This window comes from Triturus cristatus, chromosome 11 (genome assembly GCF_964204655.1).
Source record: "Triturus cristatus chromosome 11, aTriCri1.1, whole genome shotgun sequence".
NCBI lineage: Eukaryota > Metazoa > Chordata > Amphibia > Caudata > Salamandridae > Triturus > Triturus cristatus.
The window spans coordinates 941,260,103-941,404,281 of record NC_140594.1 but is presented as its reverse complement, the minus strand read 5'-3'; the positions used below and the strand labels follow the sequence as shown (position 1 = coordinate 941,404,281).

Sequence of the window (144,179 nt, the reverse complement as noted above, 5' to 3'; positions counted from 1 at the left end):
CTGATGGTAGAAGTTCTGCTGAGACTTCCAGACACTAGTCTGAACTTTCTTTTTACATTTGCTCTTCCATACCCAACCAGACTGAGTGGTTTAAGGAACTTGATATTGAATAAAACTGAATTTCCTAATTTTAATTTGCAGGAGTTGCCCGAGAGAGTTGCTGAACTGAGAGGAATGTGACTGGAGATGCTCATTGATGAACTTGGTCCTCACATTATCAGAGATGTTGAATGAGCTTTGTATTGTTGGTTAAAGAAGAATACCTAGGTCCGAGTGGAAAAAGATAAAAGTAGGGATTACATTTAGAAGGAAAGGTAGTAGGGTTAGGGAAGCCTCAAGAAGATTGTACATATAGTGAATAAAATTAAAACAAAAGGACTGTTCCACAAACAATAAAGACAGTTTGCTGTTTGCACAGGTGGAGACCAACAGAGGACAATGTGTTGCTGCTATTTCTCTACCCAATTGGTCTGAATCTACATAGTATGGAAATAAATAATAATTGTCGTAGACGTAGGTACATAATAGTTGCATTATTAATCACATTAGTGATCGCCTAACAGCACTAATTGTAGGATTAAGCTTGAGTCCAAATAAGGCTGAAGAAGAAAAGCATACAATTCTACAGAAACCAAAACATAAACAAGGTGGAGAATGATATTCACTAGGAGGGTGTCATTTACATACTGATTCATCAAGAGGAGATTACAAATCCATTGCATACACTAATTTGGTTTATGAATATATACTAACTATGGAAGCAAGAGATTGTTATGTTGCCTTCTTCAGTGGCTGAGGGCATTACCTACCATCACCTACCATTGACACATGGCATCAACTGTAGTCTGCTGTTGAGCATGTTCTATGGGTTGGACATTTCCAGTACTATTATTCAAATGATGAGCTTGTTTCTCAGATGTTCCACTATTTAAACATTTGAACAAGCATTCTTATGCCCAGAATGCAGAAACAATTAGCAAATATTTTGCACCGACTAAAACATTAGATACAGCTTATGCACACAGATATAATTTGCCGTGCGTTTTTACCGGATTAGAAAAAAATAATCTGGAACAAGTAGAAGATTGATATAGAGCAGTAAAGGCAGATGTAGAAATTAAGGGGCTTATTTACAAGCCCTTTACGTTGCCGGTGCGTCACTTTCAACATTGGAAAATGTGATGTACCGATGGCGCAAGGGGCTTGTAAATACGACCCTAAGATTGTTAGTTGGTCACAAGAAGAAGTGGCACGCAAGACAGCAGGAAACATGGACGTTTTGACATTAGATTGGCAACACCAAGGGAAATTGTGCATACATAATGAGAAAAACACACAACATCATTCCTGTAGGGGAATGTGAATGGGATCATACCTTTGAGATTACAGGATCTTGGAAGCTATTTTTGGATGGCACAGACCCTATCTATTTAGTCTGTGGAAAGAATGCCTATTTTAAATTGCCAGGTAAATGGTATGGTGCATGTTATGTATGGGTAATTTTCCCAAAGATCTATCATGTTGAGAATTTTGATCACTCTGTGTGGGAGGAAAGGTCCAGCTCTAAACTAGGTGCTTCTGCTGGAGGGATAGTAGGAGATATCTTTGGAGCTATCATACCTAGTATAGGGGTGATATTAAATGACATTAAGATTCGAAATCTTTCTACTGTAGTTGATAGGTTGTCTGCTAATACTGCTGGGTCTTTGTTGCTTGCAAATACTGGAATGATGCCTATCAGAGCTATGGTTTTACAAAATAGGATTGTATTAGACATATTACTCGTAAAAGAGGGCAGAGTTGCCGGATGTTGAAGCTTCAACAGTGTTGCACTTATGTCCTAGATAAGAGTATGGATTTGCCGAAGTTTATGAGTAATATTACGGATTTGTATAATGTAGTGAGTGGATTAGCAGAAGAGGGTGTTTCGGACAAAGTTGGACATAGATTTAGTTTGTTAGAAAGATGGTTCGCGCATTTGAGAAGTAATATAGTGGGTTCTGTTTTGAGACCCTATTGATTATTGCTCTTTGTGCAGTATTCTTTATTGTGGGAGTGAAGGCGAACCAGAAGTACAGTAAGCAGAAAGAGATTTCAAGAAAGGGTGAGGATTTGAGACTTGAAAGAAAACAGGATGATTATCATAATTAAATGAAACGGTTGGAGGAGTTCAAGAGAACAGCAATTGCCACAACAAGGGTTTGACTTGGTTAATCTGATAAGATCATCAGTTAATGTGAGAAGTTGGCCTGGTATATGCTGTCCACTTATTAAAGTGGGAACCTTGCACCAGTCTAAACAACCCTTATTGATGATTAGGTTAAAGACAACCTTTATAGAAAGCTATCCTAGTGGTAGCTGTGGAGAGCAGCCTTCAGGCTAAGTCTCGAAGGAATGTAAAGCAACTTGTTTTACCAGATCAGAACCTCCTGAATGACCAAATGAAAGGAGAACCACACAAGAGAGATATAAACTATATGTAGTTATTACTAAACACTCTCTACTAACCTCTTTATGAGATTAGAGCACAAAGCACACAATATTAAATCACTAGAACGACAGTAAATAGCACAATACACAGCGGGCTCCAGGGGGAGACTGAACCATATTCTAAGAAAGTGGTATAACAACCACCACTTAACTAGACACAGTGCCTAGAGCACGTAGAATCACTGGGACCCCAAGGAACCACCCAAAGTAGTGACACAGGGGACCCATGGAGGACGGGTGCAGTGTGAGAACACAGGCGCGAGCTCCGTACAACTCTATGGGAAAGTCGCGGTTGGAATTTTAGAGTTTAAGGACACTTTGGAGAGGACATTAAGCAAACCCCTTGGAACATAGAAGGTTCTAAGACCAGCACCCTTGAGAGTACCGAGATACCCGTGTTACCTATCCCAGAGGAGCCGGGTGCATAGGGGTCAAGTGGTGTCGGAAACCTTTGTTGTTTTCAATGGCGTGATGCGAAAATGTGCTGCTGCGGGAAGATGAAAAGTGTCCAGTGGAATCCAAGCCTGGATCTGAGGTGAGAAGAACCTGAAAGCAGAGGGGACAGAGTTGGGGTCACTTCAGGGTGACCAGGGGCACGATAGACGAATGTCCACCGATGTCAGGTGCTTCAGGTGAGAAGATAGGTTGCTTGACTCTGCAGCCACGGGGACCAGGAGACGTCGATGATGACCAAAGTCTGTGGGTGAGCTGTCCCACGAAGGATGTCGAGTGCTGGGGGGGGGTCAGTGTCCGGATTGAACACCAAGAAGCCTTGGCAACTGCAACCCACACGGGGAGAGGAAACAAGATACGGTGAGGACCAGCAAGGTCCTGGGGACTCTCCAAGTGAAGGAATGTCAGCACACATCTGGAGCAACCAGGAAAGCCCAAAGAAAGTCAAAGTTACCTTCACAGGGACACACAGGCCAACAGACCAGGGATCGCGAAGGGACCTCGAGCTGAATCACGAAATACCAGTCCACGGAACACTCGTGGAGTGAAGGCCCTGAAATCTTCAGTGGAAATACTCCTCAGGTCAGGACTACACATAGCCCAAAGCACAGCCTCAGGGATTGCCAAAAAGCATATGCTGCTACAAAAGTACACGGTGCACAGGGCTTCGGGTTGCACAGTCCCCACAAGGGATACTGGTCTCAGACTTGCTGAGAGAACAGATCGACCCCAGAGACCTCGGGAACCCACCTCCTGTGTTGCAGAAATCTTCGGAGTCCTCAGGAGCTAGGGAGATGCAAACCGGTCAGATGCATTGAGGTGCCTGCTGCTGCAGGAGAGTAACTCTTTTACTCCAAGGGAGATTCTTCAGTCTTCCAGCAAAGCGTAGATCGTCAAAGTACTTGGTTTCTGTAGAAGAGTTTAGTCCAGGTAAAATCTAAAGTCCTGTAGACAGGGTTCCTACTTTATACCCAAGGAAGGGGTGGGACAAACTCTGGGGACTTGCATATGGGAGGGTCAGGACAGAGGGGTGGCTACACCCATGTCCTTTGTCCAGTTTCGCACCAGAGCAGGAGCCAATGGCTCCTGCAACTGGTTTGAACTGGACTATGCACAGGGACACCAAATGTGCCCCCATTGCAGACTTTCAAACACTCTCAAACACTCTCGGAGTGCACCCACCCCCAATACGCTAAATCCCGTCTGGGAGGTGGTCACACCTCCCTGTGACAGGAAACCTATTGTCAAGCCTTACCCTGATCGAGCTTGGCTCAGCAGCAGGAGGGCAGACTCGTGTCTGTGGCATGCAGCATCCATTTTGTGATGCCCAGGTCGAGAAAGCTGGTACCGGGTGTACCGGTGTTTCACATAAACCCCTCTAGAAAGGTGCAATCATACCTCCCACACCAGTTACTATGATTCCAAGGTGTTTGACACCAAACACGACATGTTTCTAAGCAGCCGTTTTAAAGTTAGCATGTACCGCGAGGTTATAATGCACTTAAATATATATGGTTAGCTGCATCACAAACAACCCCGAAAAATAGGTTCCAAAGGCTGCAGAGGGGCTCTGCTCATGCAGGGGCACACTCTCACATAAAACCCAGCACCCTGCCTTCAGGATTGATAAGGCCTGCCATAGGGGTGACTGATAGGTTTATATGTGCAGTGATTTAGAATAGATATAGTGAACTATATCTAAGTAAGGGTTGCATGCACCACCTTACACAGGCTGCAGTAGCAGACCTGTGATGTCAGTTTGAATGGTCTCTCAGGGGTGGCATAATACATGCTGCAGCCCCTGGGAGGCCTCTGGGGTTCCTGTGCCCTGGGTACATGGTGTACCATATACTTGGGACTGATAAGGGTACCCCAGTATCCAATCTGGAGTGTACTTAAAGTACATGCACAACCAATTTAGGGAGAAAGCAGATAAACTGGGGTCCTGATTAGCAGGATCCCAGTCAGACTAGTCAAAAACGAGCAAAACACCAGGAAAAAAGTGTGGGTAACCATGCAGTCAGAGTCCACCTTCCTACAGATAAGATATGAGATTTGTGATGGCTTGATTCGCCATCAGAGGGGGGATTAAAGAAGTGCAATCTTGATCCCATCTGGAGATAATGTAGGAGTGCATCATATTTGCGCATAGTCAGCACTCAAATATACTCTGTTGTAATCTCTGCACCAAAAGGTGTGGATTGTTTTTATGACGGATATTTTGTTTGAAATACATGTACTTAGAATGTGGTTAATAAAGTTAAGTGGAAATGTATGTATTTATGAGATTGGAGAAAATAATCTGAAATGCTGTATTGTGAGCTACTTCATTGGGATGTGTACAACTAATGTTTAACATTTATACAAATAATTTGAATTAATCGGGTGCAAATGCATTTACACTGAAACATTTATGATTTTTCTCATTTATTCATGCCTCAAATAGTTGCAATTATTTTATGTGTAGAAAGGTGCACACATTCTGTAACTCTGTGTGCATGTTTAACATTTATAAAAATAATTTGAATTAATCGGGTGCAAATGCATTTACACTGAAACATTTATGATTTTTCTCATTTATTCATGCCTCAAATAGTTGCAATTATTTATGTGTAGAAAGGTGCACATATTCTGTAACTCTGTGCGCATGTTAACTTAGCAAACTAGGCCTCAAGAAGAAATTAGCTCAGTTGCTGCTCACATTGAAATTCCAAATGTAATTCATGTTTAACCTTCCTTATATATTGTATGCTGCTGAGTTGTTTCTATGGCAGAAGTGGATAAGCCTCATTATTTAGAATAACTGAGTTTTGTGTAAATAGATAGCGAAGCATAAGAAGAGGGAGTCAGACAAGGGAGTTGCGGTAACAAGCAAAGAGAGGAGTCCTCATGGGAAAGCAATGGCCAACGATGAGAAGAGATAATGTGCTATATGGCTGGAAAAAAGGTGATGGAAGTGTCCAGTTGTGCCGGAGCTATGAAACTTTTCCAATAAGGCGCAAGATGAGATTGTCACGTTGAAGGCAGATGATATTATTGCTGGGTTTAGTTTTATAGAGAGAGTCCATCTTGGGTTTCCTTAGAGAGCAGACCTATGCTACTGCTTGCATGGCTTTAAGCTACTTGACCCCTCGCCGGAGTATTTCTACTGCAGACTCTGATGGCTGACACCTTTCTTCTTTACTTATTTGATTATGTCCTTACTAAATGCTTCAGTTAAGGTTGCCCTTTTCAAGGTAGTGTAGGGAAAGTTAGGTTACTCAAGAGAATCATCAGATGCAATTTAACCTTCATTTTTTCTTTCTGATTACTTGCATCATAATTTTAGAGTTAGTCATTTGCTTTGTACTATATAGGTTACATCTCTTAAGGCTATTTGGGCTTACTCTGATCTTTTTGTAGTTTGATACGATTTTGCTGAGGTTGATCTACATTGATTTGTTTCTGAAGTTATAATTAAACCTACTAAACTCAGATCAAAGAGTCGAGTGGATTAATGTGTAGCCACGTTGGTTGCACTGTACTGAAATCATAATCTATGATTTGATTCCTTTCACCGCTCACTCTACTAGAAAGACCTATCCCTTCTGGAGAGAATTGTGTAAATGGACCTAGACTCTAACACTGTATTTATAACATTAATTTTGGCGATGAGTGTAGGAATCCTGTGAGACATGGCTGCCCTACTGGTGATGTTTGAAAAAGGCATAGCAGCATCAATGTGTGCACAGTTGAGTGGAATCCTCCTCTGCTGTTGCACTGGCTCCGACTTGCTACTGTGAGTCTCTGCATGCGGGGGCATTTCTGTTGTTGTGGATGGTGGGCAGGTTTGCCACTGGGTGGGACATCCTCAGTCTGGGCATGCCTTGCAGGGCAGAGCCCTGGGAGCCTAAACCTCCACACAGAGATGTGTGAAGCCCCAGCGTTTCAAACCTCGATTTGGTGCACAGCGCCTTTTTGGCCGCTCCAATGGACTTCCATTGATTTATGCGTTCCAAGGTAATACCGAAAATCAGTAGATTTCTGCCTTACCGACTGGTATATAGCAATCCCCAATGTAGGAAAGGAATCGGTAATAAGGAATCGGTAAATACCGATGCCTTATTACCGATTTCTAATTTACCGATTCGGATTTACGGAACACCCAAATATCGAATCGGTAAATAAGAAACGGTAAAAACGATAAAAGAGATGCAGATAAATTCGGTAATACCGAATTTCCTAAAATTCGGTATTTAAGAGTCGGTAATTACCACTGTTGGACTTGGCCCTTTTCCCTGAATTTTTTCGTTTTTTATTTCTCCCAAGATGGCTGCCACAGGCCCCTGTTACTGCAGAGTGGTCTTTCTAGTAGCACCCTAGCTGCCAGGAGCTGGCTGGGACCCCACAACAATGTTGCGACACCAGCCCCCCTTTTTTGTCCCATAGGTAGAATGGGGAAGCTCCTGGAATGTGCTGGAACCTTCTAGAAGGGAGGTGTGGTTTTTACTTTTGCCGCCTTGGATAGAGGTCACCTGACCTAGGGATACTTAACAGAGGGAGGGAACTTTTTCTAGTCAGTTGGCCAGTGGGGTAGAGCAGAGCTGGAAAATCCACGCAGGAGTTTTAGGCGGTAGGGCCTAGCCAGGGACTTATGCCTCTGAGAGTGACAGGATTTAGGTGCTGCCTCTTAAGTGAGTGAGGGATCCTGTAAAGCCCACTGATCTTGCACAGCAGTAGGAGGACCCAGGGACCCTCTGCCCGCCTGACTAGGAAGGACCTAGTCGCCAACTCAATCCCTACCCCCCAGGAACAGAACCCCCCAAGGGCGCCGGAAACATCTGCGCCATCAGGACTTCAGGTCACCCCTGAATGCTGAAACTGAATGCTGAGACCTCATGTCACGACTGCATGCTGAACCTGAATGCTGAAACTGAATGCTGAGACCTCCTGTCACGACTGCATGCTGAACCTGAATGCTGAGACTTCAGGTCGAACCTGAACACTGAAACTTTACACTGAAGCTGATTGCGGAACGGCTGGGGAACAACCAGGTACTAGCGCTGAGACCCCTGCGCTCCCTGACCTGGCCTGGGATCCCCTGCATCAATCCCCGTTGAGCGCGGAGCTCTCCCGCTTAATTTGACCCCCCCCCTTTGTGTGCGGGGGCCAGAGCGCGCTCACCGCCGCGGCCCGGAAGCCTGAAGTGTGCATCATCACCACAGCGTGGCCCGCGGAGAAGCCCGGGCCCCGTCGCTGCCGTGGCAGTTGCATGCGGAGGTGTGTAAGGCCGTGGCCGTCCCCGTCGCGGAAGGATCTACTGCGGAGTCCGGAGCTGGGTCGGACGCCTCCAGATGTCGAGATCAAAGTAAGCCGGGAGGCTTGGGACGGACCCGGTGCGCCCCCTACAGACCGGGAGCAGCACCGCACCCCGACACCCGGATTCCCCCTCCGTGGGAGTTCCCCCCGTTCACCCAAGACTTTGACACCCTGCCGAGGGATTGCCCCTCTCCTCCGAGACTGTCGAGCAGCGTTGTGCCCTACGAACTGCACAGAAGTACATGAAGCTTGCTTAGTACGAGTAGCGCTATGCTCGCAGGCTCTGCTCCGAAGTGTTCAATGCTTAATTATTACAAATAACGCTGTGTTGGTAGGCTTTGCTCTGAAGTGTTCAATGCTCAATTATTACGAGTAACGCTGTGTTGGTAGGCTTTGCTCTGAAGTGTTCAATGCTCAATTATTACGAGTAACGCTGTGTTGGTAGGCTTTGCTCTGAAGTGTTCGATGCTCAATTATTACGAGTAACGCTGTGTTGGTAGGCTTTGCTCTGAAGTGTTCGATGCTCAATTATTACGAGTAACGCTGTGTTGGTAGGCTTTGCTCTGAAGTGTTCGATGCTCAATTATTACGAGTAACGCTATGTTCGCAGGCTCTGCTCACAAGGATTCACGGCGCAATTATCACGAGTAGCGCTGGGTTCTTGAGCGCTGTTCAAGAGTGTACAAGGCCTGACTGGTGCGAGTAGCGCGGTAACCGCCCACTGAGGCGCTAAGGGTACCAGGGGGGCGGGAAGCCCGCGAAGTCGGCCCTGAGCCCCTACTAGTCCCCAGGTATGGCGCTACGATTCCCAGTCCGTACAACGGATGTTAAGGTATACGAGTGTGGCCTAGGGCCTCAGGGGGAATTGCTGGTGAATATAGCGCTGAGGTCACCAGGTACTGCCTACAGCACCGTTATGTATGATTGGTGCAGCAGATGCTAACCTATGTAGAGAAGGCCATTTACCTCTAATGAACTGCATTTACATCTAATGAACTGCATTTACATCTAATGTACTGCATTTACATATAATGAACTGTATTTACGTCTAACTGCTTAGATAAACTTGAGTTGTTTGCATAAACCCTACAGTGTGGCGTCCCTTATTGTGTGCGTTCCCTGCTTCAGAGGATGTGTGTGTTGTATGGTCGCTTTACACATAAGCCTTTGGGTGCCCAGCCGCTCGAGTCACGTTACCCCCTTAGGGCTTGGTGACCCCAGGTCTTACAACCACTGACTGCAAGCAGGTGGTAATCAGCTGCAGTGTATTTAAACAGTTCCAAAATGCAACAGTGTGATCACTATGACGGCCCTCTATGTGATACCAAGGCGGCTACGGCTACAGGCAGCAGGAGTGAGGAACTGGAGACGGGAGGAGCGCGTTTACAGACAGCGCATCACACTCTTTCAACTGACTGAGGCAGAGATCCATGAAAGGTACAGTCTACACCCCCAAACCATCCTGGACCTGATAAGGGACCTGCACCCACTCCTGGAGCATCCAACACCAAGGGCGCACGCTATACCAGCACATGTGCAGGTGCTCTGTAGCCTACACCTACTTGCATCTGGCAGTTACCAGGGGGTGATAGCTGCGGTAGGTGGGTTGTCACAAAGTTGCCTGTCCCGTTTCTTTAACAATTTTCTGGATGCCATGATGCAGAGAATGCATCACAACATAAGCTTCCCAACCACACAGCCGGAACTGCTGAAAACCAAGACAGACTTTTACCAAAAGGCACAGTTCCCGCATGTGATAGGGTGCATTGATGGGACACACATTCCAATCTGCCCACCTGCAGCCACTGAGTACATCTACCGAAACAGAAAATCAACCCACTCCATTAATGTGCAGGTAATCTGCGATGCAGCCAACTTAATCACTGATATTGCTCAAATTTCCTGGGAGCACCCACGACTCATACATTTTCCAGAACAGTGGGATCTACACACGCCTGGCTGCGGGATAATTTGGAGAAGGATACCTGCTAGGTAAATCACGGTGACACACCCTGATGTACACTGCAGATGAATGTGTTGGTGACTGTTATTAATGGCACTGTCTTCTCCACCTAGGTGATAGCGCTTATGCTGTGCGGTCATTCATCCTCACACCTTACCTAAACCCATCGACCCCAAGTGAGAGACGATACAATGTGGCGCACAAATCAACACGCAACGTTGTGGAGCGCACGTTTGGACTATTGAAAAGCAGGTTCCGCTGCCTCCACAAAAGCGGAGGTGCACGTCAGTACACACCCATCATCTGCTGCAAGAACATCGCAACTTGTGCTATGCTGCATAAACTTGCCACTAAGAAAGGTACAGAAGTTGAATTAACTGACTCTGAGGACGATGATGATGATTTTGCACAGCCAGGGCCCAACGCAGCAGGAGTGGCGCCAGCGCCAGATGGGAGACAAAGAAGGGCTGAGATCACACGCAACTATTTCTGAGTAAGTAAGAAGACACAGCCAGTTGTTTAATTTGAATGACGTAGTTAATATATTGACACTACGCAACTACACAAAGTGCTCAACATGGCAGTCCTACTTGTAACCACCCTACGAGGATGTCATGGGTTAAGTCACCCAGTTAAGTAGACAAAGTGTGGCTTGCATTAACGTCTGCGGCCAGGCACAACACTGCTGGATTCCCTTAGCAGACTGTCGTCGCTGTGAATCGATCCAGTGCCAGCCCCATGACGTCTGCTGCTCCTCCTGGTCTCAGTTGCAGGGGGTGTTATACTGCTGCGACTTGTCGTCTCCGCACTGTCCCCCCACGTCACCTGCACCAGTATTGGCAGTATTGGCAGCCTGAGTAGTAAGGAGCACTTCAAGTGCAGTTGTAACTTGAACCAGCCCCCTTGAAACATCACGGCTGCAGTGTGCCAGACCTTCCTGCATGGCCACGGAGCGCCTGCAGAGCAGAGAAGTGGCTGTGGAGAGGCGGTTCACCGCCTTTGTATGATTCTCCATCTTCTGCCTCTCCCTGCGCTGTGCCATCCTGTCCTCATCCAGCTTGCTGCACAGCAGCATCACTGACTGGGACATGTCCCTCATGCCCTCTGCCATTTCCATTATGCCCTCAGCCAGCGTCTAGTTCATTGAGAAGATGCCCTTCTCTTTGTTCTGCATGTTTGCATTCACTTGTCTCATCTGCCACTGTACTGATAGGATTGCTTTCCCTTGCAGGCGCTGAACCTTTAGCATGCTCGCCTCCAGCCCTGCCAACACACCATGCTCCTCACCCTGCAAAGGTGTACTGGGTTCCCTAGCCCTGTGGCGTCTGGCACCTGTGTGTGATCGCTCTGTTGGGGACTGCGATCCTGCATTATTGCCATCCACTGGCACTGTTGACTGTTCGCCACCTCTGCTGTCTTCCAAGGACAACTCCATCTCTTGGAGTCTGACAACTGCATGCCTCCTGGGTCTTGTTACTGCCGGTGGTGATGCTGCTGCTGCTGGCAGTGGTGGTGCTGATGGCAGTGGTGGTGATGCTGGCAGTGGTGGGGATGCTGGCAGTGGTGGGGATGATGGCAGTGGTGGTGATGCCGGTGGTGGTGGTGATGCCGGTGGTGGTGGTGTGGTGTGCCCTGCAGTTGCAACGGGCTCCTCCGATCTCTCCCTCCGGGGTGCCCTTCCTGCCTTGTCATATGCAGACCTGCGCGATGTCTCGCCTGTGGACACAAATAGTACATTAGCTCACTAGTCTGGCAGGACAACGTACCAATAATAAATTTTCATTTCTGCCAATCTATCTTTCTGTCCTCTGCTTGCTTTTTTTTTTTTTTTTTTTTTTTTTTTCTTTTTTTTATTCCTCATATACCAAGGTGGGCATTCTAGATGGAGAAACCCGCCCCCTCTCCTCTTCCCGCGTTATTCCAATCTCGATGTTTAGGGGTCTGAGGAGAGATGGGAAGGAAGTACCCCTCTAGTAGCAACTGTTTTCTTATTCCACTCCATTTCATTCAGGCCATTTGACCCAATGTTTTGAAGGCAAAGAACCAACAGTGCCCAGGTGAAATCATTGGAATATGCTCATCTGTTCCGCCATGCCACAAGGGCCGCCCAGATCTTATCTTGGCTGGTACTATCACAGGCCATATCAAATTCACTTATATATATAAGGTACTTCAGACAGTCTGCAAAGTTTGGGGCATTTTCACTCTTCCAGGCTTTACATATTTCTCGTCGTGCTAGGATGATGACATAAAAGATAAATTTAGAAGCCAGATCATTCTGTTCAGCGTGCGATGTTACTCCAAACATGATCATCCTAGTAGTTACTACTAATTGTCTGCCTAGAACCTCAGCCAGGAAACCTTGTACTTTAAGCCAATAATTTGTTAACATTGGGCACTCTACAAACATGTGCAAATCGTCTGCGGCTAACAGTTTGCATCTCGGGCAATAGTAATCTAAACTAGTTATTTTGACTAATTTTTTAGGTGAGATGTATACTCTATACAATGTAAAAAGGTGATTTCTTTTTAAGGGGGCAGACTTAACCACCGTATAAAGCATTGCAAAAGAGTCCACCCACAGATCTCGCAGATTAACGCCTGTACCCATAACATTGCCCCACAGCTTTTGGAGTTCAGGCTCGGTTACATCCTCCACCTCTATCAAGGCCCAATACCAGTAGGAAAGTTCTTTTGGCCATCTGCCCTTTTTATTGACCAGATCAAACTTTGGGTTTGGGATGTTAATATTCCATGGGACGGTGGCCCACCACCCCGAGAGCTGATAATATTTAAATCTGGTAAGTGTTCCTCCGGTCAAACTCGACAGAGAATTCCAATCCAGGAGCTCCGAATCTCTCTGTAAATCCCTCCAGAGTACTAATCCTGCTGTTTTAAGTGGGGATGAAAGGGTGTCTTTAAGACAGTCCGGCGTCCCTGGTGAATCCCATATCGGGGCATTAGGGGCATAATAGGGGATACTCAATCTTTTCCTAATGAACATCCAGTTTTTTAAAGCCGTGTTTAGAATTTTTAGTCTCACCCTCTTGTAGTATTTTGGATCTCCAAATTTGAACAGAAAATATTCCTGTCCTTGTGGGATACCATGGAGAAGTGCCCGAAACAGAAGACCCAAAGAGGAGGCATCTGTTTCATCAGCCAGGAGTCTGAAGTTTTTAAAATGAAAGGAGTGGCAATATATGAGTAAATCTGGTAAAGCTAACCCACCCATTTTTAGGGTTCTCCTCATTTTCTTCCAAGAAATTCTTGAAGTCTTCGTATTCCAAATGAAGGAGCCTATTTTCCCCTGAAGTTTGGCTAATACTGATGAGTTAAACATTAGTGGGATGGAATTGAATAAGAAAGTGATTTTGGGTAGTATAATCATTTTAATTAAATTTACTCTCCCATATATGTTCAGCTGAAGGCCTGACCACCGTGATAGAAGGTTACACACCTCCTTATGGACTCTACTAAGATTTACTTTCGATATCTCCATAATATCTTGAGCTAAATGAATGCCAAGATATCTCATGCGGAGTTTTACATCAGGAGCTGCCACCTCCTGATTCCATTGCATGATCTCGGTCTTTTCCCTATTGATCTTATATCCCGAGATCTTCCCAAAAGACTCTGCCTGAGCGAATAACCTAGTAATGGCTTCTGCCGGATTAGATGTAAACAATAATAGATCATCAGCATATAAGGCCAATTTTAACGTTAAGTCCGCTATATTGAAGGGTTTAATTGCCTGGTCGCCTCTCAGCTGACAAGCAAAAGGCTCGATATAGAGATTGAACAACAGGGGAGAGAGGGGGCACCCCTGTCTTGTTCCACGAAAAATATAAACCCAATCCGTAAGTGACCCGTTTATCAGAATTTTTGCCCTGGGAGAGAGATACAGTGATCTAACTGCTGTTACATAATTTTTCGGGATTCCAAACCTGGACAGAGCCAACCATAAGTATGACCAATTCACTTGGTCAAAGGCCTTGGCAGCATCGATTGCCACAATAGTCAGGGGAGATTTTTTATCTGTAGCTACATCTATAGCGGCGATGGCCTGGAATGTTAGTTCGTTTAGCTGTCTTCCGGGGATAAAACCTCTCTGGTCTCCATGTACTATAGATTTTATAACTTTAGCCATTCTAGCTGCCAGGACCCCTGCAAAAATCTTATAGTCCACGTTCAATAATGAGATTGGCCTATATGACTCAACCCTTACAGGGTCCTTATCGGGTTTTAAGACCATCGTGACTGTTGCCTCTGACCAGGTTTGTGGGATTGCCTCGCCCGATATCAGTATCTTATTAAACAGTGTAGTAAGAATCGAGGCAACCTTATCCAATCCCAGGTGGTAGATCTCTACAGGGAGTCCATCCGGCCCGCTGCTTTCCCTTTTTTCATTTTTTTAATCTGAGTACAGACTTCGCCCTCTTGTATTTCAGAGCTCAGATATCTTCTGTCAGCCTCTGATAGTTGTGGCAGTTCGAGCTGATTTAACCATTGCTCGGCATCGTGTATTGGGGTGCCACTCTCTTCCGTATATAGGTCCTGCATAAACCGTTTTGCCTCCCCGGAGATTATATCATTGTCATGGGAGATGGCCCCAGTGTCACCTATGGTTAACCCCTTAATTACATTCCTAGCCCGGTCTGATCTAGCCTTCCAGGCGAGTAATCGGCCACATTTCTCCCCATATGAAAAGTTTTGTAAGTTGCTAGCGTCCCATCTGTCTTTGACTATTTTGTCCACCCTTGCCTGATATTCAGCTCTCAGAGCATCAAATTCATTCTGTATAGTGGCTAGATTAGGCTGGAGGTCTAGTGAAGCCTTCTGCAGCTGTTGTTCTTTTAGTTTAATTTTTGTGAGGTGATCTTCTTCCTCTCTTCTTCGTGACTTATTTCTCCTAATCATAAAGGAGGTTAAATACCCTCTCAACCACGCCTTAAAGGTTTCCCAGACCAATTGATCTGTTGCAGTACCACTATTTGCCTTGAAGAACTCAGCGACTTCGGCCACCAACTCCATTCTCATTTCCTCTTTTAAAAGTATTGACCTGTCTAAGGTCCACCTCCTCACTTGGTCTTCTTGCCCAAGCTTAACCTTTAGCTCAACCATGGAATGGTCTGAAAGTATGGCAGGAATATAGGATACGGTGACGACCCCCGATATTAATGTTTGATCTAACAAAAAGAAATCTATTCTAGAGTAATGTCTATACCTATGACTATAGAACGAGTACTCTCTACTGCTGCCATTTCTGACCCTCCAAATATCATGTAAATTCAAATCCTTCATAATATTTTTAAGCTCTGTTTGTGTTTTACGTGGGGGGGTGAATTTAACTCTTGAGGTACGATCCAGATCTTCATTGAGGATCAGGTTAAAATCCCCTCCTAAGATAACAGGTGTTTCGTAATTTAAAAGACTCATTTTTAAGCTAGATAGAGCCCCTGGAGAATCAGAATTGGGACCGTAATATACTGCACAAGTGAATCGTGACCTATCTACCACAAAGGATGCGGTCAGCCATCTACCTGAGCAATCAGTTTCAGACTTCTCCACCCTAATCCCACTATTTACTCGTACTAAAATTGCCACTCCCCTAGTATTTCCGCTCTGGTTGGAACAAAGAAGTTCCTGTATCCATCCTTGTCCCCTAAAAGCTATCCTACATTCCTGTTGCTCCAGGTGGGTTTCTTCTAGAAGGCATATGTCTGCCTTTGATTTATTTAAAAATTCACAGATCCTAAATAGTTTCCTCCTTTCCCTTAATCCATTTACATTCAGATTTACTATTTTTAATATTTTCCTAGCCAGATCCGTCATGTCGGATAAGAGTCTTGGGTAAGAGGGTCATATACGGCCCATAACTTTTTACTACCGAGGAGTTGTTCCATAAGCCGAGGTTATATGAAGAATGTTTTTTATTTCCCCCCCCTTTGCCCTCTCCCCCCACCCTTGAGGAACCCTCCCTTGTAGACCTTGGCGATCATATCGCCGTTTAGGAGCCCAAGTCCCATACGCGTGCTCTACCTCTAATCATTCAAAATGAGAGTGGGAGATAAATAGCTAAACGATAATTAAACTTTCCGTCAGCTTTCTGTAACCCCCATGTGTATATGTGCTCTTTTTTATTTTATTTTTTTTTTATATATTTTTTTTTTTTTCTTTTTTTTTTTTTTTCCCTTTCCCTTTCCCTTCTCCTCCCTCCTACCTTTCTCTTCCCAAATAGTCACACTATTCATCACAACATTCACCCAAAAAGAGGCTATCACTGGGACTTCTTCATACCAGTCAAAAACGTATCTACCTCCTGAGGTGAAGTGAAGTTATACGTTTTATTTCTCCAGACCACCCTCAGTGCCGCTGGAAATTTCATTGCTACCTGCCCTCCTAAACTTCTTATATCGGCCATTCGTGATCCCAGTTCCCACTGTCTCTGTGATGTGACTCTGCCTACATCAGAGCGTATAAGGTACTTGGTGGACTCTATCTGCAAGGATGTATCTGTAAGTGCCCTACTCAATATCAGCTCCTTCACTGCGTAAGTCTGGAAGTTCACCAATATCCTTCTAGGCGCTTTCCTGTCTGGGTGCTGTCTAAACGGGTCTCTATGAGCTCGCTGTATTTCTCTCTCAATATCTAACTCAGGATTATCTTTCAATACTCCCTCTCTCAATAATCTACATATTAGAGACTTTACATCACCGTTTTCCGCCCCCTCAGGAATTTTTAAGAATCTTAAGTTGTTCCGCCTGGCATGAATCTCCAATCTTTCCATATCCATCTGTAGAGACCTGTTCTGCGCTCTCAACTCCGATATGTCCCTTTTTTGATCCTGGGAAGCTTGGGTGAGAACAGCAACTTCCCCCTCCAAGGCCTCAGTACGAGAGCAGATATCATCTAATTTACTCTCCAAGTTAGAACATTTCTCATTGATCTCTCTCTGGTTAGCCTCCGAGATTTCAAATCTGGGCAATAGTTTTGAAAGAAGATCTTCCCGTAAGGACAGAAGGAGCAGCTCGAGCTGGGATTGGGATTGACTGATTCCTTCTTCCGCACCTTGAGTCTCTCGGAGAGATGATGATGGGACATCCGGGGCTAGGCTGGCCCCTAGCATTATACTTGAACCCTCTGCTACTGCGGACGGAGACTCTATTTCTGTTGCACCAAGGTCTGTCTCTGGGTCTGAGAGCAGTGGGGAAAATCTATTTAGCTTGGTGGCCTGAATACCCGGGGGCTGAGTTAGGGGCTGAGTTACGGGAGGGAGAGTCTGGTTGCCTGTCTTGGCGATCTTACTTCTACAAGCAGCAGTGTTGGGATTGGTGTTGGGATTGGTGTTTACAGGGGTCTTCAAAGCCGTCATTTTTTCCATTATTCTGAAATACGATTTAAGCGACGGTGTGGGCTTAACTGTACTCGGACAGACTTTCGATCTCTTTACCTCGCCTGTCTTGCTCTTTTCACTCTTTTGGCTCTTTTTCTGACGAGGAATAATAGGGATAGGGATAGGTCTCCCCGAGTGAGGATTTAACAAGTCCTTCTCAGGTTGAGAACGAAGTGAGTATCTATTTCTTGCTTCTAATGGGGCTACTCGGGGGGGGGGTGGCTGTTTCTGTATATTGCCTGTGCAGCCTCCTTCCCCAAACTCATCCACTGTCTCTCCCAAGCACGGTGTATGCTCCACGAAATGCTCTTTTGGGGAGATCAATTGGGACTGATCTGTCAGCAAGTCCATTCCTCTACCTCCCTGCTTTCTCTCTCTCACCCCTCCAGACCTCCTCCTGGACCTATTCGACACATCAGACACATCAGACGCAAAAATGTTACCTCCTCGGCAGTCCCCTCTCCCCTCTCTGAGGACAGCTATCACCTCCCCCCTCCGCACCGACCTTGATTCTGTTGTCTGTATTCCCGGCTCCAATCCAGCTCCAGGTTCGAGACGGCTTACCGCGCCGCACCGAAATCGGAAATCGAACCTCCTCACAGCTGCGCGAGCTCTACCCCAGAGCCTTGCCCCTCGCCTACTACAGACACCGGCTCCTGGGCTTGCTTCAAACCAGTCCTCTTTCACTGGCAACGGCCGGATCACAACGCCCATCGAAAACTCCTCCTAGACCCTCTGATCTCCGATCTCCGGTCTCCAGGCTCCAGGCTCCAAGCTCAGCGGCGAAACCACCAGGGAAAAAGTTAAAAGCGTCGCGGAGGTTCTCCGGAGGAAGAAAAAAGATACCAAAGTAAGCACATAGTTCTGCTTAAATTTTTAATGTAAAAAGCTCCGTACTCTCACCGCATCGTTACGCTTCACGCGGTCCGGGACAGCGCTCCTGCAGCCGGCGTCAGCCCGCCGCCATGTTCCTCCTCACTCTTGCTTCTGATCTGCAGCCACAAAAACAAGCCGTCCTCTGCTTGCTTATCACTGATGTGTGTCACATGCCTTGTGTTCAGTGGAATGACTGTCATGATAGGTGTTACACTGACTACATCTCCCATCATGCATTGCTGGTGTTTAGTAAAACCTGTACTGGAGTGGGATTCACACTGCCTCATTGGGGAATGGGGTTTGGGAGTGGGGGGTGCAGCTTGGTGTGCATGCTTCTTACCTTGTTTGTTGGCAGCTCTGGCTGAGCTGTCTGCATCCCTGATTCCGCTGACGCTGTCCGGCTCAATGGTGCCCTGTTTCGTCCTCCTCCTGTCAGACTGGCTTGTTTTTTGATCCCAGCCATCTTCTTCTTTGTGATACTCCTGACATCGTACCACCTTTTTTTTAGTTCGTCAATTTCACGGGGGGTCGCTCCTACCGCATTCACCTGTACATGGATTCCAAGCCATATTTTCCGCTTCTCTGATTCTGGCACTTGCAAGGACTGTTTCCCAAACAGCTTTGTGTGATGTTTAACCACCGCCTCAATCAGGATCTGCAGCTCCCTTTCGCTAAATTTTAGCTTTCTTTTCCTTTCTGCTCCTTCATTTTCTGTCTCCTTGTTGGCCATTATGCAGTGTTTTTAAGGGAAAGTTCTTACTGTTGCTCCTGTGTTCTCCTCTGCACTCCCTGCCTCTCCAGAAGGTTCAGATTCAATGCACCTGCATGGGTGTTGGCACTTCATGGTTGGGAGGTGGGGTGGATGCAGAGCATTGGCTGATTCCTCAATTGCTGCTATTTTGAAATACCGAATCAGTAATACAGAATCAGTAATACCGATCGGTATTAAGGATTCGGTATTGTTTTTTTCCGAATTTTACCGATTCGGTAAAAAATACAGATTTTTTACCTACATCGGAAATACCGAATTCTTAATATCGATTCGGTAAATTTCGGTATTGAGAATTCGGTATTTCACTTTTACCTACATATGGCCCCAAATCTCATCTTTCATGCAATATTAGCGTTTATGTGACATAAAATACCTATAGCAAAATTATATCAACCTATAAACTGGACACTAAAGACATTTTAGGAAACATGATAATGCTCTCTCTCTCTCTCTCTCTCTCTCTCTCTCTCTCTCTCTCTCTCTCTCTCTCTCTCTCTCTATATATATATATATGTGATCAAGTCCCCAGGGAGGGACGAAACGCGTAATGGCTGCCGCTCCTGTGGTGTAATCTTTGCAAAATAAACTAAGCGGTATTTCAAAAGGATTCTGTGGTCCGTGCTCTTTGTCTCCAGCATCCAGTATCCAGATGGAAGGAAATATGGTAGAAGAGTATTAAGGTGATATATATATATATATATATATATATATATATATATATATATATATATATGCAGCAAATCAACTCCTCGAACCTCCGCAGCAGTGCGCAAGCAGCAGCGACGGCGAACAGAGGGAAACAGACCCCGATAAAATGTTAATAAATAGGATATAAAATATGTACTATAAGACAAATATTTACAGACTTATAGTACAAATAAGAAATAAATATGACATAAATGTGAATATATATAGTTGTATACAAACACACTGGAATGGATTAAAAGCAACATATTAAATAAAACTGTCAATAAATAGGATATAAAATATCTCTAATAAGTACAGTATAAATACAATGCCACAAAATCCAAACATTAACCAGCAAGAGTCTTTTTGTTTATAAGAATAGCACGGATATCAGCATAAATGCCTCTTAATTGTAATTTTATTTGACTTGGGCCCAGATACACATAAATAAACGGGACCAAAATCATGCTCCTGTAGGCCTTCACAAAATAAGAAAATTAATTTAAATTCCTATATTGTCATTCACGTCTTATACTGTCATCTGAAATAAGTTAGAAAGTGCCCTTTAATTGGTGCTAGTGTTACTAACAATACATTATATTATTGCCACTAAAATATCGTTTCCATTAACAAAGATAATCTAGTGCAAGTAAAACCCCTAAAAAATGATGTAATAAAACCAAATGTGCAAAATTCTGAAAGCAGCTAAGAATTCATAAAGTGTAGAATATCCAGACAAAAAAAAACAGTGTCTTATCTATACTTTAGCTGAAAATAAAGGAGTATATAAACAAATTTGAAGGTAGCTTGGAAAATCACAGATGATGAAAAAAGAGATGTTAAGGTGTTGTAGGGAAATAACTATCACATTTTCCTATAGGAAATTGTGCATATCTTCAGTCGTATTTAACCCGTGTGGTACTTTGCTATCTAGCTCCAGAATGGTACGAGATTCAAGTTGTCTTAGCATCTTTTCTTTATTTCCCCCTCTTCTTAGGGGTGAAATGGCATTGATCACAAAATACGAGAGGCAACTCAAATCATTGTCATGTGTACTTTTAAAGTGTCTAGCCACAGGGTAAGATGAATCATTATTTACTATGGCTCTAATATGCTGCAAAATCCTGACGTGCACCTGTAGCTTAGTACTGCCAACGTAACGCAAACCACAGGTGCACGCCAGGACATATACAGCATACTCTGTGCGGCAGTTGTAATTGCCTTGAATGGCATAATTCATATCCGAAAATGGGGTTGTGTAATGAGTGGTATTAATACCAAACTTACACGCCCGGCATGAGGAACACTTGAAAAAACCCTTTCTTGGTTTTAACCAAGTTCTCGTACTTCCTACCTCTGGGCTATTTTTAACCAGCTGGTTCCTCATTGACTTGGCTTTCCTATAGGTTATAGTCTGAAAATTAGGAAGGCGTGGTCCCAGTACCCCATCTGTTAGTACAATAGGCCAATTTTTTCTTATGATGGATTTGATTTTTTTCTCTTGTCTGCTATATGTTGTGATCAATCTGGGACTAGTTTCAATTTCTAATTCCTTTGTCACCTTATCCTTATTTTGCAATAAAGTATCTCTTGATCTATCTTGTGACTTAAAAAGGGCACGAGTCAAAGTCTTATCACTGTATCCCCTTAACTTAAGTCTCTGCATTGCATTATGTGTGCACTTGTCCAGTTCTTCAGGCGTGCTGCAAATACGCTTAATGCGCAGCATTTCACCGAAAGGAGTACTATCAATCAAGTGCTTTGGATGGCTGCTACTGGCATGCAGAGTACTATTTCCGGCTGTGGGCTTTCTAAACAATGTTGTTTCTAGTTTGTTGTTCGAGACGAGAACTCTTACATCAAGAAATTCTATTGTAGTGGCACTGATTTGGGAGGTAAAATGCAAATTCATAGAGTTTTGATTGAGAGTGGTGATAAAATTAGTTGCACTCTCCTCATCCCCTTTCCAAATCAAAAAAACATTGTCAATATAACGTAACCAATACAATACATGATGATTGTAGATTTCTAGATGTTCCTTCTTTAGGACCTGTTCCTCCCACCAGCCAACATGCAAACAGGCATAGCTGGGGGAGAAACAGGATCCCATAGCCACGCCTCTTAATTGTTTTAGGATGTCATGCCCAAACAGAAAAAAGTTATTATGAAGACACCATGATATCAAATTCGCCAGCATCTTATTGTGTTGATAAAATTCACCACCCCTGTTTTCAAGAAAATGGTTAATTGCATTAAGACCTTTAGTGTGATTGAGGCTCGTATACAGAGATTCGATGTCTAAGGCAATCAATAAAAGGCCTGTTTCCCAAGAAATGTCGTTGATTTTATTTTAAAAATCACCTGTATCTTTGATATAACTAGGAAGATTTTTCACAAAATCTTGTAGGAAAAAATCTACATATTGAGAAACATGTTCGCTAACACTATAAATAATAAATATATCTATATATATATATGTATATATATATATATATATATATATTCCAATACTTCCGACTTCAAAAAATCCAAAGAGGAAGGAACGGCACTCCTTAGAGCTAAATGTTCAAAGAGGTTTTTTATACCTGCATGAAACAAAATCGATAAAAGAGCGTCCATATATAAATGTATTCGCTTAAAAAAAACAAAGGTTACAGGGTCATTATAGCTAGCAATTAGAATCACTATAAAAAAAGTTTACAGAGACGTTATAGTTAGGCTCAGATTTCACTCGTACAAAACCAGTGAAATTCGGGAGTTATAGTTACCTAAGCTAACTATAAGTTACACCCGCAATGCACTGCTTATGATCTCATATATTACGTCACTCATGACATGGTCAGTGACATCACTCATGATATCTCAAATTACATCACTGATGACATCATCCAGTGACTGTAAGTATTTTGTAAGAGCTTGTGATTGTTGAACATATGCTAAGGTACTGCAAAAGATAAAGAGTGATACTACTAGTATATATTATGTGAGTGGCTGTGTGACTGTATGTATCCTTGTGCATATGGGTGTGTGAACAGCTGTATGGGTATATACGTGGGTGTGTGAATAGCTTTGTGGGTGAGTGAGATGCTGTGTGAGTGGCCGTATTGGTGAGTGAGTAGGTGTGTCAGTGGCTGTATGGGTAGGTGAGTGGCAGTGTGAGTGGCTCTATGGGTGGGTAAGTAGGTGTGTAGTGGCTGTGTGGGAGAGTGAGTGGGTGTGTCTCAGTGGCTGTATGAGTGAGTGACTTGAGTGTAAGTGGCTGTATGGGTGAGTGAGTAGCTGTTTGAGTGGGTATTTGGTTAAGTGAGTTGGTGTGTGACTGGCTGTATTGGAGGGTGTTTCTCTGTGTACATGGCTGTATGGATGAGTGAGCAGATGTGGGAGTGCGTCTATGGATGTCTGAATGGGTATGTAAGGGTGAATGAGTGGCTGTGCTGAGAGGCTGTATGGGTGAGTGAGTAGGTTTGTGAGTGGCTGTATAGGTGAATAAGTGGGTGTGTGAGTAGTTATATGGGTGAGAGTGAGGTTGTGTGAGTGGCTGTATAGGTGAGAGATTGGATGTATGAGTAGCTGTATGGGTGAGTGAGTGCTTGTATGAGTGGCTGTTTGAGTGAGAAAGGGGAGTCTGAGTGCCTATATAGGTGAGTGAGTGGGAGTGAGAGTGGCTCTATAGTTGAGTGAGTGGTTGTGTGAGAACTTGTATAGGTCTGTGAATGGGTATGTGAGTGGTTGTGTCCTTCTGTGAATGGGTATAAGAGAGGTTGCATTGGGGTGTGAATGGGTGTATAGTGATGTGAATGGGTGTGTGAGTGGTTGTGTGGATGATGTCATCAGTTATGTCACTGACCATGTCATGAGTGATGTAATGTGTGAGATCATAAGTTGGCATAGCAGTGGCATACGTTATAGTTAGCTCAGGTAACTCTAACTGCTGAATTTTTCTGGTTTAATTCTATTTCCTAACTATAACATCCCTGTTACCTTTGGTCTTTTTCAGTGAATTTTGACTTTTTTTTAAATGTTATTTCCTAATTGTAACCTGTAAACTTTGAGAGTGCGTATGTGAGTGGCTGTAAAGTTGGGTTAGTGGGTCTAAGAATCTCTGAGTGGGTGAGTGAGTGGTTGTGTGAGTCTCTGAGTGGGTCTGTAAGTGTCTGAGTGGGTCTGGGAGTGGGTGCCTGAGTCAGTGAGTGGGTGCATGAGTCTCTGAGTGGGTCTGCGAATGGTAACTATGCCTCAGCATAAAAGTCTGCTCCTCTTGCGTAGTTTGCTGAATTTGGCTACTCTGCATTCCACAGAGAACACAGAGTTACCGATAAACTCCGCACTCTGCAACGGAGCAGAGTTTTTTTGTGCCATAGGTCAGCACGAGTGACCGCGGCTGCAACCTGTAGGGCAACAGGAGGCCCAGGCCCTTTGCAGAGTGGTTGGAAAGGGGGCGGATCCCCCGACAACATCTGGCTGTGGGGGGCTTACTTGTCGCAACAATAGGGTTTCTTAGCCCCCAATGACCCTCAGCAGCCAACAGCACTTCATTCCCAGCCAGTAGTACGCCAGGTGGCCCCTGTGATGAGTGGTTCAGAAAGAGGCCGGGGCTTCCAACAAGGTCTCAGCAATTCTCAGCATGCTCATTTCTGACCTTTAATTTGCCTCTTTCTGCTCGTTTCCAACCTTTATTCTGCTTCTTTCTCCTTGCTTCTCACCTTTATTTTGCCTCTTTCTGCTCGTTTCTCACCTTCATCATGCCTCTTTCTGCTCGTTTCTCACCTTTATTCACCCTATCTCTGCTCATTTCTTATCCTGTTTGCCTCTTTCTTCTTATTGTTCAGGTTTATTGTGCCACTTTCTTCTAGTTTCAAACCTTTATCATCCCTCTTTCTGCTGGTTTCTGACCAGTATTCTGCCTCTTTCTACTCATCTCTCACCCTTATCTTGCCTCTTCCTGCTTTTTTCTGACTTTTATGTTTCCTCTTTGTTTTTGTTTCTCACCTTTACTCTGCCTCTTGCAGCTCATTTCCAACCTCTATTTTGCCTCTATCTGCTCGTTTCTGTCCTTTATTCTTACACTTTCTGCTCATTTCTCACCTTTATCTTGCCTCAAAGAGAAATTATCTTCTTTCAATATTCACTGTCTTTTCCTCACTGGACCTTCACAGTGCTTATCATCAGATAGAGTTGTCAAGTAAGTCAAGACATTTAACAGCTTTTATCACACCATGTGGTGTGTTCCATTTCAAAAGGATGCCTTTCCAACTCATGTTTGCATCTTCTGTTTTTCAAAGAGCCATGTTGCACATGTTCAGGGACATGTCAAGTGAGGTGTTTTTAGGATGATATCCTGATTTCTGCCAAGTCGAAGGAGGAACATCATGAGGCTCGAAAGGAAGTCTGCAAAAGACTATCTGATAATGGTCTTGTATTATGTGCTGAGAAGTGTAAACTATTTGAGTCCCAAGTGGACTACCCGGGACACGCAATATTAGGTAATGGAGTAGTTCCCACGGAAAATCTGGTGGATGCTATAACGAAAGCAAGCTGTACCTAATGACAAAGAAAAATTAATGTCATTCCTTGGTTTATGTGAATACTATGGAAGATTTGTGAAGAATTTAGCTATTGTCATGGAACTTTTAAGAAAATTGTTACGTAAAGGTTGTGATTTTAAGTGGGAAACAGAAGAGCAGGATGCATTTTAATTGGTTAAATCACAAATTGTTAATGCACCTGCACTTCCACCATTTACAAATGTGAAAAAATATTTTTTCTCTGTAGATGCAAGTACCTATGGTTTGGGTGCCGTGCTATCACAAAGGTATGGTGGTTCGGAATGGGTGGTGGCTGATGCTTCAAAAACATTAAATGAATCTGAGTGCAAATATTCTGCAATTGAATAGGAACCTTTAGCATGTGTGTGGGCCACAAACTACTTTAGGCATTTTGTGTGGGGTAATCATTTAAAAAATCAAACTAATCATAAGCCCCTAATACCCAGTTCAGTTCAAATAACTTTATTCGATTCACTAGAATCATAAACGTTTACACAATAAAACATCTAAAAACAATTACAAAATTCACACATATTCCCTTCCATAGACCTTAATAAACCAGCAAAATTAAAAATTAAAATCATCATCAGTTTATACAATTGACTAAAAAGAAAATTCTTAGTAAAATTAATAAAATTAGATTCATTTTCACACTTCATAACATTTGCTGATTATAAATGCAGTTCTAATGAAACTAAGTACTGCACTAGAGATTACAGCCATAGATAGTGCCCTGAAATAGGCATAGCCCTCTTGATAAGAGCAGGGCCTAATAACGTTTACTATAGGTTTAATAAAACGTGCTCTAGGGTATTTATACAAGGAGAAGAACAACATAAAATGCATTGTACTCTGTTTGGCCAGATTATTACAAGGACAAGGGGCTAGTCTCTCACACCAGCTAGCCTGTTTAGGATAGGCCACTAAAAAATGCAGTGTTCCCTATCGAAATCTGGTCAACAGAAAACGCGATTGTACATGCGAAGTAAAAGACAAATAGAAATTGCTGGGGACCTAATGCCCCATCATCTAACGTTCCCCTGCCCTGGTCAGACATCCTTAATTCAGTGCGGTATGCATTTTTTATAATCATTTTCATATTAGACTCAATAGTATCTGGGTTATTATAACATTCCTCTAGGCCAATCTTATAAAAAGTATCCCTAACATAACGTAGCCAAGGGAGTGACATTGCATTATCCAGATTCATACCATCTTTAAGGATACTCCTAGTGAATGTCAAAGTCTCTGAAGACCAGATTTTCACCCATAGGATATGGGGTGCAATGTTTATCCTATCTTTCAAGTATTCCAGGCCCACCTCTGAATGGCAAAATGAGGTTGAAGTACTACTCGGAATCATTAAAAGCCTTTTTTTTAATTTGTTCTCGAAAACCTGAATCTGATAACACTTATGATAACCTCATACTCCGGCCCCAAAAGTAGCTACAGATAAACATTTGGATTTATAATAAAATTATCATATCTGTAACCAGTTTATGTCCCAATTTACAGGCAAAACGAAACAGCCCCTCTGTTATTCTACTGGTCTGTTGGGCCCTTGTCAGAATTAGTTTATCCCAACTCAATTTGTTGTTAAAAACATTACCTAAATAGGTCAAATTGGGCACCTTCTCAATGATTTTTCCATTCACAATGAACTTCCTAGTCTTAGTTTTTTCTGGACCACAAACCATAATAAATGATTTACCAAAATTTACTTTGAGGTCCAGTTCTAAAATAAAATCAGTGAAGGCGGTCAGGGCCTTTTGTAAACTATTGGCCGTCAGGGTCATTAATACCATATCATCGGCACAGGACAACAGAGGGACCGGTCTACCTCCTACTCTTGGAAAATCCAGTTGCTGTTTAGTCAAGAATGACTCTAGACCATTAGTATATAGAAGAAATAGGAAGGGGGCCAGGACACAACCCTGGCGCACCCCTTCCGTGGAGGCAATGAGCCTGGTCTTCTCACCTCCTGGTCCAAAGCGCACAGCCACAGTGGTAGATTCATGTAGCCTGCGTAATAGGGTAATAAGGGGCTCTTCAAAGCCCATTTCCCCCATCATTGTCCATAGCTTTCCCCTATAAACAGAGTCAAATGCGCTGGACAGGTCCATGAAGGCCAGGTGAATCGAGACCCCCTGGCCTTCATGTACTTGCCCATAATCAGGGACAGATTCAGACACTGTTCATTTGTGCCCATCCCCTTTCAAAAACCATATTGGGTATCGGCTATTAATCCGGAAGCATTAGCCCATGACTCCAAACGTGCTAGAATCACCCTCCCCATAACCTTACATGTGGCACCTATTAAGGAAATTGGCCAGAAACATGGGGGGTCATTCCTATTTCCTTTTTTAAAATTAGGTACCACAACTGCTTCCTTCCATGAAGATGGGATTTGACCGAGTATTGCCGCCTTAAAAACATTAGACAGCAAGGGTGCCCACAGGTGAAGATTACATTTGATCAAATCTAAGGGTATTGCATCTTCCACCTCACTCACGGAAATACTTTGGCCTAATTCATGAGCAGTTTTAAAATTAATAACTGTCTCATCCCTTTGCTCTTGTATTGTTATTCCCCGTGGATTAAATATTTGAAAGAAATGGGCTTCCCAAACCTAGCCTGTTATGGTCGAATCAATGGCCCTTGCATCATTAGAGAAAAGCGGATGATTTATAATCTCCCAAAAGGTCTTTGAGTCCTTGAGGGAGCTAGCTTTCTCTAAGTCCTCCCATGCTATACTTCTTAATTCATTTTTCCTACTGTTAGTAGCTTGTTTATAAGACTGTCTCGCTATTTTTATCTCAGCCTTATTTCGGGGGACTACTTGCAGAGCTTTCCTAAGATTTCTTTGCGCCCTGGAACACTCTGCATTAAACCACCTAATTTCGGGGATATCCCTTTTCCTAATTGACCTATTTTGTTTTTTAGCCACATCGGCACAGATAAATTCAAAGGACTGTATTACTGTGTCAGGGGGGGAGTCGACAGTTAGGCAGGTCATAAATTTTCTTTAACAATGGCCTCCTCAAATTGCTTTGGGTCCACTAGATTCCATTTAAGCCGAACTCCTTGATTATGATTATATTTTATCGGACACGCATCCCCCATAGCTTTCTGTGCTGTAACATTCATGGAGATAATCAGAGGACTATGGTCACTTACAGGATTTGGTTCAACTGCGAAATCATCAGCCAACCATGTATATTTACTAGTAATTAGTATAAAATACATTTTGCTCACACTGACTCCCCCCTGATAAATTGGAAACTGTATTGAGGAATTATTATTCACCAGTATAATAGTATTCAGGGCATCACCCTGCGGTGTATGCTTAAAATGAGGGACAGAATGATTTTCTATATCAGCTACCCCACATACTCTTTGTGAGCTATATGGGCAGACGGTACAATTAAAATCTCCCGCCCATATTATACACAGAGGTTGGAATTACGCTGTAACATTATCGATCTCCTCTTTAAGTTTATTAATAACCTCAGTATTATTTGGGTCGAAGATGTTGTAATACCAATTAATTAATAAAATTATGGTATCGGTTAGATTAAAAATTAATATAAGCTGGTAGCAATGGGAATCTATTATACTCTCCGTCTTAATTGAGTCGTACATAAGCGAAATAAACATCACTAGGCCTCCCTTGGCTCACCCTGCAGCTGACGGCTTTGTGTGTGTATTTAATGAGCGGTATCCATCTAAAGTAACGTCAACCCGGCTCCAAGTCTCCTGGAGACAAATAATTTCAAAAGACTTCACATATTGTAGCCAAACCTCATCTGTTAATTTTGCAGAAATACCTGTGATGTTCCAAGATATAAACCTAAAAGCCCGTACATTGGTGTACAGGGTCCTAGGTACTTCGTAGACAACATCATTAACATTCTGTGCCCCGCATGCCTCATCGACACTATCATTAAAAGTTGGATCATCTATCTCAATATTTGATCCCGACCCTACAGCTTCTCTGTGGTCATGATTCGGATGCCCAGGGTAATATAGGCTAATATTATTGCTGTTTAAGGGCAGTGTAGCCATTATACCACCCAATTCCTCAATATCAATCTCCGTGAAGTTAACCGGGACAACAGTATCCCCAATATTATTTTGAGCTGGGGTAAGTCAATCTATGTCTGCAAGATTACTTAGTGCCTCATAGCGGGTAGAATAAAACCAGGATGGGAGAGGGGGAGGCTGTATTTGCCCTATAAATCTGCCCTTGTCTTCGATATATCTACTGGCTCTAGGAGGCTGATAGAAAAACCCCAAGGGCAGAACAGACGTCCCCCTCACACCTTCAAAGCAATTCTCCATTCTATCCAATATGGTCCTTATACCCATTTTATTGCCAAGAGGGGGAAGGAATTCTATGGCACGCATTTCAAGATTATGCTCAAAGCTATAAAAATACAGTATTGATATTTGATTTGTCCATGGCCATAGAAAACAAGCAGCACATTGTTTATCCAGATTGCCTAGTCAAGAGGAAAGGATGTATGTATGCGATGGTGAGGATTATGATGTAGTAGTGAGTTTTAATGATGTGTGTGGTGTGGATGAAGATGTGAATGATGAAACTTTATGGACCACCGAATATGGTAAAGATGAGGAATCGAATCTGTTCAAGAAATATTTACTTGATGGATGGCCCAAATCTAAAGCTCTTGTTGGTTCCCTTCATTCTTTTGCACAAGGGGCAAGTGAATGGTCGACAAATGGGAACATCTTATTCAGTAATGACGTGTGTTTTCCCAATGGGTCTGCGCAACCGCCTTTTGAATTGTGCCACGAGGTGCATATAGGGATGTCTGCATTGAAGAATCAAATATGTAGCTATTACAGGTGGCCTGGAATGGATGCTGAGGACGACCGTATGGTTCAACAGTGTGATGTAGGTATGTCTGCTGACATAAATTGCAAAACCCAGGTATCCCCCATGCAAATGATGCCATGGACCGAGTTTGCTGGGCAAAAGGTGGGTTTAGATATAATTGATCCCTTCAGAGGTTCGCCATTGTACTCAATGATTACCATTCCAAATAGCCTGAGGTAAAGTTTGTTGAGAGTGTAATTACTGGTGTGGTACTTGAGTTTCTCACAGATGTGTTTAGCAGGAAAGGCTTTTCCAAAACATTGGTTACAGACAACAGTGTGCAGTTCACTTCATGTGACATGATGCAAGTCTTGCATGCACATAATATAAAGCATATTAAGATAGCACTATATGATCCACAATGTAAAGGATTGGTGGAATGTTTTAATCGAAATTTGAAGGAAAGTATTCATCAGGCCATGGTTGGAAGTTTCCTTTTGTGCTAGCCGTACGTGAAAGGTTGAGGTTGTATAGAATCACACCGCACTCTGTCACAGAGGTTCCACCTTTTGTATTAAGGTAAATAAAGCAACCTACTTTAATTTGTCCGTGGTGGTTTAGGTCCAGATTTTTTCACAAAACAATGTTATACATGATCAAGATTTCAATGTTTTTAGGATGGAGGTCCATAATAAGCAGTGTAATAAAAAAAAGATTATATATATATATATATATATATATATATATATATATATATATATATATATATTCACAGAAAAAAACATAGGTTTCAGGCACGTTATAGTTAGGCATTAGCATTTAAAAAACCTCAGAAATTCACTGAAAAAACCATAGGTTTCAGGGGTGTTATAGTTAGCTGGACTTTTCACTTGTACAAAACCATTGAAATTCCCCCGTTATAGTTAGTTCAGCTAACTATAACTCGCGCGCCCGCAATGCACTGCTGATGACGTCACATATTAAATCACTCATGACATGGTCAGTGACATCACTCATGACATCATCAGTGAATTTCTGAGGTTTTTTAAATGCTAATTCCTAACTATAACGTGCCTGAAACCTATGGTTTTTTCTGTGAATTTCAAAGGTTTTTTAAATGTTAATTTCTAACTATGCCTACAGAGATAGGACATGTGATGAAAGAAGAAAAAACGCACAGAAAAAAAAGAAGCAACAGAAGTCCTCAAAGACGAAGAAAAGTGCAGGAAGAAGGATAACGTGCAGAAAGAACAAAAAGAAGAGCAGAAAGAATCCTTGTTGCAAAATCATCCTGTACCCTCAACTTTTTCAGACGGATACTGGTGGGAACTGAGTCTGACTAACCAGTCCTAGAGCCAGTGCTATGTTAAAAGACACTTAGAATACAGTGAAAACACCTACATACACTAGGGAACATTATGCGTTGAGGTCCCCCTGTGATTAGCATGACCTCCTCTGTAAGCCCCTAGTATATAATAGGGCAGGGGGATTAAAACTGCCTCTTAAAACAGGCCACAGGGTGTTTTTGCACACGTTAACTCAGGCCCCGTCCCCTCCCTTCACCACTGTGTAAACACGCCCTGTGTCCGTTTTTAGTTGGGAGATTAAGTTCATTTGAATCCTGAGGGTCCCTAGGGTCCAACTAGCCCACTAGGTACCTCCAGTAAGTGCCACAGAGCTGCGTTGCAGAGAGGTGTAAAAAGTGGCACAGCCTGGACCACCTCTCTGCAATGCAGCTCAGTGGCGCTTACTGGAAGCACTTGGTGGGCTAGTTAGCCCCCAGGGGCCCTCAGTATTGAAGGGAAATTATATCCCCAATTTAAAACGTGCCATAGTGCGTGTTTGCACACGTCACCTCAGGCCCCGTCCCCTCCCTTCACCACTTTGTAAACGCGCCCTGTGGCTGTTCTAAGTTGAGAGATTAAGTCCCCTTGAATCCTAAGGGTCCCTAGGGTCAAACTAGACCACTAGGTAACTCCAGTAAGCGCCACAGAGCTGCGTTGCAGAGAGGTGTAAAAAGGGGCTTGGCCTCAGAACACCTGTCTGCAGCGCAGCTCCCTGGCGCATACTGGAGATGCCTGTTGGGCTAGTTGGCCCTCAGGGACCCTCAGTATTGAAGATGAATTAATTCCCCAACTTACAACTCGCCAGGGGGCGCGTTTGCAGAGTGCTGCAAGGAGGGGGCGTGGCCTCCGGCACGATGCCAGTCTTTTATTTATTTTAATTTTTTAAGAAGGGGGGCTGTGTGGTTCCCCTTCTTATTCTAATTTATTGGCCCTGATGACCCCATCCCCCAGGGCCTGTCTCCTAATTATATTTTTTTGACCCCAATCCCCAGGGCCGGCCACTGTTTTTTATTATTTTAAAAATATATATATTTATAGACACACCTAGGACATGCTGGTCAAACCGTACGTACCTATCACCATGACGATTTGAGTGATATTCATTAAAAGGCGACTATGCATACAATGAATCCCCGTGGAATGTATTTACACCACTAGTGAAGCTCTGACACGTCTGATGCCCTACCGTGCCTAATCCCGGTAGACACCCTTGTCGTTTATTTATACAAACATGGGTAGCTATTGACGGGCACATTTAATACACATGCACACCAAGCCATTCAAAGGGGATTCGACAAAAATTCGACCAAAACTATGTAAGAAACCCCCCTCACGGTTAATAAAACACACATCCACTGCCGGATGTGTAATACTTTTTTTTTTACTCTCTGGAAAGGGGACGAACATCACTTGAGAGTCACAGCGTGCTCCTGGCAGAGCCCAATGCTGTGTTACACCCACCATTGCCTGCCGAGTGCCACACACCTCTGTGTTGTATTCCACCAGCTAGTGCATATGCTATGACACTCTCTAGCCCATGTGCACTGTAACACCACCCCGTGAATATGTCATGCCACACTTGTCTTCGCACGGGTTATATTGCCCCATCTAACGTGCCTTCCTCGATGCCTATGTTATAACGCACAGTGCTATGCCATACATATTACAATCTGGGATCCATATCTTTGTCACAGTGCATATGCAACGTTACACTCCCCAGCACATATTTTATATTACAACTTTAGAGACTAGTTAGGTTACACAACACTGCCCTGTGCATATTACACTCCAAGGCGCACATCGCATAGCACGCGCTAGTGCCTGTGCTATCTCGCGCTCTCCAATGAATCTGTCATTGCGCACAATGTATTGCATATTATATTTCACGCCCAGTTCATCTTATATCACACTTTTTGGTGCATAGTTTATACCATACACTATATCTAGTTTTCATTTTCAATCGTGCTCTCAGGACTATGTTCTATATAACACTGTGTTCACCTACCCTTTTCACGGGCATTACATTTTGCGATAGGGGGTGGAGGGTCAGGGGGTGTTTCTGCCAAGTGAGCCCGGAGTCACAGTCACAAACGTCCTCTTCTTCCTGAATAAAAGTGAGATTATATATATTCACTTAAAAAACCATAGGTTTCACACACGTTATAGTTAGGAATTAGCATTTAAAAAACCTTGCAAATTCACTGAAAAAACCATAGGTTTCACACACGTTATAGTTAGCGGGACATTTCACTCGAAAAAAACCAATGAAATTTCCCCGTTATAGTTAGTTCAGCTAACTATAACTCGCGCGCCCGCAATCCACTGCTGATGACGTCACATATTACATCACTCATGACATGGTCAGTGACATCACTGATGACATCACTGATGACATCTCAAATGAGATCACTGATGACATCACTGATGACATCATCCAGTGACTGTGTGTTTCTGTAAAATTTAAATATGTTTTATATATTTATAGTGAAAGGCATGTGGAAGAATGAGTGGCTGTACAAGTGTGTGAATGGATGATTTTCTACGTGCGTAATTGACTGGAAAAGTGAGTCATTAAACGTATCTTACTGCAGACTAGTGACTAAACTGTGTGAATGTCTTCATGTTTCTGTCTGTTGGTGTATAAGTGGCTGCATGGTTTTGTGAATAGCTATATGAGTGTCTATATGGGTTATCGATTGGTTGTCTGAGTATCTGTATGGGTGCCTGAGTGTTTGTGTGGGTAGGCTGTGTGTGACTCTGTGCATAGATGTGTGAGTGGGTGATTCCATGGGTGCATGGTTTTAATAGTGCATCTGTGATGCACTGTATGGTTGAGTGAGTGTATGTATGGGTGTGTTAGGGATTGAATGTATATCTCAGTGGTACATTTGTGACTAACTACATATGTGAAAGGCAGTATATATGCGTGTAAGAGTATATAAGTGGGTATATGTGAGAGTGTGTGATTGTGAGAGTGGCTGTATGGATGAGTGTGTGCTTGTATCAATGATTTTATAAGAGCGTAAGAATGTGGTATTATTTTTATGAGTAAGTGAACTTGTGTGTGTATAACTGCATAGGTGAGTAAATGGGAGTGTGATTAATTATTTGCATGACTGACTAGGTGTGACAGTACCTCTATGGATGATTGGTGGTGTGTGAGTGTCTATGTAGGTGCATAAATGCATATGATAGTCTTGTATGGAGTGACTGTAAGTATGAGTGACTGTACATATGAATGAGTGGAGGTGTATGTAAACCTAAGAGTTAATAAGTGGGTATGTAGTTATTGGTATTGGAGTATCTATGGTTTTGAGAATGGACGTCTGAAATTTTGAGTTCGTGTATCATCGGTTAAATTAGGGTGTGAGAAGATGCAGTAATTTATCACATTGATGATGTCATCAGTGATGTCATCAGTGATGTCATTTGAGATGTCATCGGTGATGTCATCAGTGATGTCACTGACCATGTCATGAGTGATGTAATATGTGACATCATCAGCAGTGGATTGCGGGCGCGTGAGTTATAGTTAGCTGAACTAACTATAACGGGGGAATTTCATTGTTTTTTTTCGAGTGAAATGTCCCGCTAACTATAACGTGTGTGAAACCTATGTTTTTTTCAGTGAATTTGCAAGGTTTTTTAAATGCTAATTCCTAACTTAAACGTGTGTGAAACCTATGGTTTTATAAGTGAATTTGCAAGGTTTTTTAAATGCTAATTTATGAATGTTTTATTATATTTTTTAATTATTTATTTTACAATAAGCTACCTATGTATATAATTATAGATTTACTGTATCCTGCAATATGGAATGGCTCAGCTTTTTTTTTTATTTTGGATATAGTTGAACAGCATAGTTAATATCTTCTATAAACCTCTAAACATATATCTATTTTTTTTAAGGGTTTTTGACCGTGCGCGTACCGTACGCGTATGGTGCGCGCACGGTGCTTGCATGCGTACGTGCTCCGTGTGCGCATGCGTACGTGCTCCACGTGCGCATGCGTACTTCATGCGTGATCCGTACGCGCGTTCTCCGTACGCGCATGCACGCGTGCTCCTTTCGAGCATGCGCCCGTGCTCCGTATGCGTGTGCTTCGTACGCACATGCGCGCGTGCTCTGTACGCGCATGCGTGCTTGTACCGTGCGCGCACCGTACGCGTACGGTGCGCGCACGGCAAGTCATGTGATCAAGAAACAACACTTTTCATTGGTTTATAGTAGTTTCAGGTTATGTGATTAAGAAACAACACTTTTCATTGGTTTATAGTAGTTTCAGTTCCAGAAACTTCCAACACCACACCCACTCCCCTCATTATTACTTCTGATTCCCAGGGAGAAGGAGCTTAGCAGATTTTCTAGTACTTCAGTACTTCAGAATTGCAGAGCAGCAGTCATCTTCTGGGAGTGAGCAGGAGACCCGTGTGAGACAGAGACAGAGACAGAGGAAACAGAAAGACTCTTATATATGGCAATTTTTTACATTTCCACAGGGGCAGAAGAAAGTGAATGCTCCCAAAGTCACCTGCACTCTTTGTGATCATGTCTTATCAAGAGGAGATCCTAAAAAGAAATACTCTTTTAGTATCTTCACTATGATCAGGCATGTTAGAGATGTACATCCTGTGACTTATGCTCGAGCTGCTAGAGAAAACCCTCCAGCAGCTCAGCCGAGCACATCCGCAGCAGCTCAGCCGAGCACATCATCGGCAGCTCAGCCGAGCACTTCATTTGCGGTGGCAGCTTCACCTTCTTCGGTTCCTCTGGATATACACCCTCTGTTTAAGAGGGTGCATATACGGTGCAATGCGTGTAATGCTCTTCTCTCTTATGCGGACACCAGCATTCCGCTAATAGAGAGCAAGATACAGCAGCACACGAGCGGCACCCTATAATTTTTGCCATGTCTTTCCTCTGTCCCTCCATTAACACAACGGCTCTTAGAGCCACCTAACATCTAAACACTTATATTTGTTTTTTAATTCTATTTTTTTAATGTTTTTTTTCCCGCCGTGCGCGCACGGTACGCGCACCCCGCGTTTTTTTCACCCTTCATAGTCCTTCAGGGACCCCCTGACAAAAGCTAGGGGGTCAGGAACTCTGTACCCTGCCCCCTTTTCACGTTCTCCACCTTTCTTTTAAATGGAAACACACATTTCTTTTTTTTGCATATTTCAACCCTTTCCGAATGATTTCTACCCCCAACATGACTTCTGCCTGCTAGCATAGCAACAGATCATGGAACACTGGTGTGAGCAGAGACGTCAGAAGTTCAGCACATAACGTTTCTAATCCAAAGAGCAAGATTGCTTAACTTTTCAAACCTAACAGCAAATCCAAAGTAATGTTCTGTGGGAACACATTTTTCTGGACCAATACAAAACATGCTTTTAAAATTTTAAACATACAGCCTAGATTTTATTGTAAAATGGTCTGAAACAGCCAATGAGTTCTTTTTTTCTTTAAAAAAAAAGTATATAAGCCTCCATTTTCCAACTTCCTTTCTTTTCATTTTGTCATTCTACTGAAAGACACCTTCAGAGTGCATCCAGGTCTCCTCCCCACTCCCTGAAATACACTGCTTTTCTACCATTTTCAATTAAAATTGATTGCTGCTCAGCTCCTTGTCCCAGGTAATAAGAAGAAAACTACTAGGAACCAATGCTTCTGAGTGCATCCAGATGTCCTCCTCACTCCCTGAAGTAGAGTGCTCTTCTGCCATTTACAACTAAAATTGATACCTGTTCTGCTCCTTGTCCCACGAAATAAGAAGAAATAGTGAGGGGATTGGCAAGGCATTTATAGAGTAGACGGTGTACATTTCACAGATGAAGGGAACAGAGTCTTCCTCTTGATCTTTAGACTCTGCATCGATACTTACTTATAGATACCAAAAAACACTCAATTAACACAATGGCTCTTTTTAGAGCCAACCAACATCCAAACACTTAAACTTTATTTTTAATTCTATTTTTTATACGATTTTTTTGTCGCATCTCTATGCTTCCCCTGCGCAGGCGTACAAACTGCAGCCATACACCGGCGCAGGCTCCATTTGAACCATGGTTCAAGGATGCCTGCATGGTGGGGAGATTGTTCTTGTGTAGGAAGGGACACCTTCCTGCACAAAAACAATCACAAGAGGCTTTTTCCTCTTTCAATGCGTGCTGTAGAATGGAGCACGCACTAAAAGAGGAAAAAACGAGGAGAAATAAAAACATTTCTCCTTGTTGTGCCTCGCAACACCACCTCTAGGGTGGCGTAGCATTCACACGCATCTCCAGAGTTACGATTTCTCGTAAACCTGGAGATGTGTCTAGTTCTTTGTGTGTTGCGTGGGAACACCCACAACAACACCCATGGAACGCCCCTTCAACGCACAGTGCTGCGTGTGAAGTGGCTCTATGTATGTGGAGAGGAAAAGTCACGCAGGGTGGCTTTTCCTCTCCTTGTAAATATGGAGGAGCTCCCTGCGCCACCAGTACGTTATGAAAAGTGACGTAGTGGTGGCGCAGGGGCCTTGTTAATCTTCCCCAGAGATGTTAAGCAAATTAAGGGTAAGACAGACAAAGAGAGAGAGACAGAAACAGAGACAGAGAGCAAAGAACTGAGAAGGAGTAAGGCAGTTAGAATGACTGAGACACATGGAGACAGGGAGAGAAACATGGTTGAAAAAATAGTGATGGAGGCAGTAAACCTAGGGGAGTAGTATAGAAGGAGTGAGGGAGTTACGAAAGAGCAGTAAAGGAAGAAGAGAGAGAGAAGGGGAATGAGAAAAGCAGAGTGAGGAGAAGTGAAGAAAAGGGAGCATGAAAGTGAAGGGGTGAGAAATACAGATATTTCAAACTTACCTGACCAACAAAATAACTTAATTATAAATAAATGAGTTTTTTTAATTGCTAGAAAAAAGGATTACATTTACTAAATTTTCTTTCTCGATCTGAAAAAAAAGAAAAAAAGTATTAATATTTAACAATACATTTTAGAATACAGTACACATATTTTCATATTTAACAAAGTAATTTTTTGCCCTTTTTTTGCTGTTTTCAGGATATATTGAATTTCACTGCAAATTGTGAAATCAATTGCATTCATCACTTAACAGCGGGCAAAAAAATTAACAATCTGAAAGATTGTTTAAAAAAAGCCCTGAATCTCTCCTCAGAAAAACATACCTTGATAGAAATGTAACATATATATTAAAAATATCATCTAAGAACAATAACTATTTGCAATAAATAACGTCTGTAAATCTTGTTGCTTAAGCACATACACCAAAATAATATCTGTCAAAGAAGTCCACAATAGAAACAGTTACCTTTCCATGAGGCCAAATGGTAATTTTTAAATTCTTTTTTGGTGAAATATCCAATGGTAATCTTATAAAATCGAAATAATGGTTTCTTCAGATGCTGCAATTTGTATCTAAAATTTTGGTTTTAGAAAAATGAAGTAGGAATTTGGAAATTCTGCAGGCAAACGTTGCTTGAAAATCAATTGTGAATCATTACACAGTGTCCAGCCTTTTTCACATTTTAGATAAACTGTGTAATGACCAGAAGTTATAGAAGGTCCATCATGGAAAATTATTGCAACTGCAACAAAAGTTTTTCCTGATATTGATAATTGATTTCCTGTAAACTTCTTTATTAAAGTGTCCATTTTTGTTCCATCAGCTCTACAACGTTGCATCATTAAAATTACATACTGTCCATATTTCTTTAAAAATAACGTTGAAAACATTTCTGATTTACATTGAGAACATTCCATGTTGTGATTTGCATCTTTAACTAATTTACTAAAAGTCACTGATTTACTCTCTGGTAATGTTAAATATATGAACCTTTCAGAATCAACATTAGTGCTGCATGTGTTCAAACAATTTTCACAAGAATGTTCCCATTTATAAGAAAGACCAAACATATTTTCTATTTCTACCCCTTCATCTTCCAGTACCATAAGCATAAACATTAAGAATTCCTGTGCATCTTGCTGGACATTTTCTGTAAACTGTGTACATCCAGAACATACATCTAAAACATTTCTAACATCAGAAGCACTTTCTATTTTAGTTTTATCATTACTCAGCTTCTCATAAAGGAAACTCAGCAGAGAACAGAATCTTTTTTCATGATTTAGTATTATCTGCTCTTGCAAACTTTCAAGATAAAATACAACATTCAGCACTACATTAGCGTAGCAGTTGACACCAGAGCTATATTCAAAATGACAACCAACAACCTCTTCAACATTGTCCTTTTTCTTTTTGCTTGCAATCACATCAGTCTCTATTTGTTTACTCTTCTGTACATCCTCATTACAGATATTCTCAAATCTCCTTTTCCGACAAACAACACGTTTTTTAAACACAGGATACTGACCTAAATGAGGAGCATATCTTCTTCTTAATCTATTATATTCCTTTACACAGTTTGCATCAGCACTAACTTTTGACTCATCAAAGTCTATCATGAATAAACCAGATATTTTTTTCACGCGTGACAAAGCAACATATGCCATACCTTCTTTAAACACACTAGATCCAATGTTTACAAAAGCACTATCTACAGTTAATCCTTGAGATTTGTGAATAGTTACAGCATATGCTAGAGAAAACGGAAACTGCTTCCTACGTACATATAAGTCTTTCACAAGCAAGAAACGAACTGAACAACGACTAATGTCTTTAACCTCTTCAATCTGATCAAATTTTATTTTTAAAAATTCAATTCCATCTTTTTTCTGGTAATTAACAAAACCCACAACTTTACCCATAGCTCCATTCACTAAACCTTTTTCTACATCCAAATTACGTCTTAAAATTACTCGACAGTTCATACATACATAAAGATTCTTTTCTAAACCAGCTGTTTTTGATATGTTTTTCTCTAGAGAATCCAATTTAGTTGTCAAATTGCTTGTCAATATAATAGTTATTCCTTCATGCTGTATTTTATCCACAGCTTCCAGTTTTATAATCTCTTCATTTTCCAATTTCAAAAGTTCTTGATTGAATATCGAGCATTCATGTAGTGTTGGCATTAAGCAGATTACAGTATTTTTTCCAGCAATTTTCTTGTATATTTTCTCTGGAACTATTTGTTCTGTTTGAAACAAATTACATAGCAATCGACTCTGTAAAGCTTTTCTGCCATGTTCTGTGAGTAGTCCAATTCTGATATCTTTGAGAATACTTGCATAATCCTCATCATTTGCTTGCCGCATATTGGTAATGAGTTCTTTGTACTGAAAGTATGTCCAAATATTCACATTACCTATACTTCCTAACGACTTTTTCGTGTCTTCATGTGTAAGAGTATGAAATACTGGTTGTCCTTTAACTGGAGTGAGCTGCAGTAGATCCCCAAAAACTATAACATGTTTTCCTCCAAATAGCATGTCATAGTTTGTCTTTAGAATTTGCTGCATTCTTAAATGCACAAAGGCAAGCATTAAGTTTGATACCATGCTTACCTCATCAATAATGAGAACTTTCATTTTTTTCAATACTCTTGAAACTTCAAAACATGCTTCTCCTGTTAGCTTGTGGTATTGTATTTTGTTCTCATGCTCTACTGGTAACATTAGCAAACGATGGAGGGTAATTCCTTTTATGTTATATGCTGCTAACCCAGTTGGAGCAGTAACAACACAAGACAAAGTTGAATCAGTTTTTTTCTGTAGGTAGCTTCTAATTACTTTAATTAAGAAACTTTTTCCAGTTCCAGCTTGTCCACTCACATACATTCTGATTGGTTCAAATGATGTGCATGATCACTCTTTATTTTCATGTAGTGATCCATGATCAACTTGTTTTGTGACTTCCTCATAAATTTGTTGTTGTTCATCATTCAGTTGTTGTTCCAAATTTGGTAAGTCTATTAAATCTTCCTGAGCTCGATTCATAGCTGTTTCCACTTCAGTCATGGTTATTGCAGCTTCATTTTCTACGATTGGTTGTCCTAGAGGATCTTGACTGAGCATCCCAGAACTTTGACTGTCTTGAGAACTGTCTCTAGCTACTTCAGCTGCAATTGTTGCTTCTTGTTCAATTTCTTCATTTAACATTTGTACATAAGTTGTGAAAGTACTGCATTCTATGGTATCTTTGCATGCATTAAAGGAATCTTCATAGCTTTGAAAATGTCCAAGTAATTCATCCTCTGAACGCCATGGTTTAAACAACTGTAAAAGTGCTAAGTGGTAAAATTCCTTCTTGTCAGTAGTGTCGCAACTCAGCTTTCTGTGATTAATCAAACTTCCTTTTGTTTGTTTTACCAAACATCCTTCCTCACCAATGACTTTATATTTTCCATTGTTGATGTCTTCTGTGGTATTCCGTTTAAAAATGTAGTTCTGCAGCACTTCATAGAGACACATGTTCTCAAGATGATGACTTCTCTTTGGGTAATATGTGTCCAACATGTTTGTTCTTAAAATGTCTGTACTTTCTGGTTCGTACTCTGCTAAATACTCAATTTCGCAAATAGATTTCAATACCCGATTTCGCATTCCTGCAAGGCCTAAACTTACCCACATTATTCTTCTGGATTTGGAGTACAGACTTGCAGATGATAACCTATCTGAGCATTCGTAAGAGCCAATTTCTCGATGCGATTACCTCCTTCAGCTCAAAGAGCTTTAAAAGGAAGAGTTGTCTATTTGCCATTAGATTTGAAAAAAAATATTGAAACAATTGATGCAGATAGTTTGGAAACTGAACCATTAGTTATTCTGGTTAATGGTGTACCTACAAAGAATAAGAAAATTTGGCAGGAGCTGGTAGATGTACGAAAAGTACAAAGAGCAAATTTATATTTGAAAAGAAATAATAAATGGTATGAATCAATTTATATGGATGAAGATGAAGAAGTTTTACTAGCAGACACAGGAATACCAACTGGGCAAATTGAAAAAGTGGATAAGTCAAAAGAAGACGAAATTTATGAACATTTCAGCATACATCCTCTTCATTCTAAAGAAGTTATGGGAAACACTATTGCATGCAGCAAACTATTACTTTGCAGATAACTCTCTTCATTAAAAAATGGTTCAGTACTTGAACTATGCTTCCATTCTCCTAAGAACACTTTACAAAAGTTTTTTTTTTCACTTCTCTTTTTCTTTTTCTCTTTGACTTCGTTACATTCAGTAATTTATCTAATGTACGGATCCTGTTCAAAATTAAAATGAATAGTTTTCTTTTTAATTCCAAAGCCTTTGCAACAATTGATTCAATATGTTTCTTTTTCTTATAAAATTTGGCTTTCTTCCTATATTTTTTCACATCCTTTAGCAAATTGAACATCACTCTTCTCTGAAACATTTTTCTACGAATGTTTTTAAAATCAATTTTTCTTTTTAAGTCATTCTTTCTTACTTCTGACTTTACATTAGCATTTAGTATATTCTGTCGATTGTCTTGTTGTTTTCTACTTGAAACACTATTTCCAGTGGATATATTTTTTACATTTTTTCTTTGCTTGAGGATATTTTTTACAAAATCCTTAGTCTGCTTACCAGAAGGCTTTTTCTTTTTTCCAACATGAGGTTCTTCAACTAATTTTTGTTGTCCAGTTGTCTTCAAATATAGATGTTGTTGCTGTTCTTTTCTCTTTCTTGATTTTATAGGCATCTTTAAGTTATTTCAGTGTTGTTCAGCAATACCTGAAAGAAACTAAAAAAAAAATACCTTTATGTAATTTAAATATATTACTATATTTTTTCTGAGCTTTTCAAAACCTATCATATGAGCTGTCCCTTTCCTACGACTGCAAGTCTTACAAAATAAAAGCTACACAAATTAAATCTCTGACAACAATTCCTGTGTGCACACAGACTCATGGTGTGATTCTAGGCAGAAAACGATATTTGATTGGCAAGCTCAAAGCACATTTACTACTGCGGTTTTGCAAGTGATAATTCCTGCAACAGCCGCACACATTTTCCTTATAGTTTAGAGAGGCAGAAAAGAGCACATGTCCTAACAGCTACTTGAGAGCATGAGCATGTGGAACCTGGGTGAGTGATTAGACTAGAGCAAAGGAAATGAGCCTTGGTGATGTTGAATGTGGCAGCGTTACACACTACTATCTAAAATACCACACAGTGCTGAATAGTAAGCATGGGAGTGCAGGAGAAGCAGCTGCCTGTGTGCTAAGAGTGTGTTTCTGGAGACTGTGTATTGTGAGGTGCAAGAGAGATCTGCATGGACGCTTGCACAACTGCATGAAGACTGCAGAGATGTATGTAAGAGTACATGTATGGTAAGGGTTAATTGGAGTTTGGAACATGTAGAAACTACCTCACCCATGGCAGGAGTGGAAGGAAAATCTACCCTGTTGTTTTCAAATGTGTTTGCATTTGCCTTTCATCTGTGAGATAGTGATGTGTGCTGTATGCTAACCATCACAGTTCAAGAAAACAAGCTGCCCCTTTCCTACGAGTGCTAGTCTTACAGAAGCACAGCAACACAAATTAAATCTCTGACAACAATTCCTGTGTGCACACAGACTCATGGTGTGATTCTAGGCAGAAAACGATATTTGATTGGCAATTTCAAAGCACATTTACTACTGTGGTAGAGCAAGTGATAATTACTGTAACAGCCTGACACATTTTCCTTATAGTTTAGAGAAGCAGAAAAGAGCACATGTCCTAACAGCTACTTGAGAGCATGAGCATGTGGAACCTGGGTGAGTGATTAGACTACAGCAAAGGAAATGAGCCTTAGTGATATTGATTGTGTTAGCGTTACTCACTGCTATCTGAAATACCACACAGTGCTGAATACTTAGCATGGGAGTGCAGGAGAAGAAGCTGCCTGTGTGCTAAGAGCTTGCTTCTGGAGACTGTGTATTGTCAGGTGCAAGAGAGATCTGCATGGACGCTTGCAAAACTGCATGAGGACTGCCCTGATATATGTAAGAGTACATGTGGGGTAAGGGTTAATTGGATTTTTGAACATGTAGGATCTACCTCACCCATTGCAGGAGTGTAAGGAAAATCTACCCTGTTGTTTTCAAATGTGTTACCATTTGCCTCTCATTTGTGAGATATTGATTTGTGCTGAATGCTAGCCATCACAGTTCAAGAAAACAAGCTGCCCCTTTCCTACGAATGCAAGTCTTACAGAACCAGACCAACATGAATTAAATCTCTAACAACAATTCCTTTGTGCACACAGACTCATGGTGTGATTCTAGGCAGAAAACTATATTTTATTGGCAATTTGAAAGCACACTACTGTGGTTTTGCAAGTGATAATTACTGTAACAGCCTATGAGACCGGCCTCGTGGCGTGGGCCCTCCCGACCAGCAAGTTACACTACAACCACGCCGAACCTCGTGGACACGGCCTTCCGGCTCCCGTGGACCAACATCCCGAGGGCCGACCAGATCCCCAACACGCATGCCTGGCCGAGGGAGAGCGAAACCCCCCAACCCAGACCAGACCGAGAGGCGCCGACCCTGCCACACCTCTGGTCTCTTCCCCGAGGGAGGTTTCGATCGACCACCAGGCCCCCGGTGAGCGGGCGCCTCGCCTGCTGGGCGTCTGGAGTCCCTCCCGGACACACCTGAACAGATCAAGGGGCCGAGCGACAGGAAACCCACACACACCGCCCCCAGGCACCAGACTCCTCTCTGCGAGGACTCCGGACTTCAAAGAGGAGGGGGAGTATAACAAGGGGTGCTGAAGGGACGGGAGGCAGAGAAGACCTGGACTGACGAGAGCCTGCGGACTTGGTCGCGGCTCAATCGCTCCCCGAACAGAAGAACGCTACCCGAACTCTGAACCACCTGAGCCCTGCGGACGCTGTCACGGCTCCCCGAACTCTGAACCATCTGAGCCCTGCTGACGCTGTCGCGGCTCCCCGAACTCTGAACCATCTGAGCCCTGCGGACGCTGTCGCGGCTCCCCGAACTCTGAACCATCTGAGCCCTGCTGACGCCGTCGCGGCTCCCTGAACTAAGAACCTCCGGTGCCTGCTGAGTGACTCGCGGCCCACTCCTCCAAGAGAATCGGCAGAGATCGCCGAGAGAAGCAACATCCCCTCAGCTCGAGGATTGAGAGCTGGGCGCCGGATACCTCGCAGAGACACTGATTGAAAGACTGTCCCGCTACCCCTTTTCCCCCCATCACAAGATCATTGCCGCCTGTGGCCTTAATTCTGCACCTGCCTGCCAGATCATAAAGATCCCTGATAACCACCGATAAAAGCATATTATCTTACAACGAATTACTGTGTGGTGTCCCTCTATCCGAAGAAGAGAGTAAGCGTAGCGTGTGCGATCCTACGTACGAGACCCTTCCAGGAAGGGCCTCCCTGCTCTTGCTCGGCCTAACTCTGGGTAAGGTGGGCTTCCGGGTGGTCAGGAACGCATTCCGCAGCCTCCCCGGGGAACGCCTTCCAACATTTGGTGGCAGGCGACGGGATCCGAGCCAACACCTAGAGATCGTACAGTAGACGGCGTACGCACTACCAAGAAGAATGGAAGGAGAAACTTCCCTAGGAGCCGCAGGCACCAACCCGAGCACGGCATTCCAAAAGGACCAGTTAGAACATTATACGCACCGAGAACTGAAACAATTTTGCAAAGACTTTGGAATCGCTACCACCGGACTAAGCACGAAAGAGGACTTCCAGGGGGCATTAAAAACATGGGTCGAGGCGGAAACTCCCCGGACACAAACAGAAGGAGAGCCTCCCAACGAACCACGAAGCAACCCGGGGAGGAACGGCGCCCCCGAGAGGGGCCTATCCCCAGAGGAACTAGCGGACCGAGAAAGAGATCGCCACCACGAACTAGAACTAGCAAAATTAAAAATCGAAGGAGAGCTAAAACTGGCTGAGAAAAAGCTGGCGGTGGAACAGTTACGCCTACAAGGAGAACTAGAGGAAAAGAAACGACAGAGAGAGCACGACGAAAAAAAACTCCAACTAGAGCACGAACGTAGCCTAAAAGAAATCGAGCTCAAGGCTAGGAAGGAGGAGGCCCGACCCTCGGGAACACAATCCATCTCCTCCACCGTGGAACCAAAGGTCCACATCCCCAAGGATATGGTAAAAGAATACTATAAGAACGACGATATTCAGCAATGGTTCAAGGCCTACGAAGTCGCCATGACCTCCCACCGAGTCCCGCAGAAAGACTGGGGGGCTGGGCTGTGGGGCCGCTTCCTGAGCGAGGGGAGAGATACCCTGCTGGACCTGCCCTCCACCGTGATGAACTCCTATAGTCACATGAAAGAGGCTCTAGTAGCTAGATATGGGCTCACCCCTGAAATGTACCGGCAACGGTTTAGAGACTGCAAAAAGATACCCGGTACCACCTGGGTGGAGTACGTGAACTTCTACAGCCGGGCCTTGGACGGGTGGATCAAGGGCAGCAAGGTCTCCACCTTTGAGGAGCTGTTCGACCTAATCGCATGGGAACACTTGTCCGCTAATTGCTTCGTAGAGCTACGCCAGCACCTCCTGGATAGCAAACTCACTGACCCTCGAAAACTGGCCGTCGAGGCTGACCGATGGGTGAACACCCGGGCCTCCCGGGGCCCCGTGGGAGACTACGGTCGCCACAGTCATGGACCCCCCCGCCAGAGGGGCGGAGGGAATCAAGGCCGGCAACGGGAGCTCCCGGGGGGACCCCCGCTCAGCCCTCCCAGAGGACCATCTCCGCCCTTTCCAGCTCCACCTCCGGCCAGCACCGGGCCACCAGGGAGGCCGGGGCCCCGAGTGAGGATCACCTGTTTTCGCTGCCAACAGACCAGACACTATGCCAGCGACCCTCAGTGTCCCCTGTACCAGCGGTCCACCACAACAACCCCGCCGGCTCGACAGATGGCCTCCGTAGCCCTGGGGGAAGAGATAGAAGACTCCGAGGAATGGGAACCAGCCGCCATGGCCTTGGTCTCCCTAGGGGACCGGGAGATGGTCCCCGGAACGTCCCTGCCTGCCAATACGAAGAAGTACCGACAGCAGGTGACGGTCAACGGTCACCGCATCGAGGGCCTCCGGGACACGGGGGCGAGTGTCACGGCGGTTCATTGTCACCTGATCTCCGAAGATCAGATCCTGCCTGGCGCCTTTTGCCCCGTTACATCCTCAGACAATTCCGAGAGCCTCTGCCGGATGGCCCTAGTCCCCTTCGAATGGGGGGGAGTCACCGGCAAGTTAAAGGTGGCTGTCCGAACCTCCCAGCCCGTGGACTGCCTCCTGGGCAACGACCTTGAGAACTCCCCGTGGGGACAAGTGGAACGGAGAGCCCATCTCGAGATGATGAGCCTATCCGAATGGGTATGCGCCACCACGCGCTCAATGACTCTCAGGGCGCCTCCCTCTGAGGGGGACGAGGCCCTGCCGCTAGACACCGCCACCACCCCCGAGATCCAGAATACACCACCAGAGGCCAACGACCCCCTTCTGGACGAGCCGACCGCTCCCGACGAAGGATCAGTGACTTCCGACCCCGAAACCCTGACCCACCTCGAGGGCTTGCCAGAACTGGCCCAGTGGCCCTGCGAAGGGGGCCCCTCCCGTGAAGAGTTCTGCCAAGAACAATCCACCTGCCCGTCCCTCATCGGACCCCGACAACAGGCCGAGGCCCAAGCAGCCGGCGACCAGACTGGCACCCACTGGATATACTGGGAGGACGGCCTCCTGTACAGCGAACAGAAGTCGGCCGAGTTGGGATCGGCCCGGGTACTGGTGGTACCCCTGCGCTTCCGAAGTCTCCTCCTGGGCCTGGCCCATGATGTACCTCTGGCCGGACACTTAGGCCAAGATAAGACCTATCAACGACTCGTCACCCACTTCTATTGGCCCAAGATGCGAGCAAATGTGGAGGCCCACTGCAAGTCCTGCCCCACGTGCCAGGCCAGCGGAAAGAGTGGGGGCAAGCGCAAGGCTCCGCTACAACCCTTCCCCGTCGTCAGTAACCCTTTTGAGCGGATAGGAATCGACATTGTGGGACCGCTGGACCCCAAGACCGCCCAGGGCCACCGGTTCATCCTCGTCCTAGTGGATCATGCCACCCGTTACCCCGAAGCCATCCCTCTCCGCACCGTGACGGCCCCCGTGGTAGGCCGGGCCTTGATGGGGATCTTCTCCCGCATGGGGTTCCCCCGCGAAGTCGTGAGTGACCGGGGTACGAACTTTATCTCCCGATATATGAAGTCCCTCTGGCAGCAGTGCGGAGTATCGTACAAATTCACCACCCCGTACCACCCCCAAGGGAACGGACTAGTCGAGCGCTTTAACAAAACGCTGAAAGGAATGATCATGGGCCTCGAGGAACCCCTACGCCGGAGGTGGGACGTCCTCCTCCCATGTCTCCTGTTCGCCTACCGGGAGGTTCCCCAAAAATCCCTGGGATTCAGCCCATTCGAACTACTGTATGGGCACCCCGTCCGAGGACCCCTGAGCCTGGTCAAGGAGGGGTGGGAAACAACCCCCTGGGGGACCCCCCCGAATGTGTTCCGATACATCTTGGTGCTCCGCAACCAGACCCGAAAATTCAGAGAACTCGCCGAAGCGAACCTCGAGGCCAGTCAGGAAGAAATGAAGCGCTTGTATGACCAGAATGCCACGCTGGTCGAGTTTCAGCCGGGCCAACAAGTCTGGGTCATGGACACAGTGAGACCCTGCGCTCTCCAAGATAAATGGACTGGGCCCTTCAAGGTGGTCGAGCGGAAGAGCCAAGTCACATATCTCATCGATATGCAGTCCCCGCGGAACCCCCTCCGGGTTCTCCACGTGAACCGCCTCAAACCTCACTTTGTACGGACCGAATTAAGTTTACTCCTGGCCACCGACGATGGGGCCGAAGAAAACACCGAGCCCCTTCCAGACCCCCTGGGGGCGAAAGAAACCGATGGATCCGTGGAGGGAGTGAAACTGTCAACCGCCCTCACAGCCCAACAGACCGACGACTGCCGCCAGCTACTAGGGCGGTTTGCGGATCTCTTCTCCCTGACCCCCGGGGTCACCAACTGGTGTGTCCACGACGTGAACACCGGAGACAGCCCGCCAGTGAGACATCGGGCCTACCGGGTCCCTGATCGGGTCCGAACCTGCATCCAGACCGAGGTGGCAAAGATGTTAGACCTCGGGGTGATCGAACCCTCCGACAGCCCCTGGGCCAGCCCGGTAGTCCTGGTTCCGAAAGCGACTACCCCGGGTGTTGCCCCCGAGCTGAGGTTTTGCGTGGACTACCGAGGCCTCAATGCGGTCACCCGAGCGGACGCTCACCCTATCCCCTGTGCCGACGAACTCATTGACCGCCTTGGGGCCGCTCGCTACCTCAGCACCTTCGACCTGACCAGTGGGTACTGGCAGATTGCCCTCACCGAGGGAGCCAAGGAGCGCTCCGCCTTCTCCACCCCGGATGGGCACTACCGCTTTAGGGTGATGCCGTTCGGAATGAAGAATGCCCCGGCCACCTTCCAGCGGCTGGTGAACAGGGTCCTGTCCGGACTAGAGGGGTTCAGCGCAGCATACCTCGACGACATAGCGGTCTTCAGCTCCCAATGGGCCGAGCACCTCCAGCACCTCCGTCAAGTCCTGCTGGCTCTGCGCCGGGCCGGCCTCACCATCAAAGCTAGCAAATGTCATTTGGGCACGGCTCCGTAACCTATCTGGGGCACCAGGTGGGAAGTGGGCAGGTCACCCCCCTCCAGCCGAAGATCGACGCCATCTTGCCCCTGCAACCCAAACGGAAGTCCGAGCCTTCCTGGGCCTCACCAGCTACTACCGAAGGTTTATTAAGAACAATGGCAGCATCGCAGGCCCTCTCACAGAACTAACCTCCAAAAAACACCCCAAGAAGGTACACTGGACTCCCTCCTGCCAGAAGGCGTTCGACACCCTAAAGGCCGCAATGTGCGCGGCGCCAGTGCTCAAAGCACCCGACTACGCCCGGGAGTTTGTGGTCCAGACGGACGCCTCGGAACACGGCATCGGGGCAGTCCTCTCCCAGTTCGACGACAAAGGCAGAGATCGGCCCATAGCCTTCATCAGCCGAAGGTTACTGCCCCGGGAACAGCGGTGGAGCACAATTGAACGAGAGACGTTCGCAGTAGTCTGGGCCCTCAAAAAGCTACGGCCCTACCTGTTCGGAACACACTTCCGAGTGCAAACAGATCATCGACCCCTGCGGTGGTTGATGCAGATGCGAGGGGAAAACCCCAAGCTGCTACGCTGGTCCATCTCTCTCCAGGGGATGGATTTCACTGTGGAACATCGCCCCGGGACTGACCACGCCAACGCGGACGGCCTGTCCCGATTCTTCCGCTTCAGCGAGGAGAACTCCCAAGTGGATGGGTAGTTCTCCCCGCCTTTCAGCTGGGGGGGCACGTGTGAGACCGGCCTCGTGGCGTGGGCCCTCTCGACCAGCAAGTTACACTACAACCACGCCAAACCTCGTGGACACGGCCTTCCGGCTCCCGTGGACCAACATCCCGAGGGCCGACCAGATCCCCAACACGCATGCCTGGCCGAGGGAGAGCGAAAGCCCCCAACCCAGACCAGACCGAGAGGCGCCGACCCTGCCACACCTCTGGTCTCTTCCCCGAGGGAGGTTTCGATCGACCACCAGGCCCCCGGTGAGCGGGCGCCTCGCCTGCTGGGCGTCTGGAGTCCCTCCCGGACACACTTGAACAGATCAAGGGGCCGAGCGACAGGAAACCCACACACACCGCCCCCAGGCACCAGACCTCTCTCTGCGAGGACTCCGGACTTCAAAGAGGAGGGGGAGTATAACAAGGGGTGCTGAAGGGACGGGAGGCAGAGAAGACCTGGACTGACGAGAGCCTGCGGACTTGGTCGCGGCTCGATCGCTCCCCGAACAGAAGAACGCTACCCGAACTCTGAACCACCTGAGCCCTGCGGACGCTGTCGCGGCTCCCTGAACTCTGAACCATCTGAGCCCTGCTGACGCTGTCGCGGCTCCCCGAACTCTGAACCATCTGAGCCCTGCGGACGCTGTCGCGGCTCCCCGAACTCTGAACCATCTGAGCCCTGCTGACGCCGTCGCGGCTCCCTGAACTAAGAACCTCCGGTGCCTGCTGAGTGACTCGCGGCCGGCTCCTCCAAGAGAGTCGGCAGAGATCGCCGAGAGAAGCAACATCCCCTCAGCTCGAGAATTGAGAGCTGGGCGCCGGATACCTCGGCAGAGACACTGATTGAAAGACTGTCCCGCTACCCCTTTTCCCCCCATCACAAGATCATTGCCGCCTGTGGCCTTAATTCTGCACCTGCCTGCCGGATCATAAAGATCCCTGATAACCACCGATAAAAGCATATTATCTTACAACGAATTACTGTGTGGTGTCCCTCTATCCGAAGAAGAGAGTAAGCGTAGCGTGTGCGATCCTAGGTACGAGACCCTTCCAGGAAGGGCCTCCCTGCTCTTGCTCGGCCTAACTCTGGGTAAGGAGGGCCTCCGGGTGGTCAGGAACGCATTCCGCAGCCTCCCCGGGGAACGCCTTCCAACACAGCCTGACACATTTTCCTTATAGTTTAGAGAGGCAGAAAAGAGCACATGTCCTAACAGCTACTTGAGAGCATGAGCATGTGGAACCTGGGTGAGTGATTAGACTAGAGCAAAGGAAATGAGCCTTGGTGATGTTGAATGTGGTAGCGTTACACACTACTATCTAAAATACCACACAGTGCTGAATACTTAGCATGGGAGTGCAGGAGAAGCAGCTGCCTGTGTGCTAAGAGCGTGCTTCTGGAGACTGTGTATTGTCAGGTGCAAGAGAGATCTGCATGGACGCTTGCAGAATTGCAAGAAGACTGCAGAGATGTTTGTAAGAGTACATGTGGGGTAAGGGTTAATTGGAGTTTTGAACATGTAGGATCTACCTCACCCATTGCAGGAGTGTAAGGAAAATCTACCCTGTTGTTTTCAAATGTGTTAGCATTTACCTCTCATTTGTGAGATATTGATTTGTGCTGAATGCTAGCCATCACAGTTCAAGAAAACAAGCTGCCCCTTTCCTACAAATGCAAGTCTTACAGAATCAGACCAACACGAATTAAATCTCTGACAACAATTCCTTTGTGCACACAGACTCATGGTGTGATTCTAGGCAGAAAACGATATTTGATTGGCAATTTCAAAGCACATTTACTACTGTGGTTTTGCAAGTGATAATTACTGTAACAGCCTGACACATTTTCCTTATAGTTTAGAGAGGCAGAAAAGAGCACATGTCCTAACAGCTACTTGAGACCATGAGCATGTGGAACCTGAGTGAGTGATTAGACTAGAGTAAAGGAAATGAGCCTTGGTGATGTTGAATGTGGTAGCGTTACACACTACTAACTAAAATACCACACAGTGCTGAATACTTAGCATGGGAGTGCAGGAGAAGCAGCTGCCTGTGTGCTAAGAGCGTGCTTCTGGAGACTGTGTATTGTCAGGTGCAAGAGAGATCTGCATGGACACTTGCACAACTGCATGAAGACTGCACAGATGTATGTAAGAGTACATGTGTGGTAAGTTTTAATTGGAGTTTGTAACAGGTAGGAACTACCTAACCCATTGCAGGAGTGGAAGTAAAATCTACCATGTTGATTTCAAATGTGTTAGCATTTGCCTCTCATTTGTGATATATTGATTTGTGCTGAATGCTAGCCATCACACTTCAAGAAAACAATCTGCCCCTTTCCTACGAATGCAAGTCTTACAGAACCAGACCAACATGAATTAAATCTCTGACAACAATTCCTTTGTGCACACAGACTCATGGTGTGATTCTAGGCAGAAAACGATATTTGATTGGCAATTTCGAAGCACATTTACTTCTGTGGTTTTGCAAGTGATAATTACTGTAACAGCCTGACACATTTTCCTTATAGTTTAGAGAGGCAGAAAAGAGCACATGTCCTAACAGCTACTTGAGAGCATGAGCATGTGGAACCTGGGTGAGTGATTAGACTAGAGCAAAGGAAATGAGCCTTAGTGATATTGATTGTGTTAGCATTACTCACTGCTATCTGAAATACCACACAGTGCTGAATAGTAAGCATGGGAGTGCAGGAGAAGCAGCTGCCTGTGTGCTAAGAGTGTGTTTCTGGAGACTGTGTATTGTGAGGTGCAAGAGAGATCTGCATGGACGCTTGCACAACTGCATGAAGACTGCAGAGATGTATGTAAGAGTACATGTATGGTAAGGGTTAATTGGAGTTTGGAACATGTAGGAACTACCTCACCCATGGCAGGAGTGGAAGGAAAATCTACCCTGTTGTTTTCAAATGTGTTTGCATTTGCCTTTCATCTGTGAGATAGTGATGTGTGCTGTATGCTAACCATCACAGTTCAAGAAAACAAGCTGCCCCTTTCCTACGAGTGCTAGTCTTACAGAAGCACAGCAACACAAATTAAATCTCTGACAACAATTCCTGTGTGCACACAGACTCATGGTGTGATTCTAGGCAGAAAACGATATTTGATTGGCAATTTCAAAGCACATTTACTACTGTGGAAGAGCAAGTGATAATTACTGTAACAGCCTGACACATTTTCCTTATAGTTTAGAGAAGCAGAAAAGAGCACATGTCCTAACAGCTACTTGAGAGCATGAGCATGTGGAACCTGGGTGAGTGATTAGACTACAGCAAAGGAAATGAGCCTTAGTGATATTGATTGTGTTAGCGTTACTCACTGCTATCTGAAATACCACACAGTGCTGAATACTTAGCATGGGAGTGCAGGAGAAGCAGCTGCCTGTGTGCTAAGAGCGTGCTTCTGGAGACTGTGTATTGTCAGGTGCAAGAGAGATCTGCATGGACGCTTGCAAAACTGCATGAGGACTGCCCTGATGTATGTAAGAGTACATGTGGGGTAAGGGTTAATTGGATTTTTGAACATGTAGGATCTACCTCACCCATTGCAGGAGTGTAAGGAAAATCTACCCTGTTGTTTTCAAATGTGTTACCATTTGCCTCTCATTTGTGAGATATTGATTTGTGCTGAATGCTAGCCATCACAGTTCAAGAAAACAAGCTGCCCCTTTCCTACGAATGCAAGTCTTACAGAACCAGACCAACAGGAATTAAATCTCTGACAACAATTCCTTTGTGCACACAGACTCATGGTGTGATTCTAGGCAGAAAACTATATTTTATTGGCAATTTGAAAGCACATTTACTACTGTGGTTTTGCAAGTGATAATTACTGTAACAGCCTGACACATTTTCCTTATAGTTTAGAGAGGCAGAAAAGAGCACATGTCCTAACAGCTACTTGAGAGCATGAGCATGTGGAACCTGGGTGAGTGATTAGACTAGAGCAAAGGAAATGAGCCTTGGTGATGTTGAATGTGGTAGCGTTACACACTACTATCTAAAATACCACACAGTGCTGAATACTTAGCATGGGAGTGCAGGAGAAGCAGCTGCCTGTGTGCTAAGAGCGTGCTTCTGGAGACTGTGTATTGTCAGGTGCAAGAGAGATCTGCATGGACGCTTGCAGAACTGCAAGAAGACTGCAGAGATGTTTGTAAGAGTACATGTGGGGTAAGGGTTAATTGGAGTTTTGAACATGTAGGATCTACCTCACCCATTGCAGGAGTGTAAGGAAAATCTACCCTGTTGTTTTCAAATGTGTTAGCATTTACCTCTCATTTGTGAGATATTGATTTGTGCTGAATGCTAGCCATCACAGTTCAGGAAAACAAGCTGCCCCTTTCCTACAAATGCAAGTCTTACAGAACCAGACCAACACGAATTAAATCGCTGACAACAATTCCTTTGTGCACACAGACTCATGGTGTGATTCTAGGCAGAAAACGATATTTGATTGGCAATTTCAAAGCACATTTACTACTGTGGTTTTGTAAGTGATAATTACTGTAACAGCCTGACACATTTTCCTTATAGTTTAGAGAGGCAGAAAAGAGCACATGTCCTAACAGCTACTTGAGAGCATGAGCATGTGGAACCTGGGTGAGTGATTAGACTAGAGCAAAGGAAATGAGCCTTGGTGATGTTGAATGTGGTAGCATTACACACTACTATCTAAAATAACACACAGTGCTGAATACTTAGCATGGGAGTGCAGGAGAAGCAGCTGCCTGTGTGCTAAGAGCGTGCTTCTGGAGACTGTGTATTGTCAGGTGCAAAAGAGATCTGCATTGACACTTGCACAACTGCATGAAGACTGCACAGATGTATGTAAGAGTACATGTGTGGTAAGGGTTAATTGGAGTTTTGAACATGTAGGATCTACCTCACCCATGCAGGAGTGGAAGGAAAATCTATCCTGTTGTTTTCAAATGTGTTAGCATTTGCCTCTCATTTGTGAGATATTGATTTGTGCTGAATGCTAGCCATCACAGTTCAAGAAAACAAGCTGCCCCTTTCCTACAAATGCAAGTCTTACAGAATCAGACCACCACGAATTAAATCTCTGACAACAATTCCTTTCTGCACACAGACTCATGGTGTGATTCTAGGCAGAAAACGATATTTGATTGGCAATTTCAAAGCACATTTACTACTGTGGTTTTGCAAGTGATAATTACTGTAACAGCCTGACACATTTTCCTTATAGTTTAGAGAGGCAGAAAAGAGCACATGTCCTAACAGCTACTTGAGACCATGAGCATGTGGAACCTGAGTGAGTGATTAGACTAGAGCAAAGGAAATGAGCCTTGGTGATGTTGAATGTGGTAGCGTTACACACTACTAACTAAAATACCACACAGTGCTGAATACTTAGCATGGGAGTGCAGGAGAAGCAGCTGCCTGTGTGCTAAGAGCGTGCTTCTGGAGACTGTGTATTGTCAGGTGCAAGAGAGATCTGCATGGACACTTGCACAACTGCATGAAGACTGCACAGATGTATGTAAGAGTACATGTGTGGTAAGTTTTAATTGGAGTTTGTAACATGTAGGAACTACCTCACCCATTGCAGGAGTGGAAGGAAAATCTACCATGTTGATTTCAAATGTGTTAGCATTTGCCTCTCATTTGTGATATATTGATTTGTGCTGAATGCTAGCCATCACACTTCAATAAAACAAGCTGCCCCTTTCCTACGAATGCAAGTCTTACAGAACCAGACCAACACGAATTAAATCTCTGACAACAATTCCTTTGTGCACACAGACTCATGGTGTGATTCTAGGCAGAAAACAGTATTCCTGCGTGATACCAGTACACCTTAACTTATGGTGAAGACATACTCCATAATATCTTACAAGTTCAAGGCAGTTAAATATCTTCCGAAACATAAAATGTAAAACACAACTTTAAAACAAGAATCACATTTATATTTTTTATATCAAAATGCACCACATACATCCCCTCTCACATTCATAACTCACCTTTAAAAGTAGTTAGTTGAGAAAGAAATGTGGCACTCATACAGCAGATTATCAGAGCCAGAATCTCTGAACTGTACACCACTCAGCAGAACCAGTAAATGGCAATCTTTCCCTTTCTTTTTTCACACATATACATGTTAACTTCAAATCACAGTGCTTCCCACATTTTTTCAAATGGAAACACACATTTCTATTGGTTGCAAATTTCAACCCTTTCCAAATGATCCCTACCCCCAACATGACTTCCGCCTGCTACCATAGCAACAGGTCATGGAACACTGGTGTGAGCAGAGAGGTCAGAAGTTCAGCACACAATGTTTCTAATCCAAAGATCAAGAGTGCTTGACTTTTCAAACCTAACAGCAAATCCAAAGTAATGTTCTGTGTGAACACATTTTTCTGAACCAATACAAAACATGCTTTTAAAAATTTAAACATACAGCCTAGTTTTTAGTGTTGAATGGTCTGAAACAGCCAATGAGTTCTTTTTATTTAAAAAAAAGTATGTAAGCCTCCATTTTACAACTATCTTTCTTTTCATATTGCCATTCTACTGAAAGACACCTTCTGAGTGCATCCAGATCTCCTTGAAAGATGTTCACAGTGTGGATTGTAGGTCATAGCTATGTCTTCTGGAGTGAAAAGTACGCAGAAAAAAGAGGTATTGTGAAAGACCTTGCTTTGCCAAATGTAGACATTAAATGGATTGGTCAGAGAGGGTTAAAGTGGCACCAATTAATGCCTTTGGTGAAATCCTTTCTACATCTCCCACAGCCTGACCTTATAATTGTGCACTGTGGTGGAAATGACCTAGGCACTTTAACTGGGGTAGGTCTGGAAATGCTTGTTAAGGACACCTTTGTGCAATTGATGTCACTTTTTTTCCACAAACTACCTTTGTATATTCTAATATATGCCAAAGGCAAAAGTGGAACTGGTCCAACCAATATTGTCCGCAGATTGACAAAGCAAGAAAGCACGTCAATAAGTCTGTTTCTGCTTTCCTCAGAGACAATGGTATGGGTTTTATATACCACAACAACTTGCGTTACAACATGCAAGGCATTTATAGAGGAGACGGTGTTCATTTCACAGATGAAGGCAACAGAGTCTTCCTCTTGAACTTTAGACTCTGCATCGGTACTTACTTGTAGGTACCAAAAAACACTCAATAACCACAACGGCTCTTTTTAGAGCCAACCAACATCTAAACACTTAAACTTGTTTTTTAATTCTATTTTTTTATGGGTTTTTTGCCGCCCCGGAGAAGGCCTAGGGGGTCAGGGACTCTCTACCCTGCCCCCTTTTCACGTTCTCCACTTGTATTTTTAGCTCTCTTCTGCCTCTAAAACTCAAAATGGCGGCTGGAGGGTGCGTGCACCATGTGCGCACCCCGCGATTTAAAAAAAAAAAAATGTTTTTTTCACCCTTCGGGGTCCTGACAAAGGCTAGGGGGTCAGGAACTCTCTACCCTGCCTCCTTTTCACGTTCTCCACCTTTCTTTTTCCCTGTCACACACACAACACACAAAATGGCGGTCGACACTTCCTGATTTCGACCGATTCGAATGTTGACTGTTAAATCCACCAATCAGAATTACGCTTGCGCACGGCACCGTGCGCGTACTGTGCGCGCACGGTGCACGGCTATAGATATGTAAGTGCTTTTAACTGCAGTTTTCTCAGGAACTACTGAACAGATTGACACCATATATGCAAGGCACATCCCTGACCTGAGGACTACCTCTTTGCCAAATTTCAAGTAATTCTGTTCAGCCGTTCGGGCTGTACCTTCGACTAAAGGTCCTATGGGAAAATGCATGGGGAAAATGCGTTTTGGGACCCCCCTCTTTTCTCGGCCCCCGCTTGACGTATCACCCTGAGACTTTCAGGGTAGGAGCTGAGCGGAGCGCCCCCTTAGTTTTGAAAATTTCGCGAGGATTCGTCAACCGGCGCCAAAGTTATTCAAAATAGAATTTTGAGATTTCCTATGGAAACACGGTCCTAACTATAACTATCTACTGGCAACCGCCAGTAGATAATATATATATATATATATATATATATATATATATATATATATATATATATATATATATCCACAGCAATGACTCATATTTTTCGGCATTCGGCGCTCTTGGCGGTGCGAACAGCGTGGAAACGGCAGAGTCGGCCGTTGTAAATATCGATCAAATTCCTTTGCAGGATAAATCCACACGCACTCCCTGGAATAGTGTTATTTCACCCGTGAACAAGGTCTGAGTAGACTGAAACGCGTTGGGTTACTAACCTGCTTGCCATGCTGTGGATTAAACTGATTTGGAAATAACACTTTACTAGGGAGTGCGTGTGGATTTATCCTGCAAAGGAATTTGATCGATATATATATATATATAGAGAGAGAGAGAGAGAGAGAGAGATATGCAGATATATATATAGATATAATGTCACACAAGGTTTCTCCATGTACCATTTCTGTGGATGACTGGGTCAGAATAAGGTGGGCAGGCATAGGGAACAGGGAAAAAGCAAGTTCTCTAAGACTGCCCAAATGCATGAATAAAATTGTGAACAAATGTACTCAACCTTGCAAAAGTGATGTATGTCATACATTGAACAAAGTGAAGATGTTGGTGAGGGGTACAATGATGGTTTTGCAAAAGTAGTTAATAATATTTCTGATGCCAATACTAATGCAAAAAAAATACATGCAAGGGAAAAATGTTTAGGGGACACAAGCTGTGGCAGAGTAAAAGTTACTCCAAGGTCAATTTTGGGGATTTTAGTGGGGGTAGGCACAATGCCCTACACTCCTGGAATCTTCGGGTGTGTGGTAGGGTCCACGGGTGAGAGTCGGCCCTGATTGACCGGGTGGGTGGGCTGGGCCATAAGTTTTTTAGGATTATGTAGATATGCAGTAGGTGCCATTTTACTTTATGGTACACCATGGCAGGTAGGGAAAGTAGTGAGGTTTTTCTTCTCCTTGCTTTAGTTGGTTTTGGTGTAGCTAGGTGTCGTTCCCTTGGGTAAGCATTTTTGGTTTTATGGCAATGAAGTTGAGCGAGGATGTGTGCCAAGCCCTGATGACCTTGCAGGTGGTGGACAGGGCAGATCTGTTGTAGGTTGGGGTCCTGCACCAGGCTGGTGTCCCTCTCGTGGCCCAGCTGAGACAGAGGTCAGCTGGGGGTGTAGTGGCGGCTGTTATGGCCTGTGTGTCCCCATCCTGCAAGCAGAAGCAGAGAGGGGTAAGTACAATGAGGGGCGCAGGGGACAGTGCGGCAGGCTGATTGTCTCGGGCCAAGGTGCAGCTCCGTGCTGCGGGAGGGAAGGAGGAATCTTGAAAGCCGCCCCCCTGCACTTTACGCACACTCGGGCCACTGTTATGGGAAAAAAGGCAGAAGTGGCTTCTGGACGTGGCACGGTTGCCCATGTAGGGGCTGGCCGGGGGCGCAGTCCATTGTGGCAGAGGGCACGCTTTGAAGGGTACTGCGCACACCGAGCCATGCCATGATACCTGTGGTTACGGGGGATGTGGCAGTTGGGCCTGCGGTGGTTGGGCCTGCTTCTGTGCAGGTGCAAAGCCTTGAAAATAATGAGCCAGCCCACGTGTTGCCTGAAAGTGCGGTGGCGCCTCTCGGCGACGCGAGGCGGTGGGCATTGTGATGGGGCTTGCGAGCTGGATTATGGTGAAGGTGAGTTGAAGGAAGGAAAGTTTGTAGAGGAAGAGGTGAAGGAGAGTGCCTGGTGGGCTGCACCTCAGGATGGTCAGGGTGAAATTAACCGAAGGGGGAGTATTGGTGTTTTACAGCAGCCTGTTACAGCTTCAGCGAGGGCAGTGTCTAGCCACACAGAGGCAAGACCGGCCTCAGGACAGACGGCTTTGGTGCAGGCCCCGTCCTTGAAGCCAGGTTATTGTGTGGCAGGCACTGCTGCATAGGGCTCAAAGTGAGGTTGCAGGCTATGGGAACTGACATGCAAGTACAAGGGGAAGCTAGTCTGCGCTTGTTGAAGGGTAAGTATGTGCAGGACAAAGGGACAGGCACAGAGGCAGTGCGGAAGAGTAGGAAGGAGATGAGGGTTGAATGACAAGTCGCAGGGGGCAATGGTAGTCTAGGACTGCTGGTGAGGACAAGTGCATGTGGGAAAAGAAAGAAAGCAAGGATGTGAGGCGTAACAAGCTGCCATATGTAGGGATCAGGAAGCCGTTGGGCGTACACTTAATGTTGGCTACTAAGGAACGTATTTGGAAAGGGGAGTACGTGGACATTTTTAAATGTTTGCATCGAGAGGTGAGGGCGAAGGAGGGCACAAACGAGAAGGATAATGCGCTGTCCCGCAAGTCCAAGGTGCCTGTTAAGATTGAAAACTAGACAGCGGAGTTCCTTATTTATGCGAGCGTGTACCTTGAGAAGTGTCCAGAGAGGTGCATGGCATTGTTCAAGTACCTTGATGTAGCGCAAAAAGCACAGGTTCCATTCAGGTGTTGAGCCAGGGTGCGGTATGATGAGGAATTCCGTGCACGCCTCGTGTATGATGCAGATGGTATCTGGGGGTGGCTGGACAATGAGCTATTACTCCAAATGATGATGCCAGAATGGCCCACCCCATTGATTTATACGGCAAGTGGCTGGTCGGATCTCTGTAAGCCCTTTTGAGTATGTCCCACCCGGGCTGGGTTGGGGGTAGCAGGCAGGGTACAGGAAGGGAGCAGGGGAGCCTGTTGGTCAAAGGACAGGGGACAGTGACTGCGGGAGCACTGCAAGTATAGACATGAATGCTCAAAGTGCAGCCAAAAGCACATGCTCACACAGTGTAGACCTCAGGGGGGTGGGTATGGACAGCAGGGGTGTCAGTGGACAGGTTCCAGCGAGCGCCGTAGAGGCAGAGGGCGACTGAACCCCACTGGCAAGAGTGTGTACACCAGTTAAGGTGGAGCGGTTGCAGCATTGGCTCAGGTTGTTAGGGATAGAAGGGGAACAGGAATTGTTGCTGACTGGTTTTCAGTTTGGTTTTCATTTGTGCTATGAGGGTCCCAGGGTGCCCAATGGGCAGACAATTTACAGTCAGTCAAGGTACAGGAAGAATTGGTATTGAGCAAATTGTTGAAGGAGGTGTGCGTAGGGAGGGTGGAAGGACTGTTCCATGAATGGCCTCTGGAGAACTTGCAGATTTCCTGGATTGGGGGGGTCCCACAAAAGGAGCCAGGAGAACTCAGTTTGATTCATTGTCATTAGCTGGAGGGCTAGTCGGTCAACGATTTAATTGCTATAGCATGTAGCAAGGTGCGCTATACATCCATTGACACTGCTGTTCAGTTGGTGAATGAATGTGGTCGGGCTCTTTGATGGATAAATTTTATGTTAAATCAGCTTTTCTGTTGCTTCCAGTTCACCCTGAGGACTACGAGCTGTTGGGCATTCATTTCAGTGGAAAGTCTTTTGCAGATAAGGCATTGCCTATGGGATGTTTGGTTTTATGTTCATTGTTTGAAGTGTTCAGTTCTTTTTTGCAAAAGATTTTTACGCATGTGGCTGGAAAAGATGTCATGACACACTACCTGGATGATTTTTTCTTGGTGGGTGCACCACAATCACAGCAATGTCAGGAAGGGGTGTTGTGGTTTCAGGATTTGATGCATGATGTGGGTGTCCTGTTGACACTGGAAAAGACAGTGGGGCCGGTGCAGGTGCTTACCTTTTTGGGGATTTAGTTGGATTCACACAGGATGGAGATCAAATAGCCAGAGGAGAAGAAGCAGCGTTGTTTTGGAGCTTTTGGACAGGATGTTGGTCAAGGCCAAGGTGCAGGTAAGGACATAGAGGTTCTGCAAGGTCATTTGAACCTTGCGTGCAGGCAGTAAGGGCAGGCAGGACATTCTTTAGGAGGATCGGTTGGGCTCTGGCAGGGACGTCTCTTCCACACCATTGAGTATGATTCAAGGTGGGAGTGCTGGAGGATTTGCTGTTATGGTGAGTTTTCTTGAGTGAATGCAATGGTATTCCCATGGCAGGAGTGGGGGAGCAGTTGGACTGGTCACTCAAGTTGTTTTCCAATGCTGCAGATGGCCATGGTTTCAGAATCTTTTGGCAGTGTGTGGAGGAGTGGCCGGAGGCATGGAAACGGGAAAGGGACAGAGTATTGCCTTCCTCAAGTTCTTTCCATTGGTGGTGGCAGATTGTGGGGTGCCAGTTTGGCAACAGAATGGTACTGTTTGACATGGATAACATGTCGGTGGTGAGCATTGTCAATCGGTAGTCAACGCGTGACCCAGAAAAGTGGCAATTGGTCGTATTTTTGTGTTAGAATATTTGCACGCAAATGTCACTTACAAAGAACAACATATTGTAATTGTAAAATTGTCATTTCAAAATATTTATCGAGCGCACAATGGCCCATAGGCGTCAAGGTGCTGTGTTGCAGAGCAAAGGTGTGAACTGTTACCATGCCAATAAAAATGTGCCCCTTTAAAAAGTGTACAGACATGTTTTTAAAGCTTTCTTGAAAGGGAGATGCATGTTCAGGGATATAAGATGTTAGGGAAGGATGTCCCAGAGCCTTGCTGCTGCTAATAAGAAGGCTCTACCTCCCCATGTCTTCTTCCGGACTCTGGGAACTGCTGCTTTGTTATGGTATGCTGGGGGCAGTGTTGCCAGATTTTTAGACCCGTCCCAAGCCCAATGCAGCTGAAATACAAGCCCAAAACAAGCCCAATCAGACCAGTTCCAGCCCAAAAACCAGCCCAAATTAGCAAGTGTCCAATTAAGCGCAAATCGACATCAGAACCAATTTTAATGACAAATATACATTCTATTCAATATACAGATGGTGGGAGGGTGTTAGCAGCAAGGCACATACTTTGCATATGCTTCATTTAAATTGTTTTTACCATTAACATGGCCATGGATGCAAGGCAACAATAAAAAATGTCCAGCGAACTGGTGAGTAATGATCCTGCTGGAGAGCAGCCCTTTGCCCATTTGTAGTTTTGAAATGCAGATAGGCTGTATTTTATTTGGATAGCTCAGTGGGTTACTGCCTTTGTCACAGAGATTCTTGTGTTACTTGCAGTTCAGAAATTACAATCCTAACATAGGACAGTGACCTATGAACTGTCATCAAAGAGCTGCATACAAACATGGATGGTACAGTTAGAAATTCCGCAGTCTTTCATTATTTTAATGTTGCTCAAATGAGTTTGGGCCGATATACATTTTTATTAGTAAAGCCAACCCCCAATCACTGGGTCATTGATGAGGCGCAAAAAAATACTTTCGCACTAGCGCGCCGCTAAAACACGACTGTCATGATGTCACTGACATGCATCATGTCACTCAGTCTCACTCTCACTGTCACTTACCTGGTCGCTGGTGACTGGTGAGTCACGCGGTCACCGGTGGTGGGTGGCTGGCAGACTGGACACTAACGCTGCCTGGCAGTGGCTGGGCGTGGCCGCTGGCGGGCCTGGCTGGGGCCGGGGCTGGACTCTGAGTCTTGAGTTAACTTACTGGGCAGCCTGGACTCAGTGACGGGGGGCCGCTGGAGTGACTGGGGCTGGGGGGGGAGGGGCTGGCTTGGGCCTGGACTCTGGACTGGGCTGGAGACTGAGCTGGAGCGAGGTGGGCCTGGGGCCTGCTGATGAGGAGGATGAGGACGAGTGCAGCCAGTGCCACTGGTCAGACTCGGACTCGTGTCGGACAGGACTCGTCGCGTCGACGTCGTCGTTAGTTACTCGTCTAGATTCTCTGGACAGTACTTGGACTCCTCCAGTCCTCCTCACACGTCTTCTGACCTCACACTGCCGGGGCTGGCCTGGGCCTGGCCTGCTGCGGCCCTGCGCCGCGCGGCGCACGCCGCCCGCTAGTACTGCAACTCAAGTCTGCACACAGTCAGTACTTGGATCGGTGGCGGTGGTGTCGGTGACGACGGTGACTGGATCTGGGACGGGTAACGGGTCAGAGAATCTGAGGCAGTCTACTCTCCACGTCGAGGCGAGTAACGAGTTCAGCTCAGCCAGTCAAGTTGGTTCAGGTTAGTATGGTATTAAAACTCAAGCTCCTGCCTGGCCTGCTCCTGCTCAACTCAAGTCAACTACTCAAGTTGTATAATTAGCCGGAATGATTAGCCACCGCCGCCGCCGAAAAGACCTTGCTCTGCTCACGTCACGTCAGCCCCCGCATTATATGGAACCGCGGGGGCTGACCTAAAATTAATTCCCAGGGCCGTCATTGGTAGCGTTTTCGCGCGCTACAACATGACGGCCCTGGAGACCCCCACATTGGCTAATTATTTGCCACAGACACCACGAGGGGTATGGTAAAAGTTAGGTGGTGTGGCAGGGGGGTGGCTCTTCTCCGTGTGTGATGTCACGTCCGCGTAGGGTGTGTGCACTGTGCTGCTATGCAGAACACAACACTCAGCCACTTAAGTTGGTCAGCGCGTCACGTGACATCACACACAGCCTCCTCAGGCTCAGGCCCGGCAACAGGCAGCACCAGCAACAATGTAACAATAGTAGTCATTACTCAACTTCTACTTAGCCAATGGCAATGGCACCTGCAACATTGACCAATGACTGTTGTGTTGCCTGGGCCCTGGCTTGGTTCGTGTGTGTGTAATGTTTCAAGTTCTTCTGAGATGCTATGCTACCTGCTCACGTCTGCCGCCCTCGGCTCGGAGTCGGCCTGGGAGGAGGGGGGGGTCGTCGGTTTCACTGGGCTTGGCTGGCTTAGGCTAATGCTAGTGCTGGCCTGGCTGAGGCTGGGCCGCGGCGCTGGGCGGGGCTAACTTTGATTGACGGGTCCGCGCCGCGCGGCGCGCAGGCAAGCAGGCAAGGGGGGGCACGCAAGGCAGAGGGGCTGAGGCATGCAATGATGAATGTTACTAGTGCTTGTGCGCGACTGCGCGATAGGATCAACTCACACTGCTGCATAGATAGTGGTAATGGTACTGGTAGTGGGCGTGGGGCGTTGGGCGCCCGCCCCAGGCCAATATTTCCCGCACAAGGTCTCAAAACCAGCCCAAAAAGTAGCCCCCCGCCAGGCATGGGTTTTTCCCGCACAACTGGGAAAAAAGTAGCCCAATTGTGCGGGAAATAGCCCAATCTGGCAACCTTGGCTGGGGGGTGGGGGGGGGGGGGGCGAGAGCCAGAGAGAGAGAGATCCCTACTTTATGGACTAATGTTTGGCTGTCATTTTGGATTGGGCATTATATCGGGCACAGAAACTACAAAAAAATTAGTTCAGTATCTTTTTACAATGATCAGTGATCAAGTGTGAGCCGTTTTAAAAATAAATAAAATGCTCGTTTCGTTGTAGTTTTCAGAAAGAAATGGAAGTGGTTTTCGGGCGATGGCTACGTTGGGTGCTCGTAAGAAAAACACAGCCCTTTCGTGGCTACCTAACCCAATATGGCGGAGATCCTGTACCGTACACCGTGAACAAATTAGAGCACTGCGGTGTATATCTTTAAAGACTCCCTTCGGTCCTGTCCTCCAATATGATTGGTGTACGTAATCCCAGTTTAGCACCGCCTTTTAAAGGCGCCGTCATGTTCGTATATAGGCTGGAGTCTCAGTGGAAGGCTTCATTCATCGCAGTCATGTCGCTAGCTCAACAGTATCAATCGCAGTCTTCCTGGCTCCCCACCCATGTACAGGTGACTGTGCTGCAGGCTCGCGGGCTTCGCAGCAAGGGAAAAGCGGGCACCAACGATGCCTACGCCATCATCCAGCTGGGCAAGGAGCGCTACAGCACAACCGTTGCCGAGAAAAGCCATGCGCCCATCTGGAAAGAGGAGGCAACTTTTGAGTTGCCACTGTTGCATCAGGACCACCGAGGCCGTGGTACCCTGAAACTCCTCATCATGCATCGCGCCCTAGTGGGTCTCGACAAGCACCTGGGCGAGGTGGGGCTGGATCTGTACCAGCTGCATCAGGACCGGAATCGCAGGAAGACTCAGTGAGTGCGGGGCAAAATCACATGGTGCGACGGGCGGGCGCGGTTAGGTTTTTAATTTTGAAGGAACATAGGGTACATTATGCAAACTCCCCCCCCCCCCCCCCCCCCCTCTATGAAAATAGTGTTGTTTTCCGAGTGTCCTTCTTCTCTTCCCCCCCCCCCCCCCCCTTTTATTTTTATTTTCTTTAAAGGTTCTCCAGAATAATGAACTTCTTCCTTCTGGTCCAGGTAATACATCTTTCTGCCTTAATTGAGCTCTCCTGGTTCTCTTCAGGTATTCATCGTGCAGGATTTGGCATGACTGAGCTGTGCTTTTAAGTTTCAGCTGGAGCTGCACGTTTCGCCCATTGTTGGAGATAGCAAATCTGCTCTGACATCACAAAGGATATCTTCCGTTTGTCAACAACAGTATACATTCGAGTTTCTGGGGTAACACTCTCCTAAGTTGTCATAAGGGGCAGCGTCAGCGATTCTTTAAACCACTGACCGGTGCCTAAAGGTTGCTGCAGGGATCAGGCGTCCGCACGGATTCACCCTTAGGATGGGGCATGAAGACCAACTACCTGGCGTGAAGGCCAGGTATTTGGCGCAGAACAGGGTAGGAAACCTACGTATCTTTTTAATGCCAGCATAGGCCTATCCGACAGGGGATCTAAACATAGCTGTATTGGAAGGACCTGTGTCAGGCATCTCTCTAGTGAGACAGGAAATCTTGGTTAAATTCACCAGTGTTAAATTATAAGAAGCAGGGCTACATGGGTTGGATTAGCAGATGGGGTGGATTATACTACACAAGTTTTGTGAGTCCCAGTCTTTTTAATAAGTAGACGGTGACAAGGGGCAGGATTACTAACCCTGTGGAACTTTGCCTGTCCAAAATGGCACTTGTGATTTCATTGTATCGCCTTAAGATTTTAACCACTAGATCGTAACAGCATATAGGTTTGTGATATGGGATTAGTAGTCTTTGTCGATTTTTAAGGATATTAAATATGGGCGGATTTTTTTATATTTACATAGTGAATTTGGGAGGAAAAGGTTTCCACGTGACCGTATTACCCATCTCCTTATACAGGTCTCTATGTATCATTTTCTTTAGTGACAGTGCTCAATTACTTACACTGCTCACTGCCTCATTCCACGAGATGTACCATATTTTATTTTTAATTTCCTCTGCTGACAGCTTCTTAAAGTACTTTTTAAAATTCGAATACTGGTTGACACTGACAACCACGCAATTTGTTTTAATTCACGTTGAATAACGTGGATTATAGCCACCTTTTGGTAATTGTGATAACCTTTTTAGAGCGTTACCCTCCATCGGTTCCCTGCAGGCTTTAAGATCGAGATCTCTGATCTCCGAACCATAGAGTGCCATGTGAGGGATCCTATGAGCAAAGGCAGTGAGCTGGTGTAGCAATGAATACCCTCTAAGTATTTTTAGCTTTTAACGGGGCCCCAGCAGAAACTGCTGTCCTAAGACTTAAGGTTTTAAAATGATAATTCCAGCTTAAACTCTTAGAAAAAAGTGGCCCTAGATATCTGTATCTTGGAACGTCCTCCACCTTTCGTTATTTAAAAACTATTTGTACTTCACTTTTTACTTACCAAACACCATTATTTTTCCATGTTTATGTTAAAAAAGCTATTACTACATTGCCCCAAAGCCTCCAATTTCCTTTGCACACCCATTTCTTTGTAATCAAATATGGTCAGGCAGTCTGCATACAAGTGGCACAGTATATGGACAGAACACATTTTAGGGTCAAACTAGTATGTATTTCTCAAAAACACAGATATGTTAGAAATATAAAGACCAAAAAGAGGGTGCATGGACACATCCATACCATAATCCATTTACTATCTATATTCTATTGGACAAAATGCCCAGACAAATCTAATTCTACCTTGCCCAATTTGAGGTGTGTAATTGACTACGAGCCAACTGCGCCAGATGATATTCCCCAATGAGAATTTTTTTTCCCACTAAAGAACCCAGGCCACAGTATCAAATGCTGGGTGAAAGTCCACAAAGCAACATAATTATTTTTGGTTTATTACAATACGCGTTCGACCAATGACCCAAAGAGCAAAACAGTCATTGACAGTAGAATGCCCATCTCAAAATGCTCCCTGTTCTAATGGCACTAAGTTGTTCCCAACAATCCACTCTTGGTAATTTTGCAAATATATTGGAGCCATCTGATAGACATACCAACCTATAATTACTGGGAAAATTCCCCTTTACGTTTTTTGAAGATGCATTAAAGTAAATCATCTCTCCAAGATAGGTGGATTACCCCAGTCTCTATAATTCCTAGAAACAAAGGTGTCAAGAACCCAACTCGCCACTTAAAATTTCTAATTTTAATTGCTGGTAGTTTATCTGGACCAGTCGCTCTACTCAGTTTGAGGAATCTGATAAATTTCCTAACAGAGTTCTGAGAACAGCTTGAGGATTTCAAGGTCAGCTTTATATATAGTTGACAATACAGCAGTTTTCAGAAACCCATAATGGTTTTTAAACTGGTATTTCCAAAGGTCTTCTGTGATTGCGGAAAGTGGAGATGTGGGATTGGTTTAAAAATACCATTTTCTAAAACCCAGAATGAATTTTGATCACATTTGTCTAACGTGGAGTACATTTTTCCCATGGTTTAATGTTCAAAGTAATCTTTTGTGTGTTACGCCTTTATAATTGAGTACCATTCAAGCATATTTCCTGTAGATGTAATGTCACTTGGGAAAAGGCAGCTTGTAAGTCCTGCAGGCAAAGCAAATGCAAAGGGTCCAGCCTAGTACTTAGTCTTTGATGCTAATCCATGTCTCAAAATAGTATTCTATCAGCTTCTATATCGGGGTTTAAATTGAGGCATACCTTTAAATCCCATTGGTTGCAGCCCTTACAGTTAAGTAATCCAAAGTCATAAAAATATATAGAGTGCCGGATGTATGTAAATATTCTATTGGGCCAAGTTGCTTACCATATCTGAAAGTCCGTTTGGGAAGGGGAGTCAGATTTTTTTTAAAAAACACCCATACAAACAGATCAAACTACTATTAGCTAACCAACTGCACATCTCCATTGCTTCTTTAGCACATTTATGACAGGGACGTTTTGCTGATGGTATTGTGTATACCTCAAATCACTCTGAGCTTCATCTCCTCGCCTGGAGGCACGGTCCTGTTGAAACCACCAGCCATAATTAAAATTACCTCCGGATATTTAAATTTGATGTGCTCAATTGTGATATGAATCTTGTTACTTTGTAAACAGTTACAGCCACATCTTTGTGTGTGTATATGTAGATAGACCAATATTAGGACTTTGTTTATGTTTTTACCTTGTCTTGGGAGGACCACACTAATTAGTGCTCACCTACTATTGACATTTACCATAAAAGAATTGTTTGCCAACTTGGTGGATAGAAATAATTAATCTCCCCCACCCCCGAATATCTAGCCTGTCCAATCTGAAAACATCTACATACATGTAGGGTAATGCCATCAGTGTGTGCAGTGGTGTAAGTGCATTAAAAAGAACTGTTCTTGATTTAAACTGGGGTCTGGGTCAGAAACGTAGGCAAAATATACAAAATACATTTCACGTACAGGTAACTGAGTATAAAGCGTAATGCACCTGAAATGGAAAATAAATGCAAATTAAATTAATCTGCAGTAAATGCTATGATTTGGTAGGAAAACTCAGCCCATTAATGAGATCACTTCAGATGTATTTGTAAATAAGTGCAATTGAGATGAATCTTGGTTAGTGCACTGGAGTATAGTGGCATGTGTATTTATAGTGCAATGAAGTCTCAGCTTCTGATAGAAAATAATGTGAATGTTAGTCAGTAGTTTAAAAAAAAAAACAAGCACTGGCAAAGGTAATAGGTCTTGCCTAAGTAAGAGCTTTTGACTTTTCCAATATGTTTTAGCCATGTTGTACACCAGCGTGGCTGCTGTTCAGCATGGCTAAAAGTTAGTGTGGTAAAGGAGAGTAGAATGTCAGAGTGGCATGGAGGGAGTGGAATGTCAGAGTGGATAGGGATAGGGTGGAGTAGAGTGTTGTGGAGTGGCAAAGACTGTCATGGAGTGGTGTAGAGCATAATGGAGTGGCATAGAGGCTATTGCACAGAGTGGCGTAGAGTGTTGTGACATGGAGTAGTGTGTCGTAGAATAGAGTGGACTAAAGTGGCATGGAATGGTGTAGATGGAGTTAGTTTGAGTATTGTGCAGTGGCGTAGAGTGCACTGGCACAGAATAGTGGGGTAGAGTGCAGTGTCGGAGTGCAATAGTGCACGCGGGGTGCATTAATGTAGAGTAAAGTGGCGCAGAGTGCCGTGGCGTGGTGTTGCAGAGTACTGTGCAGTGGTACACAGTAGATTGGTGTAGAGTGTATTAGGTTTGAGTAAAGTGCTATAGAATGGAATGTTGCAGAGTGGAATAGAGTAGATTATTTCGGAGTTGGGTGAAGTGTGGTTGGGTACGGTGGTGTAGAGTTCAGTGGAGAAGAGTGCAGCGGTGCATTGAGTAATGTGGGGTAGAGTGCATTGGTGTAGAATGATGTAGAGTAGAGGCATCGAGTGCAGTGGGGTAAAGTGGAGTTGGTTAGTGTTGTAGCGCACTACCATTACCGCCAACACATCAATTGAAATGACCATTACATTTGCACAGACATACAGTTTTACTGATACCAGTATACAGTGCACAAACGATCATTTGTGGAAAATGTCATCACCTAGTGTATTAATTTGTTTAGATTGTATTAAAATGTTTCCACCACACTCCAGATTTGCTTCATTTGTGCTTTCCATATTCTGAAATATCTGCACAGTTCATTTACAGACATTTAAATTTTGTTTTGCGCTGGAAATAAAATAACATCTTATAGCGCACCATTGGTAACCCGCATGATTGTCACATTAATCCTCTCTTTTTGAAGTCCGAGAAAGAAAAGTAAACACCAAGCTCCATGGAAGAGAGAGCCTGACACTTGACCTCTCTTTGAATGCATGGCAAATGTGACAAGAGAAGAACAAGATATAAAGTCTTGTTTGCTCAAGTTCAGTGCTGGTGAAAGAATATGGTAAATAGGGTTTGGTTAAAGGAAGGGACAAGCTCAAGATGGACCGCCTAAAACCAATAAATCCAGCAAATGGAAAGCAAGCAAATGTGAGTTACAAACCACAAAGCCAATGGTAAGCAATAGGAGGAATGTATTCCCAGGGAAGCTTTCTGAATGTCCCCAAGATGTAATTAGCAAACCTAGGCTTCAACCTAAAAATACACACCGTACAAGATGTGTTGCTTCAAAGTGTGCTAACGGAATTATTAAGTGCCTACGGTGCTTTCAGAAGTTGTATTTTAGTAATATGCAGTCAGATTTACCTAGTGCAAACTTTTTTTTTATAGTTTTCCTTTGAAATGAGGCATTCCAGAACTGTCAACCTCCTTAGAGTACCTCTCAAAAAGAATAACTGTCACCATGAAACTTTAACTGATTAAATCGAATAAAGCCTATTCTATCCTCCAAGCAGTCTTTAGACTTGCTGATTAACCAGTTTCACACATGCATTTCTTTCATGTAGCAGGTACTCTGGAGGAAAAGGCTTGTTTGTTATTCAGCTCTCTGGTCTGTGTCTCTCTTGGCAATAAAGGAGGCCCCCTCTTCCCCTTATTTTTTTTATAATATACGGATTTAAGATGTGTATGCCATTTGGACTGGTAAATAAAAAATGAATTTTTCCTTGCCTGAAAGTGCCTTTTGTAAGGCGGAGTGGCCCAGTAGCAAACCCTCCAAAGATAAATTAAAAAGAAGAAAAAAGTAAAGATCATCAGGTGGTGCGGAAGCAACGGAGGAGCAGATGGTGAGAGTGGGTGGCTGGTATGGAGCAACAAGGAGTGTGTGGGGGGGGGAGAAAACGGAGCAATAGAGGCATTTGAGGCTGGGCCTGGGAGGAGGAACAAACAATATTTTTTTTAAAGGGGGATCGGGGATGAACTGTAGGGGCAGACGGGATGAAGATGCAACACAGAGTGGATGTTTGTGGTGAGGAAGCAGCACACGCAAGGGAGAGAGCTAGAAAACCAGTGCACTCTTATGGAGTGCTGGGGAAAAAAAGAACAATGTAAAAAATAGTTTTCTGAATGTGAGCAGTGTAAGAATAGAACATTCGAAGGGATGGTAGAGTCTTTTCTCTATAGCGGGCCAAACACAAGAACATAACGGCAAGCCATTGCTTAAGAAACAATCAAATGGGAGTGACAAAGCTGACCAATGGTAAGCAATGGATGGGCTCTAAGTTTTTGGTATGGTCTACAAGAAGCATTTTAAAGCTGTGTAGTAGGCAAGCCCTGACTAAAGATGACAATGCTATTTTTCCTTTCGAGTGCCTGTCTGTTGACAAAGATGCATATGTATGCACATGTTTCACATCCAAATCATAGCTTTGTTAATTTACAACATCTATTATTTGCCTAACGATTCTTGCCTTGTCCTATGATAGCTACACTCTGTGGTCTGGCTTGGCAATGTGGAGGGCAGTTACAGCAGTGCAGACTGAGTTATGAACCAGTGACCTGTTTAAAACACTAACCAAGAATAATTGTTACCCTATTAATTTGCCTGTCTCCTCCCATATCAGTGGTCTCTTGTAACAGTAGTGGTCTGTCCAAGTTTTGAAGGGTCTTGGACTTCTTCTACTGACCTATGCATTTGCCAAGTAGGAACACTGGTTCGTTGTCCCCAAGTGGTTTATAATTTATTCTCCTCAGCCAAAGGGGTAATTAAATATGTTCCAGTGGAATGTTTGATGGACACCAGTTTCATTCCTAAATCTGACATATCATGACTGTGAAAGTAAATTTACTTAGAGTGACTGAACTAACAAACACTCATTGCACACATTTATGGCTACAGTGCAAAGTTCAAATTAAAGTTCATTACCACAGCGCTGAAAAATTGACATGAGAAAAACCTTATTCACTGCTTCCCAGATCACGTATTTTACATGGAGTTTTGCACATGAAATTACCTCTCTTCATAGGCACATAGAATCTCCAATGGGATTTTACGTCACTGAACAACTTCAGCCATTTGTAGCACACTTTGTTTGGATCACTGACATCATAGCGAGGATAAAAATATTGCGTGGACAGAATATCCTGTCAAACATATCCAGGATCAAAATTTCGAGAAGGAAACTGCAAATAGGTAAGTATAGATTTACTATTCTTAAATCCACATCTATATACCTTGAAGGAAGATGTGTATATCTCGATCGCCAAGGTACATGTATGTGAAGTTAAGCATAGTAAAACTTTGCATACCCGTTATAATTTTCCTCTATTCTTGACATGATATTTTGTCCACACTATATTTTAGACTCGCTATTTTGTCCAAACACTCTTTTTTAGTTAAATTATTTTTAAACAAATACACATGAAAAACACTGAGCGCCATGTTGCCTCACTTTCACACCTGGTAAGGCACCTTGTGCGGCCAGTCAAATGGTTTATTCGTGTTCATAGCTAGTACGTTTTGTCCCCTGCATTTGGCAGGCTGTTAGTAGAGGGTATGGTCTGTTCGGAGGGTGGGTAATTAAAGGAGACCGCATTAGATTCCAGGGGCTTTACCTGTCATGAGTCCTAGCCCATACATAAAAGGCGTGTTACAGTTTGCACACATGCATATCTGCTGTATGTATATATTTATAGTCTATTGAACATGTCACTTGTAACATGTTGCTAATCCAAAAGAAATTTAATTTTCAGGCATAATTTTGCCTTTAACTCAAAATATATCATTCTTGGTTGATCCCAAGTCTCTGAGTTTTTGCGGATAGGAAAGAAGTATTGTAGTCAAAACTTTGAGATTTTCTGCTTACCTCTTGTTCTCTCCATTTGCTGCTTCTGTTTATCTGTTTCTCTGTTACCCGCCACCGGTCCTTTTTTAAAAAAAATTGTACTTTTACACAAAAAAAATCTATTTTCTGATCCAAGTAGCGTCTGCCATCTTGGATTAGTAAATTTGAAAAAAGGAAAATGGCGCTGGCGTCCTTCTGTAGGCACACGTGCATGGTAATGTATGTGCATTTCAATAGAATGAGGTGCCTGGAAACTGCAGGCAAGTCATGGCGCTTTTTTTTTTTTTTTCTTTCATACTATACAGCTGTGATCAGTACGGCCCAGAGGCTGCATGTGGCATTCCTGACCTTTACATGCGGCCCCCGGTCAACATTAACTTTGGCCTTCTGTTTACTCGACTCAGCACTAAAATTAGAAAATATGCTAAATGAATATTTTATTTAAAGAATGGAGTAACTAGGGTGTCCTGCACCGCTTAACTTTAGGAACACCATTGTTTTTAAAGACCTATTAAAGCAAAAATATAAAAATACGATTGTCTCTTCAACACTCAAAGTGCATTCAATTAGCATGCTGAACAGTTTCACCTTCGTATATCAGATTATAACCGTGCATTGCGAAGTATTTTTGTGAAAGATAGTTATCAAACATTAATTTAGAAACATTAATTCACCCTCCTTCCTTGACGACAATACCAATAGTGAACTAAGAAAGCAAACACAAGGAGATGATGGACGGAGTGCTGAAACTTTTCAGACACTCACCCCCAGTCACAGATCTGCGTTGAATCCATCATCATTCTTTAGCTCACTTTGCCATCCCTGTTCAGACACAGCCATATGCAAATCAGTCTTGACCCTGTGCGTCATGGGAACAGTCAAGCCTGAACTGCCAAGCCATGTCTTCCCTGGACCGGAAACAAGCATCCTGGGACCGGTTTCTGGCTAACAGCCGTCATCAGCCAGGCTAGCTTGAATCTAGTGGCAAAGTGAGCAAGGGACCAACATCTGGACATACCCTGCCAACTGAGGGCGAACAAAGCTAACCCAAGGAGATGATGGATGGAGTGCCGAACCTTTCCAGACACTCTCCCCCAGTCACAGATCTGGCATGGCAGTTTGGGCTGGACTGTTCCCATTTGGGCACAGGGTCAAGACTGATTTGCATATGGCTGGGTTCAAACTGGATTGGCATGGGGAGCAAAAAATGATGGATTTAGGCCCAGCTCTCTGTACTGGGGTGAATGTATGACATTGTTCGGCTTTCTGTTCGTCAACTGTTCTTTTTGCAATAGTGAACTAAGAGGCAAGTCAATTATGTGCACTCTTTGGGTGGCCTGGGTTCTTATTGGACATAAACAGCATTATAGCTTATTAAAACAAACACGGGAGAAGATTTTGCACAGCACACATCCTGAAGTCCTCTATTTTGAGGTCCTCTTATATGTGATATTGAAGAAAAAGGAGGGGAAGTGAAATAAAACAATTGCCTAGGATCACACCATTTGGTTAAGTCGGGATTAATCCCAGGTTTTCTGGTTTCATATCATGCAAGTCAACAACTAGATGTATATGCTTCGCTTCCTCTACACCCACCTTACTGCCAACTGCCCCTCCACCCCCCCAACGCCACCCTACTGGGATCATACAGCATCGGAAAACTGAACTGGCAAAGCCAATAAGTCCAAACTGAGAGGCCTATTGGCTTTGCCAATGCTTGTTTTCTGTTACCTTTTACATACTTTAGATCAAAACGAGTGGTGTGTTTTTGTTTTTTTTTGTTTTGTTTTTTTTATTCACCAACATTATGCTTTTGCTTCCTAAAATTGGTGTAGGGACAGGAGTCTGCTGATGGGTTACTGACAGGACCTTCACTGCCTAATTTTTAAGACCATTTACAGTTTCCTGTTCTCTGCTCGCCTTTTCCACAAGTGGAAAGTTGCAAGAAACCTACTCAACTTCAACACATTTTGATTTTCGCCATGGATTGCCTTCTGTTTGTGTTGTGCTAACTTTACTTGTCCTGCATGCTGGGGCTGGTGGGATTTAAACCATGCACGCAGTGACTCGCCAAATAATAGCACTGACCTTGTTCAAGGGCTTTACACTGAACATTTCTTGGTAAGTTCTTAGAAGTGTGGAACCAGTAAACATGCGCTCACGCGTTTCTCTTCAGGTGGACTTACTTGGCTGTACAAACTAAAGTGATGTAACGACTCTTCAAGGGCAGCAGCGTTCTCCTTTTCCCCTTGAATTTAGGGATTGACAGTTTAAAATAGATTCCAAAAACGATTAGTACATTAATGCCATATTCTGTGCTATGGGCGTGGGTTACTTCTTACTGCTTTCGATATCGGTTTGTTTTTAATAACCGTATTTGCCACACTCTTACCTCACAGCCATTTGTGGCTGGTAACCGTGGGAATAAACACTTCTATAGCAGAACCTCATCGCACCAAGATGGCGAGCTTTTCAGTCCGGCTCAACCAAAAAGAAAATTAATTATGACATGGGACCATCTGATGAATTTTGAAGCACGGTGTTCCAATTCTTTTGCGACAAGCAATTACGTTTATAGTCTGTCCTGGGAGAGAGTTCAATGAATAGTTTAGTAGGCCTGGGCTAAAAATCCGTTCCGCTCGCGGAAATTGCGATAATTTGACATTTCCGCGGAGAGCGCGAAAATGTCAATTTTCGCAATCCGCATTTTACCGGAAATTTTTTGCTTGCTCGCGCTGTAAAATAATACATTCTTGAGTGTGCGCGATCGCCTTACCTGAATCTCTGCGTTTGCCGACAAGTTTTCCCGATCCGGTCGCGTTCTCCACGAGATGTTGGATTGTTGGTAGCCATTTGCGCTGTCTCGCGACAGTTCGCGCCCGCAGTAACATCATTCGTCGCGCGATCACGTCTTTCTTCTCGCGATCATGCACCGCGAGACAAGTGAAAACAAGATGGCTGCGCCCGCGAGCAACCGCATGGGTAAGTTGGCGAGCCGCGACCACGCAGAACATACCGCGAACGGGCGGGAAAAAAACTTCTGCATCTTTGCGATATTTCCGCGTGTTTGCGGAGATTTTTTACATTTTCGCGATAATTTGCGAAAGTAAATTTCACAAATTCCGCCCACCCCTATAGTTTATGGCGTGTCAAAATATACGGAAAACCTTTTTTCCTGTCGCAGCAAGATATTTATAAGCTCATCAGAAAACTAATCATTGGTTGGAGCATAGCAGAAAAATAATCCAGCAACACCCTTGAAGCAGGGCCGGAAAACATGTACTATTACACTGCACGTCTAGACTATTGGTAAAGTTTGCACTGACCGGTGTTCAGTGCTGTAATGTGATACATAATGGCTAACATTGTCCTCTGTCCGTTGGAATTAATAGACTATCGAAATTGTGACAACAAAATAATATGTACTCAAATGTCTGTTTATACTAGGGTTGTGCTTGTCATGAAGTGGCATGGAACTTGCATTATATAATCTAAATGATGAGCAAACATATTCTAGAACGTTCCCAGTAATATGAGGCTGGGGCTCAGATGGTATGTGATCCCCGCTGGCTAGCCTGCCAGGGGCTGTGCTGAAATATTCCAGGGTTCTGTTTTAAAGGACCATCCAGTGAATGTCACTATGCCTGTCCAACCCACAGAGCTCATCAAAAAAACCAACGTCCTGGAACACTCCTTGATGATCGATAGTGAAGAAGGACTAGGCAGAGAGACGTTTTGCCCCCTCTCTGTACATTGGATGGTCCCTTTATGTGCCAGTTTTCCCGTTCTCGTGGCCCCATATTTCGTTGACCAGTTAGACACATTTCAGTCCTAGTATTTCATATGCAGACCAGTACAGACTGTTCCAGTTGGCTGCACACTTCCTAACCAGAGCGTTTGTGAAACGAGTATGCACACATTGTGGTGCTTTACAGAACACTAGTTGGGTGCACTTTGCTTTGTCAGTCTCTTAGTGTCCAGACTGAGAAGACATTGGCACTCTATGTTCTATGCTATGTACAAGTATAACGAGTCCTAATAGGAGCTCTTTCTATCGGAGGTTTTACAGTAACCAGAGATGCTACAGAGTGGCCCAGCCCAGTGGGTACACGTTGCTGTTCACGGATCACCCTTACCCAGCTGTATACACACTGTCCTGCCATGCATTTGAATATTTTGTATGCAGCAGACAATTTCTGTATTGACAAAGTAGTAGACCTACTTCTGCACTTCGAGTGCTGATCCCTGCCGTCATCGTCATTCAGTGGCAGGGATCCAACCTCTAGGGCTCTGTCCCCCACCCTGAAGAGGGCAGCTACTTTCTCCTATATCACTTGTTTTTCTATCTTTCGCCTCCTTCCTCCCTTCACTAGCTTTCTCTCACTTGCCCCGGGTCAGTCTAGTGACTAGAAGTTAGTCTCCTTCCCCACCACTTTTTGGAACTGTCAGCGAAGAAATAAAGCTCTGGTTTCCACAGGCTGAACTGAGGAAGAGGTGGCAGGTCTTCCAGATTGAATCCCAATGCAGGTGGTCCAGCCCCGAGAAGGGTTCGTACTGCGCCTAGTCACTGACCTACAAACCCCCGCTCATCCTTTTACTTTGACGTCAAACAAGCCGCTAATCAAACGTTTTATATAAAACACTTGACCTGCTTACCTAGTTGGGGCATTAGCAGGCGGGTTGTGTTTCCATATATGATGACATAGAGGTAATTAATATCTTCTGGTAGATAGTTTACATGACGACCGCATTCCTTTCTCTAGTGAGGCAAACACCGCTCCAATGTAGGTCACGTTCCTCCCAAGCCTCGTGTGTGCTGCAGACTCGTGCCAATGCGAACATTAAATCATAATGGAAGGTGATTTGATACATGCAGGTCAGCGCTATGCCTCTTTCCCTCAACGACTACAGACTGAGTGCCCTTATTGTGGCCTTGAAAGATCTGATTGGCTGGCACTTTGTTGTTGGTGCTGTCAGTTCCACATTGGGGATGGTGTGCCCAACACAGTAGGAACCGCCGCAGCTGGTCACCCCTCCAAGTTTCCTACGTAGGATTGTGTGGTGAATGACTATACCCACTTAAGATTCACAGATCAGCATATTCGGAGCCAACTCAATTACTTGTTCGTTCTGGCATCTCATTTTTAGGTCTCAGCTAGCGAAGGCTTGCGAGATTTAACGTTTTTCAGTAGTGGGGCTTGAACCCGCCCCTCTTCACCATTGGCTGGCCTCTTAAATGCTGGTCAGCCATCGGAGAAGAGCTTTGTCTGTCAAAACAAGCCCATCTTTTTCGGATTCGGGGGCGTGTTTTTTCGCTTCTTTCTCTTTTTTTAAGCCCGTCCCTTTTACACTGGTGGGCGTTTTTTTTTTTTTTTTTTTTTTTTTTTTTTTACAGGGACCTTCTCGTGTTTATTAGGTGTCTGCTACCGAAGGCTGCGCTTGTTGTTCCTTCGGGTCGAGTTTGCGCTATATAAATATGCAAAAAAAAATGGGTGGCTTTGGAGAACGTTTTTAATTTTGTGCTGCCAGTCCTGTATCTGTTACTCAGCCGGCGGCTTCCTCCGTCCACTGTCCGCAGACCATCCCTTCTATTGTCCACAATTTGCAGTTCCCAGTAACGCACCCTTTTCCGTCCCTCGGCAGACCCCAGACCTTCCCGCCTGCTGTTCTCTGGTAGCCTCTCATAGGTGGCTTTGGAGAACGCTACTCGTGTCCTTTTGTTGGCGGGGAGTGCTTTGGTTCTGTTCTCACGGCGGCTCCCTCGGTCACAGGACTGGCGCACAGTTGGATCAAGCTGAAGCCCACTGTGCCGAAGCCCGGCTTGAGTATGTCGGTCACAGTAACACACGGGTAAGTGAAAGCGGCCCGCCACCACCCACAACAACCTCCTAATTATAGGGGCTTTTGTTTTTAATTTTGTGCTGCCGCTCCAGTCCTGTATCTGTTGCTCAGCCGACGGCTTCCACTGTCCGCAGACCACCCCCTTCTATTGTCCACAATTTGCAGTTCCCAGTCACACACCCTTTTCCGTCCCTCGGCAGACCCCAGACCTTCCCGCCTGCTGTTCTCTGGTAGCCTCTCTTCTCACTAACTCTGTACTCCTCTCCCCTCACTGCCCACAGCAGATCTCCATCCCATCCTCTTCAATGGGATCCTCCTGATCTCCTTTCCAGCCTCTTCTCACCAACTCTGTGCTCAGCCCACAGATCTCTCACCCATCCTCTTCTCAGCCTCTCTCCACAGTCCACAGATCTCCTTCCCTCCCCTGAGCAGCCACTCCGGAGCCCGCAGGTCTCTCTTCTCACTCAGGATCTCTCTCAGCCCATCATCTGCCTCTGCTCACAGACCGCAGATCTCTCCCTTCCATTCTCGCTCCACAGTCGGCAGATCTTCCGCCCCGACTCGCACCTCTGGAGCCTGTCGACCTCTTTCACATCTCACTCGGTGTCTGTCTACTCAGCCCCTCGTCTTCTGCCTCAGTCCAGACCTCAGATCTCTCACCCATCCTCTCTCCGCAGTCCACAGATCTCTCTCCCATCCTCTTCCCAGCCTCTCTCCACCGTCCCCAGTCGCCCCTGCTCTGTTACCCTCCCTCCCTCCCAGCCTGACCGCTTCCCCGTCGTCCACACATTCCCCAGACATCTTCCACTTTTTTGGGTTTTTTTTGCTGTTGTTGCATATTTATATAGCGCGAACTCGACCCGAAGGTATTGGAGCGCTTTACACGAGCACCATATTTACATTACACATTCAGGCACGGGGAGATTAAGTGATTTGCCCAGAATCACAGGATGTGGACGCGACCCCGAGGCTCAAACCCTGGTTCCCAACACCAAAGTGGGCAGTCTAGCCGACGGACCTCATCCCCTCCACTTTCAATCTCTCGGTTCCTGCTGGTCCTCGCCAGGCCCCGCTCGTGGGGGTCAGCCCCACTGACAGGCGTGTCTCGCTCCTCGTGCAATGGCGTCTATCCTCTCCATAGAAGAGCTGGGTTCAGTTTAAGCCACCAAGTTTGGTCACCTAGGGGCTAAAGGCGTGTACAGATCAGAGAGCAACAACTCCCCCCCCTTCCCTCCCCTTCCCTCTCCAGCCACCACAACCATGTGGCGTTTTCCGAAGTGCCAGTACCAGTTAAGGGGGTACTGGTCGAGGAACTCAAAACCATACGCTTTGGGGGAACGTGTAACAGGGCCCCGCATTTGCGTGGAAAAAGGATGTTCGCTAGCTATATTAGTCAGCAATACTTTATTTTTATTTTTAAATCAAAATTCATCTAATACATCTTTCAATAATAATGTTCATTTGTTGACAGTAAAAGGTTCCCAAACAATCCTTAAAACGGTGTCCCTTTGACAAGTGGATCACGTATTCCCACACTGTGCACGCAGTGAATTTCCTCTCACAACAGTCATAGTGCCGGGAAAAAATATGACACTTTATTATCTGTGACACAGCAGCAGCGTGTGTGGGTTGCTCTATGTGAATGGCTCTGTGTGTGTGTGTGGGTGGCTTTGTGTGTGTGGCTCTGTGTGTGGGTGCAAATGCAATAGGTCTCGCATTTGAGAGAGATTAAGCTATTGCCATTGTAAATAACAATGCCATTTCTTTAAATATTTTAGAAACAAAAATAATGTCATGAGCAATGCCAATAGCTCTAACTTTAACAATGCCGAGACCACTGCATTGTAAATGCTTGTTGTTTAGGTATGGTGTTAGCCATGACCTTTTTCGATTTTACTAAAATCTTAGGTTCAACATATTTATAGGGGCCTTGAGCCAGCACGCTACATTCATTGGTCTTTTAAAGGTGCCATTTGCACTTTATTTAAAGCACTTGTGCATGGGACAGTTGATCAGGCTACTTCAGCCATTGGCTAGCTTCACTGTGAGTGACACCGTTCTGCTCTTTCACTATGAAAACAGCCATACAAAAATTAGTTCATTAGTGTCTGGGACTACTATGGCATTTTGTGCTTTCTGCGGTCTAAAAATATGTTTGTGCTTGTATCCAATGATGCATATTGATAGGGGCCAGGTAGCTTCCCAGAATAATATAATTTTGCAAAAAACATGAAAAAACGAGCATTGACAACGCCAAAAAGGCTGGCAGCAAAACCTAGCACTATTAGGTTTGCAAGTGCTTGTTTCGCATAGCACCTTATACTGATATTTTACCCATTTGAAGAAGCTTCCATTTTGTTGCACAGGTACCATAGCTCGGAATTGAAATGAATTCCCTGAAAGAATATGTTGTCTAGTGGTGAAGCCATGAGTGGCACTCTAGTCGTAACCTAACCGGGCGAGCCCTGCTGGGTGCTCTTCTAGTATTTGTGGAAGCTGGGTAGGGACTCCTATATGTACTCATATGGCATAAAGTATGTAGAGAGCCTGCTGTTCTGTGAGACCGGCCTCTTGTTGATTGTGTGGGTATTGGGGAAAGTAAGCAGCTGCTTCATCCGATTTTATCCTCCTATTTGCTAGATTGCTTGGTCATAATCCCTGGCAGGCTTTTCTTCTGTTCCAGCAAAGCTTTATCTTTTTTCCATCCTCCCTTGGAATGTGTGTTTTTGTGAGGATTGCTTTCACTGGCAAATTTAGTTTCCAACCAATGTGACTGTTTTTCCTCATCTCGGAAGCAGAGGCGGTGCCAAGCTGTGCTACATTGCAGGGATATTTCTTTCCTCGATTGACGCTGCATTCCTGTACACTCCCCCGTACCCTTCCAGACTAATAACTTTCGTTGGGCAGTGCCTTCTTACAGTTTTTTTTATCAGTTTAGTACAAATTCTTCCCTAAGGACTGAATAAAAAATGTTGTTAACCCAACTTAGTGGTGCTCATTTTATAGGCCTCTGAAGGGTGAATGAACCCGCTGGGATTCGAACCATGAGTCAAACTGAGATCCCCGGTGTGGATGCATCAGTCCACTGAGCTGTTCGGCCCCAATTTTAATCACTGTACAAGGAATTTTAGGCTCCGACATCAATGAAACTTTTTTTTCCGGCCATTTGTTTTTTAAGTTCAGGTCTATTTTCTCATTGTATGAACTAACTTGGATGTTTCTATAAATGATGGTTCTTCGTCGACTTGCGAACTTAAATGCATGTTCTGTTATTAATCGCCATCACAATTTTAGGACTTTATAGTATATCTTGCCTTGAAATACCACTAATTTCCCTTCAAAACTCTGTAATATAAATTCACTAACAAAATGAAAATCAAGCTATGTTAGGGAGTTTGAGCGAATCATGCGTGAAAGGCCTATTATAACCATTCACTTATGTAAGAGTCTGAAGTTCTTTTTTTCGACACTTACTCGCCCAGCTGTAATTTTGTGGAGCAGGTGCTCGGTCTTTTGGCTGTAAGGGGTCTTTGGGTAGGCACTGGGCATGCAGGAAGGTTGCCTCAGATGCATTTTCATCAATACGGTCTTAAGATAGTAGGCAAATCGTGTGGTAGAAGTAAGTTTGCGAGACTTTTTTTTAAATTATTTAAATACCCTTATGGAAACCCTTTTTTCAATAGTTTGTTTTTCTTCTGAGTACTTTATGGAAGAGCCACCCGTTTATTCAAGCACTACGTCCAGGGTTGTGAAAAACTACCTTTACCCGGGTTAGCCTGTTTAAATCCCCGTTACTGCCTGCGGGCTAGGTAGTTGGTGCCCGTGGCACTGGGAAGCGAAATGAAGTGGCTTGCCCTAGACCCACTGGCCCCTGTCCTGAGATCTCCGTACTGGGCCCGGAGCGTGTGTGGGGGGCATCCTACAGTACTTAACGGGTCCCCCGCCCCCTTTCCGGTGTCATGACGCCACTGCCTAGATCGTGCATGTTGGCGAGTTAGTATACTGGGATCAGAACTTTGCTGTCCAAGCCCAAGACCTGTTGGCTACACATCCATATTCTGAAATACAAATCGTCGAAACGTATTTTCCCCATTGACTAACAATTCCTGATGGGTTAATTCTAGGCGGAGCCAGCTAAATAATGCATTTTAAAGCCTCCACATCGGGAGTCTCCCGCCGGAATCGCGCCTGTTTGCATAGGTGATTGCGATAGTAGGAAGTAGACTGAATTGCGGCAGGGCACGCGTCGCTGGGGGAGGGGTGGTGTTGTGCGCGGGGCAGGTGTTCGTGCTGCGCAGCCCGCGCCGACGTGAGCCGCGGCCTGTACGTGACCGCACTGACTGGCTCGTTTTCTCGGACAATAAAGATAACGTCACCTGTTGCAGCGGCCGCCATTTCCACCGGCCGGACCACATTCTTTCTGAGGCCTGCCTGTTGTTCATTGTCTTGGCGGTAAAGAGACCTGCTCCAGTCCGTGTTGCCTCATTAAACTCGTTTTTCAGGCGATACCTGAGCACCTTCCAAGTTTCTGTTAGGTGGAGAGCGGCTATTTACATTCCTCGGCCTGGCGGTATCTGATTACTCCGTGAGGAAAACCAATACTGGCCGGTGCCCTGGTCCCAATGTTTATTTAATGAGCAGAGACGTGGCGCGCCCTTCACAGGACCCTTTTAAAGGTGTCCTCGGCTGTTAGTACGCTAAATATTTGTGTTTGAATTTCCTTCCTTTCCTTAACAGGTGATATTTTCCTAGGAATTCAGTATGAGGTCGGAAACCGCTAAACTCTGAAGAGCAAATTAACATTAATGCAGCCGTACTGCAGCAATCCTTTAGCCATGCAGGTTTCTGGTTATACTTTTGGTGAGTGACTAACCTTTCATCCTTCCAAGGTCGATAAAGAGTGCAGTTGAGTTGGTGGGAGATAAACACCACCCACTGAGCTGTAATGTACAGGTGCGGTTGGCAGACAAGGGTGGTTCCTTACTGGGGCAGTGTTTCATCTTGCCAGAGTGCCACATTTCGCCCAGACTTTGTTTCGTGACGCACTGGCATATGGTACATAATTTTCAGTTTTCATTTTCTCTCACTTTCAGTAAAGTCAAAGTGTTCAAATGTGTTCTTTGCTAATTGCATAACATTGTCATGGCAGGTGGGTGACACTTTAGCAGCACAGACCTGGGTCTGGCGAGTCTTGCGGCACTTTAGGTACGTTGGCTAGTTTTGTGGTTTGTGTTTTTTTAATTTATTTTTTATTTTTATGACTGTAGTTGGTGGACCAGGTGCAAAGTAGGCTATTAAGCAGTGAGGAGCACGTACGTTTCTACAAGAAATTTTCTCTAACATGGAAACCCACAGCGAAAGAATAGCAGCTTGTTAAGTGATGCTGAATAATGCACGACTGACTCTGTGTGAATACTCCCCCCCGCCCCATCTGTTACCAAATGCTTTGTTTTCAATACAAATAAATGCACAATGCATACTTACTGGGAGTTGTATCATCCATTGCTCTTCCGTAGTCTTTTACATTTTGCTTTGTCTTACCACTGCATGGTATATACAGGGGATTTTAGACTATCTGTTTTCAAACAAAAAATTTAGTTTAAAGGGATACATTCACAAACGAAATTGGCTTTGGCAACATGTCCACAGCCAACGCCAGACCTATTGGCTTTGTCAGTCCTTGTTTGGTTTCTTCTTGTTACTGGGAGTTAGAGTATCATGAATATAATGGTCTATTCGATTCTTCTCCTAAGCGGTTTCTTGGATCTGGCTCAGTGATAGTCATTTGATCAACTTCCGCAGGCCGAGTGGACTTGTTGGGAAGTGTACCTGTACGCGCACGGTTAAACACTGGCTCCTGGGGTAAATCCACTCACCCACCGAGTCGCCACTCAGACTTACGATTATTAAAATTTTTGGTGCTCTCACTAATGCCATATGAGCGATCTCTGGCCATAGGGCATGTGTTTGTGAGGGCCACTCAACTTTGCCCAAAGGGAAAGTCATGATAGAACCGCAGTGCCCATGGCTCCAGTTGTCAAGTTAGCCTCTGGGCCACACCACTGTTCCTGGGTCCATGAGGCGAGGCTTCTGGTGCAGCACCTGGGAGGCGCGTCTGTCATGTGTTTGGAACAATAGTTTGAGCTATTACTTGGCCATTGTTTGTCACTCCCTACGAGTCTGTAGATTTCATGGTTCGTTCCTATTGCAAGTATAATGCAGACAATTGGCTTATTTTATTCAAATGTGTCCGATTCTGGGTTATTCACATAAATAAGCCACTTTAGTGAAGGCAGATTCATTACAGCATTTAAAGTCGTCTTGCTGAGGGTATAAATGGCTCAAGCTCCTATGTGGCTACGGCCCAGTAAAGACGACTTGTGACTAGGCTGCAAATACATATATGCTGGTTAATTGTGTGAGTACCAGGAAACTGCATCACATTCAAGCAACCCTTACATTCGCACATTCCCGACTGGGCACTCTGATTCATTGCAGCTTGCTCTGCTGGGAATTCCAGTCAACGCCTATCTTTGAAAGATAAAGATTGGAGGGCTTTGACCTGCTGGCCTGTGGTGCAATTTAATTATTTTTTGCCTATTGAGAAAACAAAAATCCTGCTCAAGTAAGGGCGGTTCTGTTTCCAGTGGTCCGCTGATGTTCTGTGGGAGTGAACTCCGAGCTGTTGTTGGGAAATTAACATTACTGGAAGTTTTTTGCTCGATGAGGCACCGACTGAACTCTTGTGAGTAAGCGCTGATAAATTTGGTAGGCGCTCATGTCCTCTTAAAGTGGACAGTGCAAGAATTGAGGATTCAGCCAGGCGTTTTTCTTGTTTTGCAATGCTTGTTTACATGTGGTAACTCAATGTGATTTTGTTCATCATATGGATTTCAGAGATGACCGGCCTAAGATAACTTAAGTATTTAACTAGAAAGAGGGCTGCTTCCCCCCCCCCCCCCCCCCCCCCCCCAGTAGCTCTTTGGGCTGAGCACTTACCAAGTTGTTGGTCCATACCCTGGCAGGGCTGGCTCGGTGGGTCATACTTCCCAGGTGGATTTAAGTGCAGGCAGTTGTGTTGGGTACTGACGATTCAAGCTCCTAAAGAAAATTTGATATGGTTGGTGGGATATAAATTTAACCACTCCTATATTTTTGTCTGGAATTGAAAAGGCAGCTTCCAAAACATTGCCGAACCCCAGAGTGCTGAGCATTCCCAAACTTTTTGCCACTAGACTTGGCACAGACCCTGAATTCTTCAAGCCAGGCACAGCACTTTTGAAGAAATGATGGGAAGAGTCCATTAGCATTTTTAGATCTCCACTGGGCCATTCAGCACTACAGATGGCCTTGTCTCACTGAGACGCAAGGAGTCTGACTCCTTATTTCCCATGCTTTACATCTTTTCTTTAGTTGCCTCAATTACTGATGGGGCCCCTTCAATTCGAGTCCACTCCTATGGCAAGTACATATCAGTCACTCTGGCAGTTGTCTTCAGTATCTGCCTCCACCATCTCCTGAAAAAAGTAGGTGCCCATGTGCTGGCCCACCAAGGAACCACCAACTCCAGACTCTAAGCTTATTCGTCTTGCTCAAACTGATCTCCCTCTTTCACAGTGCTGCAGCATGGCTGGTAGTAAAGCAGAAATCAGATTGACAGACTCCACCACGACTACTATTTTCCTCTTCACACTCTGATCACCTTAAGGTATCCTGCCTCGACCAGAAATAAATACGAAGAAAGGTATTAAGTTATCTCCACATCCTGCACTGTTGTATTCTTTACGCACCTCTAACAAAAGCCTTCCAGGACCACAAAAATGCTTCATCTAAATAACAAGCAGCTGCTTTGCAATTTAGTGACCTCTCATATGGTAGCAAACCCTATGAACTTCAAGGGCACCAAACCTTTAGCCGGAAAAGAAAAAGGCCAGCGCTACTTTTTTTTTTTTTTTTATAATTGGTCACACTCGCTACTCATAGAAGCTTCCTGAGGCAGCGCAGTCCATCCAGCAGTGTTGTACGAACCTTCATGTTTTGTGGCAAAAGCCTTTCATTGTGGCACCAGAGTGCGAATCTGTTGCTGGTGGGTGCTGTATCCCTGGCTAGTGTTCTGTGTTATTACAGAGGCGCTTGAGTTCCATCGTGTTTTCCTCCCGAATGCTGCTCTTTTAATTTGCCATCCTCTCCTCCCTCTGGACCTAATCAACTACTGCCTTGACTTGCCTCTTCCATCGGCTTACTGGTCTATTCTGTTTTGTTTTCCTTTCGAAACTGCTCAGTGCAACTAGGAAAAGTATTGTGCCCAAAAGGTTTTAATTTCCATTCCATCGTGAGTGTTGCAGTTGCTTTTTACTTTCCAGAAACAAGGCTTTTCTCGTCTCCCTAAAGCACAGCCAGCCTCCTCCCTCTCTTTGCTCAAATGTATGGATTTAATTTGAGTTTGACAATTTTTTAACCTCACTTGTGTCAGAGTTTTGAAGAAAGTGATGGCCTGCCCATCCAAACACAAATGGGCGTTCTGTAGGGTGGTGGTTAAAAGAAGTCTTCCTCCTTCTCTGAAGCCATTGGCCAACCCCCTCCAACATCGCTAATACATCTGATGCGCCTATTGTAGAGGTGATCCTGGGGCTGCCGGAGTAAAGCGTTCTCGAAGGGTTTTACCCATCCGGTGTCATTGAGGAAATATTATGGTAAACAAGGGCTTATATTCTCCAGGGTAGAAGTCTTCTTTACAGACTGACGTTGTATGTCACTTTTCTTCTTTTAGGTTCAATTAAAAAATATTACTATCTCACATGATGAACTCCCCTTTTATTCAATCGAATGTGGGATTTCACAATTAAATGAGGTCTCTCACTTGTGTTGGTGTCTGCACAAATCAATGTAAGACTCCTGAATGGGACACTGGCTTGTTTTATGCGAATCTTGCACATTCATGCCTCCACCATGCATTCGAGTTTATTATTCGTTGAGTGTTTTTAGGTACTGTTAAAAAAATATATATCTTGTACTTGGTGTGTGTTTTTTCCTGTAGACTGTAAATCTAAAGTGGCTTCAAGGAGCTTCATGAGGCTCAATTTCACACAATTTTTGATTTCCCCCAAAATAGCCAGTCCTCTAAAAATGTTTCCATTCATATCCCACTCATAGGTTTGATAGAACCTGTAACGCATTAATGTGCTCTGCATATTATGAATATTTGTTGCCCGTCTCCCGGTCTATTAACCATGTGCCTTTTTCACCTCCATTTCCATCCTTGCACAGTACATTCCTTATGTTTGCTTCAGTTTTCATTCATCTTATTTAGTTTTCTACACTTGATGTACAATCCTCAAAAAAAGCCGGGCTATTAGCGAGAACTTTGAGGGTGCATTTGAAGTGATACCAAAAGGGTAGACCATGATGGATAACTGTGAGCTGCTCTAGCACTCTACACCCACCACCCACTCTGCCATATTTAAACTCTATTATTACTCTTCTGTCTCTGCTGAAGATCATTTATTTTATCGAGGTGTTGCCTATGGGCATTTTTATCTGCTTGTCAAAAGACCTATTCTGGACAATGACAATACCAATACTTAGTGGGCTTTGAGCCAGTCCTCCGCTTACCATTGGTTGGCTTTCTTGTCAGTCTCATTTGCTTGCTTATTCAATGGATTTCCTTCTTGTTTGTCTCCCTTCATTGCTATACGTTTGACCGGATGACTTCCACAGCTCCCATTTAGGGAACTATTATTATTTGTTTTTTCACCCCCCCCCCTCCTCCTCCTCAAGTGTGCATAAACCATAAGACTGAGCTGCCATAGCATCATGACACATGTTGTAGGCATGTGTGATGCGTACAAGTTATCATGCCCCTCCCACTGAAGGATGATGGGGTACCTGTACCAACCTTCCTTTTGTAGGACAATTCTCTTAAGCTCCCTCACTAGCTTGTCTCGTTACTTTCCCCTTTTACTAGAGCTACAAGCACAGTAGTGTCAAACTAGAAGATGCTAGCCCTTGCGGGTTAAGGGGAAGAGGATGCTGTAATTCGTGAAAACCTTACCCTGTGGCTGGCTGCAGACTCTTTCTGTGGCTTGCTGTGGCTGTACTCTTGTAAAAGTGTGCCTGTTCTATGTATTCTAAAGTCAGAATGAATGTACACTGAGTAAAAATCACACAGCTCCCACTCTCGATTTAACCAGTAGAGATACAATAAGTAGATATTTGAGGAACGAGGGTTTTTTTTGTGGTTTTTTTTTTTTTTATTCTGGGGAAACACTCATTACTCATAAGCTGTAGCTGATGTCACTTCATCTATTTTTGCTTTTAGTATTCTTTCCGGCTTATAACTTTAAGGGGTCTCAGTAGATCGATTCTGTTTCAAATGTTTGGCGTTCCTCTGCTTTCTGTATAAATAAGCTCAAGTGGGGTGTCTGAGGATGTGGCTTTTCTGTGCTGAATTCTTTTTGTGCCTCATACAGGTGCAGGACTTCAGCCATATCTTCACTAGCCTGCAGAAGTGAGCTATGGTGGGGGAAGGTGTTAAGAGTAAAGGATCAGGATTCAAAAGAAAGACTTTGATGACCAACGGCTTAAGGATGACCACCGTCAAGGTTGAATCATGTCTGTCCACTTTATGCTTACTAAAGGATTCCGTGTACCTTGGAAAATTACTTGCATCCTAAAACTGAGGTAGTGTCATTAAGGCTTCTTCAGGGAACTGCACTTCAGTTACTTTTTCTTTTTAGTGTAACGCTTTGCCACAAGATTACTTGCCGACAGGTAGTGGAGTGCACAGGTACATTTATGTGCACTTCGCTCTGATCTGCTGAGCTAAGCTTTAGTAGATGTCCTGGTAGAAAGGTATGTTCTATGGCATATTCGTACGTCATTGGTGACTGTATCCTCCTAACTTACTAGGGAGATCGTTTTTTTTTTTTGTGGTCATTGTATTTCAGCTGTCTTGTACAAGTATTTGCTGATGTCTGTTGTAATTTTCTGCATCATAAATGATCCAAGTAAGGTTTTTGAGGTGAAGTTTACAGAGATAGCCAGAAACTCCTTGCATTCTACTCTGCGTAATTTAACGTCCATTCTCTGCTCTAAGGATAAAAAATAAAAAGGTCAATCGATTGTATTTCTTTAATACTAGGAATTTATCTTGCCTATTGCTATTTATTCATAGCTTGTTAAAGCTCCTTGAAGGGTGTCCGTTCAATTTATAATTCTATGAAATTGAAGCCATATGCGGTCAAATTCAACTTACTTTTCAGTTTGCAAGAATTGTGCTCCTTTTCTACAGAATCCTTGTCTAAACGTCCACAGAATCTTATGTGTTGAAGTTTGCAACTGAAGAGGCCCAGGATTGGAGAAAAGAAATGTGTGCAGTAGCCTGTTTGTCTCAATTTTTCAGTTATCAGTTTTGCCTGGTCGTAATTTGCTGTTGTATTTCTCAGATGCTGTAAACGCGTGAGCCTGGCTGGCTAGGTCGTCTGTTTTGTACCAGTGGCTTTAGGGAGCGCATGTTTGTACATTTGCTGGCACATGCCTCTGGTATTCAGGTTGTGGAAGTGTGGGTTACATGTAGCAGTTTTCCATAATATTTCCAAATTATCCTCCTCTGCCTTCACAGCACGTGGTACTCTTTGGTATTTGGCTATTGAATGACACACCTATGTTTCTGATGTTTTTAATTGATGTGAAACTATGTCCAGTTTTTTTATTTATTTTGGGAAGCTTAATGATGGGAGTTGTTGATGAATCACAAAGGCCCTTTGTAGTGGAAATGTAGCCGTTGCCAGCGAACATGGTTAAGGAATTGGGCAGCAGGCCAAGCCCCAGACGTAATGACCGTACGAAGTCTTCTCTTGCAATACTGTTGGTGACTGGCTCCAAAAAGCACTTAGTTAGACACTGCCAGGAAGAGGCCTGGGAGGGCAACGGTAAAGCTGTTGATCAACTGGTGTGATTTATAACCTGGATATTATGGGTGGATTGCTACTATAATTCTGGTTAAACCCGGCATCTTTTTGCGTGGTTTCCCCAGTCTCTTTGCTTCTTACCGGTTTCTGACTGCGCTAACTTTCGTTTTTGCTGGCTTTGGGACTCTGGGCACTTGACCACTGCTTAGCAGTGTTAGTGCTCCGTGTCTAAATCTTGATGGTAATTGGTTTTTCCATGACTGCCATATTTGAATTACTAGTAAGTCCTTAGTACAGTGTGCCCGGGCCGGTAACTCGAATGCTACTAGTGAGCCTGCAGCACGGTTTGTGCCACCCACATGAGTAGCCTCGCAAACCTGTCTCCGGCATGTCATTGCAGCGCCTGTGTGTGTAGTTTTAATTTGCCTGTGCGATCTGGCAAGTGCATCATCTTGCCAGGCCCAAACTTTGCTTTGAATACATGTATGACACCCGTTGGTAGCCCCCTATGCCAGGTACAGTATATTGAAGAAGTAGGACATGTACTTATGAGTTTTACATGTCCCGGAAGTGACCAACTGTTAAACTCTGTTTTCACTACAGCAAGGTTTGCCTCTAGCCTAGGTTAGCATTGGAGCTGCCTGTTAACATCGTACCAGTGTATCTTCTAATTGGGAATAGATAGAAAATTGGAGTTTGTCTCTGGACTCACAATTGACAAACATATCTTTTAGCAAAGGTATTTTTTGGATTGCAGGTCTGAAAATGACACTTTTAGAAAGTAGGCATTTTCTCACTTAACCCTTTTGTGCCTCTGCCCCTCTGCCTGCTCCTAGAATATACATCTGGGTTGGATGAGTTGGGCTTTGTGAATTCACCTTAGACAGTCCCACACAAAGGGAGCTGGGGTGTGCCCGTATGTCCTGATGGCCCATCACTCAGCTGATGAGCCTTCCTGAGCTAGATTGGTGTGAGGAGCTGACACTTGTACCTGAAAAGGGCTGTGCCTGTCCCAAACAAAGAAGTCTGCATCCCTTGTAGTGTGTTTAGAGCCAGGGCCAGTAAGGGCAGGGTCTTGAGCACTACAACAACCTTTCTTCCTACTTCAAAGGTTAGAATGGGTGTAAATACTTGACCTCTGACACCATGTACTCTGAACATTTCTGGACTGAGGACATTCTGCCAGGAAGAAGCTGTTGTGATGTCAGGAGGGACTGCCACTTTCCTGTTTGCTTTGCCTGCTGCCTACTGCTTCTGTCCTGTGAGTGAGAAGACTGGACTTTGCTCCCTACATCCTGCTCTCTAAAGTTTCTCCAGGGGCTTGAGTTGAGCTTGCCTCCTGTCAGAAGTCTTAGGACCATTGAAGACTTCACCTGTAGTACCTGGGCTCATCTGCTGAGAGCCCTGCTTGCCCAGTGGTGCCAATTCAAGTTCCTGGGCTCTTGGAAGTGAGTTTCCATGCTACAAGAAGAAAACTATGCCAAGCAACTTCAGAACCAGCGCCTCTTTGCAATTCTGACGCCAAGTCGCTGCCTACACCGAAGCTGTGGTCCCGACTCAGCGCAACAACCGTGACTTACAATTACAACACAGGCACCGATGACGCTGCCGCGCCCCAGAAGAATTAGCACAGCAGGAGTCCAGAGCACCATGCTACCGACGTTGGTGATTCACCACTCTAACGCTGCAGCTGTGGACCAGTGGTTCTACCTCAACCCTGCAAAACAGAGGCCTCGTGGCTTGACCCCAAACGTAATCCTCGATACTTTACAGCAGTAAGAAACTGTAGTATCGCACCTGCAACCGACGCATCACCTCCCCTGTACCTCACATTGTTCCTGTGAGTTAGCAACTCAACGACCCTGCACCGCCTCCAGGGACAGACTCCTCACTTACTACAGTGACTTCTCACCTCCTTTGTGCAGCGCACCATCCCAGAGTGCCAACATGCCTACGACCCTGCACAGCAGTAAAGAACTGATGCATCACCTGCTTTCACTGCACTTCACCTCGCATCATAGTTGAGTTCGACATTTCCATGGTACTGTGCTGGGGTCTGCCCAACTCCTGATCCGACCCGCATCCACTCGGAGACTGATTTAACTTGTGGATTTGTCCTGGTCACGCGTGACCTGATAGCTCCACTCAGAGCTATTGTTTCCTAAGAACTAGAACTTTGCTTAATATTAAATGATTTTTGTTGTTTTGGTCTTGTTTACTCTGATAAATGTTGCTATTTTTCTAAACTGAAGTAGAGTACCTTTTGTGGTGTTGTTACTGTGTGCGTGTACAGATACTTTACACTTTGCCTCTGGGGATTAGCCTGGCTGCTCTTGCCAAGTTACGAAAGTGGGTGAGCACAGGTTATTCTTAGTGTGTACCAGACTTACCCTGACTAGAGCTAGGGTCCCTAGTTGAACAGGATAAAAACCATTGCCAACTAGAGACCCCAGTTCTAACAATACTGCAATCCACCAATTATTCTGTAACTTTAATCTCAATCTGAGGGTGGACTAGAGGGAGAGGAGGTTCTTCTAAAAGGTGCCAATTGCTAGCGGAAAAAAAACCTGAAGCGTTGACATAGGAAATGTATCTATGAAAGTAAGGGGTTCATCTAATGAACAGAATATTCGATGGACCACCACTTCCACCCGCTCGGCTGTTGTCCAGTTGAGGTACTCTGCTCATCCAGAACATGCTCTGCGTAGTTGGGCTGCTAATCTGAAGCTTGACCTCAAGTGGTGCTCTCTCACATACCTTGTACGAAGAGGTTGGTTGTCAAAGTTTTTGAATGTATTGTTCGGTTTCTCCAACACTGTGTACCACCTCATGTTTAGGGTGATCACCCTTGTCATATTGTTCATTGCTTGCGTCAATTATATGACCACCTGCTTCTAACCCTAGTCCAGCGCGCACGAGTTAGTTGGTTCTAAGATCTGCTTTTCAATGTGTGTGCGGCTTTGAGACTTATGTAGGGCCTCCCTTGTTAGGGATGGTTGGCTTTAGGATATAGGTCATGGTTATGCATGTTGGGTTTGGGTATTATTATTATTATTATATATTTTTAAGAGCAGACCATTCGGACCTGCGCTGTAGAGACTGGTAATTTCGAGCCTCTAGCAATTCCATGCTGCAGATGGTTGGTCCTAAATTCTGCGGCAATACAGGTAGGCTTGGTGGGGCCTGGTGGGGATAGGTCTGCGTTTTCTCTGTCGACCTCACAAGCCATCATCTTGTGCTTGGTTGGTGTTTAGACGTCTAAAGTAGAATCCCTTCCTCCAGCCTGTATCCTGGAGTAGTCCTTGAGTTAAACAGACTGGGCTAGTCTCTCTAAAGAATGACGTACTTCCTATGTGGGCACAACGCTGACGAATCTTTCCACTCTGTTCTCAGTTTGTTTTTATATTTCTATTTTTTTGACCGTGATGTACAGAAATAGCTTCCCTCCCTCTCATGGCCGCTCCCATGTTGTATAATATGGGGTGTGTTCGCATACACGGCTGGTGTCCTTGCAGTTTCACCTTGGCACTCCCTCGGCCCTCGTTCGCACACATGGTTTTACAGGTGTGCCCCTGGCTCCTAGCAGTCAGCGCCGCATTGTTGGAGAGTACAGGACGTACATTGGCCCTTAGTTTTTAAAACGAGTCAGGCAGAAACTTGTCAATGTTTTTCCGCTTGGCCCCCAGTGAAGGATTTACAACACAAAGGTCTCCTGACCCAGTGCAACAAGTCTGCAAGCCCGAGGGCTACTAATAGGATCGCAACGTGGCGCTGGACCGTACCCATTTATCTTAAACTCAATCAAAATGAGATTAAGTTTTGGTATTTTCTGTGCAGATCATTTAGAAAAAAACATGTAAGCATGGTGCCAAATAAAGAACAGTACGACCGCGCAGTGGCCCTCACCTCGCTCTAATGTACTACCTCACTGCTAGGTTATGATTTGTGCCAGGATTAGTTTGCAACGGGACACCTTTCCTCCCATTGTTTAACAGCTGTCAACTTTCTGGGCGGCAAAGGCCAGCTCAGATTGGACGGACAAACGTTTTATTTGTCTGTCTTTCCAGGGCGCTCAGTATTACTGCCCACCATTTCTCGCTTTAAGACCAATCCTGACTTCTCCTCGCAGCCATACTTTGTGGATGTATGTTAGGCCCTCCAACACACTGCTTGCCTTACGAGGGCATCTATTTAACCTAACGCAATGCCTACCTCTCTCTGCCTTTGCCAATAGCCCCTGCTTGACAATTCGTCTCTGTAATTTCTGCTCTTAGTTTTCGCTGCCTCACAGACGAGGCCTCTGCTCACTGAGTACTGGCGCTGTATAGCTGGCATGTGAAATTAACTTGATGCTGCTACACTTTTATTCTCCCTGAAATCGTGGCTTGCATGCTTAGTTTTGGCTCCTGTAAAGTGGGTGGGGGGTGTATTATATATACACACTTTCTTTTGATCTTACCTACAAGCGGATGTCCCTCCAGCAGGATGGGGAGCTGGTGGAAAATGAGGGCCAAAACTCCCAACACCATGAAGACTCCAGCCATGTTATCAAATAAGGCACTGACCATTGCAGAGCAATGGTTGCTGCATTATTCAGCACATGGAAATTAAAAGTAGAACATTGGAACTTGGTTGAGGGTGACTGGTCTCCAGCTCAAGTCCAGTTTATAAGCTTCAAACAGTGTCAAGCAGATAGTTGAAAGTGAGGGCTCTCGTGCTGTTTAAAAATGGCCAAAGGTACCTTAGGTGTGGCATCTTTTCCAATGTATGTGGATCTCCTCCAGGGTAGACCCGCATTTAAAAAAAAAAAAAAAGTGTATGTATGTATGTGTATATATATCATACTTTACTTTACCTTTTTAATGAGTCCTACTTGCCTCAAGGGAGACCTCTATAACAGGAAAATGGAGGACTGGAACTGTTCCAAGCGCTTGCTTTTAGGTCCCCAGAATATCTCTCCAATTCCCCCCCCCCCCCCCCCCCCACCCACCCCACCCTGTATACCTGTCCCTGTTCTAGCTATCGAATTGAGCAGAGCTCAGCTCCGTAGCAGGTCTGTTATTCAACCTACCCAACAATAAGAGCCTGCGTGCATTGCAGAGAGCTCGGGTTTCTGTTGACAGTGACTGTCGGCAGAAGTCCCTCCGCTGTGACATTCTAAAGTTAATTAGGACATCGCGCACTAAAGGTTGGGTGTGTCTGCCGGTAGAGTGGGGCGTCGCAGGTAGGAGGCATTATTCTTCCGCGCTGCGTCTGACGCACGTGTTGGATGGAGCTCATACGTCAGGTGGAAGCCATGACTGCGCACAGAAATCACGTGTTGCTCCCTGGGGGAGAGTCTTGGCCCTGGGGGAGGATTAGTGGCCTCCAGCCTGTGCACTGCCAAGAGGTGTTTGTTGTCATGAGTACTTGCGGTCTTTCCATTCTGTGCGCGGTTCTTTGATGATGGATCAAGAGAGCTAAAAATACTTTGAATTCATAAAACGTGCTTAAGTGAGGGAGTATGGAGTCACCTAATGTCTGCTGTATTTTGTAGGTAAACCCTGTGTGTTGTGCCTGTGTGGTCTGTGTATGAGATACGTCTGTTAGTCCTTCAGGGGGGTGCCAGAGTTGTGTGCCTGGACGTACAGGGCCTGTGTTCTTAGTTCGGAGTGGGGTGCATGTGCTCGTCTACCGCTAGCCCTAGGGAAGAGGGTGGAACCCATTATTTACAGCGTAGATGGTATTGCCCTAATCCTGTGGTGAATTAGGGGAAGGGACCCCAGTTTCTAGACGTACTGCCTCCATTAAGGCTAGGGTGAATCTGGAGGGAGTGAACAGATTGTTTTCCCGTGCCAGCTGCGGTCACCTGATATTTCATTGTCCTATAAACTGCTGGGTGGAGGTTTCATCTGCGTGCTTGAATGCAGCATCATACCAGTGTGGACGTGCTCGGATTAAATGGCTTTCAAGTGTTTTGTCAGTCAGATATCTGTACATAGGACACAAAGGTTGTGTGTTAAGGCTATAAGGTCTGTTCTGAAAACAACTCTGATGGCAAACATGTGCCACGTTATGTGGTGTTCTCCAGAGGACTCTGGCAGCTTGTGAATACCTCTGAACGTCCTTCCATAGGGACCTGCTCCTTGGCTTTACACCGTAACCACATTCCATTGGGACTTTTTCCTGCATCCATTGTGTCTGTTTTTTGTTTTAAATTTTTTTCCACACAGTTTTCTTTCACTGCATACCTATGTCACCTGGCTCACGTTTTTCCTTCGGACTAAAACCTTAATTTCTTGCCTGGTGCAGCTATGCATTTCCCAACCTAAATTTTGAGGAGTTTTTTCAGATAACGTGAAACTCTGCTTTCTTGACCGCAAGTATAGTGGACCAGGCAGTCTATATATTAGGCATTCACAAGGAAAGTGCCACACACTAGATGTACAATGGAGGGGACTTTGCACCCCAGAAGTGGTTGAGGACTATCCTTCAAGTATTATTGTCCGATGTTCCTCTGCAAAACTATAGCTGACCGTGTCCAGTTGGGTTAAGAATCCATTAGCATTGGATAGCTGTGCACTCCTCTAGGATCACCTCTCCGGTGAGAATGTAAGATTCCAGGATGTTTGTTGCATCGCTTTGGGAATTCCTTTGACCTTCTGTCTCTGATGTATTTGACCCTAAAGCACTGTGCTGCATTGTTTCATACGTGATATACGTATGAACAGTATTGTGTCCCTTACTGAGCTAGCCGTGTGTGTGGTCTTGTTGACTGTGACGCAGTGTGCTGGTGAGCTTGAGAATACTTATGATATGTGTTTGGGTATTTTTATCAAATGAAATATCATTATTCAGAAACAGAGCTGTTGGTTCCACACATTCACTTTTCGTCTCCTCCAAGCTCCCACATATCTAGTTGAAGCAAACGCTCTTTGTTTGCACACCAAAAGAACATCTTGTCCTTTGAGATGGTTTGTATTTACAATGGCACACTCTTTGCTGGAGGGTGTTTATCTTTATTTTTAATTGTGCTCCTCCGTATTGAGGAAATGAGACGGAGACCCACAGTGGCTGGGCTCCTCCATAATCTGGTCTGAGCTGTTGACCGCTAGGTGGGTGCCCATCCATACTCCTAGGGCCGTACCCTACGCAGGCCTGATCGGTAGGTGCTGGTTTAAGGATCTACTGACCTAAAAATTATGTCTGCGAGGTATAAGGCCACTGTCACTGTAATCCACCTAGAAGCGTTGTAGGTTAGAAAGGCCTGGGCTTTTGTTGTAATCAAAAGAAGTTCCGGACTTATAGCGTAGATTAGTTAAGTTCTTTATTTAAGTTGTTACAAGTATAAATCAGGAAAACCCCACCAGGAGCAGCTGTCCTGCTGCTCAGCCCATACCCAACTGACATTCAGACATCCAACATTCCACAACACACTCATTCTGGCTGAGCAGCAGGGAAACCTAAGTTACAACAGCTTTATAGGTCAGTAGATGCGTCCGTACGCCTGTTGGAGAGGTCACTGGCGTCCACCATGCGGAGGAGCAGCCCTGAGAGGCACTAACATTCCTCACTGTAAGTAATGCATAACCAATCGACTACTACAACTAAAAACAAAATGGGCACCGTGTCCTTCGTCCCACCCATTCATGCGGATAATGTTCACCCAGATCCATAGTGGCGTGAACTGCTTTCTCAAGAAGGGTGTAAACTGCGTTACATACCTCACCTCTGACGCCCACATCGCCCTTAATAACTTAAGCAAACTTGTGTAATAAACACGTGACAAATATTTCCCATAAGGAAAAATGTCATCAGTTATTAAAGTTGCTTCTGCATACAGTGTTTATTACAGCCTGTAGCCTCATGTTAAAACTAGTGGTAGAAATACTGCGTAAAGTGCGTGCGGACACAAAAAAGCGCTACGAGAGCACACCGATTAATTGTGGGAATGTGCTGTACAAATCTCCCTATAACACTATTCCTCCGACATACGTTCTCTTGAAATCTTCTTGGAGGGCCTCGTCTGCAGAGCCTGGTTACCACGCACGGCTCCTTCCATTTCACGTGGGTCCTTCTTCCATGTACCTGGCCTCGTGCTGATGTCTTGGAGTTGCCTAACGTGGTTTTTCATCCATCTATGTTGTTGACAGTTACTTAGTACCGTTGCCACAATGGGTTATTGTCAGGTTTGTTCCTTCTTATGGACGATTACAAAGGCGCTGCTGTCACCTCGTGCTTTGTAGTCACGAGGAGACCGGGGGAGGGCTGGGGGCTCACGGTTCCACTTCCTCCTTGGGTTTCGGTGAACGCCCCCTGAATGCTGTGGGCTGGTCACTTGGTTCCTGGAGCAGGGTTGGGCCAGCGTTTGCCTTCACTAATCGTTTGTTGTCGTTCGCGTTCAGATAAAGTCTGACATTCCGTGAGCTCTGGGCACTTGCCGGCCCTAGAATACAGCACCGGGGTCGGGGTTTCACCCCTCCCCTCCTGCCCCGGCCGAAACCACCAGAGCCGTGGGAGAGCACTGCAACCATTCCTCCTTGTGGGGCAGTCCAATATGTAAAATACCAAACCTGCAGAGTTTAATGTTCATTGACAAGGAAGAGAAATAACTCGTTGGGGAGAGGATGTGACTGTACGGGCAGAGCTGCCGATTGTGGAGCTGGGGAACTACGGTAGAGTCTCCGCTTCAGCTCAACAGCATGTGATTCTAGGCAATTCACTCAATCTCCCCGTACCTAAAAAAAAAAAAAAAAAGGAAACCAAATGTGACCCTGTATAATGGGACTGGTGCTCGGGTACAGCGCTCCCAATACCTTCGGCTTGAGCTCGTGTTATACACAACTCCCTAAATACATTTTAAAAAAATGATTAGATTAATGCTTTTATCTTTTAAAACCAAATGCCTCCTAATGTTTGACACGCAATTTGGGTAAATAAATGTTAGCAAGTGAGCAGTTTTCAAGCACACCCTCTGCACTCGAGTTAGGCCATGGCAGCATCCCGTCTTCCACTGAGGATTGCGAGTTCCTCTTCGCTGATAGGTATGCAGTGCACATGTAGCTGCCCTGTGGCTTATTGTTATGAGTGTCTGTGTGACCAATGTGCAGTGTGCGCGCACTGGAGTAACACTGCGAGAAAGTTTTAGTTTTGTGGAAGCCCCGCTCACTTGATAAACTCAAGGGCTGTAGTAGGGTATGGCGGCCATCTTGCTCCTGCTGGGTGGGTGTCCTTTCATGTGCCTGCCAGACCTTCCAATAGCGCTTTCCGCCTCAATATTGCGCTTTTGATAGCGTCGCTGATTACAGATGCTGCGTTTTGTGTATTGAGACCTGCATAAATATCACGATCTTAATCAACTATCCAGTTTAATGGTTCTTTAGTTCATGGACCTTATTTAAAGAAAAATCCGAGTTCCCCTACAGCCACACCTATGTAAAATTCGTGATCTGTAAGCTGTATACATACCTCTACTGCAGCGTCATTACAGTTTCGCTGTAGAAAATGTGACTGTTCTGCATTTGTAGTCCGTAACTCAGTTCTTCGGGTCATAATGGTGATACTCCAGTCATGTAGGCTGAAGTGCTTTCACTACATCCTCTGAGCTGAAGGCAGTGTGGCTACATATCTATGATGCTTTGAAGCGATCACTTGCTCTCTTTCAGATTGTGCCATCAACGTGATTGTCCCAGCCACTGAAGTCATGTTACGTGTAACATTTACAAATCCAGGCCTGTAGTCCATGTAGAAGTCTGCATAGAAAAATGGGACGAGTTTGACCGGTAGCAATAATGCTACTGTGTCACACGTGTAAAAGATCCCAGTGAATACCTGTATTACTGGATCCTGTAATCTACATTACTGGATTACTAGGACTTCTCCAGATTCTTGATAAATTGAATGATCTGTAGAGATTGGTACGATGGCACAAACTTGGATAAATGCAGCAGGTTAGGGACACTGACCTTTTAGTGCATTCTGAAAGGTTTCTGGCTTACACTAGCTTGTTGCACTGCCTGGTTCTTTTCTAGTTTGGTAACTGCGTTGCTACATAGGGCTTGCTGAGTGGTAGATTCAAGCTTTTGCTTTGTTAGCTATTTTCCTTGCCTGCCCCAAAGGCTTTTACATCTTGAGTGAGCACTATTGCAAAATCTCAAACCGCAACATAGTTTGAGGCCTTGTAAGCACACTCCTGTCTACAGCGAACTTATAACTGAGCTGCCCACATCATGAAAAGTGACTAGCTTGGCCCATCCCTTCCAGAAGTCAACTATGCTAATCTCAGTAGCCAAGTGAGGGCACCAGATTCCTCTGATAACGAACCAGTGTCGGTGTACATGTTTTGTGAACCAAAAATGTAACTTTTATACCCTGAGGATTCTTCCATTGCCTCGACTAAAATTTGATGAACTGCCCACATTACTTCCCATAGTATCTGGCGTCTCACAGCCTACAAGCTTGGCTTGATAGTGTTGTAAACCCAACCTTTCCTCTGTATGATTACCAAAGACTTGTTTTAAGGTCCTTTGCTAAATAGTTCTCAGCAAACCATCTCATGAAGGTAGCCATTACTGGTGCAGAGACCCAAATCTTGGTGTTCAGCAACATAGACTGAACTTGTTGTTTTGATCTGCAAAACCCTTATTACATCACAGAAAATGAAGGGGTATTCTAGTTTTCCATAAACAGCTAGAATGAACAATACACGACTGTAATCAACCAATTGGTTAAAGTCCTACTGGTGTTGGTCGTCCAGTAAGTCTGATATAGTCCATTTGCAGATTTTCCTGTGTGACTTTCTTCATAGATACTATATATCAGTGCTGTCTCCAGCCAGACTTTTGGTGGATATAAGGGCCTGGGCTTCAGAGTTCTGTGGAAGGGATGAGGGAGTATTCACAAGGACAGGATCAACAGATTGTAAAGACCTTGAGTAAAATATCTTCTAGTTCCATATATGCATATCCAACTGGGCTAGCTCCAGAGTGGGTGATGGTGACAGTAGTGTAGGTGCCAGAAAAACATGTATTTAACTGAAGTCAAGGTGACTTCCATGTAGTGCGCGACTCACCCATATGATGAATGATGGAAACACCAAGATACTAATGCCATCCTTGCAAAAGACATTTTGAAAATGGAACTGAAAAACTAAGTGCAGTTGTGTGTTATTTTTTGTTTTGTTTTTTGTATCTTTTTCGCACCCGTCCTCCCTCTCTGAGGTAATATGAGCTAGGAAATAATGATCACACCTTTGCTGCACAGTGTAAGCCTTAATGAAGGAATTCTTCAAAATGTGGATACAGGAAGATCTTTGGCTCGTCAGTAACCACATGAAGGCGGTCTCCTTGTCCTGTTTTGTCGCTTGCAGCGTTGGTGCTTCATTAGGATGGTGTAGCCCTGATTTCTCGCTTACTTAGAAATTAAGCTGGTGCTAATAGGTTTCTTAGCACATACACCAAATTCAGGGGATCAGTGCAGCAGGTGGGTTACTCTCCATTATTCCAAACGATTGTTGTACTGGCACATGCGGTGAGGCATGGTAAAGATCTGCATGGGACGCAGGAGTTGAACATACAGGGTTCCCTGGTTTCAGGATATTTTAAAGCCATTAAACACCAGTTTGCCCACACATAACATTGTTTGTATTAGGAGATATGGTTAATGGCTTTTCTTTCAACATGGATCTTTTAGAGATTGGTAAGGTTTTTTTGATGTGTTTTTTTACTTAATCCATTATTTCTTTCTGCTTGTAGGTGGTATAAGCTGCAATCCAAACCTGGCAAGAAAGAGAAGGAACGCGGTGAGCTTGAAATTGATGTCCAGTTCATGAGGAACAATATGACTGCCAGTATGTTCGACCTGTCTATGAAGGAAAAGTCCCGCTCACCATTTGGGAAACTGAAGGACAAAATTAAAGGCAAGCGCCATGATGGCTTCCCCGATACGGCCTCTGCCATAGTGCCAAGCTTCACTCAGCCTGGGGCTGACAGTGATGAGGAGGCTCCTGAGAAAGTGACCAAGAAGAAATCCAAACTTAAGAATTTGTTCTCCAAGCCCGGGCTGCAAAAGTCCCCGCTGTCACAATCCATGTCTGTTTTGCCTTCCTTCCAGCCAGCACCGCCATCTGAGAGGACTGTCCTCAAGCCCAGAGACTTCTCTTCTGATTTTAATGATGTGCCTTTGTCTACTGACGGTGAGTCAAACCAGTCAAGAAATGTGGAGATCTTTTGGTTGTTTGCATAATGTGAACCGTTAGTGGGCTTGCTACTTGTAAAGTTTAGTTCGTTTTAAATACCACCTTTGCTTGCCTGCTGCAAGAGTGAAGTGCTAAGAAGTGTTCAATTTGACATTGTGCTTTCTTTGTACGCGTGTCCCAACAGCAAATGATAAAGGGGGGGGGGGGGGGGGGGATATTGGAGTGAATATGAGCAAAATTGCTTTTGTCATCTGTAATTAGAGGGGGGGGCAGTTCTCTTGGGCATCAGGGTTAAGACTTGCTGTAGATCGAGTTTAGCAACCTAGTTTCACTATGAGCATGCCAACCATCTATTCCATAAAGTGCTGAGCCATGAGGATTGTAGGCGCTTTTAGTATATAAATTGAAGCTGTTTGCGTATTTGGCTTGCTGGAAATGGAAATATATTTGTCACTTCAGTTAGAGTGCATCTCACCTGGTCACAATTTCCAGGCTTGCATTTTATTTGTAGAAACCGACCATACTCTAGACTCGATATGGAATTCAGCAACTGAAAACCTGGTGTAATGATATTGAGGCATACCTGTTAAAGATGCCTATAGCGCTTTATGCCCTGGTTGGAAGAGTTCGATCATTTGGGTAGGGCAAAAACGAATTAATGTAGTTATTACATTTTTTTTAATTTAGTCTCCTAACTTAGTCTATATTTAGCACAAAAGTCAAAATCCTCTTTGGGTGGCGGTTGAAGGTCTTGGACACTAGAAAGCAATGCTGTTTTAGGATACAGACTATAAAGTTGGTTAAATAATCCAACGAAGCGTGAGGTCTCAAGTGCTGGAAACAGAGTTCATACTCTCTTAGACTAGGTGAGTGTCCATGCATGGCTGAGCACCCTGTATACATATCCTTCTTGAACCCTGGCACCCCTGCTGCCCCGGATTCAGAGCACACCGGGAAATGGGGATAACTGAGCAGATTAAATGGCAGTTCTAATTCATTCCAACCCCTGTTAGCAAGCGAGTAAAAGTAGTGCTTAGAGAAAGTCAGGAGAAAAGTTTGTTTGAGGTTGATGTGAGTCTACTTTTCCATGAAGCTCAATATTTCTGTACAGACTACTATTATTTCCACCCTCCTTACAGGCAAGGTTTCTCACACTTGCAGACTCTCCCACACACGTGCACACTTTCTCATCCACTGTTCGCACACACTAACTCACTCTCACCCTCCTACCCACTCCCCCCCCAGACACACAATTATGCTTCCCCCACACAGGTTCTCTACTTCACTGTTCATACTCCTCCCACCATTACCAAATCTCACGAACGGGCTCCATTCCACTCACAGGAATCCATCTCTCATTTCCATTGTATGCCATCTCCCAATCCCATCGCTCATTGTGTCCCGACATACCTCTTCTGCTCACGCCTTCCAGACAACTAAGGAGGGATGCCTGTAATGCACTGGCTCCTATCGCTAGTGATGCACTAATTTTTTGGGGGAAATAATCTACTCACAAAGCACCTCTCCCTCATTCCTGCTTGCTTACAAGGGTCCTCTGGTTCCATCTTTCAACTTCTCCCACTAGAAGCTTCCAGATTGTAGCTTCTGATCAAGCCCCTTACAATAGCAACTGAGGAGATCAATGTTGTATGTTTCTATTATTTCTTATGTCTTTCATTTTGGTTGTCTATAATATATATATTTGCTTTTCCTTCGGACATGTCTGTTACTTCTGTTGTCTTTTTTTTTTTTTTTTTTTTTTTAAATTTGTGTAATGTTTTTTGTAAACTAAATCCCTCATTTCTGTTTTTGACCACAGAGCCAGAATCTACCAAAATCGAAGGAAAACCACCTCATTTTCCAGCTATGACTCACAAGAGAACAGTGAGTGCTGACCCAACACAGATCAACCAAATTGTTCCTGGTAACCCCAAGAAAGAAGGACTTTCATTCTTCAGCGGCCTGAGGCCCAAGAATGATCCAGTTACGAGATCCAATCTGTGTATTAATGGTAATCACGTTTACGATGAAGAAAAAGAGCCAAAGCCAGAAGCCACAACAAAGGACAGCACTTTAACCTTTACGCCGAAAGTAATTCGGAAAACCCCCTTGTATTCTTCGATCGAGAACTTGTCCATCAAATCCTCTTCTTCAGAAAGCCTGTCTTCCAAAACTAGCAAAGAGCCAGCTGATCCTGTGCATGTGCTTCCTGACAAGCGTTCGTCATGGTCTCAATCAAAAGATTCCCTTAAGTCTATGACCCTTCCATCCTACAAGCCATCTGCCGGTGAGGAATCTCGAGAGGCTAGCCTTGCAGGTAGCTCAGACCCGTCCAAAGAAATCAAAGAGACTAAAAAGCCAGACAGCCTCAAGTCCTCGCTGCTTTCCCTTGTCACTGGGAAAAAGGATAGCTCTAAAGGTGGTGAGGTGGAATCTATAACCCAAGTCCAAGCAAAGGAAGAGCAGGCAAAACCTGCAGATGTTCCTCTGCAGCACTCCCCAGTCATCCCATCATCTGAGGTCCCTAGCACGAAAGAGTCCCTTAATCCCTTTGAAGAAGAATTGAAAGAGGAGGAGAAGAAGTTGGAGCCTTTTCCACCATACACAAGGACACCAAAAACGACCGCTGTCAAACCTAGGTAAGTGTGTTGGGTTTTAGGATGTGCTTAGATCCACTGCTCAAACTATGGCTTTTTTGCTGCTAGATTCTGCTTAAACGACCTCATTGTAATTAATGTCTGTTGGGTTTAGTCTTTAGCAAAGCCCCTGCTAGACCATTACAGTTTGTCTGGATTTAAGTGTGAACACTGGAATTCAGTGTTCATTAAGTTAACCTTTTGTAGAGCTCCTATCAGACTTATTGGCCTATTATTTAGATGTTTGCAAAGTTAAACAAGGATCTCTTGTGTTCATTTGGTGACCTGGGTAATGTTTTGTGGAACTACTTGTTGGAATCGGAGGTTGTCAAACTATTTGCAAGCTACCGCTGACGTTTTGTTTGAGATCCTGTTATCACACAAGCCAGTTATTTTTGGAATTTCTCCAATGACGTAGCCTGAAAATCAGATATGCCTGAATAAATATTTGGTTGGAACTGCAGCCTTTTTCTACTGTTCAAAGGCCTGGTTTTCTTTGTTGGTCTGTACTTCATAGAATAGTTTGAGGTTCAATAGATTTAGAGGGTCAATGGTTATTGGGCACTGTCCTTGGAGTGCGCTCTCATGGATTACCATCTTCCTCCTTTTGTTCACTTGATTATCCAAGTGTAGCTAAGTTGAGCAGTCAAGACTCCTAAGAAAGAGCAGTAGGTTTGAAACCTGGATACAGTATGACACAATTACACAAATACATTTTTTTTAGTCGGGGCTATATATTTGAACAGGAATAGGTAATTCATGTTTCGGAAGTGTAGGTCAGTTACAGTAAAGGAAACCACAAACACCCAGAGGTCTTAGCATATTTTGGAGCCTTGGTAGGACCAGTTTTGTAGTGGTACTCTTTGCATAACATGGGTGTTGATGGAAAAGCTTATTCTCTGGGGACAGGTTGGCCTGTTCTTAGTCCTTGGAAGGTCCGGCCTCTTACTGTGGTCTGTTTGATCAATGAGCAATTGGTAAGTTCGGACCTTTGTCTTGGTGGCCCTAGGTGCATGAGACAACAGACGAGATTCTTTTGTCTAGCTAGCTGGAAATCCTAACGTCACAAAAACACTTTTATAGGCACACCAATGCTTCCCACCCACAGAAAGTGATTAGGGCCCCCAAATAAGTCTTTTAAATTTGAGTATCCCGGTAACTGGGGATACTGTGCTCTGATGGTCAGTGGATAGAAGCGCTCTGTAAATGGTTAACGGAATGCTAGATAATGCTCCAACTGGTTTCTAAAGTAATAGGCTGGAGCTGCTGATGCTGGAAATGGGCCAGAGTCTACTGGAGGTCCCTTGGGCCATAGCTTGAGCATCTGACGTTAGCAATTTTCAGTTGGTGGAGACCTAGAGAATTATAGTGTCTGTGAAAGTGTAAGGTTTACAAACTGTTTTTGGGATGTTTGGACCCAAGCTCGACCATGGGTCGAGATGAAAGGAGGAAAACCCTTTGGTGGAAATGAAGTGATTGTTGCTCCCACAAACGTATATGGTAGAGGGTGGATCGGCATAATGCAGGCTCACCATGCATGCAGCCCTGGAATGTCCTCTGCGGCTTTTCTTCTGTCTTGCAAAGCAAATGTCTTTAGGTTTGTACCATCTCTTGTGTTGTAAGGTTTGTCCTGGGTGGCTCACTGACTCGAGGTGACCTCGTCTAGGCTTCAGTGAGGAGGTCCTTGCTCTTTATCTTTCTAATCAAGGGATACCCCCTTCACACACCAAGCAGAAAAGGTTCCCTTTCTCCCAGGGCACTTGAAACCAGCACAGTGTTCTCCAAACTTACATTTTTATCCCATTTTTGGAGACGGATGGTACTGGTGATGCAAACTATCCAGTTTCTTGTTCCTGGTTTGTTTTAATGCATTTGAAGCACCGCAGTCTTGCACCTGCCCCTTGCCATATCTCCAGGTTACAGGTACTTTAAAGGCACTATTATTCTACAGCATCCTAAATGCCCCCCGCCCCTTCCCCCACCTCGCAGCTTTCCACCCTCCCAACACCAATCAATGAGATTTCTCAGGCTGGAGTGTTTTTGAAGAAGAAAAAGTTGATCTGCATGTCTTTTTAGCTAGTCCTTGTTCAGTGCGAAGGACAGTATTTTAGTGTTTTTGTAAAATAGTCTCTTAAATTCTTTGATCTAAATGGAACTTTAGAACTAGTTTTGAGAATGATCGGAGAAAAGCCATGGCGCACCAAAGCCAGAAGCTAACACTGATTTCATAGAGGGATTGATTTATTCAATTACCACTCAAAATTAAGGTCCTTGTTCAACAAAATAAATTGAAATGCTGATATGGTTTTAGCCTTGATTTGTTGTTGGTAAATGTGTATATCGCCATTAGCTACCTCTGTCTATCATGGATCTACAACCCAAAAACTTCTTTATGAAATTCAATTCATATTTATAAAGCGCTTGAATGTCCAGAGGTGTCTTAGCCCTGCTACTACATAAGAATGAAAAAGCAGTTATTGCTAAGGGGAGCAAGTAAGAGTTGGGAGGGAGAGGGGGGAGAAAAAGCACCGTTTATTGTTTAAACAGCCATGTCATTAATGCTTTCCTAAATGAGAGAAGACCTGTCATTTCCTTTCTACGGAGAGGAACAGTGTTCCAGAGTTTGGCAGTGCAGATTACAAAGCTTCTGCCCCCCAATGGGTTTTTGTAAACTTGGGAATAATTATGTTTTTGGCTGTCAACGTGCGACCTGGAAGGGATACACGAGGAAAAGTTGTGTTTAAGATATTCAGAGTTGTGAAGTGCTTTAAAAGCAATGCACAAGGGGCTTGAATTCAATGACTCTCCTAAAAGGCAATCAATGTAATTGCTTAAGGACCTGTGAGGCTCATTGATGCCTGGAAATCCCTAGCCGGAATTGAGCCGCTGCATTCTGCAGGATCTACAGTTTATTTATATGTTTTTGCTGTATGTTGGTATAGAGGGCATTACAAAAATCCAATTTGGATAACCTAAGGGTAGTGACAACAGTCTTCTGCATATCCTTGGGAATAAAGGGAAGCACTTTCCTGACAAGCATCAGACTGTAAAAAGCTGATGATGTCACAGTATTAATTTGGTTTTCGAAGGTCAGCTTGTCATCAAAAAGGATCCCCACATTTCTCACTTTCATGACCAGGGTTGGCAATGTGTTCTTGACAAACAGGAATACCTCCGTTATTCACTGAGCTTAATTTCAGGCAGTTGCTGTTTATCCGTTTGTGTGTGCTGCATACAGTTGTGGAATCTGGCTGCAGTATCATCATGATTACTGGACACGGAGACCAAGATTTGGGTGACATCAGTGCAAGATATTACTGAGAAGCCAAAAGATTTTATGAGCCTGGCCAGAGGAGTGGCATAAACTAAAAAGGGTGGGACTCCGGGTGGAATCCAGTGGCACACCACATGGAAGGGAAAAAGGATCAGACCCATATTAGTTTAGTGCGACTAATTGTTCATGCTCCGACAAAGGATTTAAGTTGAGCAAGCGCCGCTCCCCTGATTCCAGTAGAATAGAGACAGTCAGTCAAAAGGTCATGATTGCCCGTGTCGAATGCCGTTGAGATTTAAAATAATCAAGGCAGGGGGGCAGACTTATTGGGCAGGCAGCATGGGTAGCGCGCTAGTCGTTGCTCCTCTGTGATTTTAAGAGGATGACCACGCGTGCGCGCAGTACTAGTAGATAGGCTCCTGAGGCGGAAGCCGGGCGTATTCTGGTTTTGGTATAATTACTTTTGCGCCGCAAGTTTTTCTTTAAAATTTTAACCTGCACTCTGTTTTTTAAATATAAAGTGGCTTACTTGCTCACCTCACCCCAGCTGACTAGGTGCCCGGGAGGGCTTTCACGCACTCACTTGGTAGACCGCAGGAGCGGGCAGACATATTGGGCAGGCAGCAGGGGCAGCGCGCTAGTCGTTGCTCCTCGGTGAGTTTAAAAAAGGATGACTGCGCGGCGTGCCAAAGGCAAGCCCGTCTGCGCCCATCCGAGCCCAGGGGCCAGAGATGCTACCCCTACCCAGGTAAATAATAACCACCATACCCCTATTTGTTAGTCAGCTGAATCCCTGCGGGCTATTGGAGCGTTTGAACTTATTAAGGAGCAAAGCCACAGTAATTGTACTCCGAAGTTCCCCATCATGCTAGAAGGACCAGTTATGTGTAAGCATTGCCAATTTCTTACGGTCCTACATGCAGAGGACCCCTTCTCTACAAGAAAGGCCCCAGACCCAGTTACCATAGGATTACAAAATATATTGTGCAATGTAAGGTCTCTTGCAAGACATCAGTTTGAAATCTGGGACATGATTCTCTCACTCGCCTGCACTATGTTTTTTCACAGAAACTTGGCTAAATCCCTCAAATCACCCCATGATAAACTTAGCGATCCCAGATAGCTATAAATGTATTCATCTGGACAGGGAGGGGAAAACGGGTGGTGCCATAACCATTGCCTTCCAGAATCATCTTATAGTGAACTGGGTGTCCACGGTAAAAAATGAATGTTTGGAATTGGAAATATTTAAGGTTACTATATCTCCTACGGATTGCTGGTATGGTGCCTTACTCTATCGGCCCCCAGGATCTAAAGCCAATTTTACTGACCTTCTGGTCGAACACATAGCTCTACATGGGCTCGCGGCAAAAACGTTTCTTCTGCTAGGCGATTTTAATTTCCATGGGGAAAACACCTCTAATCCGGAGGTTGACTAACTTTTTTCCTCTTTGAAATCAATGGGACACAAAGTGTGGAAGGTTCCACACACCGAGCTGGTCACTTATTAGATCTAGTGTTCACCAACTATGACCAACTGAGCTGTGACCTCCCCGACCCCCTGACATGGACTGATCATTCGATGATCACCTTCTTTATTCACCAGACGTGGCAAAAAAAATGGGGAACCATACATCAGGAAAACACCAGAACAGCGCAGATCATGGCGTAATCTTACCGTAGAAACTTTCAATGAGGTTTATTCCCTGGATTTAGTAAATAACTTAACCAAGGCTTTCAAAAAGTTGGAGGCTTTCAACGCTGCACTATAATCTGCTTTTGATGAGACCATACCCAAAAAACATGGCTCCGCTGAACAGCGAATCTCGACTCCTTGGTATACTGAGGAGCTTAAGATGGAAAAAGCTAAATGTAGGCGCCTGGAAAGAACTTGGTGGGCAAGTAAGGTCCATCAAAACAGACTACTGTATAGACAGTCTCTGGCCACATACCATCTGAACCTAAAAGCAGCGAGACGTATGTTCATCCTCAAGCAGATAGAACAAGCCAGTAACTCTACGAAAGCCTTATTTACCATAGTCCAAGACTTTTCATCCCCTAAAGCTTGCATCCAGTCTCCTATGGAGTCCCAGGATTTATGTACCTCCCTGGCGACTTATTTTCAGGATAAGATAGCCAGAATTTATGACAACTTTCCTCTGGTAGCCCCCTCAGTCTTTGAAACTCTGTCCAAACTGGAGGACCGGGATAAGGCAACTACTAGTTCCCTGGAGCGCTTTGAACTGACCACTATTGACGAGGTCTTAAAAGGCCTCTCCAAAGCAAAAATCTGGGTCACCAAATGATTTGTGCCCTCCAAAACTCATGGCTCTCCTAGCCCCGAGCTGTGCTCCTGCAATCAGCGACATCTTCAACTGCTCTATAACTTCTGGCACCATTCCCCTTGCTTGGAAAGAGGCATCTGTTCGCCCTATATTGAAGAAGCCTACGGGGGATCCATCAATCCTTGGCAACTATCGGCCTATCTCCCTATGACCACTCTGGGGGAAATTGTTGGAGAGCACTATAAATAGACAACTTAGCTCCTATTTGGAACTAAATGGAATCCTGGACCCTTTGCAATCGGGCTTTCGGCCAGGTTTCAGTACGGGAACCGCTGTACTAGCGGTCACAGATTTGCTTAGACAGACAATAGATTTGGGGGGTTCGACGATACTGGTCCTCCTAGATCTGTCCGCAGCTTTTGATACCATCTCTCATATAAAGCTGGCGGAGAGACTATCCGCCTGTGGTATCAAAAGGACATCCCTGAAGTGGTTACATTTCCTGTCCGATAGAACTCAAACAGTCATCTTGGGCCCCTACTCCTCGGCCAAAATGCCCCTAGAGAGGGGTGTTCTGCAGGGCTCTTATTTGAGCACTACCCTTTTTAACATAGACATGGCCCAGTTGGCGAGGATAGTTGAACAGCTGTGCTTGGAGATCATCTCGTACGCAGATGACACACAGCTTATGTTCACTATTGGAGAAAACCCAGAGAAAGAGAATCCGTTTGGCCATCGGCATGAAGGCTATCTATGACGGGAAATTGCCTTCAACTGAATCCAGGAAAGACCGAGATCATGTTGTTGGGGGAAAAGCAACTGATATCTGGTCACATGATTGGTGGCCCGTCCAACTGGGCCCTGCTCCCATTCCCAAACTTTCAGTAAAAAACTTGGGTATATAAAAGTAGACCGGACGCTGTCCATGAAGAACCATATTGCGGCCATGACCAGTTCATGCTACTATAGCCTCCGACTTCTGCGGAAAATACTCCCATATATGCCTACCTGTCATCGTAGGACATTAGTGCAGGCTATGGTAACTAGCCGCTTGGATTACGGCAACGCGTTACTGGCAGAAGTAGGGGAGACTCACCTGGCCAAACTGCAAGTGGTTCAGAATTCGGCAGCGAGAATGATTCTTAATCGACCGGCAGGCTCCCCTTCATTTCCGCTGCTCCAAGAACTACACTGGCTATCTGTGAAAAAGAGATCCTTTTTCAAGATCTGTTGCCTCAACTATAACGCTTTGAACAACAGATGTCCTCTTTACCTACAAAGAAAACGGATCAAATACTGTCCCTCTAGGAGTCTCGGATCTAGTTCGCTGAGCCTCCTTCAAGTTCCTCGTTTTCGTCTTACTCGGACTGGCGGCAGAGCCTTCTCATATCTTGCTCCAAAATACTGGAACCAGCTCCCCCAGGGTTTGTGATCAATTCCCAACTATGGCCTTTTTGGAAGACAGCTGAAAGCCTTTTTGTTCTGAATTTTCTCTCCAATGCTCCCCGTGCAGGTCCCTAATCGTCTAGTCAGCGCCGAGATGCCCCAGGGTGAGTTGAGCGCTATATAAACTAATTAACATAACAAGGCAGAATTCCCTACTTTATTTATCATAGATCTTATGTCTTCAGACGCAACAATAAGGGCTGAATCGGTGCTGTGCTTGCCCCTAAATCCAAACTGAGTAGGGTCGAGCGAGTGATTGATGTTTATAAAAGAGGCCAGCTCTTGATTCACTCTCTTGACATGGCAGACATGAGATGGGTCGGTAATCCTTAGGGTCGAAAGGGCTAAGGTTGGATTCTTTGAATAGAGGCAGGATTTTTCGAAGCCTTGGGAAAAGTAGCCAGAGCTGAACATTCCATTAAAGATATCAGCCAGATGCATGCATATTGTTTTAGGAGCCAGTTGTAGTATTTTTCGGAGCACAATAGTCTAATGGGGAGCCTGCCTTAATGGAATTATCAAGCCAAGCATTGGGTCTGCAGTATGTGGGGTGAAAGAAGCGAATGTTTCTAGCTTAGGGGTAGAGCAGTTATCATGAGACAGGGATCCCGAAGCACAGCTTCACAAATAACAAGCATTTGCAATGCAATAGGTCTCGCATTTATACGAGTTTGAGCTATTGGCATTGTAAATGACAATGCCTTTTATTTATGTTTTAAAAACCCACACATAAATAAAAGGCATTGCCATTTACAGTGCCAATAGCTCAAACTCTTAACAACTGCGAGACCTATTGCATTGCAAATGCTTGTTTCTTTTGTTTGGTTCTCGTTTCTTCCTCAACATCCACAGCTAGCCCGTTCCTCGGTCCTGGTTGCACAGTAATTTTATATTTAAAAGTGCCTTGTATTGTTGGCCCTAGCCACTTAAATACAGTTAGTTATTTTTTTACTTCATTTTGCAAACTCCTAGTTTACGGTGTACGTTTTGTTCCTATTATACACAGCATCCTGTTAAATCAGTTGCACAGGGAATATCTTAGTACCTCTGAAAATATGCTCTTGTCAACTCTGCCTCTTCTGCACACACAAGTGGTGTTCTAGTGCTGTCTCTGGTTGTGTGGGTTAGATGAATGTATATCCTCACGCTTTGAGAGGAGTATTCCAACAAACTACAACATCTAAATGATGTAAGGGTTGCAAAGTTTAGATACAAACTAACTTAGATATTTGCAGCTTTCTTTAGCCACTTTACTAGGAAGATGTAAGCGCACTTTACAGATAAATAGGAAGATAAAAATGCTAAACAGTAAGAAACAGTGCCATGGAACAGAAAACAGTTAGAACAGACTAGACATAGTTGTATGTATTATATAATATGTTGTATTGTAAGATATAGCGCTCACAACCCGCTGAAGAGCTTGTCTTCATGGGTAGCATGTTACACCACGTAAGGCAATGATCTTCAAACTTTTCAATGCCATGCCACTCCTGTGGGGGGAAAAAATCATCAAAGTCCCCCTCAAAAATGTTCACAATTATTCTAATAACCTGGCAATGTTTAAATATGACTAGACTTATTTAAACATTGCAGTTAAGTTCTGATGCAGTTTTAAAATTCCAATCAAATACATGATTGCCAAACATACTATTCTTGTCAAGCAGGCCTTACTAACGTGTAAAAGTATCCACAGTGCGATTATTAGAAATGGGGGTGGAGGGTTTGAAGAATATTTGGAGTCTCTTCCTTTTTGACACCTTCTCCCAGCCTGGAAATAAATGTCAAAAGATGTTAGCAATGTCCCATTACAGGGCAACTAACTGTCGCTCATCTTTTTCAGCTGAAAACAAAGCACTGTTCTCAGCATAATGCTTCTTTTGGCAAGAGCCTGACCCGGATTCACTTGAGGCCCAGTTTAAAGATCACTGGCGTAGGGTGTGCTTGGAAGGATGTGGTCTTTGTTTTAATCCTATGTGTGAAGTTTTTCCATGTGGTGCGCGGTGACTACCGAGGTGCAGATATTAGGTTAATGGGACGCAATGCTTAGGAGTGTGATGGATGAAGTGTGGGATGGGCGCGCAGTTTATGGTTTTCGGTAAGGTGGCAGCTCTGCATTGCCCTTAATGGGATTTCTTATGTTCATAGTCCACTTACCTAATTACTGTCTATTCTGAAATATTTTGTTTAAAGTTAATGTTCCTGAGCAGGCGTTGATATATACATGTTTAGTTTTCAGTATCTTTAACTGTGATTTGTGCTACACTAATTCTCCTTTGCTCCACTCTTCTATAGCAGTTACTTGTGTTTGAACCAAGTACTTGCTGCAAAAGTAGCCGCTTGGTGGCTTTTAAAAGTAATTTCTTACCTAACACCCGTTAACTGTAACCAGAGGCGCAACTAGAGCCAAATTTCGGGGGGGAGGGGGGCTAAGCAAAAATTTCGGGGGGGGGGGGCTGAATCTTTAAACAGTAGGCAGAGTGGCGCTGATTTCGGGGGTGGGGGGGCTGAATCTAGGCAGAGTGGAGCTGCAGGGGCTCTTAGAAGGGGGGAAACAACAGCGAGGCCTCATTTACATACAAATGGTCTTTTAAAGACCTGTGAAGTGCTCGGGCGCGGCTTTGTGTCTGCCCGGGAAGCGGTCTCATCCCGGGCTGCCACACACGACAGGGGGAGGGGGGGGCTGAAGCCCTTTGAGTTCAATGGGTGTTGCGCGCCTGACTGTAACCCCGCTTTGGCTGTACGACTATGATGTAAAATACACCCCACCTGCTGTTCAGAATAGAGGTTCATTTATGCAGTGGTGCCCTCAACCCTTGTGCACCGAGAGGTGCAGCATGTCGAGGGTAGGATGCGATCGCGGAGTTGTGTACGTGTTTATACAAGTACCAGAATATCTATGTGCAGCCGATGAGGAGAGTGGTGCACTGGCAGACCTGTGGGAGTGTTTATACGAGTACTAGAATATCTGCGTGTACAGCCGGTCAGGAGAGGGGTGCACTGGCAGAGCTGCGGAGGTGTTTATCCGAATAATAGAATATCTGTAGGTACAGCCAGTCAGGAGAGAGGTGCTCTGGCAGAGCTGTGGAGGTGTTTGTCCGAGTACTAGAATATCTGTGTGTACAGACGATCCGGAGAGAGGTGCTCTGGCAGAGCTGTGGAGGTGATTATCCGAGCACTGAATATCTGTGCAGGCAGCCGATCAGGAGAGGGGTGCACTGGCAGAGCTGTGGGGGTGTTTATCCGAGTACTAGAATATCAGTAGGTACAGCCGACCAGGAGAGAGGTGCACTGGCAGAGCTGTGGAAGTGTTTGTCAGAGTACTAGAATATCTGTGTATGCAGCCGATCAGGAGAGAGGTGCTCTGGCAGAGCTGTGGAGGTGTTTATCTGAGTACTAGAATATCTGTGTGTACAGCCGGTCAGGAGAGAGGTGCTCTGGCAGAGCTGTGGAGGTGTTTATCTGAGTACTAGAATATCTGTGTGTACAGACGATCCGGAGAGAGGTGCTCTGGCAGAGCTGTGGAGGTGATTATCCGAGCACTAGAATATCTGTGCAGGCAGCCGATCAGGAGAGGGGTGCACTGGCAGAGCTGTGGAAGTGTTTGTCAGAGTACTAGAATATCTGTGTATGCAGCCGATCAGGAGAGAGGTGCTCTGGCAGAGCTGTGGAGGTGTTTATCTGAGTACTAGAATATCTGTGTGTACAGACGATCCGGAGAGAGGTGCTCTGGCAGAGCTGTGGAGGTGTTTATCTGAGTACTAGAATATCTGTGTGTACAGACGATCTGGAGAGAGGTGCTCTGGCAGAGCTGTGGAGGTGATTATCCGAGCACTAGAATATCTGTGCAGGCAGCCGATCAGGAGAGGGGTGCACTGGCAGAGCTGTGGGGGTGTTTGTCCGAGTACTCGAATATCTGTGTGTACAGCCGTCAGGAGAGAGGTGCACTGGCAGAGCTGTGGAAGTGTTTGTCAGAGTACTAGAATATCTGTGTGTACAGCCGATCAGGAGAGAGGTGCTCTGGCAGAGCTGCGGAGGTGTTTATCCGGGTACTAGAATATCTGTGTGTACAGCCGGTCAGGAGAGAGGTGCACTGGCAGAGCTGTGGAGGTGTTTATCCGAGTACTAGAATATCAGTAGGTACAGCCGGTCAGGAGAGAGGTGCACTGGCAGAGCTGTGGGGGTGTTTATCCGAGTACTAGAATATCAGTAGGTACAGCCGACCAGGAGAGGGGTGCACTGGCAGAGCTGCGGAGGTGTTTATCCGAGCACTAGAATTTCAGTAGGTACAGTCGGTCAGGAGAGAGGTGCACTGGCAGAGCTGTGGGGGTGTTTATCCGAGTACTATAATATCAGTAGGTACATCCGACCAGGAGAGAGGTGCACTGGCAGGGCTGTGGGGGTGTTTGTCCGAGTACTAGAATATCTGTGTGTACAGCCGATCAGGAGAGAGGTGCTCTGGCAGAGCTGAGGAGGTGTTTATCTGAGCACTAGAATTTCAGTAGGTACAGCCGGTCAGGAGAGAGGTGCACTGGCAGAGCTGTGGGGGTGTCGTCCAAGTACTAGAATATCTGTGTGTACAGCCGATCAGGAGAGAGGTGCACTGGCAGAGCTGAGGAGGTGTTTATCCGAGTACTGGAATATCTGTAGGTACAGCCGGTCAGGAGAGAGGTGCACTGGCAGAGCTGTGGGGGTGTTTATCCGGGTACTGGAATATCTGTGGGTACAGCCGGTCAGGAGAGAGGTGCACTGGCAGAGCTGTGGGGGTGTCGTCCAAGTACTAGAATATCTGTGTGTACAGCCGATCAGGAGAGAGGTGCACTGGCAGAGCTGAGGAGGTGTTTATCCGAGTACTGGAATATCTGTAGGTACAGCCGGTCAGGAGAGAGGTGCTCTGGCAGAGCTGTGGAGGTGTTTATCCGAGTACTGGAATATCTGTAGGTACAGCCGGTCAGGAGAGAGGTGCACTGGCAGAGCTGCGGAGGTATTTATCCGAGCACTAGAATTTCAGTAGGTACAGCCGGTCAGGAGAGAGGTGCACTGGCAGAGCTGTGGGGGTGTTTATCCGGGTACTGGAATATCTGTGGGTACAGCCGGTCAGGAGAGAGGTGCACTGGCAGAGCTGTGGGGGTGTTTATCCGAGTACTAGAATGGCAGAGTTGTAATTCAGTTTCAGTGCTTGAATACGAGGTAGTGCAAAAGACCTGGAGAAAAGTAGATTGGCACAGCTTTGGGTTTCAGTTTTGGAATACTGGGAGGTGCACGTGGCTGAAGTGCACGTGCTCTGTGCCTCTCAAGAATGGCACATCCGGGAGAGCTGTAGATCGGTATTAAGAGACATTGGCAGAATTAAAGCCGAGTCTCTGCAGGTGATTAGTATGGGTTTAGAAGTGCAACACTGAAGTGTATTGCGTTCTGTACGTGCTACTGTACTGCAGAAGCAGGCTGCACTTTAAATGGAGAGGTGTGGGTGCATTGGTACAGAGATGTGTGTTGCTGATGGAATAGCAGTGTACTCTAGCTCAAAGCCGAGGTGCGTTGGCAGACGTGTTTAATAACTTGCTTTTCGTAGAAAGCTTAGAAAAGGCTCTTTGGAGGTTTCTATGCACTGCCAGTAATGGGCGCTATCATGCTCAGGTCATCACTGGCCGAGCTGGGATTTGAACTCCTCGCCGGCTTCAGCAGAGCATCTTTGCGGTTACAGCGCGTTGTAGTCCAGTTTGGTACCAGGAGGAGCTGTTACACGCCGGTATTGAGGTGCATTGGCATGGCTCCGAGGAGACTCGAATAATGGGCGTTGCAGGTAAGAACGTGGGTGCGGAGGAGGGGTGCTTGGAGGTCCAATAGTGGCCGAATGCTTCAGGTGAGGGCTGAGATGCCTGCGCAGAGCAGCACGTGGCCTCGGGTTCAGTTTCTGCCCTTCTTTTCTTGTCTGTAGTTGGGATAGCAGAGCTGTTGGGAGGGGGTTATTTAAGGTGAACGTGACATTGGTGGATGTTTCAAAGTTTCCTAAATGTTAGGAAGTTCCATTGACGTCAGATGGAGGGGTGAAGAGTGTGTTAGATAGAGGATGTTTGTGGAGAACAAGACGTGCTATAAGAGAGAGTCAATGCTCTGCAGTCCTCTCTCCATTAGAGATGCTGAGGCGCGTTGCAAGGTATGGAGGGGGCTTGGAGGGTTCCCTCTGTGGGTCAGGCATCCGATTCTGAATGTATTTCTGGCTTGAATGCAGAGCTACTGGAGTTCCCTCAGAGCTGGAGTCATGTTATCAAATGTCTTTAAAGAACAGAAGACTGCGTTCATAGGAGAGAGAACCCTTTCAGTGCACCTCCTATGTGTGCATTCAAGCAGTGAGCAGGGAAGGAACACTAGTCGAGTGTGCAGACCGGCACAAGAATAAGAGTAGCATCTACCCTTGTGCTGCCCTCATGTACTCCTGTGCTTCAGGTTCATCTCTCTCTGCATAAGAAACCCTCCGCCATGGATATGCAGGGAGAGGTGCAAGGCTCGTTTGCCACTACACAAATACATATTGGGAAGAAACGTGAATACACCAGAAGGGAAGAAATTTAGAGAGGACAGAGGGAAGATAGAAGTAGAAAATAAACATAATTGGGGTAATGCAGTGAAGTGCGTATGAGCGTGGTAGACTGAGGTAAAAAGATGTGGGGGGGCTGCAATGGGAGAGATGACGACGATGAGGCAGGAAAGAAAGAATTCTAGGGAGGAAACCATGAATTGAATAAGGATTGAGCAAACAGGGAAGGCTGGCATGAGATAGGGATCAAAGAAAACAAGCGCGCACTGAAGCTGACGGAGTGGGAGGGGGAGTGGGGGCGGGCACGCAGGCTGCCAAATGGTGCGATGAATAGTGAAAGCGAAGCTGACGGAGGGGGAGTGGGGGCGGGCACGCAGGCTGCCAAATGGTGCGATGAATAGTGAAAGCAAACAAGTGGTTGCAGGACTCCAAATGGTGCGCGCGCCCGGACGGGTCACATGCACTGTAGTTGGAGGCCTGCAAAGCCACTGTTTGCACTTCCAAAACGCGCTTACTATAAGTCTCGCCAGAGCCAGCGCTAAAGCGCTGGTCAGGCGAGACCTAAAAAATGTTACTATTTAAAATTTGCTAGAGCTGAAATTAAATAGATGAAATGGGATTCCCCACCACACCCCCATGTGGTACAATGTTGTCAAAGAGGGGGTAAGGTGAAATTCTTAACCTTGAAGCGGACAGACTATTTGGTGAATGCCACCAGAGCGCCAGGATGGCAGTAGAAGACCATATTTCATATTGCGTATTTTTATATTACTTGTTTACATTGGGGTTTTACTGTGAATACATTTTTTTCTTTGAAGTGCAACTAACAGTGGGCCCGGAGCAAAACTAGAATGTTTCAGTTCGTTTTTTTTTTTAATAACCTTTTTCTAGGAATAAATTGTTAATAAATTAATGGAAACTGAGGGCCAATGGATTTATACTGTGGTCGTAGTGTTTACTGCACTAATAGGGATAGTTTAAGATTTCAGTAAAATATTGTTTTTAATCTAGATCGAAAGAAAAATAATACTTGCAGAGAATATGCCGCATTATTTGATGTTTTTGATGCTTAATTTAGATAACCTTGCTGCATAACCCCAGAAGCAACAACCATGGTAAAGCTCTGAAGAGTGGTTTGGGAGCTGTTATGATGAAACCGATATTTAACATGGAACTGTAAATTATTTTCGGTATTTCATGGATCCCTGCGAATTATAGTTTTTTTTTCTCCTTTAAACTAGGTGACTTGTGCAATAAAAGTACTCGGACACATAGAATGTATTATACATCTTGGTTTCTCTTATTGAATAATGTACTTTATTTTCCTTACAACCATCCGATCACTATATAGAGTCTCAATATATTGAACTGATCTGTTAAGGTTATTTATTTTCTATTTTCACCGAATCCTTAAGCGCTTTTTGAAGCAATAGATTTAAATTTGTTTTATTTTTGGTGCTCCAATTGGTTGTTGCCCCATTGCAGCATTATTCTTTACTGAATAATGTAGCCTTTATATTAAGATGTGCCATCCCTTTACTGCTCTATTGTATTAGTACCCTTTTTCTTTAGTTTCCTCGTTTGGGATCAGAGGCACCTGTGTTTATTACAATTAGGCCACCTAAATGTGCAAGAAAGGCCTTGTGTATTTAAGAACTCTTCCTTTTGGCAATTTGGTGGCATGTGTTTATAATATACATATGCATTTTCTAATGAGACCTTCTCCCCAATCGTCTTGTGTTCCACACAATGCAGAAAAGGCTGTTCCATGGGCTTCTCGACAAAAGCAGCTTCTCCAGTGCCAATTTATTGTATTTTTCTACCTTCTATAGAAGCCACCTTAGTTAAGACGACAATAAGTCATTTATTTGTGTTTCGGGAGGTTACTTGATTGATATTTCTGTCCTGTTGTGCCTAATAGGAGAAAAGGCTACAGACAAGTGTATTTTTGGTCGGTATTGTTGCAGTGTTTGCCTTCTCATGTAGTCTGATTAGCTGGTGATGTGTGTCTACCTTGTCTGTGGACACCAGGAAGAGAATAAAGCACCATTACGTGGTGTATGTTCCTGTTTTGTTCTGTGGGAAGTGGCTAGGCTCATTATCATTCTTGGGTTGTAGCCTTGTGACTCACTGCTCATATTTACATGAATACAGTGAACTTTGGACACGCCCTGCCACCGACTGCGTTCTGTATGTGAAGGCGTTTGATCACGTCTGCCAGGTGACTGATCTGCAGATCTTTTATTTTGTCCTTTTTCTACAGACTGGACGTGTCTTCGGGGGCTGAAACCAAAGCCATCCTTACTTCTTCCTCTGTGACTGTTCCCTCTCGCTCTCCCTCTGCACTACTTTCGATTGGCCAAGAGAATCTTTTTGCTTCTGTCCCTGTGGTGTCGGCAAGACATAGTTCACCTAATACTGAGAAACCTAATCTGAATTCTCCACTCACTGTTCAAAATGCTTTGCTTTCACTTCCTTCTGCCTCAAGCTCGCCTTCCCCACCAGAGCCCCTGATAACACCAGAGACTAGATCTCATTTACCCAGACCAGCATCTGAGGGTGAATTCATACCGACTTCTGAGCAGTTCACCACTTCACCAAGAAGGGCCTTTGAGACAAAGGAGGTACAGGCAGTTGCTCCTTTAAATGATAAAACCGCTAGCAATAAGAGCTCTGTCAAGTCCCTTCTTGATCAACTTAAAGGCAAAAAGACAGGACCCATGGCTGATCAGTTGGAGAGTGTAGGGCGCCTTGAACTTGAGGTATCTGCCTCAAAAACAAATGCGCTGCAAGAAGAAAGGCAGGAATTTATCTTTGGTAGTGATAGGACAAACCGCCCACAAACTGCTTCATTAAAGGAAAGTGTACAACAGCGCAATTTAGAGGAAGCGCTGGTAGGTGGTGAAGTCGGAGAGAATGTGTTTGACAGGGAAAGGGAGATGCCTTTAAAGGCTAGAAATGTTGGTAACAGCATAGCCACAAATGAATCCAAGGCTGACGTTCCCACACATGTTCAAAGTCACATGGATTCGCATCAAGCTCCACTGAGAGAAATCCTGAAACCCATCCCTCTTGCAGAAGACAGAACCTTGAAGGATGCAAAGACTGGGCTGTCTGTCACACTGGCGCCTGAACAGTCAGTGAGAAATGAAGACCTAGGCGAAATTGCCCCAAGGCCAAAGCCAAGAGCACAAATCATGCTACCAAAAGGAGCTACTCAGGAAAACTCTAATGTAGACCTCCCTCTAGCAAGTGCCCCACCAAAGCCAGCACCAAGAAGCGCTGCAAAACAGAACAAAAATAATCTGGAGTCTACTTCAACATATTGGGTGCCCACCCCAAGTACTACCCAGTCATCGCAAAAAAATCATGAAAACACAGTTACAGATGTATTGAGCTTTGAAGAGGATTTGTCCAGTTCAGAAATGAAAATGGCTTCTCCAGTTTTGGGGGATTTGAAGTTCAGGCTTGATGAGTTGCCTGTTATCCCTGAGAACCCCGAAGTGATGTCTGATGAGGAATCTTCACATAGCCAGGTCAAGTCCTCTGTCCCAGATCCTTCCAAAGGTAAACACGGGGCCAGAACTGACGAATGTGGGGACCAAAATGAGTTTTTTTCCGCTCAACTAGCTATTGAAGAGAGACTGACCCCACAGCTGGAAAAGGATACTCTTGAACATGAACTGGAAATGCATAAAGATTCTGTAAATGCCCACAAACCCCAGAGTTCAGATTTATCTGTGGAAAGTAGTAAAGAGGTAGATTTTCCAAACCAGGAAGAATATGGGTATGATTCCATGCAGGAAGGTAGCAGGCGCCATGGTGTACGTAATAGAGAAATTAAGAATTCTCCCCAGATGGCTGACTCCTCTAATCCTAGTGGCTCCCTGTCTCCTTCTTTTCTTGCATCTCATTCTTCCATCTCCCTGCCATCTAATCCCTCCAGTGCTAAGGAGACAGACTCTCCGACACGTCCACCAACAGATGGCTTTGATAGAGCCGAGAGCACTGGCAAGAAGAAGCTTCTACGGGCCTGGGTTTCACCCTCTGAGACACCTCCAATTCAGACTCCTCCGAGTGCAAGTGTGCCAGCCAAGCTCAGGTGAGAGATCTTGCAAGCTACTGTCACTACGGATCTTGCCTATTTTTTCCAGCATGATTGCATATGGCAGGGCAGCACCTTTTAATCAAGACTTCCCGAGTTTGAAAAAGTTGTGTTCTCCAGCACAAGTTTGATTTACATATGGTGTGTAGATGTTGGAGACATAAGTGAGAGGCATGTTTGGGACTAGCAATACCATTTGTCTTAGGGACACTTACTGTGTGAAAGACTATGGGTATGTCATTCCACAATAGAAAGCCCCTGTGCCATATTTGCAATTCTGTGGCCTCGCGTGAAAACATAGTTCCACATTAAAGCATCTTCAATGGTGTGATGATTAATGTGCTTCCTGACCCCCTATTGCAACAATCACTTGTGCAGAATTTATTTAATTTTCCCCTTTTTCTTTTTTTGCCCACTCTTGTCCGAATAAAGCGACCGTATGGGCCCAGAATATCGTGTCCTAAGTATTATCTAGCAAAAATATTGTTCCCTAAACAAATAAATCGTCCTTGTGGAGTTAATAATAGAAATTCGACACTGAGTGTTGCAACATTTTTGTAAAACCTATTTGCGTCACAGTATTTGTCAAATCTTTTAGTTATTGAAATTCTGGCATACAAACCACACTACAAAACTATGGAGAAAGGAGGGGAGAATTCTCAGTTTGCCATCCTGGGGGGAGCAGTGCCGCTGTAAACCATTAATGAATTGTTAAATTCCTCTGACTCGTTGAGGTTTGTGAGAGCAATGATACAAGATTTGAAACCGTTAACTTGGTTAAGGATAAACATCTGCACAACGAGCTATGCCATTCTGTGCCTATCTGACTTTATGCGGCCTGCCATTTGTGCCCCCCTACATGCACTGTACACCAACCTGGGTTCCCAGTTTATTAATTTTTTTAATTGTCCTAGCATCGGAGAACATGGCTCCACTGAGTGTGAAATATGCCCATAGCTTAACCCCTTCCATTATAAAGAGCAGTTGCTATATTAACCAGTTGCAAAAGTAACTGTTTTCCACCATGACTTAGTTGGGGGTCTAACTCATAATCGACACCTAGACCCTTGGTGGTCTAATTAACTGGAAATTTAAAACCTTGATTTTGCAGGACTTTCAACTCGGTTCTCGTTTACCAGAGACCGTTTCCCAGTGGTCTACTAATTTCAGTTCACTCTTGGGTGGATTTTCTGGAGGGAACGGGGCGGGTGCTGTGGGAAGTGGGTTTCTGCAAGCTTTGGTAGGTTCCCAGCCACCTGGGTGCTGGAGTAAACCTTGGCTGCTCGGCCTTGCCACCTGTAGAGTCTTATATGGACCATTGTCTAGTCGGCGCAAAATAGTACCAAACTTTCTTGGACGCCAGTGGCAAACTTCCATCATGGAAACTGCTCTCCCGATGACTGGTCCAGAGAAAATGCCTCGCAACTGCGCACACCAAATAGCTCTACTACCAACAGTACTGCTAATTAAAATGTTATTAAAACAAATGATATCCTGTAAATGTGTTTTGTTGAAGGGTTTATAGAAGCTTGGCTTTATGGGAGGAGGTAGTTCTACAGAAAGCTGGAATAGGAGTGTAAGGGCATGTAAGATGTTGAAATATTCCAACCGCGTTCTTGAAGTCTGACATTCTGTGTTGAAGTTGTGGAGGATATGTGGATAGTGGTTGAATTCAAAGTAATCCCAGCAGAAAGAGTTCTGTGCTTTCATTCCCTTGTTCTCCGGATTTTTTAATAACTTTTCCTGGGCCTTTGTAGCTTCCATGTATATTGTCCTTGAAGGCTCTAAAAGGCACCTCACAGAGAACTTAGTTTTCACAAGGAAGTTCTACAGAGTTTTTTTTAAAATATATTTTCTTCTGCTTTTCTTAGGCCTCATTTTCACTTTTTTGTTCATTTTATCATTATTTATGTAAGGTATCGGTGCGCATTTAAGTTTTCTGACTTTTTCCCCTCTGGCCCGTTGCACATTTATCTGCTAAATGTGAAGCTAATTGTTTCATTCCAGAACCATTTTTTCTTTGCTGTTAAGTATTTTAACCATTCTTATAACTCATTTGGTCTTTCTGAACTGTCCCTTTCCCAGTCCTGCCCCCTTTCCAGGCAATAATAACAACCAGTAATTTGCCCTCTAGCGCATTTATTTGATTAAAAAACGTTGTGCATATATTTTGATGCAAATTAGTTGCGTTTTCTCTATCTTTTAGAATCATCTACTTGGAACAGTCCAGCCAATTCTTTAATTTATTTGTGGCTCTTGAATTCAGTTACTTTAGACCTAATTTGGCTTTTCTTGTCAGAGTTCCACTAATTCAGAATCTCTATTTAGGCTTCGGATGGAATGTACTTCTGTTAGGTGTAGTGCTCTACCTTGACGTTTAGTGTAATGGCAACTCCATTTAAGCCTGCGCTCTCATGCAACATGAGGTCTCTTTCATTCAACAGAACTCAGTCAGTCACAAAAACTTTATTCGGCCAATTGCAGCCATAAAAGTTAAGCTGATTTAAAAAAAATAATAAATAAATCATTCATTGAGTAGCATGTCAAGGTTCAAGACACATCTAGGAACAAGGAAAACACTACATAGGGTACATACCAATGATAAGATGCATAAAACATATCAAAAGGGCCGATGGGTCTCAGACTACAGATTGAAAAGTTAAAAATTAAATTAGATCCTAGCATACAAATATGATAAGGGTGGGGTAGTTATGTGGAGCCATATTTGTTTCTAACCTCCAGTGAAAAGCGGATAAAATGTCCCGCTGCCCTGCAAATATTCTCATTCTCCAGCTTTTGCAATCACTCAAAAGCCTCCTAAAGGGAGTTCATATAAAGTAGAAAAAAATAGCACAGAAATTGCTTCCTAGCATGAGCATACTGAGTGGAAAATACAATAAAGTGCAATGTGCGGTATTATTGCACTGACATCTAGGCAGTGGTTCTACCTAGACTATATTCGTAGGAAAATCGTAGGAAAATCAACTATCTGGTGCAATAGACTAAATCATATTCTTGTTAAATAAAACCTGATTTTCCCATTCAGAAACCGAGATAAAGCTCACACCCCTGTGTAAAATTGTTTGGATTTGAAGGGCGGCTTGCAAGCAGATTATCAAAGGCCACCTAGTGGGCGTGGCCTTTCTTATACCAAAATGCCTTCTTTACCCTGGAGATAGCCCAGAAATCCATGCTTGTTGGGTTTTCGGCATACTCCTGCAGGCCAAACTCTAGGAATTCTTTTTAAAAAAAAAAGTCTGATTCAGGGTATGTTGAGAGCGTTGTCCAGAGAAAGACAGTCTTCCAATACTTGGGCTTTAGGGTTCCCCCAAATCCTCAGCCACAAGAGTAGTGGTGCCAGCCTTCTCCGGCCACCTACAGGTGTTGAGCCCCACTCTACTAGGCACATAAAGACTGGGCATGATTTGGGAACTGCCAGTAACCTACGAACAATCTTGTTTCTACCTGCGGAATTCGTCCAGGACCTTTATATCCCCCGACCCCTGTGCCATCAGTTGAGGCAGAAATACATTCACTCCGATAAATCTACCTTTCTTTTGATCAGTTTTTAGCCCAGCCTTCTCGCATATGAGAACATCTCCTTCATATCTCTGAGTATGAGCAGCCCTGGGTTGATGTAGGCTCTGTCAGTTTAGGTTTTGATCAAAAGAAAACCCCAGATAATTAAAACGCTTCACTCTATGGATTTCTGTCCTCCCAAGACGATTGTCGTTTTTACGTTTCTAGGGACTAAGCTCCTTACAAAAGATTTTTGTACGCTTGTTTTAAGATCGAGTATATAACACAGGGGATTGATTCAATTTAGGAATTCAGAGGCCAGAATCAGTATAATAACATTATAAACAAACATGCCTCTGACACCATTAATCAGTGTTTCTTTTCCTCACTAGTCCTTTTTATTGACTGAGCTTCAATTTTTAATTTTTCTTTTTCAACACTTATTTTCAAAAGAGAATCACTTCATATAGACTTTCACCTCTCTTCAATATATAAAACACACGTATAGCTTATACACTTTGTGGTGCTATTTAAACAAACTCAAAACATATTATACACAAAAAAATTTAAACTTAGTGCTGTAAACATTAAATTACATCACACACTGTAATAAACACATTCTTAAAACGATTTATCTTGTCACTCTCTAGAGTCTATATTCCTTTGTGTATCCTACTAAGAGAGGGGCCAAGACACACCCTTGTCTCACCCATAAGTGTGACCTGCTGCTGTAAGTTCCCCATTATCACCAAATCAGACTCTGATGTTGGTGTCCCAGTGCGTTCTTTGTAGGAGCCCAATGAAACCTGGTTCAATCCCCATCCTGTTCATACAGGCCCACAGCTTTCTCCTATTGACCAAATCCAATGCAGAGGAGCGGTCTATGAATGCAAGATGTATGGAGCCTCTCAAGTAGAACTAGATGTTGCTACCGCAACCAATGGTGGAAAGTACTCATTTCACAAACTTTAACCGCTTTAGATGGTCATGAGTAAAAGGTGGTCCTGGAAAATGGTGCAGGAGTTTCTCAACTTTTAAAAACATTTTCCTCTGTATCCCTCGGTCTTTCCATTTTCGATTTTATTTCCTTTTCATTCTTGGAGTACATGCGATCTTTGCTTTCTTGACATTCTGATGGTTTTATGTGGGTTGTTAGGTCCGGTTTTAAGGCTCAGTTGTCTGCTGACCTATTGCTTCCAATTATTTAAAATGTACAGAGTGCAGGCCTTGGCTTACCCCAGAGGAGTCTCTGGGTCTGGTCGTGCTTTGTGGCTGTTTGGTGTATTTTTCTACTTTCTGTGGATTGACTACAAAACAATGCATGAGGGAATATTTTGCATCCAAAATGTACACTGAATAATCGCGCATTATACTTTTTCTTCACTGCAACAGGCTTTTTAAAAAAAAAAATGTTTTAGTACAAAAAAACTGCTTCTTCACATGATGTTCTACTTTAAATTGCTGTATACATTAACTAACTAAACTAAGCCACACTTGAATACTCTGTGGTCGATTCACACCAACTAGGTACAGCAGGATCTGATATTTATAATTCTGACAGTCTTTCCCTTCAAGACCACATTCCCAGTTCTGCTGCCGATTGCCAGCTGCTGCCGCTGCCTGCGGTCCTCCTTAGGGGGCAGGGTAGAAAGGAGGGCATTAGCTGGGGGTGGACGGGGGGTATAAGTATTAACTGTGATCTTGTTCTTTGTAAAATTCGAAACCCGCGCTCTAATCTTTTTGGCTGAAAAGGATGCCGCGTGCCCTTTTCAATAATTTCCACTAGTCTGTTTCCTTCTATGTTCCATTTACACTTGTTTTGTTTCAGTTAGTTTAGCATTTTTCAAGTTCTTAATAACATTCACAGTTTGCACTATTTGGGTTATGAGTAATTCTTGTGCCTTGGATTACTTCATTGATTCACTTTTTGCAAGACCGTTTCCATAGCACATAGTGCTTTTTATTGTATTGCATAGATGTGTCACTGGGAGGTTGAAAATCAGGAATATGAAAAGGTAGCAGAGTCCTAATTCTGGAAGGCTGCTGCTGTGGTGCAAACCAACCTCCTTAGTCCAGTATCGGCACTCCAAAGCAATAGTAGAAGCCAAATATGATTTCACCGGCAAACGGCTGTCCGATTAACCCTTGGCATGGCAAGAATGGGAAGGCTATGAATAATTTTCCCTATTGAGTCAAATTTGTTGCTGCTACCTCCCTTTACCACCTGATGCTACGCATCTCTGTTCTAGAGGATGGGGCCCCTGCCATGTGTACTGTACTACTTTGTGGGAGCAATGGCTTTCTTTGATGCTTACACTTTTTGTTTTCTATTGTGTTTCAGAACGCATCCTGTGAAACCCATGAGCTCCAACCAGGTGAAAGCTCAGAACTTCGGGACGCCCATGAAAAACCAAGATCAAATATTCCACGACGTCAAGGTAAGTTGGTGGCCTGTCTGTAGAGCAGCAGCTGAGCTAGTGAGCAAAAGGACCTTTTCCGGTTGAAAGAGGTGAGGGTCCGCAAAAGCATTGACCACTCGTGAATGTAGGTGTTGAATAAAACTAGATGGGAACATCTCAACTCGGGGAAACGATCTGGTCTTTGTCGTCCCTAGCCAGGTTCCCGGCACTGAAGGAATTGGAGGGCGGGTGCGGGGATTTAAATCTCTGCCAACTATTTCTCGGCTGGCCTGCTGGGAGTGAGCACACAAGACCTACAATACATTGACATCACGTACTTTGTTGTAAATTGTCTGAATTGTGTACATATTGTAGATGAATTCATTCTCACTATACCACCTTGTACTCTGTTTGCCTTTGTGCTGAGTGTGTGTATATATGTGTGTGTAATTCTTTATCGTATGATTACCTAAAATAATTTACAAATACAGTACATGTTACATCATAAGTACATTGGGTTGGTTGAAAGGTCTAAAAAAAAATTTAAGAACATCTAAAAAGGAAAAAAAGACAGTAGGAAAAAGGAGTGTGTGTGTGTGTGTGTGGTTTTATCTCTATCCTTTCACTATCAAGGAGACCTTGCACCGGTTAAATTCACTTCGAGATAAAGGGTTTCTTGTGAGACTTTAAAACCTCTTCAAGTGGCTGCTTCTTTGGGTTAGTCTTTAAACATTCACTCCCAGAATTACTTTCCTTCTGGTCATAAGAATTATGACAGCTCTGCTTAGCATGTGACCCTCTCTGCCCTAGTCTTCCTAGTCTTTCAGTGTACTAGGCCCCAAAAAGGTAATTTCTCCGTTCAAGCCTTTTTAGAAGGTGCAATTTTTTTTTGCATTCGACAAGTCTTATAGGACAAAAAAAGTATGCAGCACCATTAAAACTAAGGAATGAAAACAAAAATGCCAGATATACTAGTCTCGTTCTCAAATGCTATGTGGAGTCAGACCTCAATTTATGAACACCTGAGCCCTCGCTAGCCCACGATCTGAACACATTCAAGTTTGGATGGTTGACTGGCCACTGATATCCTTCGAACTTGCTGTTGTGGCTTCTCCAGGTGTGATGCCTGCTGTATGACTGCTACGTTGAAGTAAATGTAACCTTGATCGTTTTAGGCTTTTAATCTGTGCCCTGTCTTCCCTGTAGAAGTATAATCCCTCGGACCCAGCAGCACCCTACGGACAGCTCACACATGACGAACTGATCCAGCTGGTCTTAAAACAGAAGGACACCATCAGCAAGAAAGAGGCACAGGTGCAGGAACTGGAGGACTACATCGACATTCTGTTGGTGCGCGTGATGGAGGAGACCCCCAGCATCCTGGCCAATTTAACACAGCTTGGCAAAGCAGGGAAAGTGTAGCAGTCCTAGCCCCAACCCGACTCCCTCACCCCCAGCGGGCAAAGTCGATCCAACAGCGGTGTCCCTTAGACTCTGGATATGCGGGAGCTGTGTGCACCAACATTGTCCTCATGACCTCTGTGGTGTGCGTGGAAACACTTAGGCTATGTGTACTCTGCAGGTCATTGGAAGCAGGTTAATAATTACCTTTCTTTGTAGACCTTTCGTGCGTTAGTGTTTTGTGCCCTAGGCCTCTGTGTACACTTTAAATATTTTAAGAGCTGGAAGGCATGGGGACAAGATCTTTATCGCCTCTGTACAGTGACTTTGCGATTGAGCATGTTCACTCGCTGAAAAATGGTTGACTTATTCATCACTGATGCTTCTCATGGTTTGTTTTTGCAAGAAAGGATTGAGCTGATCCACACAGAAGATCCATTCTTTAAAATTCTTGCAAGAAATTTGCATTTAGTAATTAATCTCTATTTCATAAGGGGGTTCTCTTTCTCTCCCCCCCCCCCCCCCCCCCTTTTTTTTATTTTGGTCGTTCTACACATCCATCCTGAAATGCTACCATTAACTATGAGCTTGTTGAGGTAGTGGGAGTGCGGGTGGCCTTTTTACCTGCAAAATATCGGTTATTTGTCCATAAATGCCTTTCTTTTCGATGGGTGGGCCATTTGCTTTCTGCTGGTGAGAGACACTGTGCCTAGAAGCTAAAATGGGAATCCCTGACACTCCAGGAAAGGCTTCTAATTACACACACACCTCTCTTGCCTAATATCTCTCCCCAACTTTACTTTCACCGATTGCTTCCCCCCACCCCCCCTCTCACAAGCAAATGCTTCTACACTACAGAGGATCAGGTACTGCATGTAACTGAGATCCTGGAGGGGGTTGTTATGACCTGCGGGTGGAGTTCATTCAAATTGAGTTCCCCCAAAAGCAAAGGGACACAATGTTTCCATCCCTGCTGTCTGTGGGTTCCCATGATCATGCACCAAGGGTTTTGTTTTTTACGACTTGATAGGCACTGGAGTATCAAGAATGTGGCCTTCCATTGAAAATATGCCTCTTGCTGTATGGAGAGCACCACACTACCTTCAGAGCTTCAGTGAGCAGTCCACTCATCTGTCTATAAACTGTATCCTAACATGCACTTTACAGTAAGTGTTATGTGGTGTGCATCCGCTGCAGCCTGTCGAGTAGGCATAATGCAATCAAATTGCCTTAAAACTCGCACAAAATGCTAGTCCCATACCAAAGAATGTTCTGTTATTCTTGTATTTGCTGGATTACCTTTTTTTCGATTACATAATGCAATGCGCTGCTTGGGGAAGATGAAGGCGGAGTATAGGTTATCCTACCCGTACTCGAGTCCCAGTGTCTTACGTATTTTGTCAGGGCGCTGACTTGTAAACACTGACCTAATTGGGCTGACTACGGTGGGCCATTCAAGGGTGCGTAGCATTGACCACATTTTTAATTTCACTCTGAAAATGTAAGCTCTGCTACTATGGTCGGCAAGCTTTTGCTGCAAAAATAGGACTCTAGGTTAGAGAATTTTCAAAGTATTAACTTAAAAACAAACTGCTATAGGAAAAACTTATATTTTTGTCACTTTAAATCTACATTTTACAGCAGACCTATAAATGTAGAATAGTGTGTAAAATTGGAGTTTAACTTCTAAGCCTGTAGTGCACATGTCCTGTATGCTGCTAGGTATAAACAAGTTCTATTAACCAAATAGCGCCGTGTGTGCAGTGCGTTTGTGACTGACAGAGTAACACGTGTCAATGCTGGAAGACAGCAGTGCACGAAAAGAGACCACTCAGATTAACTTCCTGCCGATGGGCAGCTATTGATTCTAAATCTGCCACTTTATGCTGGTACTGTGCGGTCTAGGTACACATGAAGAATATCTAAGTTATGTTTTTTGGCTTAGTTGTCAGCAGACACTCTTCCACTGTGCCAGAACTCAAACATCTGCCCTTTCCCTGTGGCTTTTCTCCTCTTCGGGGCAAATGTGCATTACTTTCAATGAAAAACCATCGTACATCACTATCTGCTTTAAAATTGTGGACGAGAAGCATTCCCATTCCAGGTATACCAACAGGTGCCTTATTGCGCTGTGGAAGTCGCACCTTGCAATGACAACCATTGAAATGTAGCTTAAACTACCAGAAACTGCTTGCTAAACGCTCATCTCATTGGCGACTTTCATAAGCAGACCCTTAGTGTCGGTTTCTGCCCTGGAGTTGGCCATTTTAGAAGGACTGTTGGCTTTTGAGGGCTGGTGCTCAGTTATACATTTTCAAAAAGGTGCTTTTGAGGTCGTGGGAGGTATTAACAACCTTTGCATTCTCCTGAGGAAGAAGATGTTCAGTTTTGCACATATGAAGCACATCTTTTTGCAGTAAATACATGTGTGTAAACAGTGTGTAAAGCAATAACTTTATTGATGCATTAAAGGTTCTGCAGCTTTTTATGCAAGGGTAAACCAATACTGTTCTTTGGCATAGCCGCCACTGGGCTTATTGTTTTGACCTTGGTAATTTAAATACATGTATGCTGGATATCTGGGAGAGGACTCTAGTCAGCGTGTATCTCTGTGATGTTTTGGGAGATAGAAAGGGGGTCTAATTATTTAAAAATTGCACTTTATTACTTTATGAAACTGTCAAAGGGTTACCCCCCTTTTATGTGTTGGTCAAACCAAGAGACCTGTCATGCTGTCTCCCTACTGTGACGATGAATTAGTTTATGTAGAGGAGCGTGCACCTAGATGTGATATGTTTTGTACAGAGTGCAGAATTCAAGGGCTCTGGTCTTTCATCCTCTTCACAGTTCTTTCTCCAGTCTTTGCTGCATTCTTCACTGGGTGAAGGGGCCACTGTTTCCTTCTATAGGTATGTGAATGTTGCAGCTCAATGGTGGATGTTCACGAATTGGTATGCCACTTCACCCCCAAAAATAAGTCTTTCGTAAGTCAAGAATTTGGTGGCTGGACGTCTGAGAGTTCGGGGTTAAGGTTGGTTTGGTTTATTCCAATATATCCATAAATTTGCCTTGATGTTTTAGATACGCGGGAAAGGCCCTTTTACTATCCAGAGGAGTAAATATATTTAACACTGACTAGCTAGAAGTAGATGGAAGGTGAGACTCGAGGCCCTGTGAATAGGTGATATATTGTTCTGTGAGACTCTGCAAACTGTGGCTGAGATTAACAAAATGGTGGACATGTTGGTCCACGTAAGCTGGATGATCAGGACAGAATATTCCAGCCCCGTGAAGCAACCACTGTCCTTTATGTGCATAAAAACCATGTGCATCTTCCAGACGTTTTTCTGTTTTCTTGATTTTAAAGGGTGATGTTTGTCCATGAAGGTTAGGCCATTCGTAAAGTAACAATCCCTTTGCACAGAGTTTTCTGTTCTGGAACTGGAGGATGTGACCTATAAAAACGATATACCGTCTCTTGCTTGAGTACACTGTGGTACCAGACTGCTCCTTTAGGTGATTTCGTGTTTGGTTTAAGTGGCAAGGGATATATGTAACACTTGTAAAGCTCCATCAACTCTGGTGCAACACTCTTAAAATGGGAGCTTCTTATCATTTTCTATGAGTGTAAACTATTTCTATCTGACAGTTGTAACCAGATTTTATCAACTAGACAATTTATTCGGTTTGATAAGAGATTTGTTGTGTATCTATTTTAATTCCATAATGTTTCCCTTTTTTTTTTTTTTTTTTTTTTTTACCTCCCTTAAATGCACAATTTACTAGTGGATGTTTATTTAGAATCCACACACTGGTCTGTAATAAAGCAATAATGCCTCTCTCAGTAATGACTCTGTGGGCGGGCACGGCACATAGTGTGAACACTGTATGGTGTACGTGCTTAAGCGCAGCACCATTTTTGTGGCCTTGTCTGAATATTGTGTACAATCATAATTTGTTTTCCTTTTTGTTAATATACGTGTTTGTGTTTTTTATTTGTTCTTTTAAAATGTCTATGTATCTTTCAACTATTCTGATTATATATTTATATAGAGAATTATCTAGCAACTTTTTGCCAGAAATCTGTTTTCATGGAATGACGGAGGATCCTAGAAATACGTTTTTTTTGTACGAAAAGATGTATCATTTACTGAACATTTGAAATAAAGAAATTATTTTAATACCTGTTGCGTTTTAGTCATTGGACTTCACTTTGCATGATGTGCCAGTCCGTTCTAAAACCCTGCCTCTGTTAATGCCATACTTTCGTCATTGGGTTTGGTGGTTTTCGGGCAACGCAACCAGTGGACTTGGCCATAATGTTTTGAGATCTCATTGGTGTGGATGAACTACATTGGTAACTTCAGCTCTCTTGAGCATTTGTTTTTCCCCTCCACACTCATCCAATGAAGATGTACAGCTCTAGAAAATTCTAGGACAATCTATTCTTCTCTTCACTGAACTTCGCTTGCTTCTGATACTTGAGACCTTGTCCTACAGTTGTGCAATGCAACCAACTATAAATTGCAGCTGTGGGAGTACTGTCGGTGGTTTGGAAACTCCTTGGTGCTCCTAGACCTGCATGGTTGTATATGTAAGAGATGCATAAAGTTTCAGAAAGGCGAGGACCCCTGGCGCCTTTTAAAGGGGTATGTAAGAGTCTTCGTTAGTACTAGTGGTAGTACTTGAAGATTACGCAGTTAGTGGGTGCAAGCTTGGAGATCAGCTAGCAGACATTTTCTAAACGTACTGTATTGCCGTCGACTCTGTTGGCTTCTAGCTTCAGACATTAGTATCTGCGGAAGGTGCATAATGGCTGGGCAAATCCTTCCTAGTGAAATTTCACATAGTTAAGACTAGTAGCAGTTCTCTTACTCAATGAGACTGAGGAAAAATATCTCAGAGCGGAGACAGCACGAAAAAATATGCTTCTCACCACCTTAATACAAAATAACCAGAAACGCCCATCCCCTGTTCCGACCATTTTCTGGTTTTGAGTCTAACTGACTTACTTACACAAGATATTTGTAGTTGATAACTACGTCGTAGCTAATTGCAAATAAAGTTCTTATTTAGTCCACGTCTCTTGTCCTAATGCACGCAACTTTGAAACCTCATTCAATTCTAAAAAATGGCATCCATAAGTGTGGTGGTGGTTTTACAAAATATCAAAGTTAAAATATTGCGTCAAAAATAGTGAGGACCAAAATATCAAGAAGGTAAGTGCAAGTATGGATTTATAGATTTAGCATTTTTAACTCCACATCTACGAACCTTGTGTGTGGGGGGGGGGGGGGTGTATCTATCAAAGTACATAAATATGGTTGCGCATAGTAAAGCTTTGTTTTCCCATAGAAACTTACCTTCATGATATGTTTGTCCTCTATATTCACACAGTATTTTGTCCACACATTTGTTTTCTTCAATGTTTTGTCCAAACACCAAGTGAGGCACTGGAACATAGTAAGTGCTTGGACAATGATCGGTACCCATCACATCTGGAGATACCAAGTATCTGGAGATACCTGGCATCTAGTTTCATTTAGGTATTACACCTTTTGAGATGCAAGAAAGATTCAGTGTAGGATATGCTGCCCAGTACGCTCCTTATTGGAAAGCATTCAAACTCTGTTTAGGGTCGTTGGGTGACCAGCCTTCGGATAAGATCCAGAGTATTCCGGTTCCAGAGCAGAGGTAATTTAACATAAAATGTGAATCCGATGAACCGCTATCAGATGTGCTGATGTCCTTCGTGAAATGACCCGTCACATTACCGTGGCTCAACTCAGGCATGCCTATTTGATTCCTTGGTGCAGTGAAGGCTGGCCTGCACACCTGAGCAGTAAACATATATTAGGAGTAGCCCTGGAACGGAAGATGGACAATTCCGAGAGGTAACAAGAGAATCGGCACTGCTTCAGGAGGCGTGGCCAGGGCACGCAAGGAGGACATAGTAATGGCACCATCCAAGCTTCACTCTGATGGGGGCGGGGGGGGGTTGAATGAAATGTGTTTAGGAACACTTTTAATTTCTACTATTTCTAACGGATTAAATGTAGGAATAGTGATATCACACTTTACACCATAGGGTGTCTGTAAACCTATGCATATCAGGAACGTTTCTTTTAGTTGGTCTTGGGCAATCCACCCATGTGTCAGATTGCCCTGTAGCAACGGGCACTGTAGGAATCGTGTTAGTGGGGGTTGTGGCTGGCGTGACCCATGAACATTGAGTGAGAGGGAGGAGGCATGGCTTGGGTGGGCTGACAGAAGACCCTTAGTCCTAGCTGTAGTGTAGGTTACTCTTTATGCCAATGGCGGCGTTTACACCAAGTACAGGCAACCCAAGAATACCTTTTTAATTCAGATGTGGCTTAAATTGCTTCAGTGATGTCGTAATAGCACAGGTAATAGCACACTATGCCAGTGGCACTGTTTACAGGACTTGGGGAGCCTCAGAGTTTGGAAGAGTATGGGCACTGTTGTGAGACTTTTCAGGGGTTTTAGGGCTGTCTGGGGTTACTCAACTGTGGTTGTATTTATCAGAGCCCTCAACCACTGGTGTCCTGGGGCTTAACCTTCTCGTCGGGCCAAAACTGAGCACCAGGCACCCCTTTGGCATGCGCCTCGGGGTACCGCAGGCAAGCTGAGCAGAGCTTACCAGGGGAGGTGATGTGGAGTCAGTCTCAGAACTCAACGAAGCTCTAACCTGAGTTGGTGACGTAGTTTCGAGCCAGTAGTGAGTCTTTTGAAGTAATTTACTTTCTTTCAGAATACTCCGCACTGGTTGGAAATTCAGTTACTAACTTTACTGCAAATCACACATGATATAACACTATACACAAGTGGGTCAGAAGTATATTATAGGGGGACCACTATTACCTTCCCACCATTTAACCATCAGAGTAGCCTACACTATTCCTGTTTGACAACTTCTTGTGGTGCTTTATTACCAGGCTTTTCCCAGTTTATGAAGTCTTTTTTAGGTCTCGCGTAGCTATTGCGTTTACGCAATTGCTATGAGAGACTCTATTAAGGGGCATTTAAAAGTGCTCCCAAAAGTGGATTGCATGGCGAGCACGCGCACAATCACGTGCATCGTGCCGCCATGCAATCCGTTTGGCATTGTACTTCAAAGGGTCCGCTCCCCCGCCTGGAATGCGTTTCCCCGCCCCCGCCAAGCGCGCACACAAATTTGCTTTCACTTTACAGCAGTCTATTGCCTCCTGTCACACGCGTCCTTCTTTCTCAGTTACAATCATCTTGAGCATCAGCAGCCTTCGTCTAACTAAACTCACGTAGGGCCACGCATTTCGTGCTCCAAGTTTCTCGGTGTGCACTTAAACTGCAACTAAAACCCACGCAAGCCTCATGATATAATTAACAAAAACTAATTTATTCATACATAAAAGGCCATTGCTGTAAAATTGACTACTTAAAAAGACATCTGGTTATCCCAAAGGCGATTTACTCGTGACCCCGCAAAGATTTTGTGGCAAATGAGCTCTTTTAAACAAACTCACTTCCTTCCCAAAGTGAGAGGCATATCCCCGTGAAGTTTCAATTGCAATTTTTTAATGTACTGGAATTTATTTGCTCTGCTCTTTCCACCTAAGTAACTCGTTCTAAAGCTTCAAGGTGTTTATTCCCTTCATGTCTTCTGTTGCGGTTGCAAAGCATCATCTGTTGTTGAACTTTGCTGTTTGAAACACGCAGACTGATTGCAGATCTGTCCAGGAGGGACCCCTTAACCAGTCTTTGGATTTCTGATATTTGGCTTCACTTTATTGGGGTGAATGCTTCCTGCAGCTCACTCCCCAGCCCCGCCAGCAATTAACCCTGGCAAATAACGTGCGTTTCTACAGCATTCTCACAGAAATGAGGACGAGAGAAACTTGCCCAGCCACGTTCTCCCAGAATCACTACTTGCACAAAAGAGCAACTGGACGTAAACAGGAACAAGCATTTGCAATGCAATAGGTCTCGCATTATAAAAGTGTGAGCAGTTGGCATTGCTAATAATAATGCAACACTAGCTATTGGCTTTGTAAATGATAATGGCATTTATTTATGTGTTTGTTTTATAAAATAGATTAAAAAAGGCACTGTCATGAACAATGCCAATAGCTTAAACTTTTGCAAATGCGAGACCTATTGCATTGCAAATGCTTGTTTGCATTAGCTACGTGGTTGGAACCATGCTTATGTCTCCTTTCTGGAGAAGAGTATGGGTCTTGCTTCTCAATCTGTCTTGCTTTCTAATCAGTCTTGTAAAGTCTTAAGTTCCCAGGAACTCTGTCAGGGGTGTCATGAAACCCCAGTTTTACCATCCACACCGGTGGTAGGGTTCTTTTTTTTTTTTTTTAGGTCATAATTCTTTATTGGATATTAAAAGGTATATAACTGCATAGAAGTCTAATATAACATTATAGACCAACATAGGTCTAGCAACATACACATAAAACATAATATAATAGTGGCTAAAGGAATACATTGTATATAAGAAAAGAGAGGAAGGGGAAAATAGGAATAGAATAAATGACAAATCTAATAATGGAAATAAAAGAATTGTGCATAATATATTAGGAAATTCTAAATCAGATTGATTATAATCATGGAAAGAATTAGAATAAATTATGAAACGAGAATATGTATTTAGAACTGCTAAATTAATGCATGTATGAATGTGTTATAATGTGTCTTAAAATGGTGCAAGGTAATGGAAATTATTAAGTAAATTGATATATACATAGGTGAATAAATACTTGGGAAGATTGAGCAAAAAGATGAGTAAAACGGAAGAATAAATAGTGAAATGAGAAGAAAGGGAAAGGAAAAGCAAACCATCTCCTTTCTCTGAAGTAAAAGGTATTGGATGGGAAAAAGTAAAGAGAAAAGGCAAGGGGGAGAGGAAAAAGAGGAGGAAGGAGAAAGAGAAAAAGGAAGGGAAGACAATAAGTTAAAAAAAAATCAGGAATCTCGGGGAAAGGGGGTCCATACTTTTTGAAATATTTCTACTTGGTCCTGTAACTTGTATATTACATGTTCATGTGAAGCTGTCTGGATCATTGCCACCATACAATCCTCCTTGGAGGGAGGGTTAGGTGATTGCCATCATCTTAAAATAAACATTTTAGCAGTAGAAAGTGCAGTATGTTAGTCGACTCTGAGAACGTGAGACAGTGGGAGAACTTCTAAGATCATGTAGCAAAATAGTAGTGGGTGTAAGACGAATAGATTCCATTAGCGTATCTCCTATTTGTGACCAAAATTGTTGTATAAAGGGACATTCACAGTTTATATAGGAGATCGCAATTAACTCTAGAACATCTTCAACACCTAGGATGCGACGACAATCCAGCTCGTTGCAACTTTGATGGTGTCCAATGCCATTCATACAAAGTTTCAAAAAGACAAAATTTCAGACGTGCTTCACGAGTACTCTTGTCCAGGGCTTCCAATTTGTCTGACCAGGTATCTTAGTCCATAGTAATATGTAGGCGTTCCTGCCATTTGTCGCGAAGAGCATTAAGAAGTGATTGTGAGTATAAATGGTTAGAGTGCTATATAGTCCCGACATTACGCCCTTATGTCGACCCCCCCCAAGTATGAAGAAAATTAAATATCGGCGATGTTTCTAGTGTCCAAGGGGAAGGACCAAGACATCTCTTCAGGCAATGTTGAAGTTGTAAATACTTTGAAGCCTGATGTAAAGGAAGATCAAATTCTTCATGAAGATCAAAAGATTTCAATTCGCTGTCTATTACAATCTGATCTAATATCAGAATTCCTCTTTAACTCCAATCAGTCCAGGAAAGTTCTCAACCATTGATGCGAATACTTTCATTCTTCCAGATTGGGACTTTAGAGTGTAAACGATGGGCAATCTCCAATAGACGATGCGCACGTTGCCATGCTTGATATGTGGCATGGAGCACAGGGTGTGTAGGGTAGGGTCGAGGTTTATGAGTACTGTATATGAAATTAAGACCATCCTCACACTCTAGTATCGAGTGTTCTGTTGCGACCCATTGAGGAGAGTCCGTTGCACCTGTGAGTAGGTAAGCCAACCGTGATAGGTGTAAAGCCAGAGAGTAGTTCTCCAACGATGGTAAGCCTAAACCATCATGAGAGCGAGAAGCCATTAATTTAGCAGCAGATAAGCGAGGATTCATAGTTCCCCATATAAAGGACCGAATGCGGGAATCTATGCGGCGAAGTGTGATTAGGGGTATAACAATCGGAAACCTTCCTAAGACCTAAGTAAATCGAGGCAAAGTAACCATTCTTATCTCCTGTATTCTTCCCCACATGGAGAAACTCAAAAGCGACCATTTGGCAAAATCATTTTCCATTTGCGCTATAAGAGGTGAGATGTCTGAAACCATTCCTTCCAAACCATGCTTAATCAGAACTCCTAAATATTTTAATTGAGACGATTTCCAGTGTAGGAGAGTAGGATCTGCTTCTTATCGTTATCCCCACTTGTTGCTGATGTTTCACTGTTTTTGACTTTAGCCTAGCTGCTTCCTCTCTAAATTGATTGCATGTACTTTAGGTACACCACAGATTGGATTCTGGGGTACCCTTATAAGTCCCTAGTATATGGTATCCTATATACCCAGGGCATAGGTACACCAGAGGCCTCTCAGGGGCTGCGGCATGTATAATGCCACCCCTGGGAGACAATTCAAAATGACACAACCAGTCTACTACAGCAGCCTGTGTTAGGTGGTGCATGCACCCCTTACTTAGATATAGGTTCACTAAATTCATAATACAGCGCATATATACCTATCAGTCACCCCTATGGCATGCCTTACCAATCCTGAAGGCAGGGTGCTGGGTTTTATGTGAGAGGGTGCCCATACATGAGCACAGCCCCTCTGCAGCTTTCAGAACCTTCATTCTGGGGTTGTTTGTGATGCAACCAAACCATATACTCTTAAGTGCATTATAACCTCGCGGTAAATGCTAACTTTGGAATGGCTGCATGAAACCAGTAACTGGTGTGGGAGGTATGATTCCACCCTACTAGAGGGAGAAATATGACCGCACCGATACACCCGGTATCAGCTTTGCAAGCCCTGACATCACAAAATGGATGCTGCCAGCCACAGACCAGTCTGCCCTCCTGCTGCTGGCCGAAACTCCGGCAGGGGACAGCTGGACAATAGGTTTCCTGTCACAGGGAGTTGTGACCACCTCCCAGACAGGCTTTAGTGTATTGGGGCTGGGTGGGTGCACTCTGAGTGCTTTGAAGACTGCACTGGGGGCACATTTGGTGTCCCTGTGCATAGTCCAGTTCAAATCGGTTGCAGGGGCTACCAGCCCCTGCTCTGGCCTGAAACTGGACAAAGAACAACATGGGTGTAGCCACCCCTCTGTCCTGTCTCTCTCATAGGTGGGTCCCCAGAGTTTGTCCCACCCCTTCCTTGGGTATAAAGTAGAAACCCCTGGCTACAGGACTTAAGATTTACCTGGACGATACTCTGCTACAGAATCCCAGAACTTCAACTATCTACACAACGTTGGATGACTGAAGAATTTCCCTTGGAGTAAAGGAGTTACTCCCCTGCAAGGCAGGCACCAAATACGCATCTGTCCGGATTTTGCAACACAGGAGGTGGATTTCCAAGCTTCCCTGAGGCCGATCCGTGCTCTCAGCAAACCGGAGATCCAAAGCCCTTGTGGGGACCGTGCTACCCGAAACCCTGGACACCGTGAACATTTGCAGCAGCATATGCTTTTTGGCGATCCCTGAGGCTGTGCTTTGGACTACTTGTAGTCCAGACCCCGAGCAGTGATTCCACCGAAGATTACT

At 44.5% G+C, this 144,179-nt stretch overlaps 1 protein-coding gene across 1 annotated transcript; it reads left to right on the top strand.

The window, feature by feature from the left end:
* Positions 1 to 66,573: 66,573 nt before the first annotated feature.
* RAB11FIP1 (RAB11 family interacting protein 1) lies at positions 66,574 to 136,538 on the top strand. Its single transcript, XM_085634948.1, has 6 exons — positions 66,574 to 66,962; positions 104,313 to 104,752; positions 106,575 to 107,394; positions 123,195 to 125,033; positions 130,897 to 130,993; positions 132,161 to 136,538. Exons 1-6 carry the CDS (start codon positions 66,604 to 66,606, stop codon positions 132,374 to 132,376), a joined length of 3,771 nt encoding a protein of 1,256 aa, XP_085491074.1. The 5' UTR covers positions 66,574 to 66,603; the 3' UTR covers positions 132,377 to 136,538.
* Positions 136,539 to 144,179: the final 7,641 nt, after the last annotated feature.

Bases quoted from the DNA above. Each gene is read 5' to 3' on its own strand.
- RAB11FIP1 (XM_085634948.1), top strand. From the start codon at position 66,604: ATGTCGCTAGCTCAACAGTATCAATCGCAGTCTTCCTGGCTCCCCACC. The intron at 66,963-104,312 runs GTGAGTGCGGGG...TTCTGCTTGTAG, and splicing joins CGGAATCGCAGGAAGACTCA to GTGGTATAAGCTGCAATCCA. The intron at 107,395-123,194 runs GTAAGTGTGTTG...CTTTTTCTACAG, and splicing joins ACGACCGCTGTCAAACCTAG to ACTGGACGTGTCTTCGGGGG.